Below are 144179 nucleotides of genomic sequence, written 5' to 3' on the forward strand. Positions count from 1 at the left end.
CTATTGCCCGCCTTACCAAAGGTGGTCTTCGCCTACAAAAGCTTCTCTTCATGATGCACTGGTTGTAACACCCTGGATTTTGCCCATTTCTTTTTCTTTGATTTTTATCTGGATTTGCTTTGTTGTGGCTTGATAGTTTTGAAACCTAAAGGGATTACCCTTGATTTCTTAGTGGCTTGACAATCTTCGAACCACCCCAAGACCTAGCTATTTCCATCTTGAGCCAATCCCAAGGTTCTTTTCCATGGGAATATTCCTTTTTCTTTTAAAGGAATAATCATGTTTGCCTTGAGTTGTGAAACAACCCCCATTTATATCTCTCCAAAAATTCCCAAATAATTCTCATAAATCTATTGGGTCATATCTTCCTGAGATATGACAAAATCTTTCTTGGCCATGTTCAAAAATATTCCTCAACAATTCCTTTTCTGATTCTTCCCTATCTGTCAAGTTGTGAAGCAAGTACCCTTTTTATTTGCTTGATTGCTCTCAAAATTTGTGGGCACACTTTCCTAGCCATATCATTGCCTCATGCCAAAATTCAACTCAATTTAGCTAGTAAATATTTCTTGGCAAATTTCCAAAATTTCTGATCCACAAGAATCTTGGTGAAGCAAGTGCTAGCTAGGTATGTTCGAATGAGTTGAAATTTTGCCATCATCTCAATATGCTCAAATAATGCCTCTCCATCAAATTTGAGCATCACACCTTCAACCATGTGACCATAGCTTCAAATCTTTGTCTCTGGTCATTATTTGGATTTGTGAAGCAACTATATTTTATATTGCTCCATAAATTCTGAATTTGTACCAGGACATTCTCCTATCTATAAAACCTTGCTAAACCAATTTGGATTTGTCAAGTGAGAAACTGTATGAAGGAAGTGCCACTTGGGCTTATCAAGATGGCATGAATTTTATACAACATCCTCACATGCCCAAAATATTCATCTCCTCCAAGTTTGAGCTCAATCCAAGCATGTATGTGAGTGCCACTTCAAAATCCCTATTCTGGACCAGATTAGCTAGTTCCAAAGCAACCCTGTCTAATTTTGATCCTGTGATCCTCAAACTTCCCAGGTTTGTAGTCCCTCCTACCCCAGGACTCCCAGACATGATGCTTTGCTCTTATCTCTTTCCTGTTGAGCACAACATCAGTGCCAAGCTGGCTGCAGGAAACTTCAGGTGATCATTCCATCCAGCCACAATCCTTTGCTTTGAGCTATCACCTCTGGGGGATTGTTTCTTGAAGGGGCCTCACTCCTGGCATGGTTTGGGGAGCAGTGGAACACCATAGCACGTAGTGCACGTGGTGACCACGCTCAGAGCATGCCAAAATGGCGCTCTGTGCATCGACATAGACAAGAGCTCCTCTCCAGCTAGCAATGGCTTGTCCTCCAGCTCCGGGGAGCTCTCCTCCATTTGCGTGCACCCTCTGGAGTGTTCTTCCCCTTTTCCGTAGCTCCTGGCCGCCTCTGTCGATCGCTGGAGGTCCGCCATGGTGACACCCAGCTCGGAGCTTCGACCGTCGTTGTGGAGCCCCTTCCCGTGCCTATTTAAGGCGTTCCCCGAGCTCTCCTTCACCCCAGCAACATCCCAAGCCCCTCGCCAAAGCCCTCTCGTGATCCCCATGGCTGAATCCCGAGCCGGCCGTCGTCGATCCCCATGGCCAAGGCCCCTGCCACAAGCTCTCCCTCTCCATTCTGCTTGGTGGGCAGCATCCCCTGGCCCTCCTTGAAGCCCCCGCCGCCCTCCATTCCTCCGGGAGACCTCACCGGCGTGACCTCCTCGTTGCAACCTCCGGACGCCGCGGCCTCCCCATGGCGCTGGCGCTGTGGGCCGCCTCAACTAGCCCCGCGGCTACCTGCGGGCGCGGCAAGGAGCGCCTGATCTCCTGCGCTCGTTGGCCGGCCCTCCGGAGCAGCGAGGCGATGGCGAGGAACGGCACCCGATCTTCCGTGTCCCTGCGTCGCGAGGAAGAAGAAGGAGGGAGGGAGGAGAGAGAAAGGATCCTGACAGGTGGGCCCCGACCCCACCTGTCGGTGAGAGAGAGAGTCGGTCCAGCCGGTTTAAGTGGAAGCGCCTTTGCGCATTTACGTCTTCCTGGTAGGAAGGGGTATACCACACCAATGGGTGACCAAATCAGATGCCAGGGACCCGTATGTAAATACTTTTATTTCAAACCAGTCCCTCCAACTGAAACCCTTATAACTTTTTATCCGTGACTCCGATTCCAATGATTCCAAAGCCCACGTATTTGTCTCGTCGAGCCCGACAAGATGGTATCATTTCCACCCTATGATATCATAGTGGAAATGACCATGTTACCCTTGCCTTAGACAGCCCCCTCCGAGAGAGAACTGTTTTCGGCAATTCCTTCTGCGAGTTTCTCGCGCTGCTTCCCGGTGGTTTCATCATCCTAGGCAAGACACAAATTTCATTTGCTTCATTGCATTGAAATATCATAGTCTCATTAACTACTTTGATAACAAATATATCTGTTGATAGTCTGGAATGTGAGTATGCACTGTTGAATAAATTATTACTGAGTTGAGTACGAGATCGTTTGTATCTTACACACTAGTCGATAACATGAGGATGAGATTACTGTCTATGATTACCTTGTGAGTATGAATCAACAGTAGTGGCTAGAGCTTATTGGATTGCTATGACATTGGAGTGTCAGCTGTGACAGATTATTCGGAGATAAGATAACCTAGTGGGTTGATCAGAGTGACCTGTCTGGGCTCATCAGCGCAACAACATCATCGCGTGATCAGCAGTGTTGTCTTGCCTTAATGCTAATGTTTGTCGTGAGCTTGCGAGTACATTCAAAGTACTCACCTGGCTTGTCATGCTGGTTTGCAGGTCATGCCTTGATTGTTTGATTGCCGAGGATTACGAGTTCGAGCTAGGATGCGCGTTCTAGCCAGAGTCCCTGCAGAGTGGAGTTCATCACATCAGTAGCTGTTCCGCTGCTAGCGTGGGATATACCGTAGGTAGGTGCAGTATCGCCACGGCGATGTAATCCATGTATCTTTGTAATATTTTGCATAGTAATAAAGAGATGATTTCTTTTGTGCCAATGGTTCCATATTCCAGAAGACTTGTCCTTAGGCTGGAATACGGGGTGTTCCGGTTTCCTCTGGGCCGGGGTGCCACACCGGTGGGCCCTGGGATAACCTCCGTCCTGTAGGGCCTCCAGCTATAGTCTCCTTGCACCGAACTAACAACCTTGGGGGTCTCTCTTTGGTAGCATGCCAGCCATCCCAGCTTACTTAGCATGGAAGGGGAAAACCCCCGTACGCAATCGTTGGCACTGCTCATGCGTCTCGTGCGCGATCCGCCTCATCCACGTGAAGGAGCTGGGTCGTGGGACCCGACCAATTAACCCTCGATGGTCTTGCTCTGCAGGGGGGTCTCAGGGGGGAACCTCGTGATGGGCGCCCTCCCGAGGCCCTTGGCGACGATCTTAAAGTGCTCACTTTGCGAGGCACATGCCCTCGCGAGGATTCTCCTTGTCGGGCTCGCCGATGGGCCAAACCAGGATTATCCTGCCGTGTCGAGTCAGGGGCCGCAAGCCGATGGGCCTGGGTACCCTCAGTCCCAGGGGCCCAACAGAAACTAGATAAAAAATTAATTAACTAAACTATTAAAAATAAAGTAAAAGTAGTAAATAAAATACACTAAGTTAGTAGGGATGATGCTTGACTACTAAATTGTTCTCAGGGTTCTCAAATCTCTACCATATCCTCTACTCACTCGTAAAATGCATGATTGGCGGAGCGAGGTTATGGGGACCCCGACTTATGAGTCGAGATGACCGAATGAACGTGAACAATGATCCCACAGATCAATGCTCATTGAACACACAGATACTGATTAACACGAGTCTTAAATCCATGGTTAACATCTGATACAAATAATGACCATTATGGTCAAGTCCTACATAGATAGGGCCATGAAGGCCAATCACACCAAGTCAACTACTAGCGGAAATCTTGGTAGTAAACGTGAACCTGTCCCATCAGCCTTAACTAACAGGCATTCAGACTGGGAAGCATCCTAGTTCGTGTGTCCATCTCGGATGATAAATTGTTCTCCATATTCTGGTTCCTCCATGTCTGGTCTATAAATAACCAATGGCAAGCTAATGAGTACTTTGAATGTACTCGCAAACATCCCATGATGCGGATTATGCAGTTGAGGGTAATATGAAGTATAATGCAGCCTTTGAGGAAAGCAGATTTTATAAATGCATAAACATGGTAAAGTATTTAGATGGTCATGCATCACTAGTAAGAGGTAACCATAAGAACAAGTTACAGATATCAACATAAATATTCCGAGGGCTGAAAATCTCATATTCACCGTCCATGTCAAATCACCATACTTGACCCAAGTAATCACCTTCTCATGTAACACCTTTATACACACGCACACTTGGTTTATGTGGAAATGACTAGACGTAGTTAAACAGCACCACCCAACTGCCCTTGACTATGGACACGGCTTTTCAAATAGTTTTACACTCTGTAGAGGTTGTGTGTTGTACCCACGAGATTCGAGAAACTTCTGTGTCATGCACGACTCGCGGTATATAACATACCCGAGGTTAGTACCCGAACATTGCCTTTCCCCTCCCTACAGTAAAAAAGAGTCCACTCGATTCGTACCCGGCCCACATGATGTACATCTTACGAGCTCTAACTCGAGATCGTACCATCCACTCGGGGACCAACGGTGCGCCCGAAACACGTAAAAACGGCATAGTCGCCTACCTGGCATGACCCCGTCACGAAAGTGACCACACCACTCCCTCCACTAGTAATGTGGGCTCTCTGCTAGCATCGACCAAAGTAATCAACAAAGCCCCATGCCATAAAAGGGTATCTTGGTCGCACATGTAAGGTTAGGATGGTCGACAAATCTTAAATCCAATCCCATTTCCGAAACCACTCACACAAAACTTTTCTCGGTACACCACTTCTTTCTCAAGTGGTCACCATCTCAACACCATCACCCTCGGGCATTAGTGGCACCCGATGAGGTTTTTGAAAGCCTTTAAAATCACCTTTGTGTTACCATCACCATCCATATGCTCATCTCATGCGTAGCATACTAGCAACCTAACTACTCACATTTTCATGATCCTCATAAGTAGTAGGATCATGCATAATGCAAGAGTTAACAAGGAACAATCAGAAACACCATGCAGAAGGGTTAACCCATTCAATCATGATCAAATGCATAGGATTGAAATAGTAAACATGGCATGCATGAAAATACTTTCTCAGACATGGTCAAAGTGTTGCTTACCTTGATCAGGTAGGTATCTGCCAATGTTCCAGGAATGGGGGTACCCAAACCTGCCTACATGCGGCCCACGGCTGGCCTACTTCATCAAACAAGCATCAGCAGGCTCGACGTCACTCAAGGCAAGGCCCTAGTGAGAAGCCAAGCCTCGCGAGGAGGAACAACATCAAGACCTATAGCAGCCCTCCTCAGGACCCCTCTGGAGCGGCAAACATTCTGAGGCAAGGTCTGGGCTCCGAAGTCAAGGATGACGCAGAGGAAGGATAGGCAAACCGCACATGACAAGGCCGTGCACTTGCCCCTTTGGTGCAAATGAGGCAAGGACGTGCGCGGGACCCGAAAGCATTTTCCAAATGTTTCCACTTCGGTGTAACCAAGCCACCGCCGCCCGCTAGCAGGGCAAACGTCACCCCTGCAGTATGGGCAGCCACTTTGCAGGCGAATGCCACCTTTAGGCACGGGAGCATGTTCTGGTTTCCCCCTTTAAAATTGGCCATTGTGGGATCCCTTCCCGCTGAAACGTTAAGGGAAGAGGACCGTGGATGCCACTATAAATATGGGATAGGTTTCTTTGTAGAGGGGGATCCGACCCTGAACCATTCAGTCACCCACCATCTCACCGCTGAGGCCACCTAGCCTCAGGAGGCTAAAGAACATTGTACTAGTTCATTCCTCAACCTCTACAAGAGGCAATCCACAAAAGTAGGAGTAGGGTTTTGTGCTTCCCAATGGCCCGAACCTGGGTAAACTGCTATGTCTTGTGTCTTCCTCGTCGTCGAGTGAGTTCTTTGCTTGGCCCATCGAGTAACGACCCGAGGGATCGAAGCTGCAACGCGGACACGCCCCTGAGTTCGAATCCTTAGGGTTTTGCGGAACCCGAAATCCGACATGTGGCGCGCCAGGTAGGGGGCACGTGTCAGAGCCTCCACGCGGCAGCAACAGCTAGATCTCGACTCGGCGACTCCATGGCACACTACTGGAATCTGCTGGTTTGCCGATAGCCAGAGCTGACGGCAAAGGACACCTTAACTGATGCCAAAGGCTTTGTCGTCAGTGTGCTGTCGGTAAAGGTACCGGCCAAGATTTTATCGGCAATCACCTTCTTTGCCGTCAGCTGAAGGTCGACCGACGGCAAAGACTTTGCCATCAGCTTTGTGGCACGGGCTGACGGCAAAGAGCAGTGGCGGCAAAGGCGCAGGCCGAGCTCCGTTAGAAGGTTAACGGCAGGCTTTGCCCACAGCCGTAGCAAAGCTGACGGCAAAGCCGAAACCCCTAGGTCCCCTAGGTCCCCTCTTTGCCCACAGCCATAGCAAAGCTGACGGCAAAGCCGAAACCCCTGGGTCCCCTTGGCCGCCTCTTTGCCGACAGCTGGAGCACAGCTGACGGCAAAGCCGAAAATCTAGGAAAATTTGGTATTCCCAGAGTTGCCAGGATACACAGGCTGCCGCCACGTGTCTTCTTTGCCGTCAGTCCACCGACGGCAAAGCGTTTGCTGTCAGTAAGCTGTAGGCAAAGACCCTCTCTGCTTTTTTTCATATTTTTTTCTATTAATTCCCTGCATTTTCAAAACATAGATACAAACAGCAACATATATATATATATTTGCCCAGCCCCTAAACAGCACCACAAGTGCATCACCAAGTGCAAACAGCACAACACAAGTGCAAACAGCACGAATATATGTAATTAAAGTGCAAACAAGATCACAAAGTATTACAAAGCATCACAAGTGCATCCACAAATACAATTGCATTACAATGTTCATCTTAGACTACACAAGTGCATTACAAAGTCCCTCGAGCATCCATCCATATGCCATGCTGCTTTATCAAAATCTGCATAATGAGAAAGAAGTTAGAAGAAGAATACAATAAGAAAGAAGTTATCTAAATTAAGCTAAGCAATTAGAAGAAGAAGTGGAAGAAGAAGAAGAAGAAGAACAAGAACAAGAAGAAGAAGTGGAAGAAGAAGAAGAAGAAGATAGAGAAAAAGAAAGAAGAGAAGTTATCTTTTTCTCCTCTTTCTTCTTCTCTTATTTCTTCATCTCTTGTTTGTTCTTCTCTTCTGGTTTCTTCTAAAACTTTCTAAACTAATTATGTCATTTTTGAGCTCTAATATCAACTAGAATTTACTAAGCTAACTAAACCATGGCTAATATCAACTAGAATTTACTAAGCTGACTAAAGCCCGGCATAATCTAAGTTGATCTAAACAATAAGAAGAATAAGAAGGAGAGGAATAACTTACCGAATGCCAAGAAACGGAGGCGAAGCTGCATCTCCGTTGGTCGCTGGGTTGCTAGGGATCTCACCAGGAGAAGTAAAGGGGTCATGAGATTCAACTCTAGAATGATGCTGCAACAAGGCAAGAGTTAAAATATGTGGTTAGCAGGGCGACAGACAATGGTATAAGACCGTGCAAGGTTGGTCATTGAAAGGGAACTCACCGTTCCCACCGGAGAAGGCATCGGCGGAGGGGGGGCAAACCTTGCTTCTCACACATAGCCTGCAAATTAGTTTTCGAGGAGTCAAAGAAATAGCCTTGTTGCGTCTCACACATAGCCTTGCTTCTCACACAACTGACTTACCGCAACGAAGTCGTGCATGGCCTTCGCATGGGCATTATTGCGTGCCCTCTCCTCGTCAAGCAACCTCTGCGTATTCTAGTCCCTCTCCTCCAAAAAGAGCCTGGTGGCCTCCCTCTCCTTCATAAGTGCGGCCTGCAACCACTCCTCAAAAGGAATTTTCATCATCCATCCAGGGACAAAAGAACGAAAGAAATAATGAAGAAAACTAACCTCGATGGCAAGATCAACTGGCCTCGCGCGTTGCCGTATTATAGGAGCGGAGCTCGTTTGCCTCGACTTGATCTGAGATAGATTCTCAGTGATAGGGACGAAGCCATCACACATGGCCAGCGTGCCATGACTCTTACCGCCACCAGAGATCATTAACGCCTCTGGATCAATAGGATTCTGGCTCGGGTCAAAGTCAGGCCCGCGCAGCTGTTTGACCACCTCAAAATAAGACGTCAACTTGTTGTAGGCAGACGGGCTTGTGTACGCCGACGGCCCGTCCCCCTCAGAATATGCCTTTGCCGTCTTGTACGAGCCCTTATGGGCCATGCTAAACGTGGCGTATCCCTCAGGCTCGGGCTGGTTATTGTTTTTGGCCTACACGAAAAGACAAAGAATTAGTACAACAAAAATCATGAACGAACGAATTATTGATGAAACAAAACAAGGCACAAATACCCATTTTTTGGTGTATTGCTTGATGTTGGTATTGCCTTGGTACTGTGGCACACAAACCAATTGGGCACGACGGTCCTTGGCCATAGTGTGGGTGCTCAACCAAGCCTCTGTGCACCACCTGTCCGCTATCATCTCCCAACAATCCATCTTATCGGCCAACCATCTCGGGGGCACCTATGAATGTAAGTTAATGAAGAATGAAACTAAGTATTATAACTAAATAGACCTAACTATCCCTAAGAATTGATCTTTGGAATGTACATACCTCCATGTACTCGGTCTTATCAAGGTAAATCTTTCGACATTCAGTCTTTGTCTTCGGCTCCCCTTGCTTGGCATACCAATCTCGAACAGCCTGAACACGCAGCTCGTGCCTCGTGTTATTCAATAAACTCTTGCACTCTTTCACGAGGTTCTTCTTGGACGCCTCCTCCGTCCCCTCCTCGACCCTAAAGTAACTCTGCAATTATGCCAAATAGATGCACAGATGAATAGTGAAATGATTTGGAAGGAAATAACAATATATAACATTGTATACTTTTTATTGGGTAAAATAATAGTTACCCAAAAATCAGCCAACACCTTGTCGGCCACGCTCACACAAACAACACCATTGACATGTGTGTTTTCCGGGAGCAGAGCGGCTTGGTAGTGCTCCCACTTGAGTCCTGGCTCGGGAACCATACCCTCACCGGGCAAATGCACTATCCCGGGGAAGTGCTCCCTAAGTAAAGCACCAAGGAGGCAGTTTGGATTCCGGGTATTCTGCGGGTAATCCCACCCCCTACATAATGATAAGGCAAAGACATTAGCTACTTGGTGAAATATAATGATATAAGGTACACAATATATATCAACTTTCTTCTCGCCATCTGGCTTAATGAACGCCCTGTGCTGCAACTCCAATCGGTCTGGAACTCGTGTCATACCACGTTGGTACACCGACTTGCTGGCAGCCCCCTCAGCCTCTGCCTCAGCCCCCTCCGCCTCTGCCTCAGCCTCCGCCTCAGCACCCTCCGCCTCAGCCCCCTCCGCCTCAGCACCCTCCGCCTCAGCCTCCACCTCAGCCCCCTGCATCGATGTCTACTCCTGGACGGGAGGATCCCGCACCGGTGACACCCTCGTCTGCAAGGGTGAAGTGGCTGAGACACAAGTAGCCGAGGGTGGTGGCGACTGGCTCCTATCATGCAGCCTCCCTCTCCCACGACCACGTCCTCTGCCTCTCTTCTTTCCTACGCCTCTCCCATGGGGCTCCTCAGCAAAGCTCTGCAACAAAGTTCTCCGTAGCTGCCCAAGTGCTATCCTCAACTTATCCCCGCCTGCCATGTCTCACCACCTGTAGCGATAAATAGTTAAATAATTAGTACAAATTCAAGGACAATAATTAAATGAACAATAATAAATACATGAATAATTCAACTTATAATTGAATAATTAAACAACAGTGTTTGGATGCATACAAATTACTAATAGTCTGGATCATCTGTCTCTTCTCCATGGTCAATTGAAGCAAAATCATCATCAGTATCACACGTGTCGTCATGACTGATATCGTCATCAGGTTCACGGACATCATGCGGAAGGCCTTTTTGTAACCGATCAAGCATTGATAGCTCATCGGCATTGGTAACTTCTTCTACTACCACTTCTTCCTCATCATCACGTGAGTCTTGTTCCTCCGTGTTCAGGGTGGACGTAGAGCAGTTTCGAATACGACGTCTGACACCACGTGATTCGTGGAAGAATTCTCCATCATATGTTATTGGGTCAATTTGAGGTTCATAATCGTCTTCATTTGGGGGAGGTGGTCTAAGATGTGGCGGCACATCGAAGACGACATACCAACCTTCTAGGTTCTTAACACTTTGACGATAGTATGGCAGATAGAAAACTTGGGTGGCCTGTTGATCCACAATATAGACATCGGCACCGCTTAACTGCCTGTCTTGTCAAATTTCGACAATCCCAAGATGTTCATGAGCCGTCTTGTCTTATAGGATCGAACCAATGACATTTGAACACAACAACGTTCGGAGGATTTTCACCATAATAATGAAGTTCGTAGACTTCTTCAAGTCTTCCATAATACTCGACACCTCCCTCGCCTATAGCAGAGACACCGGAATTGTTTGTTTTTCGACCGGGCATTGAAAGCTCTTTGCTAGCAGTACGAAAGCGATACCCGTTGATGTCGTACTTCTGAAATGTACGGACCTTAAAGTCAAAACCATTAGCTATTTGTCTCAATTCATCGTCGACTTGCTCATCTGAATTAGCCTAGAAGTTAAGAAAAGATAGAGTTTGGTGTGTTACTCATGAGTAATAGCAACAAAGGAAATCACTTATTATATATAAGGGAGGTACCGTTTTTTTGAACCAAGAGATGAAACCAGGATAGCCGCCTACTGTCTTTTCAAGAAGTTCATACTCGAGAATGGATTCTTTTTCGATTGCAACACCATTCGAGAATTGTTCGACGTATCGACTGTATCAATTAATAATAGTTGTTAGACACAAAACTTGTTAAAAGTTGCTAAACAATGTACAGAGCACTTACTCGATGTATGGCCGAACTTCTGTTAAATTGTTCAATATATACATCGTTAGTGTGCACCACTCCTCGACGCACAGCAACTTTGGTTTTCCCACACCAGAAGGTGCGAGCTTCCCTTTGAATAGGCTGAGATTGGATTCACGTCGTTTGGGGTCGCCCAGATTGTACCGAGGCTTTGGATTATGCAAGCTGTGCATAGTGGCATCATAGTGTGTTGTTACGAAGTTTGCCGCCTCCTCGGTAATGTACGCCTCGGCCATCGATGCTTCAATTCTACGTTTATTTTTACATTTTCCTCGAAGTGTCTTCTGCATTCTTTCAGTTGCATAGCACCAACGATTTTGCACAGGTCCACCCAATCTTACCTCGGTTGGGAGATCCAAAATCATGTGTTGCATCGGATTAAAGAAGCCCGATGGAAAAATCTTCTCTAACTTGCACAGAAACTCAGGCGCCAACTCTTCCATGTCATCTATCAAGGCACGCGAAAACTCTTTAGCACAAAGAACACGGAAGAAATAGCTCAATTCGGCCAATACTAGCCATTCAGCCTCGGGGATATAGCCACGCAACATCACTGGCATTATCCGCTCAAGCCATATGTGCCAATCATGACTCTTGAGCCCAAAAAATTTCATTTTTTCAATACTCGCTCCCCTCGCTAGATTCGCAGCATACCCATCAGGGAACAACAACTTTTTTTGCACCCACAAGAGGATTTCCCTTATTGCTCCCTTCTCAAGATTGTACCAGGCAGGTGGTTTGGACCAATTTTTTCTTCCTTTCGTTTCTTGCATGTTTAGTGATGGCCTATCACACAGAGTCTCCTGGTCAACTCTAGCCTTTGTATTATCTTTGCCCTTATCAGTGCCGAAAAATGTGCCAAGAAGGGCCTCGGCGATATTCTTTTCAGTGTGCATCATGTCAATGTTGTGTGGAAGTAAGAGGTCTTCGAAGTAGGGGAGATCCCAAATGCATGGCTTGTGGGTCCAGGCGTGTTCCTCATTATAACCCAAGAAATACCCTGGACGGTTTGGATCAGGCTCCATAGATTTTAACTGTTCATTAATTTGTGCCCCCGTCAACGCAGGTGGTGCTGAGTGTTTGACAACTTTACCTTTCATGAAATTATTCTTGTCTTTTCTGAATGGATGGTCCATAGGCAAGAACTGTCTATGCAAGTCAAAGCAGGAATACTTCCCACCCGCCGGCAACTAATGAAACTTAAGAGCTGCCTTGCATTGTGGGTATGGGAACCTTCCATGCACACACCAGGCAACGAAAAGCGCAAATGCTGGCAGATCATGCAACGAGTATTGGTACCAAACATACATTTGAAAGTTCTCTTTCTTAGCTGCGTCGTATGTGTTGACCCCATTCACCCAACCTTCTTTCAAGTCATCCATCAGTGGTTGCATGTACACACTCATATTCTTCCCCGGGTATTTTCGCCCTGGAACTATCAACGTCAGAAATATGTGCTTTCTTTGCATAATGGATGATGGTGGAAGATTGAGGGGAATGACAAATACAGGCCAGCAACTATATTGGGTAGCCGTCATACCAAAAGGATTGAACCCATCGAGGCTGATGGCGATTCGACAATTTCTTGGTTCGTTAGCTTTTTCCTTATGTATACTATCGAATGCCTTCCATGCGTCACCATCTGAAGGGTGTACCAACATCGGAACTCCGTGTTCATCTAATTCTTTCCTAATTCCATGTTTGTGCCATGTCATCTGTTTTGCTGTTTCTTCGAGCATGTAAAGTCGTTGAAGTCTTGGTAGGATCGGCAGATACCGTAGGACACTCACGGGGATTTTTCTCAGCTTCGTCTCACCTTCACCTTTTTCTACCTCAACATATCTGGAGGACTTGCAAAATGGACAATATGTTTCGTTCGCATACTCTTTCCTAAATAAGGCACATCCCTTCTCACAAGCATGTATCTGCTCATACGGCATCTTGAGTGCACTAAGGATATTCTCCGACTCATATAGGTTTGAAGGCATAATATGACCTTCTGGTAGAAAGCGCCCAAATAGGGTCATCACTGAGTCAAACAAGTCTCTTCCAATGTTGAACTGGGCTTTCAGAGCCATTACTTGTGTGATGGCATCTAGGTGAAAAATCTTAGTGTGCTCGTGAAGAGGACATTTTGAAGACTCCAACATGGCATAGAAGGCTTTCGCGGATTCCTCCATCTCTTCGTCCTTGTTCTGAGCATCATCAAAGTCATTCACCATGTCTTCAATCCCTGTACCATAATCATCGGTGCACCGACGCAACACCTCGTCTCTGTTATGTTGGGCCGACTCACCATGAAATGTCCACAAGGTACAGCCGGGAGTAAAACCACGCATCTGCAGGTGTTTACCCATTACATCCTTTGTCTGTCACGAATAATTCTTGCACTTAGTGCAGGGGCACCATGTTTTTGGCTAGCCTTTAGAAAACGCCGTTTCCACGAATTCATAGGTTTTGCTCAACCATTCATCGGTCATATCTCTCTGACTATGGTGACCGGCGTACATCCATTCACGATCAGTCATTCTGGCAAGCTAGCTACATAGTATCCACATATAAAACAATATAAATTATCAATTCATCAAGTATGTTAAATTAATTATAGCCATTTTTTAGTCATGGTTAATACATTGGGATGCACGGCATGCACACCTACCAGCTACTAGGTAAAGATGGGTCCTAATCCCACCCGAGTATGTGTAGATTGGGTCATTTCCCCATGCTCTGCTCCCGACCCAACGCAAAATTTCGGCAGCACCTCCCCGCTGTTCTCCTGATACACGTCTCGGCAACTAACCGAGAGGATGTGTACCCGGAGAACAATAAGGAGGAGCTGTCGAAACTCTGCATGGGATCCGGAGCAAAGCGTGGGAAACGACCCAATCTACACATACCCGGGCTGTCCATGGATAACGTTGGACAATTCGAAAGAATCACCGTTATAAATATGCAAATGCATGCATATTTATGACAGGAACCCTTTCGAACGGGAGACGCATATTGGTTACGCAACACCTTTGCATTTTAATACTAAAAATACCTAGCTAGATAGTGTCATCAGCACGAAGGCCGGAACAGAGCAAAATAAAGGGGGTGGAGGAGGAGTTAACAAATGTGCTCACTTTCGAATGCAGGGGAGGTCGTCGAAAACCAATCCCTCGCGGAGAAGCTACTGCACATTTAAATGCACTCAATCAACACAAATACGCACTCGCGGTAATGAAGCTAACTAATACTAACATCTATTATTAATAATTTATTATTCAAGTTTGAAACAGAGTGCTCTAAATATTCCGATGCCCGCACACCGATGCAAGTAAAAAAGCTCAGAAGGTGGCTGAAAAACAATTGATGGATGAATTTTCGCGAAGAAGGTACTACGTACCCTATTTCATTGTTCATGGAATATTTCTTCTATTATGCAAATCCTAGGCTGCTTATATAGTTCTGCATTTTCATGTTTTACTTCAGGTTCAGGAAGATATGGACTTGTTAAAAATTTGGTAGCATTAGGTTATGGTCTTGAATTTGTGCCCTCCTTCCCTGCGATTGAAGCGGTGGTTCTCTCATTGTGTCTTGCGACCATGTTCATCCTCCATGTCACTCTCCCTTCCGTGTCCCTCTCCTCCACTCTTCCTAATTGTTCTTCTGATCCTATGTTAAAGTGAGCCTGATGCTCCCAAAGATGGTGACATATTGACTGCGAGCAGGTGCAGATGCTCCTGACCTGCTTGTGCTGCATTTGTTTTCTTACACAAGAATGGTAGCTAAAGTATGTTTTGTACTTGTGGTTTGATCAGATGGATGTGCAAGTTTATCAGTTCAAGCTGTATTTATAAACAACATTGAACAGTATAAAAAATGCAGAGACTGTAGTGTGCAAGTGTATCACTATAAACTGAATTTGTAAATAAAGTTTAACAGCACAAATAAAATGCAGACCGGAATAAAGTTTAGCAGCACAAATAAATTTATAGATGTGAAGCATAGAAAAGCTTATACCTTGCCGGACCGGAGTAATGGAGCTGTAGGAGATGTGTGCCTCTGAGCAAGAAGAGCACAGTCGGCGGATGACGGTAGGAGATGTGTGCCTCGAGCTGTAGGAGATGTGTACTCGTGGTCGCAGATGAGCTTGTCGCCTGAATGAACGGGAAGGGGCGGCGGCGGATGGAGACCGGCGGGGAGGCGCGAACCGGTCGGTCTCCTCGCTCACGGTGGGGCGGGAATGGAGCGGAGACCGACGGCGACGACGACAGGTGAGGGCGGCGACCACCGGTAGGGCAGCAGCTGCGACCTAGGAGGCCGGCGGCGGCGACCGAGGAGGCCGGCGGCGGCGACCGAGGAGGCCGGCGGCGGCGACCGAGGAGGTTGGCGGCGGTGGGGAACCCTAGCGGTGAGGTCGCGAGAGAAAGGTGGGCACGGGGAGATGCTCTCGACCAGGGGTGGCTGGATAAGGCACGTGGCTTTGCCCTTAGCCAGCTGTCGGCAAAGACAGGCGTTACTCTTTGCCTCAGCCAGCTGTCGGCAAAGACAGCCGTTAGTCCTTGCCCTCAGCTGGCTGTCGGCAAAGACGACCCCCGTTAAGCACTGGTCGAACGTGCGACTGGGTTAGCCCCCTATGCCATCAGCCTCCCTATGACGACAGTGTTTTTGTCCTTTGCCGTCAGCTGGCTAACGGCTTAGATAAAGCGGACGACATAGATTATCTATGCCGTCAGCCTCTCCTATGCCGTCAGCATTTATTTTGGCTGAGGGCAAAGTCTCTTTGCCGTCAGCCCCGTGAAATTGCTGACGGCAAAGCTGAAAGCTGTCGGCAAATTATGTTTTTCCAGTAGTGGCAAGTGCAACCTCCAACGGCCACTGGTCCACAGCGATGGACGGCGTTCGGGCGAGGAGGGTCGCCCATGCGGTCGCCTGCATTCTAGGCGGATCGCATGCGCCACCTTCTGCCCGTCAAGTCAAGTGTTTCTTGCAGCACCGGGGGGTGAATCACCGAAGGCCCGAGCCCCCGGAACGCAGTGTGTGGCCAAAGGTCAACATCACCTTCTGTCGGATTTCGGGATCCGCCAAACCCTAATGATTCTAACACAGCGGCGTGTACGACGATCGCTCCCGGCTCAACCTCACTTAGCCTGCTACTCGATGGAAACGACGTACGACTCACTCGATGGTCGGGATCGCACAGAACACAAAAGTTTACCCATGTTCAGGCCGCTACGAAGCGTAAAAACCTAATCCTTCTTTTGGTGGATTGCCTCACGCTGGGATTAGTGGATGAACTAGTACAGTGCTCTCGAGCCTCCGGAGGCCAAGTGGCTAGGTGTGTTTCCCTATCGTTGGAATGAACTCCCGTCTCTCAAGTATCCTACCCCTCTCCGTTTATCGTGGAGGCCCGGTTCCTCTTCCCTTATAGCTTCGGCAGGAAGGGATGCCACAACGGCCAATTTTGAAGGGGAACAGGGGAACGTGCTCCCCTGCCCAAAGGTGGTCTTTGCCTGCAAAGTAACTATCCGCGCTGTAGAGACGGGCCCGAGAATGCATTTTCCCTACTGGCGGGCGGCGGCAACTTCGTTGCACTAGAAGGAAAACCTTTGGAAGATGCCTTTGGAACCCCTGTATGCTCCCCCATCCTTTGCACCAAAGGGGAAACTGCCCCGTCCTGTCATCTGTTGCTCGCCTGTCCTTTCCTGGAGTCACCCTTGACTACTGAGGCTCGACCTTGGCTCGAAATATCCTCCGCTCCAGAGGGGTCCTGAGGAGGTCCTCGGCGGATCCAGATGCTACTCCTCCTCATGAGGCTTGGCCTCTCGCGAGGTCCTCATCCCGGGTGATGTCGGACCAGTTGATCGTGGGTCGGTGAAGTGGGCCGAAAATGGGACCTCGACTGTATGCAACGGGAGCGCGCTCGTGCAGAGGCAGATGCATCGCTTGTTGTGGCGGTAGAAACCCGTGGGCGCACCCTCCCCGAGTTTCACGAGGCTGATTGTCGACGCAGGGCATCCGAGGACCGCCACAAGGAGCTTTGCTCCCTCAACACCCGTCTCGAAGAGCAAGCTCCGCCGAGGGCCTCCCTCGGGGGCCCGCCGGCGGAGTCCTTCCTCGTCGGTCCTTGAGCATCCGCCGACTCGCGGGTGCTTGCAAAAGTGGAGCAGTGCTTGGAGCAGGAGCGTCTAGAGACGCGGGAGCACCTGTTGTCGCCTACCGAAGAATCCCTTGCCTCTCGTGAAGCGAAGCTCGAGGAAGAGATAGACAGGGGTGGCGGAAGCTCGACGTTCCCTTCTTCTTGATTACCGTGCGAAGTTGAGGCTCCAGGAGTACCTCTTACTCAAGCATCATGATTGCCTACAAAATGAGGCCAGTGCCCTCCAGAGGAGGCTGGATCAGGAGGTGGAAAGCCGATAGGCCGCGCTGCACGCACAAGCCATTGCCGAGGGTAAGCTGTCTAATATCTGCAAACAACTAAAAGGCACGTCTTCCCTGATTGGAAAAGCTTCTGAAGAGGCTGCCCGCGCTCGAAGCCTCCAACTCGAGCACTCCAGGATGTTCTGATCCCTTTAGCAGAGGGCTTCCCGCACCCTGAGCGACATCTGTGGAGAAGGCATCTCCGGTCCCATGATTTCTGACGACTCCAGGTACTTGAGCATTTTCTACCACGTCGTGGAGCATCTCGAGGCGAGCCCCGAGATGGCCCTTGCGCTTGAGGAGGAGAAGAGTCGCGACATTTTGTTTCAGGCCGTCTCGGACATCTTCAGCCACCTTCTTCGCCTCGACCCCGACTTTGACTTTGCTTCGGTGCTGGATTCCGTGCCAGAGACGATTCGCGCTGCTCTGGATGAATGTGTCGAGGTTCACGTGGAAGACCTCGTGTAAAGGTTCGCTCCAGAGGGCCGTGACATGGGCTCCGATGGTGACGCCTCCTCATGATCCTTAGCTTTGTCCTCATGATAGGTTCATGTGTTAAGTTTAACATCAGTTGGGTCGTGTCTGGTGGGCACCTTTTGACGTGTTCTCTGGTGTCGAGGTACGCGCCAGCCTGTCGCCAGCCTGTGATGTCGCCATGCTACTTCTTAGTCCTGCGACAGTGGACTCGATCATGGTGTCTCCTTCCTGCTTTTGGGGCAGTTTGAAGACCCTTTCGGTACTCTGTGTCTGCAGATCCAGGTCCCGCACATCTCCCAGCCGTCGCGCGGTGCAACCCGTTACCAAGGTTACTCCTCATGGGGCAAAGCCCCGGCACCCTGGGGGGCCGAGTGGCATTGTAACTAGTGAGGCCCCTGAGGCATGCTGCTCAGGAGTCCCCTTTGACACTCAAGCCTCACTATGTCGTGAGGCACCAGTCCCACACATTTCCTAGACACCGCGGAGCTCGCGCTTCATGGGGCTGGGCCCCACCCATCCCGCCATTGACCGGATCTACCGGACGTCGCCGATAGTGGCGAGTGGCATTATGACTGGTAAGACTCCTGAGATAGGTCCCCGGAGCACCCTTCTGGTGCTCGAGCGATTCCGCATTCCGGCCCTTTTTAGATTGCCTCGGGAGAGCCAGATACTTTCCGAGGTTACCGGGAAATACCAATCACAGGAATGGGGAAAAGAGAACACTGGTCCAGCGAAACGAGAGAACATAAAAATGAAATCCACACCCTTATTTTCTTTTCAAAAGACCAAGCAGAGAAACCTGCGACCCCTTGACAGCTCAGGATACAGCAGAAAGAGAAAGGCCCTAGTGGGCCTCAACTTAAAACGCAATGAACAAACAAGAAAAAGGCGCGGCCGGCATCCTAGCTATTCACCGCCTCCGTCTCCACTAGCGTTGTGCATAGGGCTTACACTAGGCGTGGGGTGGACCCCTTCCGCATCCTCTGGGGGCCCTGGGCGTATACAGCCTCGGCTCGTTACTACGTGATAGTGTCATGGTGGGGGTGTATATGGGAGGTCGCGAGGATGATTTGGCCTCGCAAGTGTCCCTACCCCCAAGGTATTAGGCGCGTGATTCCGGAAGTCATTGGGGGACTGCGTTGATTCCTTCGTCTTCTCCACTAGGTGTGGTGTGGTACCCTACCGCGTCCTCGGGGGGCCCTGGGTATATATACAGCCTTGGCTCGTTATTACGTGAGAGTGTCACGAGATGAAGTAGGTTTCGGAAGAATTGAAGGACAATCCAGTGTTGATGAAGAGGTGGCGCGGGGGCTGCGCTGAGTTGCTACGGGTTGATGCATGTTGGAACGGAGTCCAAACAGAATAAAATCCGCGAAAAGAATTTTTGCATAATAGCAGAAGATCGAGAGACTTGAGAGCCAAAACAGGGGGTCCCCAGGGGCCCCACAAGCCCCCACACCGCGGCCAAGGGGGAGGCCGCGGGCCACAGGCTTGTGGGCCCCCTGAACCTCCTTTGCCCTAGGTTTTGCGCCAATATATACCCAAAAATTCCACAAAAAATCAGGAGATCATCGAAAGTACTTTTCCGCCGCCGCAAGCTTCTGTCTCCGCAAGATCCCATCTAGGGCACGTTCTGGTGCCCTGCCGGAGGGGGCTTCGGATACGGAGGGCTTCTTCATCAACACCGTGACCTCTCCGATGATGCGTGAGTAGTTCACCATAGACCTACGGGTCCATAGCTAGTAGCTAGATGGCTTCTTCTCTCTATTGGATCTTCAATACAAAGTTCTCCATGATCTTCTTGGAGATCTATCCGATGTAATCTTTTTTTGCGGTGCGTTTGTCGAGATCTGATGAATTGTGGATTTATGATCATATTATCTATCTATCTTATTTGAGTTTCTTCTAATCTCTCTTATGCATGATTTCATATCCTTGTAATTCTCTTCGAGTTGTGGGTTTTGTTTTGCTAACTAGATCTATGATTCTTTAAATGGGAGAAGTGCTTGGTTTTGGGTTCATACCGTGCGGTGACCTCACCCAGTGACAGAAGGGGTAGCGAGGCACGCATCGTGTTGTTGCCATCAAGGGTAAAAAGATGGGGTTTTCATCATTGGTTTGAGTTTACCGTCTACATCATGTCATCTTGCTTAAGGCGTTACTCTGTTTGTCATGAACTCAATACACTAGCTGCATGCTGGATAGTGGTCGATGTGTGGAGTAATAGGAGTAGATGCAGAAAGTATCTGTCTACTTCTCTCGGACGTGATGCCTATATGTATGATCATTGCCTTAGATATCGTCATGCTTTGCGTGGTTCAATCAATTGCTCGACAGTAATTCGTTCGCCCACCGTAATATTTTCTATCTTGAGAGAAGCCTCTAGTGAACACTATGGCCCCCGGGTCTACGTCACATCATATTTTCAGCCCTACACTTTTACTGTGTTGCACTTTCCGCCTTCAGATCTCACCTTGCAATCAATCGTGAAGGGATTGACAACCCCTTTGTAGCGTTGGGTGCAAGTTTGCTGTTTTTGCGCAGGTACATTGGTGCTTCATCTTGATACTCCTACTTGATTAATGCCTTGGTTCTCAAACTGAGGGAAATACTTACTACTACTATGCTGCATCACCCTTTCCTCTTCAAGGGAAAAAACTAACGCAAGCTCAAGAGGTAGCAAGAAGAATTTCTGGCGCCGTTGCCGGGGAGCATCAAGTGAAGCTTATCCAAGTAAGTGTCGCAAACTCATCTCTTGCATTTACTTTTTTGCCTCTCGTTTTCCTCTCCCCACTTCTGAAAATAAAAATTTACAAAAATATTTGCCTTTTTCATTCGCCCTTTTATTTTGCTTGCTTTCTGTTTGCTTGTGTGCTGGTCTGCTTGCTGAAGTCACCATGACTGAAAACACTAAACTTTGTGACTTCTCGAATACTTATAATAATGATTTTAGGAGTACTCCGATTGCTCCCGCCACTAGTGCCGAATCATATGAAATCAATGCTGTTTTGCTGAATCTTGTTATGAAAGAGCAATTCTCCGTCCTTCATAGTGAAGATGCCGCATCCCATCATAATACCTTCATTGAGTTATGCGATATGCAAAAGAAGAAAGATGTGGATAATGATGTGATTAAATTGAAGCTATTTCCATTCTCATTGCGAGATCGAGCAAAAATTGGTTTTCACCTTTGCCAAAAAATAGTATTCATTCTTGGAACAAGTGCAAAGATGCTTATATATCCAAATATTTTCCGCCGGCTAAGATTATCTCTCTCCATAATGATATCATGAATTTTAAGCAACTTGATCATGAATATGTTGCACAATCTTTGGAGAGACGGAAATTGATGATTAGAAATTGTCCCGCTCATGGCTTGAGTCTTTGGATGATTATCAAATCTTCTACGCTGGTTTGAATTTTGCTTCTAGAAATATCTTGGACTCCGCCTTCGGTGGAACTTTCATGGAAATCACATTAGGAGAAGCCACAAAACTCCTAGACAATATCATGACAAACTATTCTCAGTGTCACACTGAAAGGTAACCTACTAGTAAAAAATTACACGCTATAGAAGAAATTAACTCGTTGAGTGCTAAGATGGATGAGTTAATGAAATTGTTTGCTAATAAAGGTGCTCCTTTAGATCGAAAAGATATGCCCTTGTCTTCCTTGATTGAGAGTAGCAATGAGAGCTTGGATGTTAATTTTGTTGGTAGGAATAATTTTGGCAACAACAATGCTTTTAGAAGAAACTTTATTCCTAAGCCTTTTCCTAGTAATCTGTAGCGACCCGACTCAAGACGAGTCAAGCCTCTGGTGTTTCCGTACCATCCCAAGATCATGCTGGTACACACTCAGTACATTAATGTATATATTCAAGAGTTCAATCACACAGCTTTATTAATCGAAATCTCATAACGAGTACTTTATTACAATAAGGGATTACAATAAAGTGGCTAAAGGCCATCTCATGAGATATCTAACGAAGACTAGCGGAAGCATCAGGTAGACGAGTCCATCTGACTCCAGGGCATGTCGCTGAGCGTAGATCGTAGCCTCACTCCTGGTCGGAAAAGTACTCTGCAACATGATACGTTGCAGCCGTGTAGGTCATCATATGGAATATGCCGGCAAGTCATCAAGAGAGGGGTAAAAATATAATAATCAACTATCTCTACATCCATATTTGGCAGGTGGGGCTATAAGTTTTGCATAAAGCCAATTTTATCCTACGACAAGAGGGGCTGGAAGCGAAATATTACTACATTGTTTGTTGTTAACGAGATGGTTCCGCCAACCAATTCTCGCACCCGAGTTGTTGTTAACACCCACATCATTCTTAAGTTGCGTCGAGAGTTCAGGGGAATTTCAATGCCTTCGGCTCAAGTTGTCCATGCCCGTGGACACGGCTAATCGATTAGGTTGGGCACTCTGTAGAGTTTTGCACACGTTCCCCACAAGATTTCATCGCCTCCGTGTATGTCCTCGCACTTCAGGGTGTTTGAAGACCGGATGATCAAAACATGGTCTTTCAACGGGTCCCTCTGAATCCCTGTCGGTGCCCATCCATTCCTACCATTCTTCTACATCTGCTAGCACCGCCTGTCCAGAGTCGCCGCGATGTCCAACCAAGCCAGAGCCCATAATGACTTGTGGCAGTGCAGGTAAGCCTTGGGTCTTTAAGCCTTCGTCCGTCTCTTCGAGCCTGGGTGAAGCTTTCCGCAAGATGTCATGGCCGTCTCCAGCATCCCGGGTCATCCACTGGTTTCTCCAGGGAGCCGATCAACCGTCCTTCACCCAGAGTTGCATTGCATCCGAGGTCTTGAAAATCTTGTCTTAACCGGTCTTGATCATTTAACCAACCTCGCATCACTCGTGTTATGCACTCAACCGAAATCCCGTCTACTCAAGCATAACAATATGAAATTTGTCGTCCCGGGGCCAAGTATCGGGGTTGTTGTGTGCCTACCACATGATACTACAACCTATACTAAAATTTCCAAGTACATAACCTGCATGCAATTGGGAAAAGAAAGGTGAAACTACCATGCATCGAAAAACATAGGAAATAGCATGATCAAAATGACTTGCCTTGATGATAGTTGTCTTAGTCGAGCGCTTGTAAGTAACAAGCTTCGCACTCCGGGTGTTCTACCGATACAAACAAAATACACACCATAAGCACTACAATCAAACAACAAGTAAAAATAACATCACAAGTAAAGAGTTGCTATGGCCTAAGTGAAGGAATTTAATACACGTCACTAAGGCAGAAACTTGTTTCTATTAAAACCCCAAGTAAAAATATTTGAAAACATTTGAAACTTATACCACAGTAAGATATAATAACTAGGAAGCAGTAGCAAAAAGAATCAACTAAAAATCATTTTTTAAACTCCTGGAATAAGCAAAACAAGCTTTAAAATAAATCTGATCTAATTCAAATTTGAATATCTCAAACATAGACAATTTATATGTTTTTCAAAACTACAGAACAATTTGGATCTACTGGAAAAAGAATCAACCTCCTTGGACTTCGGGATCAAAAGCTATGCTCAAAACAAAATTGAAACTTTTCTTTTTTTGGAACTAAACAGAAAAAATAAAAGAGATGCTAACGGACAAGGGGTACACGTGGCGCTCACTAATTTGCTGCGGGGGTGTGTGCTGCGGGTATAATGAGCAAACAGCCGAAGCCTAACAAAAAACTCTCTGGCTAATAGTTAACTAAATAAAAACCGGCGCGGTTTTGTTTAGAAGACCGAAAGGGTATCGTGATCTAATCTGTAGCGTTCATACGGAAATAGATGGGGCTCACAGTGTGGCTGCCGACGTTGCTCTGCTCCGGCGAGGTGGAGGAGAAGAGGTGGTGGCGGTGCTGCAATTCCGGCGGGTCCCGACGGTTTCTGAGGGGTCGGGGAGGTGGCGGCGAAGCTCCTGCGTCCTCTGGCGGCGACGGCAAGCCGGGGGGGGGGGGTCGGGCGAGCAGGGGAGCTCGGGGTTTCGGTGGTGGCCGACTCCGGTGAGGAGGCGGGGTGACGGGGCAGAGCTTGGGCAGGGCGGCGGCGGGGTGGAACGGAGTGCGGGACAGGGGGTAATATTTATAGGGGGAGAGGGGGCCTCGGGAGGGAAGGGGCAGGGAGATCGAGGAGAGGGGATCGGCTCCGGTGAGGTTAGGAAGGAGCTCGGCTCCAGGGTAGGAAAGAGAGGGACGAGAGGAAGGAGGTGGCCGACTCGGGGTGGGTTCGGGCGGTGGGGCCCGCGCGGCAATGAGGGTGAGAGGGGTGACTCGGGAATGGCCACCCGATTCGGAGGGATTTTGGATCCCGGCTAAGGTGGGATTCGGCCCAACGCTTAAATGCCGCCCGTGGCGGTTTCCTTTTTAAAAAAAATGTTTCCTGTTTTAGTCTTTTTCAAAAACAGAAACTAAAACAAATAAAAAGGCAACGAACAAAAATAATTAATATAGGGTATTATATACCAAAAAAATCAGAAAAATATCCTCTACTCGATTAACATTTTTCCAAGGCAAAAATAAAAACTTTTTAAAAAATGTTTTTTAGAAAATCCCCTAAATGCTTTATTTCCTTTTGCAATTATTTTCATGATAAAACTTTGGATTTCTTGGCTCAAAATATTTCAAAAATGCCTCGCACCTTGGAGGGCATTTTCCTCCGCTCTCTCTTGCGTGCAAGAGATTATTTCCCGGCACTTCTCGTGTGAAAAAAATAGAAATGCAAAAGCAAAAGTCGAAAGAAATCAAATGCAAACTTTATTTTAATCGATATGCATAGATGCTTAGCTACAATGTAAAACATTCCCAATTAGGAAAATTGGGATGTTACAAACCTACCCACCTTAAGATGAATCTCGCCCTCGAGATTCGGGTTGGCTAGAAAATAGGTGCGGGTGGTCTCGACGAAGATCCTCTTCTCGTTCCCAGGTGGCTTCTTCCTCGGTGTGGTGGCTCCACAACACCTTGCAGAACTTGATGATCTTGCTGCGGGTAACTCTGTTGGCAGTCTCAAGAAGATCCTGACGGGTTTCTCCTCATACGTCAGATCACTGTCAAGCTGTATGGCCTCCAGGGGCACTGTATCTCTCAACGGAACATCGGCCATCTCAGCGTGGCATTTCTTCAACTGGGAAACATGGAAGACATCATGAACTCCGGACAATCCTTCCGGCAGTTCTAGTTTATATGCAACTTCGCCTCTGCGTTCAAGAATTTTGTAGGGGCCAATGAATCGGGGTGCTAACTTTCCTTTCACACCAAATCTCTTAATTCCTCGAAGTGTCGACACCCGAAGATATGCTCGGTCTCCCACTTCGTAGGTTACTTCCTTGCGTTTGCTGTCAGCATAACTTTTCTGCCTGGACTGAGCTATCTTGAGTCGGTCACGAATTAGCTTGACCTTCTCTTCAGAATCTCGGATAAGGTCGGGACCAAAAAGTTGTCGGTCTCCAACTCCATCCCACATCAACGGTGTTCTGCACCTCCTTCCGTATAGAGCTTCGAAAGGGGCCATCTTCAGACTGGTCTGGTAGCTGTTGTTGTATGAGAACTCGGCATAAGGTAAATTGTCATCCCAACTAGACCCATAGTATAGTGCGGAAGCTCTCAACATGTCCTCCAGAATCTGATTGACTCTCTCGGTCTGTCCATCTGTCTGTGGGTGAAAAGTTGTACTGAACTCCAATCTCGTTCCTAAGGTTTCATGCAGTTGGTACCAAAATTTTGATGTGAACTGAGTCCCTCTATCTGACACAATGCTCTTCGGTACTCCGTGCAGACATACGATCCTGGTCATATATATCTTGGCCAGCTTGGCAGTCGTGTAAGTAGTCTTCACAGGAATGAAGTGAGCTACCTTGGTCAAACGATCGACCACAACCCAAATAGAATCATAGCCAGAACGGGTCCTGGGTAACCCTGTGATGAAGTCCATACCAAGCTTTTCCCATTTCCACTCGGGTATCGGCAGAGGTTGGAGCAAACCTGCTAGCTTCTGATGCTCGGCTTTTACTCGCTGACAAACATCGCATATTGCTACGAACTCGGCAATGTCTTTCTTCATTCCTGTCCACCAGAAACTTTCTTTCAGATCCATATACATCTTGGTGTTGCCGAGGTGTATCGAGTACGGGGAATCATGGGCCTCCTGAAGTATCAACTTCCTGAGTTCGGGATCATTGGGCACATAAATGCGATCCTCAAACCATAAAGTTCCGTGTTCATCCTCACGAAAACCTTTAGCCTTCCCGTCTTTCATTTTCTGTTTAATCTCAACTATCTCCTTGTCTGATTTCTGTGCTTCGCGGATCTTTTCTGTCAAAGTGGACTGAATTTCTAGTGTGGCAACAAATCCTCTTGGAACTATTTCCAATTTGAGCTCTCAGAGGTCATCGGCCAACTCCTCGGGTAACCCTCCTAGTATGAGTGTGTTCACATAACTCTTGCGGCTCAACGCATCGGCTACAACATTTGCCTTGCCTGGGTGATAATGCAATATCATGTCATAGTCCTTGATCAACTCTAGCCATCGCCTATGTCTGAGGTTCAACTCCTTCTGCGTGAAGATATATTTCAGGCTCTTGTGATCAGTGTAAACATCACAACTATTTCCGATCAGGAAATGTCTCCACGTCTTGAGAGCATGCACTACGGCTGCTAGTTCCAAGTCATGCGTGGCATAATTCAACTCATGCGGTCTGAGCTGTCTGGATGCATAGGCTACAACTTTACCTTCTTGCATGAGCACTCCTCCGAGTCCTTGACGAGAAGCGTCAAAGTAAACCTGGAAATCCTTCCGAATGTTCGGCAATATCAGCACTGGGGCTGTAACCAGACGTTTCTTCAACTCTTGAAAACTGGTTTCACATTCCTCAGTACAAACATACTTGGACTCCTTCTTCAACAACTCTGTCATGGGCTTGGCGATCTTTGAGAAATTCTCAATGAACCTCCGGTAATATCCGGCAAGTCCGAGGAAACTGCGGATCTACTTGACTGAAGTGAGTGCTACCCATTCGGTGACTGCTGCGACCTTGGCAGGGTCCACTGCTATTCCTTCTCCTGAGATGACGTGTCCGAGGAATCCGACTTCCTTCAACCAAAACTAACATTTTCTAAACTTTGCATACAGCTTATGCTCTCGAAGTTTCTCCAGAACTAGACGCAAATGTTCCTTGTGTTCCTCCTCGTTCTTGGAGAATATCAGTATGTCATCGATGAACAACACGAAAAACTCTTCCAAGTATTCCATAAATACCTTGTTCATCAGATTCATAAAATATGCCGGAGCATTAGTGAGTCCAAATGACATGACCGTGTACTCATACAAGCCGTACCGAGTGGTGAAGGCTGTCTTGGGTATATCCTGTTCACGAATCTTCAACTGATGATACCCGGATCGAAGATCGATCTTGGAGAATATTCGGGCTCCAACTAACTGATCAAACAGATCATTGATCATCGGCAAGGGGTACTTGTTCTTGATGGTCACCTCGTTCAATGCACGATAATCGACAACCATTCTCAAGGACTTATCCTTCTTTTCAACCAAGAGCACTGGGGCTCCCCAAGGTGAAGAACTTGGGCGAATATACCCTTTGTCCAACAACTCATTAATTTGCTTCTTGATTTCTACCAAGTCATTTGCGGGCATCCGATAGGGTCTCTTGGATATCGGGGCTGTTCCGGGTAATAGCTCAATCAAGAACTCAATCTCTCTATCAGGTGGCATGCCCGGCAATTCCTCTGGAAATACATATGGGTACTCCTATACAATCGGTACTTCCTCCTGGACTACTCCCGTGAGAGAGTTTACTCGTTTACTCCGTGTCGGGCGCTAAGACACGTACTTAATCCGCTTCTGCTCGGGGGTGGTGAGCAAAATAGACTTAAGGGCACAATCAATATTCCCTTCGTACTTGGCCAACCAATCCATGCCTAGGATTACATCCAATCCTTGGGATTCTAATACAATGAGGTCGGTGGGAAAATTATGGTTCCCGATGTTGAGACTTAAAGCATGGCATCCTATCCCGGCTGTCATCATGCCTCCTGGGGAACTGACCTTAATAGGCTGGCTGAGGGTTCTAGTTGGCAAACTATACTTTTCCACAACTACCCTTGATATGAATGAATGCGTTGCACCAGAATCAAAAAGTACCAATACTGGACGTGAATTTAGCAAAAACTTACCAACCACAGTATCGGGGTGATCATAGACCTCTTCAACATCAATGTGATTCACCTGAGCTCGAGGAAAAGGATTGGGCTTCTTTGCTGCAGAGTTGTCATTGCTGTTTCCATTTCCCTGCTTGTTCTGGGGACATTCAGTGGCATAGTGTCCCGTCTTCTGACACTTGAAGTAGGTGATGTGATTCAGATCCTTCTGAGCTGGAGCTGAATGATGCTGAGTGCCAGTACCGCCATTCTTGAAGTTGTTGTTGTTGCGGTGGTTCCCATTTCCTCCATGGTTGTGGCCTCCATGGTTGTGCACTGGGTGGTTATGCTGGACGTGTCCTCCAAACTTACCGGATCCAGTCCCGGTATTCCCTGAATAGGGGGTGTAGCGAGGCTTCTGCTGAGTGCCGGAGTTGAACTTTCCATTTCCATACTTCCGCTTATGGTTCTCCATCTGCTGGTGTTTCCCCTCCAAGATGAGGGCCTTATCTACCAACTCCTGGTAGTTGTTGAACGTGGCTACAATCAGCTGAATGCTCAGCTCATCATTGAGTCCCTCCAAGAACTTTTCCTGCTTAGCCGCATCATTGGCCACATCTCCAGGTGCATAACGGGCGAGCATGCTGAATTCATCGACATACTGAGCCACAGAGCGATTTCCCTGGCGTAAGTTGCGAAACTCACGCTTCTTCAGGCTCATTGCACCAGCTGAGACATGTGCGGTGCGGAAGGCTTGCTTGAACTGCTCCCAAGTGACTCCAGCAATGGGGTATGTGGTGGTGTAGTTCTCCCACCATGCAGCTGCAGAGCCTTCAAGTTGATGCGCGGCAAAGCGTACCTTCTCAGCTTCAGTACAACCAGCAGTGATAAGTTCCCGCTCCATCTTGCGGAGCCAATCATCTGCCACAATGGGCTCGATGCTGCTGGAGAAAGTGGGAGGGTTCAACCTCAGGAAACGGGTGAGATTGTCGGCCTGGGGTGGATGATGGTTGTTGTTATTGTTCTGGTTCTGGATGATCAGCTGCATCAGGGTATTCTGTTGCTGAATCAACTGGGTGAGTTCCGGCGGAAAGTTGGGAGTAGGGGCATGTCTCAGAGGCATCTGATGTTTGTAGAGGGGTGAGATTAGCATAGAACAATGGTCTAAGAGTAATTACACTACCCATATGAAATGCAACAAACGAGTATCACACCACACATTTTATTCAATACCATCACAAAAGGTTCACACGGGGATACAAATTTCGATACCCTAAACATCGGCCTAAGCGTTTAACGATAAAATAAATTTGGTGGTCTAGTCTAAGTGTCCTCCTCAGAAAAAGCATGGTGGTGGGTCCTCCGGTGGAGCTTTCTTCATAGTCCTCGTCATTGCTGATCAAGGGGGCCACGTCTCCTTCGGGATGAAGGTTCTCGCCCATGTCCAGTTCCTCCTCCAGGTATGCAACTCGAGTCTTCAGCTTCTCGATCCTCTCCAGAAAGTCCTTCACCTCCAGTTCATGCTCATAGTGGGCTTCCCGGGCTGCTTGTTCGAGTTCGAGTTCGCGGAGCGACAGTTGCTTGATCTTCCTGGCGTCCTTGATCACACAATGCTCCAGAGTCCCGCTGTGCTTCTCCAAGGTCTGGGCATAGGAAAGGAGAGCATCCTTGGTCTTGCTTGAGATGATTTCTCCATCTTCTCATCTCCGGGATACCGTGAATAGGTCCGATGAAATAGGGCAGCCTCTGTACACTTCCTTGATATGTCCGAGTGCACAATGGACCGCCATGTCCCTTTCGAGAATCCAGTTGGGTGCGATGAACTTGAAGTCCACAGGCTCAATGCGCGGCTCGAATGTCCTTCCGGGAACGTGCACCTCGATCCTGTAGCGTGAATCCTCCGGGTAAGACAAAGTCGGTTTCCCTGTGATAGTCGGCAGAGCAATCCTCAAGTCCTTGGTGATCTGTACCAGCTCCTTTCCAAAAGGCATAGTGGCGTCGGTTTGGCAAAACTCCGTGAACTTAACGGGGATGAAGGTGGCCATCTAAAACATTGGAAAATCGGAGAGAAGTCAGAAATGATCAGAAGAGGAAATAGAGGATTTATAGACATAAGAAAATAGTTTTCTTCCTAAGGCTTTTCCATTCCAAGAGGTTACGTCCTACGGTCAGCGTGTCCTCTGAATACCATTTCTGTAGCGACCCGACTCAAGACGATTCAAGCCTCTGGTGTTTCCGTACCATCCCAAGATCATGCTGGTACACACTCAGTACATTAATGTATATATTCAAGAGTTCAATCACACAGCTTTATTAATCGAAATCTCATAACGAGTACTTTATTACAATAAGGGATTACAATAAAGTGGCTAATGGCCATCTCATGAGATATCTAACGAAGACTAGCGGAAGCATCAGGTAGACGAGTCCATCCGACTCCAGGGCATGTCGCTGAGCGTAGATCGTAGCCTCACTCCTGGTCGGAAAAGTACTCTGCAACATGATACGTTGCAGCCGTGTAGGTCAGCATATGGAATATGCCAGCAAGTCATCAAGAGAGGGGTAAAAATATAATAATCAACTATCTCTACATGCATATTTGGCAGGTGGGGCTATAAGTTTTGCATAAAGCCAATTTTATCCTACGACAAGAGGGGCTGCAAGCAAAATATTACTACATTGTTTGTTGTTAACGAGATGGTTCCGCCAACCAATTCTTGTACCCGAGTTGTTGTTAACACCCACATCATTATTAAGTTGCGTCGAGAGTTCACGGTAATTACAATGCCTTCGGCTCAAGTTGTCCATGACCGTGGACACGGCTAATCGATTAGGTTGGGCACTCTGTAGAGTTTTGTCCACGTTCCCCACAAGATTTGATCGCCTCCGTGTATGTCCTCGCACTTCAGGGTGTTTGAAGACGGGATGATCAAAACATGGTCTTTCAACGGGTCCCTCTGAATCCCTGTCGGTGCCCACCCATTTCTACCGTTCTTCTACATCTGCTAGCACCGCCTGTCCAGAGTCGCCGCGTTGTCCAACCAAGCCAGAGCCCATAATGACTTGTGGCTGTGCAGGTAAGCCTTGGGTCTTGAAGCCTCCGTCCGTCTCTTCAAGCGTGGGTGAATCTTTTCGCAAGATGTCATGGCCGTCTCCAGCATCCCGGGTCATGCACTGGTTTCTCCAGGGAGCCGATCAACCGTCCTTCACCCAGAGTTGCATTGCATCCGAGGTCTTGAAAATCTTGTCTTAACCGGTCTTGATTATTTAACCAACCTCGCATCACTCGTGTTATGCACTCAACCGAAATCCCGTCTACTCAAGCATAGCAATATGAAATTTGTCGTCCCGGGGCCAAGTATCGGGGTTGTTGTGTTCCTACCACATGATACTACAACCTATACTAAAATTTCCAAGTACCTAAGCAGCATGCAATTGGGCAAAGAAAGGTGAAACTACCATGCATTGAAAAACATAGGAAATAGCATGATCAAAATGACTTGCCTTGATGATAGTTGTCTTGGTCGAGCGCTTCTAAGTAACAAGCTTCGCACTCCGGGTGATCTACCGATACAAACAAAATACACACCATAAGCACTACAATCAAACAACAAGTAAAAATAACATCACAAGTAATGAGTTGCTATGGCCTAAGTGAAAGAATTTACTACATGTCACTAAGGCAGAAACTTATACCACAGTAATATATAGTAACTAGGAAGCAGTAGCAAAAAGAATCAACTCAAAATCGTTTTTTAAACTCCTGGAATAAGCAAAACAAGCTTTAAACTAAATATGATCTAATTCAAATTTGAAAATTTCAAACATAGACAATTTATATGTTTTTCAAAACTACAGCAAAATTGGGATCTACTGGAAAAAGAATCAACCTCCTTGGACTTCGGGATCAAAAGCTATGCTCAAAACAAAATTGAAACTTTTATGTTTTTGGAACTAAACAGAAAAAAGAAAACAGATGCTAACGGACACGGGGTACACGTGGCGCTCACTAATTTGCTGCGGGTATAATGAGCAAACTGCCGAAGCCTAACAAAAAACTCTCTTGCTAATAGTTAAGTAAATAAAAACCGGCGTGGTTTTGTTTAGAAGACCGAAAGGGTATCGTGATCTAATCTGTAGCGTTCATACACGATCCAACGGATACGGAAAGAGATGGGGCTCATAGTGTGGCTGCCGGCGTTGCTCTGCTTCGGCGAGGTGGAGGAGAAGAGGTGGTGGCGGTGCGGCAATTCCGGCAGGTCCCGGCGGTTTCCGAGGGGTCGGGGAGGTGGCGGCGAAGCTCCTGCGTCCTCTAGCGGCGACGGCAAGGCGAGGGGGGGTCGGGCGAGCAGGGGAGCTCGGGGCTTCGGTGGTGGCCGACTCCGGCGAGGAGGCGGGGTGACGGGGCGGAGCTTGGGCAGGGCGGCGGCGGGGTGGAACGGAGTGCGGGACAGGGGGTAGTATTTATAGGGGGAGAGGGGGCCTCAGGAGGGAAGGGGCAGGGAGATCGAGGAGAGGGGATCAGCTCCGGTGAGGTAAGGAAGGAGCTCGGCTCCAGGGAAGGAAAGAGAGGGACGAGAGGAAGGAGGTGGCCGACTCGGGGTGGGTTCGGGCGGAGGGGTCCCACGCGGCAGTGAGGGAGAGAGGGGTGACAGGGGATCGGCCACCCGATTCGGAGGGATTTCGGATCCCGGCTAAGGTGGGATTCGGCCCAACTCTTAAATGCCGCCCGCGGCGGTTTCTTTTTTAAAAAACGTTTCCTGTTTTAGTCTTTTTCAGAAACAGAAACTAAAACAAATAAAAAGGCAACGAACAAAAATAATTCATATAGGGTATTATATACCAAAAAATCAGAAAAATATCCTCTACTCGATTAACATTCTTCCAAGGAAAAAATAAAAACTTTTTAAAAAATGTTTTTTCAGCAAATCCCCTAAATGCTTTATTTCTTTTTCCAATTATTTTCACGATAAAACTTTGGCTTTCTTGGCTCAAAATATTTCAAAAATGCCTCGGACCTTGGAGGGTCATTTTCCTCCGCTCTCTCTTGCGTGCAAGAGATTATTTCCCGGCACTTCTCGTGTGAAGAAAAATAGAAATGCAAAAGCAAAAGTCGAAAGAAATCAAATGCAAACTTTATTTAAATCGATATGCATAGATGCTTAGCTACAATGTAAAACATTCCCAATTAGGAAAATTGGGATGTTACATAATCCCTCTAATAACTTTGGCAACTCCTACAACAATGCTCATGGATTTTACAATAAATCTTCCTTCATAGAGAGTAATATTAAAGAGTTTATCAACTAGCAAAACATTTTCAATGCGTCCATAGAAGAAAGACTACACAAAATTGATGATTTGGATAGGAGCGTTGATAGAATGTCTCTTGATATTGATGCTTTGAAAGTTAGATGTGCTCCTCCCAAGATCAATATGGATGAAACTTTGAAAGATGTGCGTGTTTCCATGAATGAGAGTAAACAAAGAACCGCCCAAATTCGTGCTAGACATGAATGGCTTAAAAAGGCGTGTTCTCGTGATGAGAATCACGAAGATCTTAGAGTGCTTGGTGTGACTCCCATTGAATCCTTGTTTCCTAGTGTCAAACCTAATGATGATGGGGCTGGATATGAATCCACTTTGGTTGAAAAATGCCCCAATGATTCGGAGTTTATCCATCTTGATGCTAAAAGCATTGAAAGTGGAGTAGAGGATATCAAAACTTTGAGTAGTAATGAAACTATTACTTCGGATTTTAAGGAATTCAATTATGATAGTTGCTCTTTGATTGAATGTATTTCCTTGATGCAATCCATGCTAAACTCTCCACACGCTTATAGCCAAAACAAGGCCTTTACCGATCATATCGTCGATGCTATGATGAAATCTCTTGAAGAGAATCTTGAATTGGAAGTTTCTAGTCCTAGAAAACTTCATCATGAGTGGGAACCTACTATCAAAATCGAGATCAAAAACTATGAATGCAATGCTTTGTCCGATTTGGGTGCTAGTGTTTTCGCGATTCCAAACTCTTTATGTGATGTTCTAGGCTTTCATGAGATTGATGAGTGCTTTCTTAATTTGCATCTTGCGGATTCTACTATTAAGAAACCTATGGGAAGGATCAATGATTTTCTTATTATTGCAATTAGGAACTATGTACCTGTCGTGGTTTTGTCACGGCAGATGTCCTCGTGAAAGGACTTAGTACTGGAGCCATCGCACCTTGGTGGCGACTCAAAGGGGTTAAGCGGGAGAGACACGGCGATTTACCCAGGTTCGGCCCCTCGTGAGGAGGTAAAGGCCTACGTCCTGCTTTGGTTTGTATTGATGTGGTTTCGATTACAAGGAGGGCGTAACTCGTCGCACCTAGCACTCGATGATTTCTAACCTGCCCTCTCCTCCCCTGGGACTCGCCTTTATATACAGGTCGAACCCCTAGCGTTTACAAGGGTGCTTTCCTTCCTACAAATCGTGACCCCTATGGTCTCTAAGTCGCCGTCTTCCAAAGCTTGGAAACCTTCCGGAAATCATAAACCGTCATACGACCTTGATCCGGCCAGGACAAGGCCCAAATAGTTGTTTGGGTGAATCACCTGATTGGTAACCCGGCCCAACTAGGGCGAGTCATTAACAGGTAATATCCCCAACATTAGGCCCCAGATTGACTTGAACTTCGTTTTCACGCCAATACTTCCGCTTAGTTGAAGGCGATTCACTCCTCATTTTTCTTCATACGTCAGAAGTTGTAACCCGCCATCTGGCACCGAAAATTCTTCAAGTCGCCGAACCATTTCTTGTTGGCCTCTTCTTATCCCTCGATTTTTGGGAAGACTCGCATAATCCCAACGGATCTTAGTGCATCGTTATCCCAAAATTTTCAGAGCGCCTTTATAGCGAATCTTTTTATTCCCCGGCGGTTCCCGCTCACGGCGCCTCGATTCCAACGCCCGCCCTGATAAATAGACGGGGGGGACAGGACTGGTGCTTCCCACCTACCAGTCTTGTCAATCTCCTCCCCATTATCACAGCGAGGAAATCTCATCGCCTCCTGAGGGCTCCGCCGCCGACCGTACTTTCCGTCTTCGCCCGAGAAGCTTCGGCGCTGCCCATAGGCCTTCGCCGTCGTCAAGCTTCGCACAGCGGCCGATCCGTCCGCCACCATTGACCACCGCATCGTCGTCGACCATCTCGCCGTTTGCCACGAACTCCACCGCCGTCGAAGATCTCTTCGCTCGACGGGACCTCCGTGCTTCTCCAACGACCTTCGTCGCCGTCGGCCTTCTTCGACCGAGAGAATCAGGTTAGGCCACCGCCCATTTAAGAATAGATCCAATCTTCGTTTGAAGCTCCAGCACTACCATGTTCTTGATGTTCTTCGCGAGCATGTGTTGCCTTTCCTGAACTGATTAGCACAAATGTCGAAGAGATAACCAATGCTTCGAATATCTTCATTTATCCGCTCTTACTTGCGAACCTAGTATAACGTTTCATCAAGCGAAGGGCGACACCTTGTCCTGGTAATAAATTTGTTGCGCCCAACCATTTTTCTCATGTTGTTCCAGCTATCCAGTAGATCCATAATTTACCTACTGTTTTGCAAAAAGTTGTTTGTAGTCTTCACACTTTGATGTTTTGGACAAACGTCTCCATCATCCTTAGAACGTAGCTCCCGGGAATAGCCAGACTTCGTAAGTCACCATAGCAACCCAACTCGGCTCTTGATATGGCGGGTCAAGTTTCCTTCTCAGTTCGTGAACAAATTACTTGGCGCGTTAGATGAACTTATTTCACCCCTTACAGTAGATGTTCAAGGCGTATAAATTCATACTTTACTTCTTTGTAGCATGGGCGCCGTTTTCAAAAGTGACTGGCTTCCTACCAAGGTCGATGACACCATACTAGCAGACTATGTGAAAACGGGCAACTTGGACCCTCAGAATGATATCGGCTGGCGTACCGGGTTCGGAGAAGATCTTCCCAACCCCAAAGAAGGGGAAATAGTCGTTTTCGTTGAACACCTGGAGCGAGGTTTTAAGCCGCCCGGATCGAAGTTTCTTAGAGACGCCATGGCTTTCATGAACGTCCGCCTCCAGGATTTGGGACCTAATTCCATAAGTAACTTATGCCAATTCCAAGTGTTCTGTGAGGCTTATCTGCGGATTGAGCCCTCTGTGCCCTTATTCTGGCACTTTTTCCATCTGAATCGCCAAACGGAATTTCACAATGGCCCCAGCCTGGAACTCGGCGGTGTCAATGTCCAGCGCCGCAGGGATAGCCCGTTTCCCTCACTCGCCATGCCCAGCCATCCCAAAGGTTGGGGTGAGTCTTGGTTCTACTGTCAAGAGACTTCTCCTGCAGGCGAAAACAAGCTTCTGGGCTACAGGAAAAATCGCCTTCCAACAAACTTCAAGCTTCCAGACAAGCTTACTGAGGAGGAGGAATTAGAATTCATCCCAGTACTGTCCGAGTTCAGATCCTTGACAAACAACGGCCTTACTGGGGTTGACCTAATCCGCTGCTGGGTCGAATGGCGTATTCTCCCTCTGAGTCGCCGGGACGGTCTGATATGCGAATTTGATGGCACCCTAGATCATCCTCAATGTTATTTCCATACGGCTTTAATAGAAAAGGACATCGTCACCATTATCAAGAAGATGACTGGCGAGCCTGCGGGAAAATGCGGCCAAATCGGCCTCAAGCCTTTCTGCAAACTTAACCCGACGCCCAAGGTGAACAAATCTAACCCGCCTTTGGTCTTTACTTCTTATGCTTCATTTGCATTGTGGTTTTTTTAACATATGCTATTTCAGAAAGGCGATAAATTTTGGTCCAAGAAACCCAAAAGGCCAACCATGAAAAATGTTAAGCCGCCCTCAAAGAAAACCAAGGGCAAGGGCAAAGCTGTTGCGGGTGAGCCATCCGAAGTCGATGAATCTCAAGTCAGCGATGCACTTTCGGAGGTAAAAATCCATCTTCTTTTCACTCGCCACCTACTACCGTTAATCTTTGTATTTATATCTCTGCCTCTCTTGAAATAGAATGAAGACAACGAAAGCCAGGAGGACTCTGTTGAGGTAATTTCTGTTTCCTCCGATTCATCTCCGTCTCCACCTAAGTCGGCGAGGCGAATTTGTGGGAAAGTTCCCTTCTCACACCCAAATGCTTATTTGGACCCAAATTTCCTACTGAAGAAAGCACAACATACTTCAAATCGGAAGACCCGAAGTCATTCCGGTGATCTCGTGTCCGGCTTACCAGCAACGAACAAAAGGAAACCAAATGAGGTATTTATGAATAACAATTCTTCATGTTTCTGTGGATCACATCTGTAACCCGCCTATATCTTTGACGTATAATTTTTGCGGAACTCTCCTCCTACATCTGGCGACTCAGTGATGTCGACACTTCCGCCAATGATTCGAGTTCCTGGGTAAGTTTTTGATAATCTTACTTTGAATTCTAAGGGTAATAAACTTTCGGTTCCTTAATGCACTTCTCCCTTCTTTTAGGGCACAGGCCAAGAAAAGGAAAACCAGCGGATCAACTCCTGACACAACTTCAGAGCCCATCAAAGAATCAATGCCGATTCAGGACAACCCGGACCAAGGCGAGCCTGAAAATCAAATGGATCTTCCAGACTCGCCCAATGAAGCAATGGATGCCCCTAAGTCGCCAAGTCCATTGATGACAGCAGAAGACCCGGATGTTGTAGTTATTACTGGTACCGGCTTCACTAAGCCGGCGGTAATGGTTTTGTCAAGGCATGTGGCATCCTCCTCTCAAGCCATTCCTGAATCTGGACTCTCCAAGCCTAAGCTTTCTGAGTATGAAAATCTGGAGTTCAAGGAACTCTGCTCTGGTTTTGCAAGTCGCCTGGAGGCGAGCTATGAGATGGAGAAAGGCCTGCTGCGGATATTCAAAAAATAAACATGAGGTAAGTTTTGTTATATTATATTACTCCCATTAACCCCCAAGGGTCGGGTCATCAGTAAAAAGATGAGCTGGGTATTGACAAATTTAGAAAAAACTTTGCGACCAGTAACCCCCAATGGTCGGGTCATCAGTAAAAAGATGAGTCGGGTCTTGATATTGTATAATTTCATCTGAAAAGAAAAAATTATACATTAGCCCCCAAGTGTCAGGGATATTTCTTGCAATAGTTCTGAGGCTTGCCCCTTTTTTTGTACTTTCAACAGGAAACTCTTGCTCAAACTGAATCGGCGCTTGGCGATTTAAAAAAGAATTTATCTGGTCAGCAAGATGACCGAGCTAAGTCGGATGAGAAGTATCAATTGGTCTTGGCTGAACTAGAAAAACTCAAAGCTGATTTGAAAAGAACTCTTGCTGACCAAGATGCTGCCATAAAAAGACCAGAGAAGGCTGAAGCTTGGCTGGCTACTGTGCAACAACAATTGTCCGGCTTAAAGCGTCATATCTCAAACATGACGCAAGCCGTCTTTGGTAAACTTACTCAAACTTTTGGTCTTTTCTCCCTCCTTTTTTCCTTTTAACTAACTCTTACCGTAAGTCGCTGATTATCATGACCCCTTACTCAGGTCCGAGAGCCGCCAACCTTCAGGAAGATTGTGTGCTGATGCTAAAGGCGATTTATACGCTGACAGAGCAACTGTACACCGGCAGTGTATTAACTGTTAAAGCTGTGATGGGTGCCCAAGAGCCTATAACTTCCATAAAGAAGGTGCTTGGCTGCCTATCCACACTTCCCCCTCAGATTGGCGAGCTAACTCGGTCATCCGCCCGAAAGGGTGTTCTGACTGCCTTGAGTCGCTGCTTGGCGTATGCTCCAGAGATCAACCCGGAAGAGGTAGCAGCAGGCTTTCCTCAACTTAAAGACGACGGGTCAGAATTCGTTGAAGAGGACTATCAACGTGTTGTCAAGGACTCCCGACTGGCAGCAACCCAACTCGCAGCAAGTCTTGATTTATCAAAGTATCAGGCGGCTTTTGACAGCAAAAACAAAAAGGTCAATCCGCAAACCTTCGTGACGACCAGCTTAACTCCTCGGCGACCCAAGAACCCTTTTGACTTGGAAGCAGACCTGGCATCAATCCTGACTGATGAATATGACTTCGCAGCTCTGGCTAAGTGCAACTGGGTACTGGGCGATTTGCAAATTGAAGTCGGCCAAAGCTCGCAGCAAAATGATCCTAAGGCGCCAACAGAATAAACCTCGTCGATTTGGCCTGAGAGCCATGTAATAGGTCTTTTTCATAAGTCGATACTGTTTTTGAGATACTCTTTGAAAGAATCTTTATATCGCCCTTAAGGCGATTTGAAATATTTGACCTGCCATTTGAGAATCCTTTATGATGGTTAATCCGCCATGGACGAAGTAATTATGATCATCATCCTGACTTAAGCTTTGAAAACAACATATGTGAAACCAAATAAATGATAACAAATATTTTCAAGAGGAATCAGAAAGAAAGGCTTAAAACCCTCAAGGCTATGCCAAAAATAAAAACAGCAATTTCGTCGGCTCATAAGGTCGCGACAGGATGGGGCGAGTCAGAAAGCTCGAGCACACACCCAAAATTATGGTTTCGTCGGCTCATAAGGTCGCGACAGGATGGGGCGAGTCAGAAAGCTCGAGCACACATCCTAGATTATGGTTTCGTCGGCTCATAAGGTCGCGATAGGATGGGGCGAGTCAGAAAGCTCGAGCACACCCCCTAGAATGCAGGTTTCGTCGGCTCATAAGGTCGCGACAGGATGAGGCGAGTCAGAAAGCTCGAGCACACACCCTAGAATGCAGGTTTCGTCGGCTCATAAGGTCGCGATAGGATGAGGCGAGTCAGAAAGCTCGAGCACACACCCTATAATGCAGGTTTCGTCGGCTCATAAGGTCGCGACAGGATGAGGCGAGTCAGAAAGCTCGAGCACACACCCTATAATGCAGGTTTCGTCGGCTCATAAGGTCGCGACAGGATGAGGCGAGCCAGAAAGCTCGAGCACACACCCTATAATGCAGGTTTCGTCGGCTCATAAGGTCGCGACAGGATGAGGCGAGTCAGAAAGCTCGAACACACACCCTATAATGCAGGTTTCGTCGGCTCATAAGGTCGCGACAGGATGAGGCGAGTCAGAAAGCTCGAGCACACACCCTATAATGCAGGTTTCGTCGGCTCATAAGGTCGCGACAGGATGAGGCGAGCCAGAAAGCTCGAGCACACACCCTATAATGCAGGTTTCGTCAGGTCATAAGGTCGCGACAGGATGAGGCGAGTCAGAAAGCTCGAGCACACACCCTATAATGCAGGTTTCGTCGGCTCATAAGGTCGCGACGGGATGAGGCGAGTTAGAAAGCTCGAGCACACACCCTATAATGCAGGTTTCGTCGGCTCATAAGGTCGCGACTGGATGAGGCGAGTCAGAAAGCTCGAGCACACACCCTATAATGCAGGTTTCGTCGGCTCATAAGGTCGCGACAGGAAGAGGCGAGTCAGAAAGCTCGAACACACACCCTAAAATGCATATTTTGTCGGCTCATAAGGTCGCAACAGGATGACAAAAAATTGTTATTTTAATGAAGAAGCCCCCAAGTCAGGGAGTATATTCAACTTTATTGCTTTATAGTGAAACTGAAAAACTTACAAAATATAGAGCTTTAAGAGCTCAAGTGTAATAAGGCCACAGGTGGGCAATATTCCAGGGGCGAATTGACTCAGCCTCCGTGGTTTGCCGGTTCGGCCGGAGATCCACCGAATAATAAGAGCCATTGCGGAGACTTTTACTGACAACGAACGGTCCTTCCCAAGGTGGTGACAACTTATGCATGCCTTGACGATCTTGTATCAACCGAAGAACCAAGTCGCCTTCCTGAAAGGTTCGACTTTTGACCCGACGGTCGTGATAACGCCGTAGATCCTGTTGATAGATAGCAGAACTGGCCGCAGCCAGGTCACGTGCCTCCTCTAAGGCGTCCAAAGAATCTTGACGCGCCGGCTCATTGTCTTGTTCCACATATGCGGCGACTCTAGGTGAATCATGCCTTATATCAGTAGGAAGGACAGTCTCTGCTCCGTAAACCAGAAAGAAAGGGGTGAAACCCGTGGACCAATTCGGGATGGTCCGGATACTCCACAATACTGAAGGCAATTCTTCAACCCAACACCCTGGGGTTTTTTCCAGGGGAACCATGAGTCGGGGCTTAATCCCTCGCAAAACCTCCTGATTCGCCCGTTCTGCCTACCCGTTAGATTGCGGGTGAGCGACTGCAGAAACATCAAGCCGGATATGTTCTCGACGACAAAACTCCTGCATCGCCCCTTGGGACAAGTTAGTACCATTATCAGTAATGATACTGTGCGGGTATCCAAACCGGAAAATCAACTTTTTCAAGAATTTGACTGTTGTTTCCGCATCGCAAGCTCCAATAGGTTCCGCCTCAACCCACTTGGTGAACTTGTCAACCGCCACCAGCAGATGGGTCTTCTTGTTAGAGGATATTTTAAAAGGGCCGACCATGTCCAGCCCCAGACTGCAAAAGGCCAAGTGATGGGGATCATTCTTAATTCTTGAGCCGGCACATGAGCCTGCCGCCCATAACGTTGGCATCCTTCGCACCGACGAACTATATCTTCCGCATCTGCATGAGCCGTCAGCCAAAAGAAACCATGACGGAAAGCCTTTGATACCAAAGAGCGTGACCCGGCATGATGCCCACAATCTCCGGAATGAATGTCATTTAAGATTATGCATCCTTCTTCGGAGGAAACGCATCGCTGAAAAACTCCAGAGGCGCTCCGCTTATATAACTCGCCATTGATGATGACCATGGATTTGCTACGCCGAACGATTTGGCGAGCCAAAACTTCGTCTGCTGGTACCTCGCCCCGAGCGAGATAAGCCAGATAAGGAAAAACCCAATCCGGAGTGACATGGAGAGCCGCCACGAGCTGGGAATCAGGACCTGGTATTGCCAATTCCTCCTCTGATGGTAGAATCACGGATGGTTTATGCAAGATATCCAGAAAAACATTAGGAGGAACTGGCTTTCTCTGGGAGCCAAGTCGTGAGAGGGCGTCAGCTGCCTCGTTGAGGCGCCGATCAATATGGTCCACCTGATAGCCATGGAAATGACCCGCCACATGAGACATAGCTCGTTTGTAAGCCGCTATCATGGGGTCCCGAGAATCCCGGGTACCTGAAACTTGCTGTGCCACCAAATCAGAGTCGCCAAAGCATCTGACTCGTGTTAGATTCATCTCCTTGGTGAGTCGCAAGCCGTGAAGCAAAGCTTCGTATTCCGCCGCATTGTTAGTGCACGGAAACATGAGTCGGAGAACGTAACAGAATTTATCTCCTTGAGGGGATACCAACACCACACCAGCCCCCGAGCCTTCCAGCTGCGTGGATCCATCAAAATAAATAGTCCAGTAAGTGAGATCAAGCCGGTCTTCCGGAGCCTGTAACTCCGTCCAGTCGTTGACGAAATCAACTAAGGCCTGGGACTTGATGGCTGTGCGGGGGGTATACTGTACGTGATGGGACCCAAGTTCTATTGCCCACTTGGCGATCCGCGTTGTTGCCTCCCGATTCTGGATGATGTCCCCAAGGGGGGCAGAGCTAACCACTATGATAGGGTGTTCTTGGAAATAATGCTTAAGTTTTTGACTCGCCCTAAACTCCCCATATACCAACTTCTGCCAGTGTGGGTACCGCTGCTTGGAAAGAGTTAGCACCTCGCTGATAAAATATACCGGGCGTTGCACTGGGTATTCGTTCCCTTCCTCCTTTCTCTCAACGACCACTGCCACACTTACTGCTTTGGAATTTGCCGCGACATACAAAAGCATGGGCTCTTTTTCAATCGGGGCGGCCAGGATCGGCGGGTTAACCAATTGGCATTTCAGGGCTTCGAGCGCCTCGTCTGCCTCATTCGTCCAAACAAACCGATCGGATTTCCTCAATAACTGATAAAGAGGGATCGCCTTCTCCCCCAGGCGACTCACAAAACGACTTAGGGCCACAATGCGACCCGCCGGTCGTTGAACTTGATTAACGTTCGCCGGCTTTCCAAGGGATGTAACTGCTTCGATCTTATCCGGGTTAGCTTCAATGCCGCGCTCCGATACCAGGAAACCCAGCAATTTCCCTGCAGGCACACCAAAAACACACTTGGTGGGATTTAGCTTCATCTGATATACCCGTAGATTATCGAACGTTTCCTTGAGATAGTCTAGTACCGTCTCCCCCTGGCGGGTTTTGATCACAATATCGTCGACATAGGCATGGACGTTGCGACCGATTTGGTTGCGGAGGCAATTCTGGATGCAGCGTTGATAAGTCGCCCCCGCACTCTTGAGCCCAAAGGGCATGGACACATAACAAAAAGCCCCGAAGGGGGTTATAAAGGCTGTTTTCTCTTGATCCTCCACGGCCATCTTGATTTGGTGATATCCTGAGTAGGCGTCCAAAAAACACAATTTTTCGCATCCCGCCACCGAGTCAATGATCTGGTCGATGCGGGGAAGAGCGAATGGATCTTTTGGACAAGCTCTGTTGAGGTCTGTGTAGTCAATGCACATACGAAAAGTACCATTCTTCTTGAGTACCAAAACCGGGTTAGCCAGCCATTTGGGGTGAAAAACTTCCACGATGAACCTGACGGCTAAGACGGGCAACTTCTTCCCCAATCGCTTTGCGCCGCTCCTCGTGAAATCTGCGAAGGTACTGCTGGATGGGTTTGCACTTTAGGTCAACAATAAGATGGTGCTCAGCGAATTCCCTCGGCACACCAGGCATGTCAGAAGGTTTCCATGCGAAGATGTCCCGATTCTCACGGATGAATTCGATGAGCGCGCTTTCCTATTTGGGGTCCAGACCCGTCCCGATGGTGAACTGCTTGGATGAATCGCCAGGCACGAAATCAATTGTCTTAGTGTCATCCGTTGGCTTGAACTTGAGGGGCGACTCAGAATCTGTAGTCGGCTTCTTTAGGGGTGACATGTCCGCCGGGTCAACATTGGCCCGATGGTGTTTGAGCTCTTCCGCAGCACAGGCGACTTCCGCATAAGCCGCGTCCCCTTCTTCACATTCCTTTGCGATCCTTCTATTTCCATCAACCGTGATGGGTCCTTTAGGACCAGGCATTTTGAGCTTGAGGTAGACATAGCACGCGCGAGCCATGAAGCGGGCGTAAGCCGGCCGCCCAAACAGCGCATGGTAGGGGCTTTTCAATTTGACCACCTCAAAGATCAGTGACTCCGACCTATAATTCTGCGCAGTTCCCAATGCCACTGTGAGCCTGACCCGGCCTATGGGATAAGCCGACTTGCCTGGGACGATTCCGTGGAAAACCGTGGTTGAAGGCATCAGGTCTTTTTCCAATAGGTTCATCCTTTGGAAAGTGTCAAAGTATAGGATATTGATGTTGCTGCCACCATCCATTAGAACTTTCGATAGGGTGTAACCCCCAACTTGGGGAGCCACGACCAATGCCAGATCGCCCGGGTTATCAACTCTCGGCGGGTGATCCTCCCTGCTCCACGTTATGGTTTGCTCAGACCAATGGAGGTATCTAGGAAGCGCCGATTCAGATACACTGTACGCCCGGTGACTCACCTTCTTATCACGCCTGCAAACATTAGTGGTGAAAACATGATACTGCCCATTACTTAGCTATTTGGGGTTGCTGCGGAAGCCCCCATTATCGTCCTGACCCTGCGGAGCCCCCTGTGGGGGTGGCTGCTGGAAGGCTCCTGGCGGGTTATACCACCGCTGGTGGTGCATCGGGTATTGGCCGCCGCCTGGCTGTGGGCCTCCCTGAGCCCCCTGTTCGGGAAAACCGCCGAAAGGGTTCTGTCTTTGGTTGGGTGCGGAGAATTGCTCCTGGCGCTGGTCCGGGTCATCGTTTTGACTCTTCTTGATCGCCTCCGCCCGAAACTCTAGCATTACGAAGCATTTTTCCCAAGAGTGAGTCGCCGGACCGTCTGCCGTGGCGTGGTGCGGGCAAGGGCCTTTGAGTAGCTCTTCGTAGTTACGCGGCCTCTTCCCGCTAAACCCCCTGTTTTTCTTCTTGCCGTTGTTGGCGTTGGTATTGGCGACTAAATCCGAGGGCTCTTCTTGCGGTCTTCGCTTGCTGTTGGTCCCTTGATTGTGGCGGTTACGTCCCTGGAACCGGGTATGATTCTTGGATGACTCGCCCTTCTTGGGCGAATTAACCTTACCGTCTTCACCAGGATCTTTGGTGTCATCGGCCTCAGCGTACGTAGTGAGGGTGTCCATCAGCTCTCCCATGTCTTGGACCTTTCGCTTGAGTCGCCCCAATTTTTGCACCAAGGGTTTGTAATGGTAATTTTGCTCGAGGATCAGCACAGCCTGAACCGCCGTAATGCCATCTGACGAATGGATAATTTGTGCAACCCGCCGTGACCAATGGTGAGCCGACTCATCCGGGCGCTGAACACAGTGTTGTAGATCGACGATCGTCATCTGACGTTTGCAAGTTCCTCGGAAGTTTTTCAACCAAGTACGTGCTGACCTCTCGAGCATCATCGTGAAGTATCTGGCGCAAACCGCCTCGTTCACATCGAGCATGTCCATGGCGATTTCATAACTCTCGATCCACGATGCCGGCTCAAGGTCCGGGGTGTAATTAGGCACCTTTCTTGGCCCCTTAAAGTCTTTGGGCATCCTTTCGTTACGAAGGGCGAGGGCCAAGCATGGTACTCCTACTCGCCCTCCGCCCCCGACGAGGGGGGCCGGGGCATTTTGGATGTTTGGGAGATCCCGGCCCGGCGGGTTCGGTTCAGGCGGGTTGTCCTGTGGGATGTGTCGTGGTCCGCTGTTTACGGCGGGCTGGTCCTCTGGCCAACTCCTGGTGTAACTTGCTTGGGGGTGGAATGCAACCTCTCGAGGCTATGTGAGAACGGGGCGTTTTGAACCACCGCCGTCTTCAACATCTCGATGGCGTTCCTTGCTTCTATCTCGGCAGGGGTGTTGCCGTGAATCGGAAGAGACTCCAGATGGCGAGTTGCGGCAAGCACGTTATCCACCGGGTTGGAAAAGTGGCCTTGAGGCGTCCGGAATCGGTGAATGTGATCCTCAACTGGCTGAGACGGCGGGTTAGGCGGGCGGCCCGGTCCTCCCCCCGGGGCGGCTCCCGTCCCAGGGGTTCGTGGAGTGTCGAACAGGCGGGTTGGGTTGAGATTATGGGGCAGGCGACCCTAGTGTCTCCGCTGATGGACGGCGTCGTATGCGCGCTGCTGTCTTTCGAGCCGCCAGTTGTCAGTGCTTAAACGCATCCTTTCGGCCGTAATTTGAGCTTGCCGAGTCTCAATCCTGGCGGACTCTATCTCGGCATCCCGATGAGCCTTTGCCACTGCCTCTCTGAGTTTCTCCAGCTCCGTGTTTATCTCCTCCTAGTTTTCTGGTGTGAGGGGAGTCGCCATTAGCCTTGTGATCTCCGCCGCTAAATCCACCAGGACTGCGGCCGGGCTCCTGGACGTCTCGCCGGTTCCATCGCCTACAGTAGGGTTTTGTGTGGGTTGAGTCGCCCCTGCCATGTAGATGGCGATCTGGCGGCGGGTTCGGTCAACGACTTCGGGGTCCATGGCCAGCGACAAGCCCCCAAGACAATCCCCATGCAGAGACCGGATTGAATCTGAGTCACCCATGGATGATTCGTCATCAGAGTTAACCGATGTAGTTTCCTGAGTCGCCGAGCGCTCTGGCTCCTCCGATCCCTGAGTGAACCCCACAAAGACCGGGCGAGTCGGATTTGGCGTTATTACTGGGCGGATGTACTTGGACGGCTCGACGATGTCGGTGGAGATGTCCGGCTCAGGCGCGGATGATCCAATCATGCCGATGAAGATGTTGATCTTGCCGAAGGGGACCCTGTAACCAGATTCAATCGAATCCGCTTCAGGTGCCCATCGCTGGTTGTCGATGTAGGTTACCCCGCGGCTGCTCCGAGTCATGAGCCCGTGGCGTAACTCCCAAACCCTGGTAGGGCTCCCATTGAGAACTCAACTCCACCGTGCATAGTCCCCACGGTGGGCGCCAACTGTCGTGGTTTTGTCACGGCAGATGTCCTCGTGAAAGGGCTTAGTACTGGAGCCATCGCACCTTGGTGGCGACTCAAAGGGGTTAAGCGAGAGAGACACGACGATTTACCCAGGTTCGGCCCCTCGTGAGGAGGTAAAGGCCTACGTCCTGCTTTGGTTTGTATTGATGTGGTTTCGATTACAAGGAGGGCGTAACTCGCCGAACCTAGCACTCGATGATTTCTAACCTGCCCTCTCCTCCCCTGGGACTCGCCTTTATATACAGGTCGAACCCCTACGGTTTACAAGGGTGCTTTCCTTCCTACAAATCGTGACCCCTGTGGTCTGTAAGTCGTCGTCTTCCAAAGCTTGGAAACCTTCCGGAAATCATAAACCGTCATACGACCTTGATCCGGCCAGGACAAGGCCCAAATAATTGTTTGGGTGAATCGCCTGATTGGTAACCCGGCCCAACTAGGGCGAGTCATTAACAGGTAATATCCCCAACACCCGTAGATTTCATTGTGCTTGATATTGATTGCTATCCTACATGTCCTATCATTCTTGGTAGACTTTTCCTAAGGACTATTTGTGCTGTCGTCAATATGAAGGAAGGGAATATTAGATTTCAATTTCCATTAAAGAAGGGCATGGAACATTTTCCTAGAAATAAAATAAGATTGCCTTATGAATCCATGATGAGGGCTACTTATGGTTTGAGTACCAAAGACGACGATGCGTGATTCTATTGCCTTATGTATAGCTAATGGTGTTAAATAATAGCGCTTGTGGGGAGGCAAAACAATGAATTTATCTTTGCTTTTTTCTTTCTGTTTTGTTGCGTCCACACTATCATAATTCTGTTATGATTGTGTCTTTTGTGTTTCTTTTTGTGTTTGAGCCAAGTAAAACATTTATGACTAGTTTGGTGATGGTTGTTTGATCATGCTGGAAAAAGACAGAAACTTTTCGCTCACAAAATTATTTTTCATTTTTACCGAGAAAGAGCTTTTGAGTTGATTCTTTTTGCTCCTGGTTTATATACCAATTTCCCAAATTTTTGTAATGTTTCAGAATTTGTGAGATGCCAAAAATATACGAAGTATACAGATTGCTACACACTGGGTTGTTTTTGATAGATTCTGTTTTTGTTGTGTTGATTGCCTATTTTGATGAAACTATTTATAGTATCGGGGGGTACTAGCCATGGAAAAGTGAGAATATAGTAATCTAACACCAATATAAATAGAAATCAAGTTTGCTCCCTAAAGAGGTGGTAGTTTGTTTTCTTGTGCTAATGATATTACGAGATTCTGTTTAAGTTTTGTGTTGTGAAGTTTTCAAGTTTTGGGTGATGTTCTCATGGACAATGGGATAAAGAGTGGAAAGAGCTCAAGATTGGGGATGCCCAAGGCAACCCAAGACAAATTCAAGGACACCAAAAAGGCTAAGCTAGGGGATGCCCCGGGAAGGCATCCCCTCTTTCGTCTTCAATCCATCGGTAACGTCACTTGGAGCTATATTTTTATTCACCACATGATATGTGTTTTTCTTGGAGCGTCGTGTATTATAGGAGTCTTTTCTTTTTGTTGTGTCACAATCATCCTTGCTACACACCTTTTGAGAGAGACATGCACTCATCGTGAATTTGCTAGAATACTCATCGAGCTTCGCTTATATCTTTTGAGTTAGGCAATTTAGCTCACATGTGCTTCACTTATATCTTTTGAGGTAGATAACTTTGCTCTAAGTGCTTCACTTAGATGCTTTAGAGCACGGCGGTGTCATATTTTGGAGAAATAAGAACTGTCGATCTTCACTTATATCTTTTTGAGAGTGCTCTCTCTGAGTAACTTGGTAGTTGGCTTGTGCTATGAAAGTAGTCGCAAAGGTGATAGGCACCCAAAGAGGATACAATAAAACTTCCGTATTCATGTGCATTGATTAGAAAGAGAAGTTTGATTCCTCTCAATTAGTTTTGAGATATGGATTTGGTAATATTAAGAGTTATGTTACTAGGGTGTTGTGAATCTATAAATACTTGTGTTGAAGTTAGGGATTCCCGTAACATGCACGTATGGTGAACCGCTATGTTAGGAAGTCGGAGCATAATTGATTTATTGATTGTCATCCTTTGTGTTGCGGTCGGGATCGCGTGATGGTTAACACCTACCAACCCTTCCCCTAGGAGTATGCGTTTAGCACTTTGTTTCGATAACTAATAAAAACTTACGCAATAAGTACGTGACTTCTTCAAAACAGCCACCATTGCTAGCCTCTCTAGTGCCACGCAACTTTCGCCGGTACACAAAACCATCATAGATCTTCCTCAAAACAGCCACCATACCTACCTACTATGGCATTTTCATAGCCATTCCGAGATATATTGCCATGCAACTCCCACCGTTCCATCTCATGACATGTGCGGTCACTTTCATATTGCCTTTGCATGATCGTAAGATAGCTAGCAAGATGTTTCAACGTCATACGCCAAGCTAGATCGTTGCACATCCCGGTACACTTCCGAAGGCGTTTCCAATAGAGTCCTCGTCGTTCTAAGCATCGAGCTGTGAGTAAATTAAAGTGTGATGATCATCATTATTAGAGCATTTCCCCATGTGAGGAAATAAAAAAAAAGGCCAAAGTTGCCCACAAAAAAAAGGAAGAGAGAGATATGGAAAGAGGCCAAAGAGCCCAAAGAAAAAAGAGAGAGAGAAAAAGAGAGAAGGGACAATGCTACTATCTTTTCCACACTTGTGCTTCATAATAGCACCATGTTCTTCATGATTGAGAGTTTCTTGTTTTGTCACCACCATATACTAGTGGGAATCTTCATTATATAACTTGGCTTGTATATTCCAATGATGTGCTTCCTCAAAATTGCCCTATGTCTTCGTGAGCAAGCAAGTTGGATGCACACCCACTAGTTCCCCTTTTGAGCTTTCACATACTTATAGCTCTAAGTGCATCCATTGCATGGTAATCCCTACTCTTTCACATTGATATCTATTGATGGGCATCTCCATAGCCCTTTTATACGCTGATTCGATGTGACCATCTCCTCCTTTTTGTCTCACAACCTCCACCACACTCTATTCCACCTATAGTGCTATATCCATGGCTCACGCTCATGTATTGCGTGAGAGTTGAAAAAGGTTTGAGAAAGTAATAGTGCGAAAACAATTACTTGGCCAATACCGGGGTTGTGCATGATTTAAATTAGTTGTGTGGGGATGATGGAGCATAGTCAGACTATATGATTTTGTAGGGATAATTTTCTTTGGCCTAGTTATTTCGAAAGTTCATGACTACCTTGCTAGTTTGCTTGAAGTATTATTGTTTTCATGTCAATAGCAAACTATTGTTTTAAATCTTATGGATCTGAACATTCATGTCACATGAAAGAAGTTACAAAGGACAATATATGCTAGGTAGCATTCCACATCACAAATTCAGTCTTTATCACTTCCCTACTCGAGGACGAGCAGGAGTTAAGCTTGGGGACACTTGATACGTCTCCAACGTATCTATAATTTTTTATGGTTCCATGCTATTATCTTGTCAAACTTTGGATGTTTTGTTTGCCTTTTATATCTTTTTTGGGACTAACTTATTAACTCAGTGCCAAGTGCGAGTTCCTGTTTTTTCTGTGTTTTTGACCATTTTCAGAGGAGAATATTAAACGGATTCCAGACGGAATAAAACCTCCGAAAAGATTTTTTTCCGGAATAGAAGATACGCAGGGATCTTGAGAACCAAGGCAAAGGGCACGAGAGGAGGCAACAAGCCCCCTAGGGGCGGCCTGGGGCCCGCGCCTAGCAGGCTTGTGGGCCCCCTGTGGCTCCTCTGCCCTACTTCTTCCGCCTATAAATCCCCGAAAAATCCAAAACCAGGAGAGAGATCCACGAAAATACTTTTCCGCCACCGCAAGCTTCTATCTCCGCAAGATCCATTCTAGGGCATGTTCTGGTGCCCTGTCGGAGGGGGATTCGGATACGGAGGACTTCTTCATCAACACCATTGCCTCTCCCATGATGCGTTAGTAGTTCACCACTGACCTTCTCTCTCTTGGATCTTTAATACAAAGTTCTCCATGATCTGCATGGAGATCTATCCGATGTAATCTTGTTTTGTGGTGTGTTCGTCAAAATCCCATGAATTGTGGATTTATGATCAGATTATCTATGAATCTTATTTGAGTTTCTTCTAATCTCTTATATGCATGATTTCATATCCTTGTAATTCTCTTCCGGTTGTGGGTTTTGTTTGGCCAACTTGATCTATGATTCTTGCAATGGGAGAAGTGCTTGGTTTTGGGTTCATACCGTGCGGTGACCTCACCCAGTAACAGAAGGGGTAGCGAGGCACGCATCATGTTGTTGCCATCAAGGGTAAAAAGATGGGGTTTATATCGATTGCATGAATTTATCCCTCTACATCATGTCATCTTGCTTAAGGCGTTACTCTGTTTGTCATGAACTCAATACACTAGTTGCATGCTGGATAGTGGTCGATGTGTGGAGTAATAGTAGTAGATGTAGAAAGTATCGGTCTACTTGTCTCGGACGTGATGCCTATATGTATGACCATTGCCTTAGATATCGTCATGACTTTGCATGGTTCTATCAATTGGTCGACAGTAATTCGTTCACCCACCGTAATATTTTCTATCTTGAGAGAAGCCTCTAGTGAACACTATGGCTCCCGGGTCTACTTCACATCATATTTTCAGCCCTACACTTTTACTTTGTTGCACTTTCCGCCTTCAGATCCCACCTTGCAATCAATCGTGATGGGATTGACAACCCCTTTCTAGCGTTGGGTGCAAGTTTGTTGTTTTTGCGTAGGTACATTGGTGCTTCATCTTGATACTCCTACTGGATTGATACCTTGGTTCTCAAACTAAGGGAAATACATACTGCTACTGTGTTGCATCACCCTTTCCTCTTCAAGGGAAAAAACCAACGCAAGCACAAGAGGTAGCAGGAGTCCCCTGTGCCCTCTGGTCGGAAGGCTCACCCATGTGGTGGGTAGCAAATACCATGGGCGAGCCTTCCGACCAGAGGGCGTAGGGGGCTCCTGCTACCTCTTGAGCTTGCGTTGGTTTTTGCCTTGAAGATGAAAGGGTGATACAGCACAGTAGCAGCAACTATTTCCCTCAGTTTGAGAACCAAGGTATCAATCCAGTAGGAGTATCAAGGCAAGTCTCCAAAGTACCTGCGCAAAAACAGCAATCTTGCACCCAACGCTACAAAGGGGTTGTCAATCCCTTCACGATTGATTGCATGGTGAGATCTAAAGGTGGAAAGTGCAACAAAGTAAAAGTGTAGGGCTGAAAATATGATGTGAAGTAGACCCGGGGGCCATAGTGTTCACTAGAGGCTTCTCTCATGATAGCAAATATTACGGTGGGTGAACGAATTGCTGTAGAGAAATTGATAGAACCGTGCAAAGTCATGACGATATATAAGGCAATGATGATACATATAGGCATCACGTCCGAGACAAGTAGACCGATACTTTTTGCATCTACTACTATTACTCCACACATCCACCGCTATCCAGCATGCATCTAGTGTATTGCATTCATGACAAATAGAGTAACGCCTTAAGCAAGATGACATGATGTAGAGGGATAAATTCATGCAATAGATATAAACCCCATCTTTTTACCCTTGATGGAAACAACATGATGCGTACCTCGCTACCCCTTCTGTCACTGGGTGAGGACACCGCATGGTATGAACCCAAAACCAAGCACTTCTCCCATTGCAAGAACTGTAGATCAAGTTGGCCAAACTAAACCCACAACTCGAAGAGAATTACAAGGAAATGAAATCATGCATATAGGAGATCAGAAGAAACTCAAATAAGATTCATAGAGAATCTGATCATAAGTCCACAATTCATCGGATCTTGACAAACACACCGCAAAAGAGGATTGCATCGGATAGATCTCCATGAAGATCATGGAGAACTTTGTACTGAAGATCCAAGAGAGAGAAGAAGCCATCTAGCAACTAGCTATGGACCCGAAGGTCTGTGGTGAACTACTAACGCATCATCGGAGAGGCAATGGTGTTGATGAAGAAGCCCTCCGTGTCCGAATCCCCCCTCCGGCAGGGCACCAGAACGTGCCCCAGATGGGATCTTGCGCTGACAGAAGCTTGCGGCGGCGGAAAAGTATTTTCGTGGCTCTCTCCTGTGGTTTTAGATTTTTCGGGGATTTATGGGCGGAAGAAGTAGGGCAAAGGAGGCACGGGGGGCCCACAAGCCTGCTAGGCGCACCACCCAGGCCGCGGCTAGGGGGCTTGTGGCCTCCCCCCGGACCCTTTGCCTTGGTTCTCAAGCTCCCTGCGTATCTTTTGTTTCGGAAAAAATCATTCCGAAGATTTTTTTCCATTTGGACTCCGTTTGATATTCTCCTCTGAAAAAGGTCAAAAACACAGAAAAAATAGGAACTAGCACTTGGCACTGAGTTAATAAGTTAGTCCCAATGAAGATATAAAATGCATACAAAAATCCAAAGTTTGACAAGATAATAGCATGGAACCATAAAAAATTATAGATACGTTGGAGACGTATCAATGCACTATCGGGCTACCACCAAATGAAGATGGCGGTGGAGGACGTCAAGAAGACATCTTTCCTCTCCCCATGCGGGTGTACTGCAATGAGTGCATGCCCTTAGGGCTGCGAACCACCGGGGCAACCTTCCAGTGGATAATGCACATGGCCCTGGGACCGCAGCTCGGGAGGAACACAGAGGCCTACGTCGACGACATCGTGGTCTAGTCAAGACAAGCAAGAACCCTGGTGGAGGACCTGGAGGAGACCTTTGCGAGCCTGCGGGAGGTGAACCTAAAACTCAACCCCGAGAAGTGCGTCTTCAGGGTCCCATCAGGCAAGCTGCTCGGCTTCGTGTTATCGCACCAGGGAATCAAGGCAAACCTAGTGAAGGTCAATGCCATAAACAAGATGAGAGAGCCCACCACCCTCGAGGAGATGCAAAAGTTGGCGGGGTGTGTTACCTCACGAGCCCGTCGGTCATGGTGGTGCTTAACTCAGGAGCCTCTGCTTCTGTACCCCGCTGCCACCCCCCACTCCGCTAGAGCTGCATTGGTGGCAGTAAGAGAGGAACAAACCAGCAGGCGCGCTACTCTGGATAGCCCCGGTGGGGCCCCAACCGCGGCGCCTGGGGGCTCACCCAACTCATGAGCTCCAAATCCCCCACAATTAGAGGAACCAGAGGCCCAGATTGGAGGATTGTGCCATAAGGAGCTTGGCCCTCCTGAGGCCCCGGTGCCTCCTCCGAACGCGGAAACATTAGAACCCCCTCAAGTCGTCGGGGAGCATGCCGCCTCGGGTGGACGCACCCTCGTCGAGCACATAGTGTACTTCGTCAGCACGATACTACGGGACGCACGCTCGCGCTACCCCATGTAGTAGAAGCTCCTTCTAGCACTCCTTGTTGGCTCGCGCGAGCTGTGTCAATACTTACAAGGTCACCCAATAAAGGTCGTCTCCGCCTACCCCTTCCAGAAGATCCTGCACAACCCAAATGTAGCGGGAAGGGTCGCCGAATGGAACATCGAGCTTCATGCCTTGAACATCGAGTTCAGCACGACCAGGGTCATTAATGGAGCGGCCCTGGCTGACTTCGTGGTGGAGTGGACGGATGCACCGAACCGGGGGCTGGAAGGGAGCCAAGCCCTTGCCCCCGGTGTGCAGGCACCCGAGGGATGGACCATGCACTTCGACGGAGCCTTCATGCGGAAAGGAGCAGGGCCTGGTGTCCTGCTCAGTTCCCCGATGGGAGACAGGCTTCGCTATGCCGTATAGCTCTGTTTCCAGCATGGGTAGAAGGTCCTCTATAATATAGCGGAGTACGAGGGCCTCATCGTTGGGCTCAAAGCAGCGGTGGCTTTGGGGGTCCGGCGCCTCGCCGTGATGGGCGACTCTCAGCTCCTCCTCAACTTCTCCAACAAAGATTACACACCCAAGGATGAACATATGGAGATATATCTGCAAGAGGTACGTAAGATTGAGAAACGCTTTCATGGCGTGGAGCTGCAGCACGTTCTGCGAGGTGAAAAAAAGGAGGCGGACCACATCACCAAAAGAGCTTCGCGTCGCGACGCTCAAGAACCAGGCGTCTTTGAGGAGCAACTCTTCAAGCCTTCTGCGACACCGTCACCTGAGGACCCGGTACCACACGGAGAGGACCTCCCCCCAGCACCACCTTCGGGGGCTCCGGACTACAGTCAAGTCTCGGGGGCTCGACCGCTCTTGGCCCTGGAGGCTCAGGCCGATAATTGGATGCAGGAACTTGGGGCGTATCTGCTCCACGTCACATTGTCGGAAACGGGCTCATCCACATAAGGAGGAAGACGCGAAGCGCATGGCACGACAAGCATCGACCTACTGCATATGAGATGGCGCCTTGTACAGCAGGCGCCCGAACAATGTCGCGTTGCGGTGCATTTCCAGGGAGCAGGGGCGCGAGCTACTGGCCGACATCCATGGAGGGGACTGCGGGCATCACTCCTCTTCGCGCACGCTCGCAGGAAAAGTGTTCAGGTCAGGGTTCTACTAACATACAGTGATGGACGATGCCACTGACCTGGTAAGGTCTTGCGAGGCATGCCAGTTCCACACCAAGTAGATCCACGAGCCCACGCAGGGCCGCTAGACGATCCCACTTTCCTAGGCCTCATCGGTCTAGGGGCTCGACATACTGGGGCATTTCCTACAGGCGGTCGGGGGCTTCCGCTACCACTACATCGCCATCGACAAATTTACCGAGTTGGCGGAGGTGGAGCCCGTGCGCACCATCCCTACCGGGTCGGCCGTCAAGTTCATCAAGGGCCTCGTGAGCCGCTTCGGCGTCCCCAACCGCATCATCGCAATAACGGTTCATAGTTCACCAGTCAGCTCTTCATGATTTATTGTGCTAAGCTCGGTACGTAGATATACTATGCATCGGTGGCCCATCCGCGGAGCAATGGCCAGGCGGAGCGCGCCAACGCGGAGGTCCTGCGGGGTCTCAAAGTGAGGAACTTCAAGAAGAAGCTCGAAGCTTGTGGCTGGGGTTGGGTCGACGAGCTCCCATCGGTGTTGTGGTCCATCTGCACCACCGCAACCAGACCCACCGGCGAGACCCCGTTCTTCCTTGTCTATGGAGCTGACGCGGTCCTTCCCCACGAAATCAAGCACTGGTCCGTGCGTGTCTTGTCGTTCGACGAGGAGTGTCAGGAGGCTGCGCGGGAGAAGGACCTCGTGCTCGCAGAGGAGGCGCGATGTCGGGCCTCCCTCCGAGCCGCGAGGTACCAACAGGCCTTGCAGTGCTACCACTATCGCAACATCCGCTCCAGGACCCTCAAAGTCGGTGATCTCGTCCTGAGGCAGGTCCAATCCAGAGAGGGCATGCATAAGCTCTCGCCCATGTGGGAGGGCCGTTCAAGGTCGTCCATGTCTCCAGGCCAGGCTCTGTGCGTCTGGAGACTCAAGAAGGATTCCCCATCCAGAACGCATGGAATATCCAACAACTCCGCAAGTTCTACCCGTAACAGCTCTGCACCGCCTATGCATCGACCCTGCATCGTCCTTCCATTCTTTCAGAACCTACTTCATACCGTGACACTCTCACGTAATAACGAGCTGAGGCTGTATAAGCCCAGGGCCGCCCGAGGACGCGGAAGGGGTCCATCCCACCCCTAGTGGGGAAGACGGAGGAAATCAACACAGTCAACCAATGACTCCAGAAGCTCAGGCCCCAATGCCTTGGGAGTAGGGACGCTCGCGAGGCCAAAGCATCCTCGCGACCTCCCATATAGACCACCAACATGAAACTCTCATGTAATAACAAGCCGAGTCTGTATTTGCCTAGGGATCCCCGAGGACGCGGAAGGGGTCCACCCCACGGCTAGTGGAATCCCTATGCTCAGCGCTCGGGGCGACGGAGGCGGAGAATAGATTATGCGCCGGACGCGGCTTATATTTGCCTTTTTCTGATTTGGATTTGCTGATGTTTATGAAATCAAACTCGGGGCCTTTCCAAATGAATCTTTTGTGAAAACTCGTCTTTCTTGCCACTCTTTGTAGAACGCTCTCTTTCTCTAAGTCGAGCATTTGCCTGTCCCCACCCACTTGTACCTCGCAAGAGGGGGCCGGGGGCACGGTGCCAGCACCTGGCCAAGGCCTTGGCGCCCGGACCCTCGCATGGCACTCACGGACGAGTCGGCAAACTCATGCCATATGATACTCACTGAAGAATCCCATTCACGGCTCGGCGCACCACCCTGGAGAGGAAACACATTTGGTCTTTTCTTACAACAGTTGTTTTTCTTGGGACAGCTTGAGCACCTAAGGGGGCTCCTGAGCACCGCGCCTCAGGAACTTACCTGCAGAAATCCACTTGGCACCCTGGTGTCAGGGCCTCGCCCTGTGAGGCACGACCTTGGTAAGAGGCTACGCTTCACGATGGCATGGAAATGAGCGGGACTGGGACCTGCCGACGAAGAGCTTCCAGAACACAGATTAGGGATCTCCAGAAAACAGAATTCGTGAGGGCCTCTTGGACATCTAAGGGGGCTCCTGAGCATCGCGCCTCAGGACGCTTACCGGTCACAAAGCCACCTGGTACCAGGGTACCGGGGCCTTATTCCGCGGGAGTGACCTTAATGGGTCGTACATCACGACAGGGAAATGTGTGGGACTGGGACCTGTCGACGTAGAGCCACTTGAATGTCTAAGGGGGTTCTTGAGCATCGCGCCTTAGGATCCTCACCGGTCGCAAAGCCACTTGACCACCTTAGTGTCGTCCAGGCGATCCGGTCGGTGTCAGGGGGTCAGGGTCTTGCCCCGTGAAGAGTGACCTTGGTAACGGGCCACGCCTCATGGAGGCAGGAAAATGTGCAGGACTGGGACCTGCTGACATAGAGCATCGACCTACTTCACCCGTAGCAAAGAGAAACCAACCGAACAACAAGCCCCCCAAGCACCACAATCATACGTCACAACAAACAAGTTCACTGCAAGCATGCCAAGCTAAGTATTTGCACCAACAGATAAGCAACAATACTAACAAAAGAGACGGCTTCCCAAATCCATTACATGCCCGAAGGGCCTATTCTAGTTTTCATGGACGCATGAAAAAAAAGAAAGGATGAGGCAGCTAGCTATGGAGATCCCGGAGGAGGGCTATCGCCGCAGACGTCCGACACCCGCACTACGACCCTCAGTCCGTGTCCTCCTCCTCCTTCACATGCGCCGCATGAGTGGACAGGCGGCGTCCGAGGTCCGGGCACGGCGGCAGGGCGGCTCGTCGTAACTTTCGTCGCTCCTGTCATCAGGGCTCCTTCCTGAAGTGGATGTAGCGCCACCCCTTCAAGCCTCGGGAATGGGAGAACGCCTGCCACCCACGGTTTAGATACACGTAGCCGTGCAGGGTGACCTCGACCTCCACCCAGGACGCCCCGCCACAGCAGCCGTCGGCCTGCAGCAACAGGCCATAGAGCCCGGCTGTCGGCAGCGCCTTCGCGAAGAAGCTTCGGAGCAAGAACCAGGCGATCTCCGGCATGTCCACCCACGTCACAAAATCCGTCGCCTTGTCGGCTTATTAGAGTCAAGGGCGCGGTGGCCGGGTGGCTACCACCGACCTTCCACCTCGGCCGCCACGCATGCTCGCGCTCGCTAGCGCACCACCGGCGCCACCGATAGTGATTCCTGGAAGTGCGGAACAACAGCCGCGCCTGTCGGAATCCTGCACCGACACCGCCGGGCACTTCCGAGGGAGGCCTTGGCCCCTCTTAGTAGGTGGAGCAGCAAGACCCTCACCGGAAGTCTTCCCCTTCTCGGTGGCAGAGAACCTCCTCATTGGCGCCATGCTGAGAAAGTGGAGGCCTCAACGTGGAAGACGAATAAGACTGAGACGATGTGAGCCTTATCGTCCTCGTTGGGTTAAATAAGAAGCCGGGACTGAGCTAGCATCCCTTCGCGTCCCCGGGCCGCTTGGTTCATGATGGGACAATCGCGCGTGGCGTGTGTACCGACACAGCCACCAACGAGCAATGAGGGCTGGAGCACCATCCGGGCGGCACATCAGTTTGACTAGGCGCACCTCCGGGCGCCTCGGGAACTGGAGTGTTACCACTAGGCTGAGCGGCGCTCGTGTGCAGCCTGGTCCGTAGACCTTTAGGGCCCATGACGCTTCATACTGCCCCCAAGGATTCGCCATGAAGCCAGCCCAGGCACGCCTTGGGCCCCAGGGCTACTGTCGGCGTTCTGGGAATGGGGGTACCCAAACCTACCTGCCTGCGGCCCAGGGCTGGCCTGCTTCATCAACCAAGCATCAGGAGGCTTGACATCACTCAAGTTAAGGCCCTCGTGAGCGGCAAAGCCTCACGAGGGGGAACGGCATGAAGACCTATAGAGGGCCTCCTCAGGACCCCTCTGGAGCGGCGGACATTCTGAGGCAAGGTCTGGGCTCCGGAGTCAAGGATGACGCATAGGAAGTACATGCGAACCGCAGATGACAGGGCCGTGAAGTTGCCCCTTTGGTGCAAATGAGGCAAGGACGTGCGCGGGACCCGAAGGCATCTTCCAAATGTTTCCACTTTGGTGTAACCAAGCCACCGCCGCCCACCATTAGGGTAGACGTGTGACAGCCCGAGACCGACGCCCCAGAAGATTCCCCCTTTATTCCATTTTCGTTGTGTGGCTTATTTGTCTGTGGCATTCATCATCGCATCATTCGCATTATTTGTATTGCATCGGCATCCCATTGCCGCCAGTTTTCAAAACTTGCATCCGCTATTAGTTGTCGGTTCTCTCCGTGTTCGTCGTTGTCATCCTGTTGCCGCCAGTTTTGAGCCCGACCACACACGCACACGCCCGCAGCATCATCAAAACCTTGTTTTTAAAAGTGTGTTTAAAATATTCTCTGATTGGGTTGAAACTTGGCGTGCGGCCTTATTTAGACATAGGTAGGCCTCCTACCAAATTTCGTCACAATCGGAGTATGTCTGGTACCCGAACGGTCAACCGTACCGACACCGTATTCGGTTAATCGTTGGACGTGTTTCGGTGTTTTAAATCACGTTGCCGCACAACTCCATTTCACTATCATCTCTGGCTAGCCACACTACGCAACCACTTAGCCCATCCCGCTTTTGAGTCCATTCGATTCCGATCGTGCGGTTGAAACCGGGGCGAAAAACTGCTAAACCTTGCCCCCCTTCCCTATTTAAACAGCTCCCGCGTCCTAATCTGGACCCTAACCCTTCTTCCACCTCGGTTCTCGAGCCATCCTAACCCTAGCCGTTACCTGCTCTCTCTCTCTCCTCCCACCAGCCGCCGCGACCCGTGGAGCCTGAAACCGGCCCACCCTGGGCCGAACCAGGGCCCGAGCCGCCCCACGCATGCCTCTCCTCCCGAGCCTCCTTGGCTGCCCCGACCAGCTTCGTCACCGCGCAAGCACCGCAGCGCCTCTGCAGGCGAGGCCGCGCCAGCCTCTGTTCCTGCCTCGCCCTAGCGCTGCCGCTGCTCGCTTGCTCCCGTGCACCCTCGCGTCACCTTCCGCCACCTCAGGCCACCACCGGCCGGATCCGGCCAGATCCGGTCGAGGGCGCCCCTCCGCCTGCCCCGCTGTCCGCCGCCGGTGGCCTGCCTGCTCCCGATCAAGGACGAGAGGAGCAGGTTTCTGCTCCTCGCTCTCTCGCCCCGTGGGCTGCCTCCCCCAGTGCCCCAGGCCCAGGAGCCAGGCCCAGCTGCGCCGCCCCTTAGGCCCAGATGGCCGTCGGCCTACTTCGCCTCTCCACCGCGCCGGCCTCTAGCCAAAGGTGAGCCCCGGCCAGCCCCTCTATATCGCACCCTGTACGCTTGGTAACTATCCCACACCAACCTTGGATTTGGCCCGTTGCAGCAGATTCGGCCCGATAGTGTTTTTAGGATTTTTTGGATTTATTTATTTCAGAAAGATGCTAGATATTAAAATGCCCTTAGTTTTTAAACCGTGTATCAGACCGCGACGTGTTATATATGTATCTCGTGTAGAATTTTGCGTAGATTATGATTTTACAACTTGCATGCACGTTTGGAGTAGTTTGACCCGCTGTTTTCCTAGAAACGAGTGCTGTCCTAATAGGTTGCTTATCCCATAATTATTTCCGTGCGTGTCCGGATTGCTCAAATCCCGTAGTTTAAATGCTCATGTTATTAGGGTCCATTTCCATGTATTTTAGAGTATTTGTTTGTATATTTGCATGTAGGTTCCGTCGCTAGTTTGTTATATCGTGTTTAGGACATTTTCTCGCATATATGTGTGGCGATATTTGTATTTTGCAACCCCACATATTAGACATGTTTTCGGGGTAGACAAATCCATAGAATTTAACTGTGTATTTAGTTTTAGCTTTTGAGCAAGTTAGTGCGCGTGATATTTTGCCATGTTGCCCTTTTGTTTATTTTGTGGGATTTAATTCGTGCATGATATGAAGGAGTTGTCAACTAGAGATATGCCCTTGGATGTGTAGGCTAGCCTCTGTTAATTTTGGTTGCAATAGAAATCCATGTTCAGGTGTTGTTTGCTTTCTCTCAACATGCTAGAAAATAGTGCTGATTTGGAGATGCTGAAATATTTCTAAGTCTCAAATCTGTTATATTTTGTTGTTATCTTTCCATGAGTTTATTTGGTGATCTATAGCTCTTTTGAGGTTGGTGCAGTGGAGTTAGTTGTAGTCCTTAGGATTCTATAGCATGCTGTGAAATTTCATGCCATTTGGTGCCGTGTAGCATATAGTTTTTCTGTTGTAAATATGCCTTCAGATCGAAAACTGCTCTGTCTAAAACTGATATTTTCAATAAGTCTGAAACTGTGTGTGTGATGCTATTTTTGGAGTTCTTTTCCTAGTAATCCATGCATCCATGCTAGATGTTATTAGTAGTATGTTGTAGTTCATCATGACCACTATTGACTCATGTCTTGTTTGAGCATTTTGGATTTATGAAGCTTGTGGTTTTGGGGTGTAGAATATGCCATGTGGCTGATTTTGGTAGATTGTACTGATTTCTTGTTTAGCTCGTAGTTGTTGAACCGTTGCTCCGTTTTGATCATGTCCTATATGAAACTTGCTTAGAATCTTGTCTAGTTTAATGTTTTGTGGCTGCCTTCTTGGTTTGGGATGCTTGTGACTGTCGTTGCACACATTTTGCATTCATGCCATCATATCTTGCGGTGTTCGTAACTTTTGAACCGTAGCTCCGTTGGAGATGTTATCTATGTGTAAATTGATTGGAACGACGCGTAGAATCACGTGAACCTATTTATTTTTTTGTTTAAGAAATATTTAAACATGTTAGTTCAGATCTGGACAGAATTATAATTAACGTATGACATCAGTCCGGAGATGCTATATGTCGTTTCTGACCTCATTTAAAATGCCTAGATAAGTAGCTTAATTACGCTTCACCTCTTGCCATGTTTATCCAACAATTAATATTGCCGTGTACCTAATCGGGATAGGACTAAATAATTCGTATGTGGAGTTTCATCAATATGCAACTCGTTGCATGTTGAACTTCACTTAATGTGTAGTGTTTGATTCTTGTGAATTGTCATGCCATGTCTTGCATATATTCAACTGATCATGCATCATATGTGGATTGCATCTTGTCGTGCATATGCCGTGGTGAATATCTGTGTTGATGCTTGTTTCCGGTTTCCTTCGTCTCGAATAGAGTTCCGCAAGCGTGTCGGAATGTGAGGACCCGTTCGACTACATCGGTTCGTCTACTTCTCGGAGTCATTCTTCTTACAAGCGGGATCTCAGGCAAGATGACCATTTCCCCAGATATCATTACTCTCATTGCCATGCTAGTTTTACCGTTTCTATCGTTATGTCTCACTGCCTACCACCTATTATATGTCAGCCTCTCAACATTGCCATAAAAACTTCAACCTGTTCACAACCTAGCAAACCACTGTTTGTCTATGTTAACGCTTGCTTAACCATGTGTTAGCGTTGCTAGTTGCAGGTGCAGTTGCAGTTGCTTCCATGGGATAACATGGGTCCCTTGTTATATCACTATATTAATCGCTACTTAATTTAATGCCCCTATATACTTGGTAAAAGGTGGAAGGCTCGGACTTTCTATCCTGGAGTTTTGTTCCACCTTTGCCCCCTTAGTTTCGGCTACCGGTGTTATGTTCCATAAATGAGCGCTCCTAACATGCTTGGGGTTGTTATGGGAACCCCCTAGATTCTCGTTTTAGGATAAAGCTCGTCTGGCAAGGCCCAATATTGGTACTATATTTGCCCAACATAATAATACTGTTAATACTGGAAAGCATAGGGCGTCATGAACCCGAGGAGTAATTCTACATAATACAGGGAGGGCCAGTGCTGGTCCAAAACAGAGCAGCGTGAGGGGCCAACCCGGGGCAACTCGGGTGATGTCTATCAGGCCACCGTACGCTTCGCTTATCCGTCCTGTCCTGAGAACGAGATATGCGGCTCCTATAGGGATCCTCGACACGCCGGGCGGCCTTGCTGGACTTGTTTTACCTTTCTCGACCGTCTTGTGTGAGGGATTCCGAGGATGCTTTGAGCTAAAGTCGAGGTTGAGGCTTTCCAATAGGGATCCGAGGAGATCACGGGTTTCCCTGATCGATGTCATTCGGTCGCAGCGTGTGGTAGTTTGCGATGGACTAGTTGGAGCACCCCTGCAGGGTTAAATCTTTCGGAAAGCCGTGCCCGCGGTTATGTGGCAACGTGGAAACTTTGTTTAATAGTGGTTCTAGATAACTTTAAGTTAACAAAATTAAAACTTGCCAAATGAGTGTGTAACCGTAATTGTCTCTTTCGTGAGCTCCTTCTCCGATCGACGACACGGTGGGGTTATGTTGGACGTAAGTAGGTGTTCAAGATTATTCATTTGATCATGAGTAGTTCACGTCCGCTATGCGTAGATCACCCCCTCTTTATTCTCGTACTTGTAAGTTAGCCACTAAATAAATGCTTAGACGCATGTTGCAGCGTCACCACTTAACCATACCTCACCCATTAAGCTTTGCTAGTCTTGATACCTTTGGAAATGAGATTGTTGAGTAATCTATGGCTCACAGATTACTACAACAGTAGTTGCAGCTACAGGTAAAGGGTTATTTGACGCGAGCGTGTTTATTGTTCATTTGGAGTTTCTTCTTCTTCATCATCGATCTAGGATGGGTTCCAGGTCGGCAGCCTGGGATAGCAAGGATCAACGTCGTTCTTTTGTCGTTTGTTTTTGTGCGTAGTCGGACCCTGCTCTTCTTCGTGATATTTATGTATTGTACTGATGTGACACTGATCTAGCTTGTGGCGAGTTTAAGCCAATTCCATATACTCTTCTCTTCAGTACATGTACTTGTAACGATATCCATTCTTGCGAAACGACGAGATACGCTTCTATCCCTATCGATGCCCTCGCGCCAAAATAAGGATAGGATCGCATCTTGGGTGTTACAAGACGTCACCCCTGTAGCACGGGCAACCACTTTGTAGGTAAAGACCACCTTTCTGTAGGGGAGCACGTTCCCCTGTCCCCCTTTAAAATTTTCCACTTTGGGATCCCTTCCCGCCGAAACGATAAGGGAAAAGGACCGGGGCCGCCATTATAAATATGGGATAGGTTGTTTTGTAGAGGGGATCCGACCCTTAGCCATTCACTCACCCACCATCGCACCACTGAGGCCACCTAGCCTCAGGAGGATGAAGAACTTTGTACTAGTTCATTCCTCAATCTCTACGAGAGGCAATCTACACAAGCAGGAGTAGGGTTCTACGCTTCCCAGCTGCCTGAGCCTGGGTAAACTATTGTGTCATGTATCTTCCTCGCCGTTGAGTGAGCTCTTTGCTTTGCCCATCGAGTAGCGACCCGAGGGATTGAATCTGTTACACGGTCTCTACATGCGCCCCTGAGTTCGAATCCTTAGGGTTTTGCGGAGCCCGAAATCTGACAGTATCCCGGGTCTTCAAGGTCTTCGGGTCCAAGTCCTTCGACAAACGCATTTCCTATCGTCGTAATAGCAATAATAATAATGACCACAACCAAAAAGAGAGTACAAACTCACATAAAAAATGTTACCCTATTTTGTAAAATCCTATTATTATTTATAGAAGTATTTTTTCTGGTTTTCGAATGAAAAAGTATTTTTAAAGTCTTTTTAACAGGAGATGGCCTAACATAAACCTGTGCATAAAAGTTTTCATAAAAATTCATATTATTATTTACAAACTCACAAAAAACTAGGTTTTAACATAAATCTGTGCATAAAACATTTCACAAAAATTCCACAAACAGCACTATTAAATACTACGCAATTTTACAAGAATTATGGGGGAAAATTATTTAAGTTTGTATAAGTAATTAATCTTCTGGATTTATTTTTAAAAACCAGAAATATAATAAAGGCAAAAGGGGCAACTCATAGGCTTGGCTCGGCCAGCAACTGGACCGGCCGACCTCACCAACCAGCCAGCCAGCCGAGGCGCGCGCGCCATCAGGTTCATATGTGACGCGTGCGCCTGTGCGGCCGGCGACATAGAGGAGAGAGAGGGGGAGAGAGAGGCCGCCGACCGATGGGGTCCTCTTGTCAGGGTCGTCTTCTTCCTAGAGACAAAGGAGACGGGTGGCTCACCGGCGGCAGCTCCGGGGTTCTCGAGGCCAGGTGAGCACGGAATGGACTCGTGCCACTTCCGCCTACCAGATGGGGGTCGAGGGGTGGATGGAGATGGCCTGAGGCGCCGGTGATGACAAAGCCGCGGCAGCGACCTTTTGGGAAGCTGCTAGGAATGGTGCTCCGAGCAGGGAGAAGGACGGGGGAGTGGTGGAGAAGGCTCGTTTCTTCTCTGCGGTCACAGGGGAAGCGAAAGGAGCTCGAGACTGTGCATGTAGCCCGAGTTCGATGGAGCCCCGACGACGTGGCGGCTCTGTCGATCTCGAGTACCGGGGATCTCTTAGCTCAAGGGGGTGCTAGGGGTGGCCTATTAGAGTGGAGAGGGAGGTTCTGGTGGTGGGAGAGAGTGCGGGGGAGCCTTTAAATAGGAGGGTGACGAGTCACCAAACGGTGGTGCGTCGGTGGTTTTGCTTTGGCAGCAGGAGAGGGAGAGGGAGCTCAAGAGTGCAGCATTCTCGAGAGGAGCGGGGGCAGTTTCTTGGCGCGTTGAGGTGGCGGGGGTCTTCTGGCCGCTTCGGCCGCACGCGGGAATGCATCACCACAGTCAGAGGAGAGGGGAGAAGAGGGGCCCGAAGCTACCCTGGACTTGGTCGTCGGTGTGGTCAAAGAGGGGCAATGCGTGGAGGTGAGAACTGGCCCCCTAGGGCTCGGGTGCGCCCTGTAGCGCGTCTAGAGTGCAGCTTTGGCATGCCACGGCATGCTGGCACGCTTTGGCGCGTCTTGGCCGTGCCTGGGGTGTCCGGGAGATGGGGTAGATGCTCCTTGGATGCTAGGAACAGAGAAGAATCAAGTTGGCCAAGGGGAGAGAGGTAAAGTGGTGCTGTCAGTCTTGATTCAGGAGCTAAACTGTAGATTTTGGCTCCCTCTCATTGAACCAGCAATGGGCCTCTCGTGTGCAGTTGTGGAGGGGCACAGGCAATCTGTGACATGAGTTTGGAGCGAAGGGAGTAAGTGTGGTGGGTGTTAGATGTTATTTTTTAATTCCGGCAGAAGGTGTTTGATGCATGTTTGGTGAAGTTAACCTCCTCCAAATGCATTGAGAGTTAACATAATTTGGTTTTCGATATAATTAGGAGGCTCTACCAAATTTGAGCTCCATCGGACAAGTTTGACAATGTAAACTTGAAAATGCCCACAAATGGCCACATGTCCATTCTTGTGAGAAAATGTGAACAAATCAATTCCCACGAATCCAAATCTTGACATGATCTCCTTATTTGGGGTATTGAGTACTCCTGCAAAGTTTGAAACCAAATGGACAAACTTGCCAATGTAGAGTGGCTCCAAATTGATTTTGGACAAAAAGGGTTTCTGAATTATTTGGTGAATCACATCACCTTGGATGGAGGTGAAACTTAGCATGATCACCAATTATAGCATGTGGGACATGCTAGAATTTTCTGGGAATTTATAGAGAATATTTCCTTTGGAAATAATTCAACAGATAAAAACAGACATAATTGGTTTTCAAAGGTTTTCTCAAATATTTTGAACATGACTAGGGGTTGAAACTCTTATGTATGGAAAAAATATGTCGTGTGAGTATTCCCAAATTTTCTCAGTTTTTTCTAAGGTAGAAAAATAAATTTTCACCCAGAAATACCATTTGTGGCCTTAGAAAAGGACATGTAAATAAAATAGGAAAATGACTTTAAAAATAATCATTTTATGATTTTGAGGATTTATAATAATATTAGAATCAAAATACAATCTTTGGGTGAAGGCACTCCCTTAAATTGAGGGACTTGTAGTGCAAACCCCAAAGCAAGGTTTTGGTTTACCAAAATAATTAAAAAGGATTTTTACGGAAATAATATTTTATAGAAACTGTTTTTAGAGATCTACTCACAAGCCCACATACAACAACCACAATCAAGGCACTCATAGCATTTACTTAAAAAGTTTTAATTTATACCAAATTTTGAAAGAAAGGCAAAGTAAGGTGAAAACCGGGTGTGACGCGGGTACAGTACATGTTCTACTCTAATGTAGACTTCGTGCCACGCACGCCACCATCATAATCTCAATCATAGGGTTACAAGTCATGACAATTAAGGGATTACCCCATGGATGCAACTTATCTAAGTGTTCTCAGAAACTCCCCTAAGAATTGCAATGATGAGGAATCAAGGCTTTTACTATCACCTCAAATTACCCCAACACCCCAACTATTCACAAGGATAATAATATACTTAATGGCAACATGGAAAAACTGTGAGTGAGGACTCCTCTCAACACTCACGAAGGCTACTCACTCAAATCATGAATAGGTAATATTTTATCACATTAAATATCATAAAGGGTTCAACCATATCCTCAGAACTAGTAGAACTACTCCAACTTAAACATGAAGGTTTGGGCCAAGTTACACGCCGGTATCACACCTCTAAAGCGAGAACGCATGGTGATGATGTTGGAACAATTTCGCATTGGCAATGGCGATAATGATGCATGTGTTGGCCATGACGGAGCTGTGGGAGGTGACGGCACCTCCTCCTTCTTCCCTTGATCTTGTCCCTCCTTCTCTAGTGGTGGAGTGTTGGGTTCTACCATAGGTGCATCGCATGTGAATTAAAATTTTCCTACACGCAGAACATTTAAGAACATGCTAAAGATATGGATCACAGATCGTTACCACTAGACGTGCAGTGCCATCAAGCAGAAGTAGAGTTGGGCAGCACATCTGTGTGGTCCATCTTCTCCTCATCCGATCACCCTCGAACAGTCGATTGCCATATCGTCTCCCTCGAACAGCCGGTCGCTGGATCCCACGTACAGGTTCACTGGAACGGCGCAAGTGCACCTCCTCTAATGGTATCCGTGCTTGCGGGAGGAACACCGTGCGGCGAACTCCTAGGTCCGGATCACACATTTGGCGGCGGCGAGTGGAGGTGGCTAGGTGCAACACATGCACAACCCTAATGACGGTGACGAAGCGATCAATCGAATAAGTATGTCGCACCTCCACTATATATAGGTGTCCGGCTTAGGCTCAACTCTTGGGCCTCGCATGGACCCTAAAGCCCACGTGTTTCTTCCCTTAAGCGTGTGGCCCTTTAGGTTCTCATTCACTTGTTCGCGAGTTAGACTATGTCCGACTCACCTAGTCAGTAGCGGCCTCTAGAAAGGCATGCCGACTCCAAGTGTCCGATGAAGCTGGTTAGGCAAACTTGTACTTCATACTTCTGTTCCCTTTTCCACACGATATATTTTGTCTTGCTCAAGGCGACATGGTCATCCTTGTTGGCACACAACCTCTTTCTCGTTCCGGTAAATTTGGCCAACATACGGTTTATCTCATAATCCTCATCGTGTGGCCAAGCTTATCCAGGTCAGATAACCCGAGGTGCCCAGAGTATATCTCTCCTAGTCAACGGGGAAAATCCCATCTTGCTCGATCACGTCTCGTACCATGGGTCTGGACAAGCCCGAAACCTACCTTTGTAACTACTCGGTCATGGAGTAACGTTTGTCGGTCCAAAGCCAGTCTGTCACCATCCCGAGTACATGCGCCAGCTCACGTCTTAGGACATAGAACGTATGTTGTACTAGAGACTCACAGATGACCTATCGCTGCGTCTCATAGTTGGGTTTGTCCAACTCACACCTTATCTCGACTCGGATCCAACAACGCCGAATCCAACCAGATCTTTCTGAGCCCATATTATCCAGATAGCATCCAATGCTACATGGTCAGTGAGATCGGACCATCCACCGTATCATATGCCAGTCTAGTTGGTTGTGCATCCACACAACTCTTTTGACTAGCGACCATTTAAGACAGTCATCATACAATGTATAGTCTTACAAACAAGTCACATAACTTGTTAATACACATCTCTGATATTGTCCAAGGACTATCTTTGTTGATAAACACATACGAAATATCATCATACACGATTGCCTCTAGGGCATATCTCCAACATTGAGCAACAATGGATATGGGTTGTATATGAATGCGATGGTGGATGACTAAGATAAGATGCCAGTGGTTAGGGTTGATGATGATATATATAAGGAGCCTCCCTAGCCTCCTCTCTTGATAGTCTTCATCCAAGCAATCTTGATGATCCAAATCCTCTCCCAATCTCTTCTTTACGAGCCAATACTTGTGCAATGACGTGCTATACAAACGGTTTTTAACCCCCTTCCGTGAGGCATTGTAAACCATTGCCTTGCGAGTGTGGGTGATAGAGGGGTACTTCCCACTTGACCCAAACTACGTCGGTGATAGGGACCCATGATACAGATGCGTTGCCAAATGTAATTGTATGAGATGTAGCAAGACATCACACACACCACATTCTGGCACACATGTGGGATTGGTGATCAAACGTTTCTAATGATGTAGTGAAACCAAATGGTGTTTCGTACTGAACCGTTTGAGAAATAGTATCTATCGCACATGGGCCAACTTATGAACTGTATGCGATGTGTGCCCCATCATACATGAGTTTTGTGCGGAACTCGTCTGCTATTCATGACACTATCACACACGTTTAGCAGACAATTACGGTGTGCAATAATTTGTCATCACAAACTGTTCAAGAGCCCCTTCGCACAAATACAAGTGTTTCCGATCATTTGTGATTTGTTGTGTATCACCGACGGTTGTGGTATGACTGACGTGTTCTTTCCATTTGGGATCCCACACGTTTCCTACAAAATTGACGAGTGGGATTGTATTTTACATTGGGAATAGTTTACACTAAGATCTGGTGTGCAATAATGTGGTATCACAAATGGTTCCGGAACCCCTACACACACGTAGTTGTTCTGCAAATCGTCTATGATTTGTTGTGTATCACCGACGGTTCCACTACGACTGACGTATTGTTTTCGATGTGGATCGCACACACTCATTTATTTGAACTGTCTGCACAACAATTGCTAGTTTAAACAAAAAGTATCCCATTTGAATCGACAAACAAAAAAGAAAATTCACGACAATATGCAATTGAACAAATAGTGTCCACATGAAGAACATTCATCAGATTTCGCAATAATGGCAACTGAACAAATGGTAGCGAAATTCCATTTATTTGTTGACATATATATGCATTACATAATTAATTGTAGTGTAATAAATACGAAGACTTCATCACAGGGAAAACAGTGGATCCATGCGTATATGTTTAGCGGCTAACCCTTAGTCAATGTTTCACGAGAAGGCATGCTGAAATCTCATTATCACGAGTGGAATTGATATAGTGATTCAAGAAGAAGTTGCCGATAAATTTTTGAACCATCATCAATTCACCGGCGGGGAGCGGTTCAGGGGTCCTCGATTCTAAGATGAGATGTAGTATTTTTAAGATCAAAATGTGTCATATGAGTGGGGGAGAACCTATTAATTAAGATAGACTTACTCGTAATAATTCACGAGCATCTTCACAACTATCAACAGATTTGCACATGGAGATCATGTCTCTGCAAACAAAAGTATCCACAAAGGTTGGTGCTTGCTTGTTATTGAGGACAATCAAAAAAATTTATACAGAATTAGTCATGTATTTTCCCTGTTAGGAACAATCTAACCAGTGTTAGACGTATTTTTTATTTGGATAGAAATATAAAGAGGTTTATTTAGAACCTTGAACATTTGATTAGCATAAGAAGAGCTATGTGCAGACTATAGGATACATTTTCTGGAAATAACAAATTTTGGTGTGTTATCGGAGAAACAATCTCATGCTACAGAGGTAGTTCCCTCTTGAACAGGTTCCCTGGTTTAGTTTTCCACAATGCAAAGACGGTACAAATGAAGATAAATTTTCACAACATCAATTCTTGAAACAGATATGAACGGAAATTAATATGAACGTCATAGAATTAAATACCTATCCATGAATTGATGAAGATGCGTTAGATCATGAGCCTTTATTGACTCTTTGAGAGAATCCATGTAGAAAACTATGTTCTTGTTTGGAACATTGAATACCAAAATCCAATGATTGCTACATATTAAGAAAACTAATAACTTACAAATTATGTCAAAATCTAAAAGATAATTAGTGTATGCATGGTTTTTTATTTGACTTACCATTCATGATATGGCAAGAGAAATGATTTTGCATGGGACGTGTTTTCAAAGATACGAGCGAATGTGTTAATGTCCCACTCGCGTTAATACTTACCATGTAATGTTGTGCCATTTGCTAATGCAGGATCTATTAAATAGACACTCTCCCTCTTTCTTCTATGCGCGGTCAATCCCGTGAGAGGAATAAAATGCAGTTAGTTTTATCATTTACAGGATTGTATGGAGAAGTTGATCAGAGTGTGTTAAGTACTTACAAAATCAAGCATCTAACAAGAGTGGCATCTAGTATGTTGAACTTGAAGAAGAGATGTAAGTCCTAGTAATCCGCACTGATGGAACTAGGATCATGTCGGAAATTATATTTGTTGTAATTAGATCCATGCAATATTTATGTAATTCGCAGCAATTGGAACTGCACTCATCCAAGCATTCGCCAATAAGAAATGGCTAGCCATGGACGTAAACACATGCTTCAAGTATGTCTGCTTTATTTTTTGCAAGCTCCAATTGTATTTGTGCATCATCCATGCAGTTAGAAGTAATATTATTCTCCTATTCGAACAACTTGTTGTTAATTTGGTTCTGGGTGATGAGTGCCTTAAGTAAGAGGCAATCTTTCTGATTCCTTTTCGATCTCGTGGGCCACAAGCTCACGGGTGTAGACTTTTTTCCCGCTTCCTTCTTGGTACCTGAAGAACTTCTAGTCCAAGGTCTGGATGGCTGAAAGGCGGACTCCCAAACAGACGGTAAAGTTGTGACAAACTGCTTAGAAAAAGTTTAGCTAAGTCGAAATGCTGAGCTGGTGGTGCTGCTTTGACGTACTAGTGGGTTGTAGGAGCAGAGGAATCGGACTTCTCACCAGGCATTGAAGCTATGTCAGGTTTTTGCATTGGTGGTGCCAACTTGTCGGTGTGCTGAGGAGGTTGTGCCAATGTGTTCGTTTGCTTAGCACGCAATGCTAACACATTGGTATGCTGATCTCGATGATGCAGACCGACTGACTGACGAGTCATCGGTTCTGGACCTACAGACTGCTTAGCAGGCAGTTCTGAGGCATCACACTGCTTAGTAGTCCATTCCACCATGTTGGTCTATGGAGCATGTGGTGCGCCTGAGTCTCCCCCCGCTGCTTCAGTGGTCGGCATCTGAAACGGTGGTGCATATTCATCAGTTGTAGGCCTTGCCACTGGCTGCTCTGGGGTGGACAATGAAATAGCTTGTATGGCAGAATGTCTGGCGGGCTGATCATATATTGATGCATCAGCCGTCGGATTATGAGTATTAGGTTTCTTCGAGGAAGAACGCGAGAGTTTTTGTGGCAGGGAGACCATCATCGGTTAAAGGGAGACATTGGTTTCTCTTGGCAGAGCTTCACAAATCTCATCCATGATGTGTATTTCCTTTCATGGCCACTAAATGTGTTCTAACAGTGTTTCTCCCAATCTCCTCTGCTCATGAAAGTCCCCTAGGGCATTCCTCAGGGGAAATTCATTGAATCCAGGCTTTACTTCAGTCACGTAGCACTTCACACAGCCTGGCTTCAATGGCACATTGTCCAACAAGAGGCCCTCTTAAAGAAGGGTGGACAAACCTAGGCTGTTGCACATTTTAACGTACCTTCATAATGTGTTAGCATGCCCCTCGGTGTGTCTTTAGTTCTTGATATATCAGATATAGCATCATCATGAGCAGCTGGAGTCTCATTCTCGCTGGAGTCAACTAATGCACAACTACTCTTGTGCGGTGTTGTCGTGCAATAACCAGCATCCTCCATGCCTGCCTCCCCTCCCATTTGCTGGCTACGTGTCAGGGTTAGAGTTCTCTGCATCTTAATTGACTCCTCAATTTCCTTTCGAACTGTCGGATACATGTCCTTCCTCAACCTTTCATACAATTCGTTCTACTTCATTTCACTCCTACTTTTTATCATGCTGAGCCTCTCTTGTTTGGTGAGTGTGAAAGCCCACTTGCGAGGGATATTAACACCTATATCCCTTGCATGGATAGGGGGCTCTCTTATTTCCAGAGCATTGAACATAATGTCACATGGCCCTAATTTCTTGTAGAACCTTCCAGGGATCTTGGAAGCCTTTAACATCACACTCTTCGTCATGTCAGTTTTCAAAGTAATAAGTTTCGTCATCATGCTCCTTTCATGTTCCCGCAAGTAGCCTCTAGTGCGTTCTCCCTTGATTTCACTAAATGTCGGTTTCGCACCCACAACTACTGCTTTTGTGTCCTTGTGGTCCCATATCGGTTTAATGCCATAGTATCATGCCACACCCATACGGTGGGATGTGTGTTCTTCTTCTAAAGTTCTGTTTGCTTGACACTCTTTTCATTTAATACTTTAGTTGCCCTGACCCGTTTTACTTCTGCCAAGTCTACCTTCATAATTTGGGGGTATGCGGGGCTTGGGTCCTTCCCTTCACTCAAGTACTTCTTGTACAACATGTGATTCCAGTTTCGTCAAGCATCGGTAGCCTTCTTTAGTGCAGAATGCTCCACAGGCATTCTCCACTGCTCTCGAACGTTGAAGTGATCCATGATCTCCTGGACTCTCCTTTGCCTTGTTTCTGTGTCAGCCTTCCGAAACCCGGCAGATTAATGTTGAGCCTTGCCCTGCCAACAAATCCACACACACTCCTGAACCTCGTGTGGGCTTTATCTAGTTTAGTTGGAGCCCAATACTTTAAATCGATGTTGCCTACTTCATATACACCTTTAGTCTGGCGTGTGGGCTACCTGGGAGCCTTCCTCCATATGTTGACCGGAAGGGTAATTGCTCTATCCAGTTCTAGATTAGTTGATCCCTCGTCATGTGTTGGAGACCTAGGGTTGTCAGACTGAGATGAAGATACATCACCTAAAGCATGATTGTTGTTGCTTCTACTTGTCATCTATAGAGAACACATTCAAAACTCAATAAAGGAGGATAATCATAAAGCTAACAATTTGGTATCAAGCTGTCTAAACATGTCATGCAATAATTAAAATGTATGGCTAATTTGTTAAGTTCGTGTGACTCGGGCGCCCACAGTCAGTAAATCGATAATAATTAATTGGAACAAATACAACTTATATGTACTAGTTAGGAAGGCATACAATGAACATATATATGCTCTCCGTTATTTTATAGCAAATTTGGGAACATAGCGAATGAAATAAGAAGAGGGATTGCAAGGAAATATGCCTCACCGCGATAGAGAGTAGTAACTAACACCTTTCATGTGCAAACCCGGTAGGACCACATGAGAGGCGAGGGTTACACGATCAATATGCTTGAGGGTGGCTTGAGGGAAAATGAAGAGGGCGATGCAAGGGCATCTGCGTGTCGGGAATGGTAGTGGAGGTAGGGTTGACGCCGAAGAGCTGGCACACGGCCGAATTGAGCACCCCAGCACCGAAGAGGGTTTTGTTGTGGATCTGGGCGAGGGGGAGCTGGCAATAGAGATTGGGTGGAATATGGAGTGAAACAACAGTGGGTGATGGGGCACTGTTGGCGGCCAAGGTGAAAACGGTGAAAAAAGATCCCCGGTCATCGTGCGGAAAGGCCTATGCAAATGGTTACCTCTAAGCGCACGTGTGCACAACCAACATAATTTCATTTGAAATCAATACGTGCTAATTTTCAAATGAAGACGTGCTAATTGTAAGTTCATCATTTTTCCTCAAAAAAATGTCCAGGGAAGCAATCACCAATATACCACAGATTTGGTTTTCTGGCCCATTTCTGGTCTTGTGTGCTATGTTTAAGCCATTTATTTGCATTTACCTTGCATTTAGTGCACATAAAAGCAAAACCCTTCTACAACTACATGTGGGTTTTAGCAAAGAAGTTGTACAAATCATTGGTGTGTCGCTTTGCAAGTTTTCATCCACTGTCCGAGAAGTGGGGAGAAGTTTTAAACATTTTCGGCTGAGAGGTGCGGCCACTAGCATAGGACTTGTTGTTATTTTAATTAGAGGAAATTCAGATGGAGTCCGGACATCATGAAAATCGGTGTGTGATCGTGGTGTGCTCTCAAAACATCATGGAATTGTTTTGGTAAAGTTTGGCACAAGTTTTGATGATCGCTCCTTGGAAACCGGAGCATCTCACAAGAAGGATCATGGTTTCCAAAAGGAGACTTGTCAATTAATATTCTAGTGGCTGGTAACTTCAATGTTTGGCCTGATAAAAATTTCCACGGTACGCAATCACCATTATACGACGGGATTGATTTTCTGGCGCATTTCAGGTATCATTTGCTATATTTATGAAAAATTTCAAATTTAACGTGCATTTTGTGCATATAAATAAAATCCCAACTGCAATTGCAAGTGTTGATGAAAGGGACGAGGATTGTTGTTCGATCTGGGAGCATCCAACGGTGCACACGTATGATCCGTGGGGTTTGGGTTTTGGCCAATCAGAATGCAAGACACAAATCGCGCGTAGGGAGGGGGGCATGGGCCATGGTTTTGTTGGCACACGATTTTCATGAGTAAACCATGTGCTATTTTCAAATACTTACATCAACTAACATCATATTTCGTTTGAATAAAACATGAGTTAATCATTTTGCCCGATTTTTTTGTAAGCAATCACCATTATATCCTACGGTCTTATTTTCTGGTGCATTTGATATCTCGTTTGCTATGTTTGAGTCATTTTTGCATTTACCATGGACATATATATATATAGGACAATTTTTATCTACCACCGGTGGTAGTTACCATCACTTGCGTTTTCTATGTTGTATGTAGTATCTATGAAATCAAAGAGTATATATACACATAGTATGTAGTATATAATAAATTTTAGGTAGTATATATAAACTATTGTTGGTAATATGTATCATATTTTGTGTATGCTATTTTTTTACATACAAATATATGTGTATTTTAAAGATATAATAAAAATTATGGGTTAACTTTTAATTTTTTTCATGGAAACTCATTTTGAAAAATCTTATATATAGTATATGAACATAATTAAAATGACAAATTAGTATATATACTACCGTATGATAGTATATGGAACATGTGGGGTAACTACCCATGGGTGGTAGGATGTACTTTTACTATATATATATATATATATGTATGTATGTATATATATATATATATATATATATATAACATGTTGCAACTACACGTGGAAGTTAGCAAGATCATCTGTGTGTCGCTTTGCGAGTTTTCATTCATTGTCCTAGAAACGGGAAAAAATCAAACATTTTGGCCACACGGTTCGGCCAGAGGCATAGGTCTTGTTGGTATTTTAATTACATGATATGCATATAGAGTCTAGAAATTACGAACATTGGTGTGTCACCACGGCGTGCTCTCATGACCCCATGGAAAATATTTGCTAATGTTTGCAAAAGTTTTGATGATTGCACCTTGGAACTGGAGCATCTCACAAGAAGGATCATAGTTACAAAAAGGAGACGCGACACTTCGGACTCCAATCGCCGATGACTTCATCGTTCCACCTCGAAAAATAATTCATGGTAAACAATCACCGATACACCCTAGGTTTAATTTTTTGGGGCATTTGAGGTCCCGTCTCCTATATTTAAGCTATTTTCTTGCATTTACCTTGCATTTAGGGCATATAAAATCAAAACCCTTCTAAAACTATGTGTGGGTGTTAGCAAATAAGGTGTACAAATCATTTCTGTGTCTCTTTGCGAGTTTCATCCATTGTCTGTGAAGCGGGGACAAGTTTCAAACATTTTCGGCTGCAAGGTGCAGCCACCGGCGTAGGCCTAGTTGTTATTTCAATTACAGGAAATTCAGATGGAGTCCGGAGATCATGAGATCGGAGTGTGACCGTGGCATGCTCTGACGAACCCGTGGAAGTTTTTTGGTAAAGTTTGGTGTAAGTTTTGATGATTGCTCCTTGGAAACCGAAGCATCTCACATCAAGGATCATGGTTCCAAAAGGAGATGTGTCAATTCAAGTTCCAGTGGCCTATGAGTTCATCATTTGGCCTCATAAAAATTTCTATGGTGCGCAATCACCGTTATACCACGAGTTTAATTTTCTAGCGCATTTCATGTATCACTTTCTATATTGAAGACATTTTTTGAATTTAACATGCATTTTGTGCATATAAATCAAATCCGAACTGGAAATGCATGTGCTGATGAAAGGGATGAGGATTGTCGTTCGATCTGGGATAATCCAACGGTGCAGACGTCTGATCCGTGGAGTTTGGGTTCTGGCCAATCAGAACGCACGACTCACATGGCGCGCATAGTTTGGTTGGCACATGACTTTCATGAATGAATTGTGTTGTATTCGCAAACCAGATTACATATCTTCTGTTCATACATACCAGAGTGAGATCGCTTGTGTGTGCTACCTCTGGGGGTACAATAATAATAAACATTTTAAATTTATTGCTTGACCTAACAGCATATCAAGTCAAAATATTAATAGTTCTTACATCAACAGAATACCGGGCATAACTCACAAATTTAGTACATGCGGCAATTCTAAATTGAATTAATTAAGTTGCTGGTTCGGAATAAAAACTAGTATTACTGCTTAATCCCATGTACATGGGGGAACTGGGACCATTAGGTTGACCCCGAATGAACTTATGTTTTTTGATGATTATATGCTTCTCCGTTCGGATGGTGCATGATCCCTTGGTTGGCAACTCAGCAAATCCATCGTACTCGTCCTCTTGACTAATATCCTCGACTCCTAGTACCCTCCTACTCGCATGCATCACTACATGGCAGTTCTTATGCAAGGGGGTCTTTCACATAGAAAATCTGGGTAGCATCGCTCGCAAGAATGAACGGGTCCGCATGACATGCCACCGCTATCTTGTTAACACAGGTCTTCCTATAATCATAACCTTTACGTGACTAAGAGGGATTCATGTGCACTTGAAAGATGCCACCATAACTTTCACATAGTTGAGCTCCCAAATCTCTTTGATGGTTCCATAGTAACATCCTGTTTCATCTATAGTCATGCATTTTATTTGAATAGAGCTATTCTGGTATGAGGTCTTCTCATCATGTTCCTCTGTGTAGAACGTGTCGCAATTTATGTCATACGCTTGGTACATCAACACCATAGGTGATGGCTTTTGTGCCAACCACGTAGCAATGCCATCCATGAATCCTTGTGCCAAATGATTCTTCAGACATCTAGCGTAGTCCTTTTTATGCTCCTTCATATCGATATCTAAAGGATACACCATTGGTAGGAAGCTTTGACGTATATCCGTTGAGTGTTTGACAACATAAGCGCTGAGAACTAGGCTGTCAAGCAGTACCATCAAATGGGCTTTGTTGTCCAAATCTCCGGGTGTAGCCTTTTGCGTTCTAGCAAGGACCGGCTTACCTTTCAGCCTTCCCTCGTGATGAGAGAGGGGCAAACTTATATTTTTTTGTTTCATGTATTAACTGCAAAACTCAACCACCTCATCCGCGGTATAACCTTGTAGGATGCTTGCCCATGGATAGCTTCGGATCCGACAATAGCTCTTCAGTATTCCCATGAACCGATCGAAGCGATACATGTTACAAAGAAACACAAGACCGCAATACTTTATCTCGTTGACGAGGTACACAGTGAGGTGGACCATGACATCAAAGAAGGACAGTCGGAAAAACATCTCTAGGTTGGACAATATTTTTGCAATATCCTCTTGCATATAATCCAAGTCTTCAGGATCTACAACTTTTTCCGTAGTTAGTTGAAGAAATCATAGAGCTCAATGAGTGCATTTCTTATATCAATGTCAATCAGATTCCTAATGTCCACTGGACGGATTTGTGTCAACATTGCATGGCAATTATGTGACTTCATGTGTCCCAACTTCATTTTACCTGAGCTCACATCCATGAGATTTATGATGTTTGTGGAGTAGGAAGAGGGCGTCTTAACTGACAACAACTAGTTGAACAACTCGGTTGCTTCTTTTGTACTCAAGTTGTAACTCTCGTGAGAATGGAGGAATTTGTTATCATCATCTTCTTCACTCTTGCGTTGTGATTGATCACCAAACATCTCATGTCGTGCACCGTTACCATCCTTTGTTTTATCTTTAATCTTGAGCAGAGTGCCAAGGATGCTTTCACATACGTTCTTGTCTACGTGCATGACATTGGTGGAGTGACATAAACATACAATCTCCTAATAAGGTAATTCCCAGAACATAGATTTCTTCTCAAACTCTTGATTCCTAGGTAATTATTTCACCGTCAAAGCATGTTTCTTGCCAAGCATGACATTAATTTGTTTAGCCATGTTGTGGACCCATTCCCATCACAAGGTCTTAGGCCAAAACCTACCTCTGTTGTACCATCAAATTAAGCTTTCATCTTTCAGTATAGGTGATCTTTTCGAAAGAACCTACGATGACACAAATAAACTGTTTTGTGCGAATTGGGAAGGCATCTGCTAGTTGTCCTATCCGTGCATGTGACACACCCTACACCTCACTTTGTTTTCTGCCCCGATGTGTTGCCTAATGTTGGAATATTTTGAATGGTGTGCAACAACATCGCAAGTAAATCAAAAAACTCCTTTTTTAAGCATCATAATATTTTACAGCATGCTTTTGTACCCACAATGTCAACTGTTCTTCTTCGAGTAGATGAAAGTAAATTTCAATGTCATTTCCAGGTTGCTTCGGGCCTTGGATAATCATTCACATCATCATGTATTTTTTCTTCATACACAACCAAGGAGCATGTGAACGACTATATATCCACAGAGGCACCGACGATGTGTTGTGTTTGGTGCAAATATTGTCAAAAAGATTCATCCCGTCAGTACACCCCCCGAGCCTTATACTTTCAGGATCCTTGGCAAAGTCTTAAAACTTGTTATCCATTAATTCCCACTGAGCCCCATCTTTCGAGTGCCTGATATATTTATCTGCAATTTGGTCATCATGATGCCACCACAACATCTTTGCCTCTCTAGGGTTTGCGAACAAACGCCTCAACCTTGGAATTAAAGGCAAGTACCAAACAACCTTGAACGGGATTCCTGTGATGATCTCGACATCCAATTTGTACTAGTCCTTTGCTCTCCTACGCATGTATCACGCATGCATGCATGTGAGACATGCAGGCAAATCTTTGTACTCACGACGGTACAATATACAATCATTCACACAAGCATGTATCTTCTGTAGTTCAAGTTCCAATGGAAAAAAAATTATTTGCTTTGTTCGTGCTCTTGGGGAGCGCACTATCTTCTGGAAGAATTTCTATGAGAAGACATAACAACTCTGTGAAGCCCTTGTTTGATAGACCGTTTGCTGCTTTAAATCTGAGAAGTGCCAGTGTGCCACTCGACGTGGAATATTTCTTTTTGCAACCTGGATACAAATATTTCTTGGAGTCTACATTAATAATTGGCATATCATTGTACCCGATAATAGCTTTTTTGGGCCCTTTAAATCTGCAATCATAGCAGCAAAATCTGTCATATCAAGGTCATCGTCGTCGTCTACGTCGTCGTCTTGGTTTTTGAGTGGGGATTTTGGGTTTTCGGTGTTCCATTGGTAGCTTGACGCCTCATCCCCGATGTTAGATTCAACATCCATGTAACTCTGACCAGGGTTTGGCATCTCGCAGCCCTGGGTATATTCAACCATGACCCGCTCTTCGCTGTGTCTCGTCCAACGTGTATAACCATCCATGAATCCCCGATTGACTAAGTGGAACTCGACAATTATAACTTTATGTGACTCTGTTTGGCACAATGACTGCATGGACACAAGATGTAATCCTCATTACCAACTATCTTCCGTGTACTTTCAGCCAAATTGATGAACTCCATCACCCCACTCATAAAATCTAAGCTTCTCTGATTTTTCATCCTTTCAGATCGCTCCATGTCCACCACACGAAGGGTAATTAAAACCAAAACAACAATATTAACACATGGATTAACTGATGCCCAAAAACGCTTGCATAATTCACAAGATTTTATTTTCATAATTACCGACGGCTCTCCATATTGTTATGCATCCATGCGATGACAAAAATTAATGGTGAGTCAATATACACGCAGAGTAGTGTACTACCCTTATGAATTGAATACCTAAATTAAGCCGCTCAACGAAAAGAATACCTTAATTAATTAGTCGTGCGGCGACCTCCACCCAACAGATAGAGAAGCAGAATGCGGCCGCATGCTGAGACAGCAGGGTCGAGTAGCAAAGCATATTGGGGAAACCGCCTGAAGTTCGACTCCACTATCCCACCATCGACCCTGATGGATGTCGCTCCAATCATACCGTCGCCGACCTCGATGGTTGAGCCCCTCCTATCTCCCACCGCAGACCAAGGATTGACCTCCTATGGTGCCGCCACCACCAACCAACCGAGGATTGACCTCTTATATGGTAGTCGCTTCCTTGTACGGCGCCGCCATATCTTTCTGCAGAGCGGTTGTTTCAATTTTTTGGCGGGGATGCATAGAGCAGTTGTTTACGAGTATTACGCTAACTCAATTATTGCATCCCCATATGTACAGGATAGTAAATCAGATACAGTTATGTCACAGCAAACGTGTCTCACCAACGTTGTCTTCTCACACAGTTTGGTGCAGAAAATCATGTGTGAAGTTGTAATACCTAAGACAAACGACATGCATAAACCGTGTATCGTATACAACAGAGTGCGATTAGTAGTTCCTGGCCGTTAGCACATCCCCACTGTTTCCCCATTCCCCCAAATCCCTAGATAGCCTCCAAATTCCCTCATGTGGTACTGACATTGGGGGAATGCGGACGAGTGGTGCTAATGGTTTCTGTGCGACTGCTTGTGCGGCTGCTCCTGCTTGTATCGCCGCTCTCGACAGCACCGCCATTACGACAGTCACCACCGAACACTTTCCTAAGGTCATCAGAAGGCAGGTGTACTACGAATCCAAATCATCCTGCCATCTTCCAACCGATCCCGATCTTTTTTAGCATGTCCAAAGTAGCTCGCTGCTCAATCCGTCCTAAATGACCCTCCCCCCAGGAAAGTGATTAGCAGCCGGATCAGGAGTATGACTCCAGACACCCGCAACATGAGGTCGACTCCGAGTTTTGCGCCACCGAGAAGTACCAAAATCTGAGTTGTCTGCACGGACACACTCCGCTCGACATGTATGCACGGAGGGATTCGACATTGGCAGACGGTTTCTCAGTTGCCCCTTAGAGGATAATGCTAAGTTCATCATTTTAGTTGAGTTAATGACACCGCTCATCGTGAATACTATTTATCATTGACAGGGATATGAGGCTTGTGCCTTTGTTAACTGGCTGAATGAAGAAGGGCATGGCAGGGCTCAGAGTCTTAGCACCAAGCATGAAAAAGATAACGTAAAGTTGGAGAAGAAACTGACTAATCTGGAGTGGACAATCAGTACGATGAAGCAAGAAAGAATCAATCACATGCAACAGATGAAAGCAAGAGACAATAAGGAACTAGCATGTGTAGTTGTGGTTGTCGCATTAGTTAACTTCTATGCAATGATGATTAGGGGTTTTGTTTTATTATTATTGGCTTCGTCAATAACAAGAGCTCCATGTGTTCCTTGCCAACTCTCCTACTCCATTCGTACCGATGCATAAGTCACATTACAAAAAACTAAATAATCCCATAACTCGTTCCTGTTTTTTGTCCTAAAAAAAGAAATCAACCAATAGGAGTCATGGGGCTTGTATGCATTCAACGATTTCAGTCTACATAGCGTAACATGTAATGGTCAATTCTATGCACGCAATGGTATTGATTAGGAAATAATCATAAAGTTCTCTTGTTTCCCCCACCTAGGTCGCCGGTACGGACGAAGTAGTATACGAAAAATGCTTGTTTCATATTTGGACGCTCCAAAGCGCGTGCGTAGTTATTACATTGAAGACTACGCAACCCAGGTAATTTGTTCGCATTCCTATTCTCTACATACCCCTCTTAAGTGTTCACCATCTTCATCATCCCCGACCGGCCATGCTACACACTTGCACACACTCTACAATCTTGCTTTGTCGTGGTTTGTATATGTACTGCGGCCATGTCGAGTAATAGCAAGGACGAAAGTTCTGCCAGCAATCTGGCACCCTATGATAGGTCAACATTGGAATCATCCCTCTCATCTTCCTTGAGTTCGGCATCGAGCCCGGACCTTGATTTTATCCGGATCATGCAAGGGACACCACCTCCCGAGTTGTCAGACGATAGCCAGATCGTAGAGGAACCGTTGGAGGACGAATAAGAGGAGGAAAATGATGAGGAGGAGGAATGGTCGAACGATTAGGAGGAGGACGGCGAAATCAACCACGATGACGACGGCGGAAGTGATGAAAAGCCAATGGTTAGCGGCAAGAAGTGTCCTCGCCAAGACGATGTCGCGGGGCCATCCAACAACAACAAGAAGAAGAAGGACTAAATTAAGCAGACTGTATATATCTTTGCTTCTGGTTGCACATATTAATTCGTTATCTCCATTTCCCCTATAAATCTCATCACAGACGGTTAGCAATACTTATTCGACAAGTGTCTTTTACATTATCGCCCAGAGGTTGGTTTTTTAATTGCTTGCCATGTTGAGCATACAATTCACAAAAAAATCATATGTTTTGTCCATAACGATCGCGCACAATTCTGATTACCGACATGTTTGTCGGGTATCACACACATCTTGTTACGCTGAATCGTTTCTGTTCAACTCGATTTTTGCAAACGGTTCATTGGACGGAACTGTATGATGTACATCGCACACACCTTGATCTCGCTACCCATTTCTGTTGTTCTGGATCATTGCAAATAGTTTGTATAGATCAACCGTATGCCATGGATCGCACAGGCAACTATAATATGGATCGTGTTTGAGGACTCTGCCATCGCCAAATTTTTTTATCATTTTTATGGTTTTATTACATCACGGTTTGCGAAATGCATCACACATAGTTTCGTCGAATGGTCTCTGGTCGTAGTGTCACGTTAGTAGCATAATGCAGTAGTGCAAGGATTTTGTTAGATCAAGCAGGGATAAAATTAGTGAAGAATCACATCTGGAAGGGAAACTTCAGTAGTTGTGTGTAGATCATACGATAGTCAAACTATCGGTAGCGGACGCATGAAAGGGTGTCTTTCATTTTGTTATCATCAGATAAAACAACTACTTGGATCTTAATTTGTGGAACTTTGGGAGAAAAAACTTTTCTTATCATTCTTGGGCTCGTTGGATTTGTATATGAACAATGGCTATCCATTCCTGGTCTTGGATCTTGATTTTAGAACTTTGGGAAAAAACTTTTCTCCAACCTCCGGATTGGCTAAGTATTGCCTATGGTGACTTTGTATTGAACATATCCTTGGTCCCATCATCGTGCTTGTTCCTAGGTTTCTCCATAACACTTGTAGATAGAAGAAAACATAGAAGGCTAAGAAAAACCAAATAAAATACTAAATGGGCAATGCTCACAAGATAAAATGTAAAAACCAATAACATGCATAATGGACAACTATTTGGTTTAATGTGGTATAACATATGAACAGAGCATGCAACAAATGAGCTTTAAAATGCGTAAAATAAAGAGCCATCACTTTGCACTATTACACACACACTAATACTGAACCTCGAGTTGCATTCAATTATATGATCGGGCTCGTGGTATGTCATCGCGCTAGTTCTATTTTCTTTGTAAATTCCATATTCTAGGAGCCTTGAAATTCCTCGTCCTATAGAATTTGAGAAATTCCTAATAGACTTGAGTGTGGCTGCTTACATGGGAGTTTTGCTAGATAGAGTTACTAGAATTCATTTTCATGTTTTTTATTAATTTGCTATCTTTATTACGAGATGTTTGTCTTGTAAACATGATGTTAGTGCCCTGAGTGCACCTTATTTGAGTATCTTGCACACTACTCTTTATGGTGATGGGGCCTATAATATGGGAGTTATTATTGCACGTCGTTTGAATACGAATATGACTAGTGGTGAAATTTATGGTGGTATTTTATGCTATTTTCCTTGTTGCACAATTTTGTATACCCTCAGCCTTATGATTATGAACTCCCTATTTTCTATCTAGATTTTCTCCAATGAAATGTCCTGAATTTATTGCGGGAAGTACCACCCTACTGATTATCAGGATAACATGGTGTTTAGCCAAGACACTCATACTATTATTAAATTTCCCCCTTCTTGTTTTTTTATCGACGGAGAGGGAAATACTTCGTACAGGAGGATGTTGGAGGAGGAGGACCGCTCCAACACGGTCTTTTGGGAGCAGTGGTTGGTTAGGAGGATCTTGCACCAGTATGCTCGCTGACCTCCTTTATGAGCTTGCACCATTAGAGGAGGTGCCTTCAGATTATCAGCAACAAGCGAATTTATCAGCATTTCATCCATGGAGTTGAACGTGGTTCGGCAATATCCAAACTTGGGGGGGTGTGTTCTTACCCACATTTTACTCATGTCCCCATATACATTCATCATACTTGTAGTTGCACCTCATTATCTGTGTATATGGTGTTTATTTATTTCCATTGTGTGTTTGTTAAAAATTGAAAAAGTAAAAAATATTGCTTTTCCTCTAGTTGTTTCCTTCTGGACTTCGTTTGATTTATTTTATGGTTCTTTTTGGTTTTCTTTCTATTTATTTGTTGGTATGTTTTTATTAAAATAAGGTCTAAAAGTATTTTACCTTTCTTCTTTTAATAGTCCTCTAGAGTTCTTCTATGTAAGTATTTTTCTCTTTTCTCCTTTTCTATGAACATCCTTTTGCTTGCATTCTTGAGAAAATGGAAAATAATAAAAATATTTTTGGGTGATTCTTTGATCTTTCCATTCTTAAAAACATTTGAAACATAGCAAAAAGACTACTTTTTCTTTCTTCGCTTATGTTTTGCTTCTTTTTGATCTTTTTATATTTTTTAAATTCTTTTACTTTGTGTGTTGTTGCATCTTACTTAAAAAAGGAGAGGAGACCACAAATAATTTTGAAAATGGGTTTTATGTGCTTTATCTTTGAACTCATAAAAACACAAAAAGTTGTTCCCATGTCTTCTTCTTTGTCTATAGTTGTTTTTGAAATTCATCTTAGTCCATGGAAACACTTGCACTATATAATTCAGTTTACACGTGATTCGATCATGCAAGTGAATCTGTAATAATGACGACGATTTAACAAAGTGGACGTGGTAAAGAAAGTTGATGTGAACTTTACTTGTTTTCTTATTTTTGGACTATGTTTATCTTAGTGATCCGATTATAGCTTATAATGGATGAAGATGTGTATGACGATGATTAGAAATTTATTATCTTATCACATACTTAATGACCTAGGTGTGGATAATATGTTACCTTAGGTGTGAACATGCATTTAATTGATTGTGATGTGGTATGTTCGGATGGTATCCGCCTCTGAATAATTCAAGTGGCTTGACTTGATACTTGCTTACACATGTAATTAATTGAAATCTAAGCTTGCCTCGATGATACGTGTGTTCAACATGTTTATATCCCCATGATGTTTTTCAATGTTGGTTCTTACAAATGCATGATTATCTCTATTATCTCTCTATAGTTGGTTGCTTCTTAGACTATTGCTAGCCTTTACGTGTACTAAGCGATAATACCGCTTGTGCGTCAAACTCTTTCAAACCAAAAGTTATGCCATGAAGAGTCCACTATATACACATATATATAGTATTACTCTACCATTCCAAGTAAATTTTCATGTACCATGTCCAAACCTTCAACTAATCATCTGTTTTGCGTGTGCAAATCTCATGGAGCGGTAGTGGAGAGCATTATCTTTCTATGTAATGTGTGTTCCTCTCAAATAGTATGACATCTACTTCTTTAAATTTTCAAAAAAAGACCTAATAATGGGATGCCCAATCCATAATTAATTAAAAATAAATTACAATAACTACTTCTCGGGGGCATGTTGGTTGGCACGTGTAAATTCGGCTAGCCATGGCTTGTGGAAAGAAAAAGTGGAGAGGTAGTGTTAAGCATGGGAACCGCTCTCACACATGTTTAGCATATAAGATAATTAAATAATCTGTTCTTAAACTGATGACTAAAAAGTACACTTCTCAAAATAATTTTATCTCTGTTTTATCAATGAGCTATGATACATGTTAATCTTTGCTTCCCTTTGAGAACGGCCATTTTTTTACTTTATAGTTATTTTTGAGTCATCACCTTATTCGAGCACCACATAGAGAGCTCTATTGTCATTCTTAGATTAACCTGTATTCAGACTAACTAATGTTGATTATTGTATGATAGGATGTTTCCTATGCTAAATTACAATGTTTAGTAGTTGTTAGAACTTTGGAGGTGCTCTGCATTTATATTTTGTGGTCTCAAAAAGGACTAACGAAATATTATGCTATCATATTGCATTATGGTCATTTTGAAATAGTATTGGTGTTTGAGATATAGTATTATTCATTGCTAGTCGATTATGCTATTGATATAACTAAACATGGATGCTAAGTGTTATCATTCATATGGTTACACTATAATCTTTGTTATAATTTATTCATACGATAAACTTATGTGCATGTACAAAAACAAATAAGTTTGTAAAACTTTACTTTATCACTTTCTGTTTGTCAATTGAATTACTTGAGGACAAGCAATGCGTTAAGCTTGGAGAAGCTAATACGTCTCGAGGGTATCTACTTTTTCAAACTCTTTTGATATTGTTTTGGCCTCTAATTTGCATGATTTGGATAAACTAACACGGACTAACATTGTTTTTAGCCGAACTACATTGGTGCTATTTTTATTTAGAAATGGAAGTGCTCAAAAACAGGCAGAGATTTTTGGATAATTATTTGAAAATATTTAAGGAATTACGTAGTGGTGAAGGACCAGAGTGGAACCCCCTGGCCTCCACACAGCCAGGTACCCCCCCCCCAAGGTGCGTCATAGGGGCATGTGGGTCCACTAGATATCTCCTTTCGGTGATTTCACCACCATAAAATCCCATATATACCAGAAAAAATCCAGAAACATCATGACATCTTTTCGTGATACGCACGCACCGCCACCTATGTTCTTCCTCTCGATACGTGATCTAGAGTCTATTTCTAGCTCCAGAGAGGAATTTGTCGTCACCATCACCAACCCTTCTACAATAACAATTCCATGATGCTTGCATCCATGTCTGAGTAATTCCCGTGTAGGAACATCGAGTTAGATGGGGTTAATATACTATTTCTTATGTAATCAATGTCAGATTCTTTAGGCTTGACGCCTAGTATCCACTATCTTATGAGATTCTTGTTGCTATGAACTTGATATGCTTAATGCTTGTCACAAGAAGCCGAGTTCCATGATTTCAAATATGAACCTTATATGTTTCCATGAATATTTTTGTTTACTTGATCTTATCTACAAGTTTTATGCACATGTTATTATTCTGATCCCTAGACCCCAAAGTGACAATAATTGGGTTACATGTATTCACCCTGTGTTAATGCTTTCTAACAGTTCTCTATTAAAAGCAACACCTTAATTATCCTTAGTTTCCATTAGGACCCCACTGCCACGAGAAGGTAGGACACAAGATGTTATGCAAGTTCTTATTGCCAGCATGTATGACTATTAATGGAATGCATGCCTACATATGATTTATGCATAGGAACTAGTTTGTTGACACTCTAGATTAAGACCATTGAATATTGAGTCGCATCTTAAAAACTCATGAAGCATTGCATGCCTATGCTTTCTTACTATTGTTGCTTCCTTCACATTTGTTACTACTTCACTTTGCTACTATTCTGCATTCTTGCTATTGCTACTGTTACTGTCAATATATCACTTATGTCGTCATATTACTTTGCTACTAATGCATTGTTGTAAACAAGTTATTTATCCAAGTCAGTTGGACTGATAACTCAAATGCCAAGGCTTATAATTATTCTTTGGCCCCCCTTGTGTCGAAACGATAATTTTGGGTTGAAACACTTCCCTCGATGACTTTCATGATCCACTGTACTTGTGGGTCATCAACTTGCCAAAAAAGTTTGTCTCACCAACTCCTCATCCCACTGATTAGTACTTGGATTAATAAGGTCTTGTAGTTTAGATGTCATATGATTTCTGTGTTAAGTAATAACCTTTCTGTGGTTAGATATATGTATCCATGGAGCATTCTGAATGTTTATTTTCTATCCATCACCCACTCTTCAAATGCATCCATGTGTACGTATTCACCAAAGCGTGATGCTTTGTCAGGTAGAAGAAGAACCTTTCTTTGACTTCGCATTAAGTAACTCTTCATCGGCGAAGTATTTTACTTTAAGAATAGTACCACACAAATTATCTAGGTTGCTAATTAGCCTTCATGCGTGGGAGAGATAAAATAAACTAGTGGATGTATCTAAAAAAAATTCATCCATGCTTGGTTGTCAGTATCCCTTCACCAATACTATGACATCGAGTCAAATATTCCTTTACGAGTCAGTTTACGAATTCTAAGGACTGACACTGCATATCACTACAGGAATCACACTCTTTGCTGTTTGTCATAACAGACGGCAAAGGGGTGTTCCACGGAGGGCAAAGGCTTTGCCGTCAGCCACCTGTCGGCTAAATTTCTGCGACAACTTTTGACAGCAAAGTACCTTCTTTGTCGTGTGCCAACACAAAGCGGACGACAAAGACCTTTGCCGTCAGCCGCCTACCGAAGCAGGTGGCAAAGACCTATACACGGCAGCCGACAGGCAACTACTCCGTTAGGTGGCTAACGGAGTATTTGTCGTCTGCCTCTCTCAGCCTCTTTGTCATGTGCCTCTCTCAGGCTCCTTGCCGTCTCACTTTTTGCAAGTGTTTGTCGTCTGCCTCTCTTAGACTCTTTGTCGTCTGCCTCTCTTAGACTCTTTGTCGTCTGCCTCTCTTAGACTCTTTGCAGTCTGCTTTCACTGTCTTTGTCGTCTGCCTTCAAAGGCAGTAGAAGGCAAAGTAACCATATGGGCTAGCCCCCTGTTCCCCAGGTTGCACAGTTGGCTGCCATGTGGCCTCTTTGTCGTCTGCTACCTGATGGCAAAGGTCTTTGCCATCAGCTGGCAGACGGCAAAGAGCCCATATTTTCAGTGTTTTATTTGTTTTATGTAATTTCACAGCACATACATATATATAACACATATATATATAGTTCACAACACATATATGATATTCTTCAGGGCACACATATATAGTTCACAACACATATATAATATACATATAAAGTTCATCAATGTCATTTGTTCATCGATCACAACCCATATATCGAAAGAACCAACATACAATGTTTTACACTGTTCATCCATATATATATACATATACATATAGTTCCACATTATCATCAACTCAAATGAAAACAAAAACTAAAGCACTCCATCAATGCCAGCTTCCATGTAGGACATCTAATCTGTAAAATGCGATTAAGAAAGTTAGAGGAAGAAGAACAACAATATATGACATTTTTGAGCTTATTATGTCATTTTGGAGGAAAATAAGCTAAGTATATGACCTTTTTGAGCTAACAAAGGTTCTTATGCCTTTTTTGACCTAACTAAGCTAATTATGTCATTTTAGAGGAAAACAAGCTAAGTATATAATATTTATGAGCTTATTATGACATTTAGGAGGAGGATAGGCTAAGTTATGAGCTAACCAAGGTTCTTGTGATGTTTTTTACCTAACTAAGCTAATTATGTTATTTTGTACCTAAAGTAGCTAATTATGTCATTTTGGAGCTAAATTAGATAATTATGTCTTTGTTGGGGAAAATAGGCTAAGTAGAAGATGAAAGAGAAGAAGAAAGAAGAGAAGAAGAAGGAGAAGAAGAAGGAGAAGAAGAAGGAGGAGGAGGAGGAGGAGGAGGAGGAGGAGTAGGAGGAGGAGGAGGAGAAAGAGAAGAAGGACGAGGAGGAGGAGAAGAAAAGAACAAAAGAAGAAGAGAACAAGAAGGAGAAGAAAAAGGAGAAGGAGAAGAAGGAGAAGGAGGACTCCTTCTCCTTCTTCTTCTCCTTCTTCTTCTTTTTTCTTCTCTTCTTCTTCCTCTTCTTCTTCCTTCTTCCTTCTTTTAATTTTTCCTCTTTATTCTCCTCCTCTTCTCCTCTTCTTGGAGATAAATTAGCGAAGTATGTATTTGAAGAGCTAAATTAGCTAATTATGTCATTTTGGAGCTAAATGAGCTAAGCATGTCTTCTTGGAGCTAAACTAGCTAATTATGTCATTTTGGAGCTAAATTAGCTAATCATGTTATTGTTGGGGAAAATAAGCTAAGGAGAAGAAAGAGGAGGAGAAGGATCAGAAGAAGTAGAAGAAGAAGGAGGAGGAGGAGGAGGATAACGAGCAGGAGGAGAAGGAGGAGGAGAAGAAGAAGAAGAAGGAGAGGAAAAGGATATGTCATTTAGGAGGGAAAGCTTATTATGTCATTTCGGAGGAAGATACGCTAAGTTATGAGCTAACAAAGGTTATTGTGATGTTTTTACCTAACTAAGCTAATTATGTCATTTTGGAGCTAAAGTAGCTAATTATGTCATTTTGGAGCTAAATTAGCTAATTATGTCATTTTAGAAGATAATTAGCTAATTATGTCTTTGTTGGGAAAATATGTTAAGGAGAAGAAGAATGAGGAGAAATAAGCTAATTACATCATTTTGGAGCTAAATTAGCTAATTACGTCATCCTGGAGCTAAATTAGCTAATTATGTCATAAATGAACTAGAGAAAAATTATCGTCTTGGTCATCTGGGAGAAGAGTCGTTTGGAGACAGTTGCCCTAGAGAAGGTTGCCCTCGAGAAGGGTCGTGCGATGCCGCTCGGGAGTTATTCTGCAGAAAATATATTTTGCAATGTCTCTTTAGCATGATGACACTCAAATGTTAATACTAGTTTATAATGTCAATTGAAATGAAACTCACCGTGCCAACTGAAGAAAAGACACGCATCGGCGGAGGGGGCTGACCGGTCTTCTTGCACATAGACTCCACATTTGGTTTTGAAGAGTCGGTCGTATTAGTTACTAATGAAACCGACATTACACGCATGATTTGGCTAATGTGAAAAAGGAACTTACCACAAGAAGCTCGTAAATGGCGAGGTGACCCCAATCATCCCGGGCCCTCTCCTCCTCCAACAACCGAGTCGTGTTCCGGTCCCTCTCCTCAAGAGCATCCTGAAGAGCAGCCTGGTTTGCAACTTTCTCTTTCTCAAGATCAGCCTGGTTTGCCTGTCTCTCTTTCTGAAGAGCAGCCTGCAACACCATTCCTCGTTACCACTATAATGATCGATGACCACACACGTAATGAAATGGATGAAAGTTCTCTGAGTCCGTACAACTAACCTCGATGACGAGATCGACTAGCCATGGACGACATGTTATCTAACGACAGGATCTCGATTGGCGTGCCTTGATTTCCGAGAGAGGGAGTGGACAACGTATTATCCCATCTCCAATGGCTATCGAGCCATGGGGCCTCCCACCGCCAGATATCATCACCAGCTCTGGATCCAAAGGTTCCTGGCTTAAAGTCCTCCCCATTCCTAGCCTTCCCCATGTCCCTGTATTTCACGAGCTTGTGGTGGGAGGAGATGTTGGATGATCCAGGTCTGACTCGGAGAATGCTTTGGCCTTCTTGTAGGAGGCAGTGTGGGCCATGTCATAAAGGTCGGACAAATGTGGCACCTCCGCCTTATTGTGATGCGCATAAAAGAGAGGAAGGAAGTATTAGTAAAGGGCTCAAGCTAGCATGAAGAATTAATTGCATGAATAAGGAGGCAAACCACGTACCCAGTTCCGTCCGAACTGAATTAAGTTGGCACTGCCTTGATGGCGTGGCACACCAACCATTTGGGCACGCGGCTCATTGGCATCGTCGTGGACGGCTCGCCAATTGCCTGTGCACCACTCATCCACCAACGCCTCCCGACAATCCATCTTATCCGCACACCATCTCGGGGGCACCTATAAGTTAGTAAAAAGAATTTTTAGCGGTACGCCTACGAGTCAAATCAAGAAAACTACTTACAAGGACTTAAGAATAGGTAATTACCTTCATGTACTACTCCTTCTTCAGATCCTTTCTGAGGCAGTCCTTCTTAACACCACGCGTGTGACTTCAGCTGTCCTTCTCTGGCAATGGCTCCAGAAAAGTGTTGATCCTCCAATCTCTAGTGTTAACTACACGAATGCTTATAACAACTAATCTTCTCCTGCAACGGCACCAGAAGAATGCTGATAGCACTCCCCGGCAATGAAACTGGAAGAATGTTGTTGATGGCCCACCAGCGCGTGGGTTCGTAGCAGTTTTTGATGGTAGAGTATTCGACCCAATTTGTAGGTACGCCAGACAGGAGGTGAGAGTATACTCTCAAGTATTAGCAGTTGAATTTGTCAGATTCAATTACACCTGAAAGATTATTATCTGCAAGCACAATAGTAACAGCGAAGTAACGGGTATCGACAGTGGAACGAGCAATAGTAGTGGCAAGGAACAGCAGTGGTGACAGCAGTAGCAAGTAGCAACAGTAGCAAGCGACAGTAGTAGCAATAGTAGCAGTAGAGAAAAACAAGTAGCAACAGTAGCAACAGTAGTAGCAGCAGAGCAAGACCAGTAACGGCAGTAGTAACAGTAGGACAAACTCGTAGGTATTGGGTCGGTGATTTGTTTGGATGATATTCATCATGCAACAGCTATAACACAGAGAGTTAAGTGGCTAGCTCCCGTTCGTCAATGTGATGTAGGCATGCATTCCCTGTGTCGTCATATGTGCTTAGGGAAAAGAACTTGCAAGACATCTATTTTCCATCCCTCCCATGGTAGCGGGGTCCAAAAGGAAACTACGGGATATTAAGGTTCTCCTTTTAATAAAGAACCGGACCAACGCATTAGCTCTTGGTGAACACATGAACTCCTCAAACTATGATCATCACCGGGAGTGGTTCCGGTTATTGTCACTCCGGGGTTGCCGGATCATAACGCATAGTAGGTAACTACAACTTGCAAGATCGGATCTAAACCACAGATATATTGGTGACAACATAATAATTTCAGATCTGAAATCATGGCACTAGGGCCCTAGTGACAAGCATTAAGCATGGCAAAGTAGTAGCAACATCAAATCTCAGAACATAGTGGATACTAGGGATCAACCCCCATCAAAACTAACTCGATTACGTGATAGATCTCATCCTACTCATCACCGTCCAGCTAGCTTACGAATAGATTACTCACGAACGACGAAGAGCTTCATCGAATTGGAGAGGGAAGAAGGTTCATGATGACGATGGCGACGATTTCCCCTCTCCGGAGCCCAAGACGGACTCCAGATCTGCCCTCCAGATGAAGAACAGGTGGTTGCGGCGCCTCCGTATCGAAAACGCGACGAAAACTTCTCTTTTTATTTTTTCTGGGACGAAAGACAACTTATAGAGCTGGAGTTGGGGGCGGGAGAGGCCTGTGGTCCCTACAAGCCTGCCCACCGCCACCAAGGGGGTGGTGGCGGAGCAGGGGCTTGTGGCCCACTGGCCCACCCCCTCAGGTGGATCCTGGCACATGTATTTTTGATATTTTCCAAAACTGCTCCCGGTAAATTTTCAGGACGTTTGGAGAACTTTGATTTCTGCACAAAAATAACACCAAGGCAATTCTGCTGAAAACAACGTCAGTGTAGGTTAGTTCCATTCAAATCATGCAAATTATAGTCCAAAACAAGGGCAAAAGAGTTTGGAAAAGTAGATACGTTGGAGACGTATCAGCGTGGCATAGTACTCTCAAATAGCCTGCGGCCGAGATTCGTGGCGCATGTTCTGTAATAGCCGCATGCATTCGGCCTTGAGAACATTAGCTGCCGCCAACTCATATCCCACCTCACACCTGTAGAAGGTCTGCAATTAGATGAGACAACATTGATTAGTACAATAATTAGCTATATTGTTAATTTCAGATTGTATAAAAGCGGAATTTACCAAGAAGGTGTTGATCACCATCTCGGCCCTCGTGTGGCACAAGACACTATCTACAATCTCCTCCGGCAGGGCCTGCGTAGCCTCGTAGTGCTCCCAGGTAAATCCTAGTGTAGGAACCTGACCTTCAGCAGGCAATGTGACAAACCCTGGGAAATTTGTCCAGCAAAGCACACCAAGGACAGTGTTCAACTTGTGGACTGCAAGGGGGTGTATCCAACCCCTACAGTATGACAAGGTCAACGCATTACTTATTTGAAGAAACTTGAAGGCAAAAGGTAAAAAATTAGTAAATACACTTACCTCTCCCCTTCAGGCTTAATCACCGGCTTCTCCTCGCGAATCGCCTGTACGACCGGGAGACGTGTACTACCAGGCTTGTACACGGTGACCCCGTCCACCACGTCGCCCTCACTATCCGTTGACTCATCCCTGCCACCAACGGAATTGCCACCTGAACCCTCTGTCTGATCCGGCCCCTTGGTCCGATCCGGCGAGGCACCCCATCCGGACGTCTCCACATTAGCCATAGCCTCTGTGGTGGGTGTCTCCTAGGACATAGCCTCAGGAACCAAAGTCTCATGGGCCAAATGCCCGTCGATCCCAAGCTCCTCGACCAGAGTCTCATTGGCCGAATGCCCGTTGACCCGAGGCTCCTGGACCGGACTGCCCGTAACATCCACTGCAAATGGGTCCACCATAGTGTTCCTGTGCTCGGGTGAATGAGTTGGTGGTGGTGGCGAGGACGGCATAGCAGTCCACCTACCTCTCCCACGTCAACGTCCTATACCTTTCACCTTCTTCCATTCCCTATATGTTATTGACTAACAACCCTATATGTTCACGAGTCCTTCTAGTCTCCTTCGGCTCGAACCAATAACATTTGAAGACTACGACGTTCGGTGGGTTTTCACCATAGAATTGAAGATCATAAATTGCTTAAAGTCTTCCATAATACTCGATACCACCTTCGCCGATAGCAGAGACACCACAATTTGTAGATTTCCGGTCCGGCATAGATAGCTCTTTGCCAAAGGTACGAAAGTGATACCCGTTGATGTTGTATTTCTCAAATGAACGGACCTTATATTCAAAATCATTAGCGGTTTGTCTCAATTCGGCGTCCATTGACTCTGAATTAGCCTACAAGTTTAATATGAAACGATGGTTGCATTAGCCCCAAGTTAGACCAAGGAATGAAATGGTCCATTATTGATAATTACCGTTTGTTTGAACCTAGAGATGAAACCGGGATAGCCGCCTCCATGGTTTGCCAGAAGCTCATACTCTTTGATGGAATCATTTTGGATCACCGCTCCATCCGAGAATTGGGCGACGTATCGATTGTATCAATTATCCGGGAATAAGAGCAGTTCAAAGGAACTAGAAGTGACAGAAAAATGTGCCGAGAACTTACTCGATTAACGACCGTGCTTTTGTTAGGGTATTGAAGATATATAATGAAATGTTCCACCATTCTTGGACATCCAACATTATTGGTTTCGAAACACCGGCTGGTGCGAGCTTACCTTTGAATAGGTTGAGGTTAGATCTACACCAACATACATGCAAGACTCGCAATTGGGACAATAGTCCAAGTGTGCATACTCCTTCCTAAATAAAACACATCCTTTCTCAGAGGCATCTCTGGATGATCCAGTTCTGACTCAGAGAATGCATTTGCCTTCTTATAGGAGGCAGTATGGGCCATGCCATAAAGGTCGTACAAATGTGGCACCTCCGCCTTATCGTGATGCGCATAAAAGAGAGGAAGAAAGTATTAGTAAAGGGCTCAACCTAGCATGAAGAATTAATTGCATGAATAAGGAAGCAAACCACGTACCCAGTTCCGTCCGAACTGAATTAAGTTGGCACTGCCTTGATTGTGTGGCACACCAACCATTTGGGCACGCGGATCCTTCGCATTGTCGTGGACGGCTCGCCAATTGCATGTGCACCACTCATCCACCAACGCCTCCCGACAATCCATCTTATCCGCACACCATCTTGGGGGCACCTATAAGTTAGTAAAAAGAATTTTGAGCGCTACGCCTATGAATCAAATCAAGAAAACTACATACAAGGCCTTAAGAATAGGTAATTACCTTCATGTACTACCCCTTCTTGAGATACTTTCCGCGGCAGTCCTTCTTAGCACCACGTGTGGCGTAGTAGTCTCAAATAGCCTGCGGCCGAGCCTCTTGGCGCATGTTCTGTAATAGCCGCATGCACTCGGCCTCGAGAACATTGGCCGCTGCCTACTCATATCCCTGCTCACACCAGTAGAAGGTCTGCAATCAAACGAGACAAGATTGATTAGTACAATAATTAGCTATATTGTTAATTTTTGATTGTATAAAAGGGGAATTTACCCAGAAGGTGTTGATCACCATCTCGGCCCTCGTGTGGGACAAGACACCATCTACAATCTTCTCCGGTGGGGCCTGCGCAGCCTGGTAGTGCTTCCAGGTAAATCCTAGTGCAGGAACCTCACCCTCACCGGGCAACGTGACAAACCTAGGGAAATTTTTCCAGCAAAGCACAACAAGGACGGTGTTCGGCTTGCAGACTCCAAGGGGGTGTATCCAACCCCTACAGTATGACAAGGTCAACGCATTACATATTTGAATAAACTTGAAGGGAAAAGGTAAAAAAGTAGTAAATGCACTTACCTCTCCCCTTCAAGCTTAATCACCGGCTTCTCCTCACGGGGCGCCGGTATGACCGGGAGACGTGTACTACCACGCTTGTACATGGTGACCCCGTCCACCATGTCGCCCTAACTATCCATCTACTCATCCCCGCCACCAATAGAATTGACACCTGACCCCTCGGTCCGATCCGGCCCTTTGGTCCGATCCAGCCAGGCACCCCATCCGGACGTCTCCACATCATGAGTAGCCTCTATGGCAGGAGTCTCCTAAGACGTAGCCTCAGGACCCGAAGTCTCATGGGCCGAATGCCCGTCGACCCCAGGCTCCTAGACTAGAGTCTCATGGGTCGAATGCCCGTCGACCCGAGGCTCCTGGACTAGAATCCCAATATCATCCACCGCAACCGGGTCCACCATAGTGGTCTTGTGCTCGGGTGAATGAGATGGTGGTGGCGATGAGGACGACGTAGCAGTCCGCCTACCTCTCCCACAACCACGTCGTGTACCTTTCCCCTTTTTACCTGCCATATATGTTTTTGACTAAATGGGTGCTTGGATTGACTTCGACTAGCCCTATATGTTCATGAGTCCTTCTAGTCTCCTTCGGCTGGAACCAATAACATTTGAAGACTACGACGTTCGGTGGGTTTTCACCATAGAATTGAAGTTCATAAATTGCTTCAACTCTTCCATAATACTCGATACCACCTTCGCCGATAGCAGAGACACCACAATTTGTAGATTTCAGGTTCGGCATAGATAGGTCTTTGCCAAAGGTACGAAAGTGATACCGTTGGTGTTGTATTTCTGAAATGAACGGACCTTATAGACAAAACCATTAGCGGCTTGTCTCAATTCTGCGTCCATAGACTCTGAGTTAGGAAGTTTAATACGAAATGATTGTTGCATTAGCCCCAAGTTAGACCAAGGAATGAAATGGTCCATTATTGGTAATTACCGTTTGTTTGAACCAAGAGATGAAACCGGGATCGCTGCCTCCATGCTTTGCCAAAAGCTCATACTCTTCGATGAAATCATTTTGGATCACCGCTCCATCCGAGAATTTGGTGACGTATAGACTATATCAAATATCCGGGAATAAGAGCAGTTCAAAGGAACTATAAGTTACGAAAAAATGTGCCAAGAACTTACTAGATGTACGACCGCACTTTTGTTAGGTTGTTGAAGATATACAATTAAATATTCCGCCATTCTTCCACATCCAACGTTATTAGTTTCGAAGCACAAGCTTGTGCGATCTTCCCTTTGAATAGGCTGAGTTTGGATCTACCACAACATACGTGCAAGACTCACAATTGGGACAATAGTCCAAGTGTGCATACTCCTTCCTAAATAAAACACATCCTTTCTCACAAGCATCTATCTTCTCATAGGGCATCTTAAGTACACAAATATTTTGTCCGAATGGTACAGGTTTGCACGCATGACATGGCCTTTGGGTAGAAAGCGTCAAAATAGTGTCATCATCGCGTCATAGCATCCTCTTCCCAAGTTGAACTGATCCTTCAGAGCCATTACTTGTGCAATGGCATCCATCTGCCAAAGCTCAGTGTGCTCGTGGAGAGGACGTTTTGAAGACTCCAACATTTCATAGAAGGCCTTGGCAGATTCCTCCATCTCTTCGTAGAATCCCGAGCATTATCAAAGTCTTGCACCGTGTCTTCGATCCCGGTACCATGCTCGTCGGTGCGATGACGAACCACCTCGGCTCTGGTGCGTTGTATAGACTCACCATGAAATGTCCACACCATATAATTAGGCTTAAAACCCCTCCTCTGCAGGTGTTTAATCATTATAGCCTTTGTCCTCGTTTTATAGTTGTCGCACTATGGACAGGGGCACCAGTTTGATTCCTGGCCATTTTCAAATGCAGCTTTCACAAAGTCCTTGATTTTTAGAAACCATTCTTTCGTCATCTCTTTCTAACTACAGTGACCGGTGTACATCCACGCATGATCACTCATCTTGCCTAGCTACTAAACACAAAAGAAATATATATATATATATATATATATATATATATATATATATATATATATATATATATATATATATATAATTCAGCATATATGTTCATCAGTTAATCAAGTTCTCCAGTTTTATTACGTCCATGCAACCTACACGCTAATAGGTAAAGATAGGTCCTAATCACACCCGAGTATGTGTAGATTGGGTTCGTTTTCCCATGCTCTCCTCCAGATCCAACAGAAAATTTTAGCAGCACCTCCCCGTTGTTCTCCTGATACACGTCTCGGCAATAAACAAAGAGGATGTGTATTTGGAGAACAATAGGGAGGCACTAACGAAATTCTGCATCCAATCTGGAACAAAGCATATGGGAAAACGAACCCAATCTACACATACTCGGGCTGTCCATGGATAACGTTGGACAATTTGGAAGAATCAAGGTTATAAATATATGCAAATGCATGCATATTTATAACTGTAACCCTTTCGAACGGGAGACGCATACTGGTCTCGCATACTGATAATTTAATGTACCTATATCTAGGAAGTTTCATATAAAGACCAACCCAGAGAAAATTAAGGGGCGAGGAGGAGATGTCATTTCTACTCGCCCACGAATGCAAGGGCGGAGCTCGTCGAACACGCATGGGGAGGTCTTCGAACAGCACACGAGACAACTGCACATGTAAATCCATCCGATCAACACAAATATTTTGTGTTCATAAATAAAATCGAAAAATATATGACCTATATAGATGTCATCTAGGGTTCCATCGACGTCGAGGAACCCCTAACTTTATTCTATGCCTCTCCTATCCTCTCCGAGCATTCTCCTGGTGAGGTCCGTGGCCGGTGGCCTCTGGAAGGCCAAAGATCACTTTTTCGGTCAAGAAGAGGCCGAAGAGGTGTCGGGGGTTGGGGGTCAATGGCGTCGGGGGCGGCGTATTAATAGTTGCGTGGAGTTTTGTGTCGGGGTGTCATCGGGATGTCGTGTCGGGGTGTCGGGCGTCGTGTTGGGGTGTCGGGGCATCATGCCGAGGTGTCGGGGCGTCATGTCGTGGTGTCGGGATGTTAGCTTCTTCTTCTTCTTCTTCTTCCTTCTTTTCCCTTTTCCTCTTCTTATTCTTCTTCTTCTTCTTCCTTCTTTTACTTTTTCCTCTTATTTCTTCTTCTCCTCTCTCTTCTTCTTCTTCTTCTTCTTTTTTTCTCCTCCTCCTCCTCCTCCTCCCCCTCTTCTTCTTCTTCCTCTTTTTCTTCTTCTTCTTCTTATTCTTCTTCTTCTACTTCTTCTTTTCCTTCTTCTTTTCCTTCTTCTTCATCTAATTCTTTTCTTCTTTTCCTTGTTTCTTTTTCATTTTTTTCCTTCTTCTTTTCTTCTTTTTTCTTCAAACCTAACTAACTAACCTAATTGAACTAATAAACTAACTTAATAAACTAATAATACTAACCTAATTAGCCTAATAAACTAACCTAATAAACTAACTAAATTAACCTAAACTAACCTAATAAAAAAACTAACCTAATAAACTAACTAAACTAACTAAATGGAAAAAGGGGGTGGCCGGCGGTGGTACTCACCGGTGGAGGGCTGGGTGGGCGGCGGTGGACGGGGGCGGCGCGGGGACACCGGGGGTGGCTGTGGTGGCCGGGGGCGTCGAGGGGGGGAGCGGGGTGGGGGCCGGAGCGGGGTGGCTGCCGGGCCCAGGTGTAGTGGGTGGCTGGGGTGGGGTGGGGTTCAGAGCGGCTCCGGTGGTGCGGCGGCGGCGCTGGGGTGGGCAGGCTGAGAGAGAGAGGGTATGCAGGGCGAGAGAGAGTGGCCGTTAGGGGTACCGGGCTGGGGGCTGAGTACCATTAGGGGGGCGCCCCCTTTGCCGTCTGCAGCGAACGACAACGACTGGGAGGCAGAAGGCAAAGGGGTGGGTGGGGTTGGGTGGACTCCGGCCATTAGAGACGTTCCCTTTGCCATCTACCTTCAGCTTGTTTGTCGTCTGTTGGCAGACGGGACTGTGGTGGCTGATGGCAAATATGTTTTTTGCCAACATCCAGCTCTTTGTCGTCTGCCTGCACCTTCTCTGTCATCTGTTGGCAGACGGCAAAGAGGTGGTTGATGGTAAACATCCTCTTTGCCATCAGCCAGATCTTTGTCCTCTCTTTTCTGAAAGCTGACGGCACATAGGCTCTTTGCCATCAGCGAGCAGATGGCAAAGAACTCGCTGATGGTAAATTCCCTGATTCCAGTAGTGTATGATGGTATAGAATGTGATCAAGAAATGGATACATTGGATACAACTAAAAAAAATTCATTCATATATATATATTTGTGAGGTGATTTCTAATAAAAATTATGAAATGATTGGTTTATGTTCTCCACGACAAAAATATTTGAGTGACTATTTTGTCATATATAATTGTAGGTGTATTGGACACGTGTACACGCCATGTCTTATGATAAAGCAAATAAATATGTTTAAGTATTGCAAAATAAGTTCTCCAACATCTCTTTGGGACCAAGAGAAGTTAGAGACCAAGTATCCCATGCTATGGACTCGGGATCGTACTAAACTGACATACATGATTTCACACACCTACAACTTTGACAGCCGCACTCCAAATGGGGTAAATCTTTTCTTGTTGGCCATCTTATCTCGTGAAATTTCCAACCTAATTAGATTGACCTTTCAAATTCATCAGGAGCATTGATATATCACCACAAAAGCCTGATGCTATTGCAGGATCCATGTCAAACTACAAGTCAAAAGGTGGTGTGTTACCTCCACCTGGGTCCATGGCCTTGTATGTCCTAGGGTTAGGTGTTAGGCTGCCTTGGGACGTCCTTCCACCTCCTAGGACACAACTCCTTAGTCCTATATAACTAGATGAATCCCCTAGTTTTTTATTCGAATTTTTAGCTATAATTTAGCCATCACAACTTTCTGTACTTCGTTTGTGTCCAACGACCACGACAAGACCACTTTCAGAACCCCGGTTTTACAAATACTTCATATAGATTTGCAATATTCAGGTTGCTTTATCATATTCTAGCACTTTCTTCGATTGCTTGCAGGAATAGACCTTCGTGTTCAGGCTGATCATTCTTTTAGCATCGTCAATAAACTCATGGAGATTGTTTTACTGATTGCTAAGGGGCAACATGGTGCATGTTTGTAGGTTGATCACAAAGTATATCTCAACCAAATCGATAGCTACCCCTCATCGAAAGATCGGAACACCTTCGCCTCTATCAAGTGGTATTAGTTTTTAGTTTGCCTAGTGAGAATTTAATGTTGTCCCTATATTAGAATTATTTTCTTACCTATTGTCCAAGAAAAATCCACAAGAACACCTTAGATATGTTCATCCTTTGTCCAAGCCATATCCAAGCATTGCAATTTCCTTTCAGTGCATTGCATATTTCAATTTTCAACTGCACCATCATGTTGTGTTGATGGTTTTAGTTCTAGTTCCTTTAGGGTTTCATGTTCTTTTCACATTGTCATGCTGACATTGCACGATCATTCCCTCCACTACTGACCACCACAATCCATCAATTTCCACCAAGTGCCCCCATTGGCCATTTTCATAATGATAATTGAGGTCGTTCGCATCTTGGCTCAACCTAGTTTCATCTTGTCTCGTCTTTTTTTATAAAAAGATGAGAAATAAGAAAGAGAAAAGGAGGGAAAATTAAGGAGATAGAAGAAATATAAGAAAAAAATACGAAGGTGAAAAAAATACAAAGGGTTAGTTGGTTTTATGCCCCTAGTTGGGTCACAATCAACTTGTTTACCCTAGATTCGGAAAACACACAATCCCGCCCAAACCATTTTGCTCATCTTATAGTTTTACCCTTTGACCATTTGATCGTCACTTTGAAAATTTCATAAAAAATTCATACTAACTCAGAAAAATGCAAATAATATATAAAAAGTTTATAAAAACAACACCTATACATGCTTATCATTTGCATTCATAACAGAAGTGTTGAAAAGCCATCATCTCAGTTTTAACTCATATGATCATAGCATTAATAGTATAATCTAAAAAAAACAAATTTCTTTTTCTCAAAAAAATTGATATCTAATTTACATTTTTCTGAGTTAGTACGACTTTGTTAAGAAGTTTTCAAATTGACGATGAAACGGTCAAAGGGAAAAATAATAAGACGAACATAATAGTTTGGGCATGAACATGTGTTTTCGGACAGTAGGGGTAAACCAGCCGAGTGTGACCCAACTAAGGACACAAAACAAATTATACCAACTAGAAAATATAGAGAGAAATAAAAAATCAGATCTATCTAGACTCCAACTCATACCTGAATTCTGGTTGGAATCTAGTTTGTGTGGTGTTCAGTAAAACAAGCATATCTCTCCCATACGAAGTCATGCCTCCATGAGTACTCAAATTAGAGCTACAAATATGGTGCATCTGGATAGCTGCAAAAGCAACTTCAATGTTGGGTACCTCAAAATCGACTTCTAAATTGGACTTTTTGCCCTCTGAAGTTCGTGAACATAGTTTTTCCCGGGTTTTCACGATTGTTCCTGAATTTTTTGCCTCTTCATCCGAACTTGGAATTGAGTGATTCTTTTTATGTCACGAAGATTAAGTTGTGGTAGAAAGATTAAGCTGCCACAAAAAATATCAAAATTGGCATACATATTTATAGAGGAAAGTTGTCAAGAGAGTTTTGGTATATTCAGCTTCGCGGTCATTTCACATCATTATCTTTACTACCATTAGGACCTTCACTTATATCTTGTTGTCCAGAAGTACTTGATATCATATGTTATTGGTAGTTGTGCTACGTCATGATCCCATTAGTGTTCCAAGCTTTCCAAACTACACATGTTTGTACACCATGCATATTTACGTTCACCTAACAATCACTTTATTAATCATTGGAGTTAGTGCACACCATTGGTTACAGGATCACCACCCGCTGCATCGTAAGAACTTGTAAGATGTCGATATCTGTTATACACTGAGCATTTTACTACCACATCTTAGTAATTCATAGGAACATTATTATTGAAAAAAAATGTTGTTTTCTATTATATGGTAGACTCCAATGTTGTCGGTTCATGGACTTTGTTGATCGTGGGAGACGTGTCACCACCTAAGCAAATACAACAACTGTCATGGGAGCTACAAAAACATCAAAATGCACATAATCAGTTAATGTTTCTATGAAACCATTAAATGGTTGTTTTATATCTAATTTCTATATTAAATGGGAGTTCAAAATAAATGATATATTGTATTCCCACAATTTTGTCGAGCATTAGCAAGTTAGGGTAACGATTGGTTCTTTCAGTGGTTTTGCTTCTATTTGGTGGAGTCAATATCATAGGCTATACCCTCATTATATCTAACCTTGGGATGATTCAAAACTTGCCACAATACATACATTTGTCCCCTCTTATTATAATCGTGTCATCATTAAAAACTACACCATTTCAAATGAGGTAGTGACATTGTAATAAAATATTATGATTATTTAGAAACTACCTTGTTGCATTCCTCTTTAGATGAAAGTGAAGAAGATTTTATGGGTATATTTTGGCGAGGGTTAAACTAAGATATTTGAGATACTAATGCATGAAAAGTCTTATCCTGTGGACCGTTTATTTTGTGTTGCCTGCAAAGTTGAAAACGAGATAACAAGACGTGTTGCCCAGAAGATGATCAAGTGCAATGTGCAAATTCCAAGAGTTCTGAAAGTTATTCCTTCCATAAATCCACGTACTATGACAACAATTTCCATCGTTGGGACCACTAAACCACCTCCATTATGTGACCCATCACCATGGAGAGTGCCTACATCTTCTGAGTGGAGCATAATTGAGAGCACATATGCTCCCTTGGAGGTTTTGATAATACATGACAACATACATTATCTCTTGGACTAACAATTCTACCTAGTTTGCTTCAGATTAATGTTAAAGATTTTAGGTGCTGGGAATTGTGAGGGGGATCCCCAAGAAGGAAAGGAACATAATTGGCAAAACCTTCAAAGCTTCAAGCCTCTACATTTTGCTTTATGTGAGAAATCACATTTGAGTCCATAGGAAAGTGTTAGAGCATATTTCTCCATATGTGGTTTCGGTAATATACACAATCCCTATGGACTAATGGTTGCATTGAGTTATATTCGAAGGATTTGTCCATAGGCACTTCTTGAAGTCCATCTGTTGGTTTCAAGGAGTTTATATGATGACCAAGGTGGTATTCAAAGTATTATCCAAAGATTTGTCACAAAGACACAAGGTTGATCAAGACTAAGTGAAAGCACATATGCTCCCTTGCTGATTTTGATAATTCATGACAACACACATTGTCTATTGGCCTAACACTTTTACCTACATATTTCAGGATTAGTCCATGGAGAGCTATAGCTTAAGGTTTATGTGGAGATACCCCTGGATGCAAGAAAGGAATAATATTGGCTCAAGCTTCAAGCTAGAAGACTCTTCATTTTATATTTGTGAAAAACCACTTTTGAGTCCACAGGAAAACCAATACTATTAAAAGGGGGTGAGGTCTTAAAATGAACTGATTGCTCAAATGCTCAAAGTTAGCAACCAAAGCACTATGTCATTTTCCCTACATATCCACTGACTACTAGGAAAAGGGCTATAGATGATTTAGACACTAATGGCGCACTAGACAAGTAGTGCGCCACTACTATATTGCAGTGGCGCACCATGTGTAGTTGTGCCATTAGTGTGATGGACACTAATGGCGCACCACACACTCGGTGCGCCAGTACTATATAATTTTTTTTGCAAAACTACTAATGGCGCACCACCAGCTCGTGCGCCATTAGTAACCAGGGTTACTAATGGCGCATCTGTAGGTGGTGCGCCACTACTATAATTTTTTTTTTGCAAAACTACTAATGGCGGACCACCAGCTGGTGCGCCATTAGTAACCAGGGTTACTAATGGCGCATTTATAGGTGGTGCGCCACTACTATAAAAAAATTAATTTTTTTTGTACCCCCAGCCCCTCCCCGGCCACTCTCTCTCTCTCTCGTGCCCACTCTCTCTCTCTCCACCTCCCACCCCCTCCCCCGTGCCGCCGCTCCCACGCTCTCGACCGCGCGCACGGCTCCCTCCTTCCCTCCCTCCCGCTGCCGCGCCCTTCCAATATCCGCCGCCGCTCCCATGCAGGGCTCGAGATCCGGGCCTGCTTCGCCTCCGGCCGCCACAGCCGCGTCTACTCTGGCCGCTACAACGGTCGCGAGGTCGCCATCAACGGGAAGGGACCCCGAGGCCCAGAGCCACGCACCCAACCACCGGAGCGGAGCCAGAACCAGGGGCCCCCGCGCGCAGCGGCGCCACCTCCCCGCCGGCGGATTCCGCGTCGACGGGCGTCGCCCCAACGAAGTGAGACCCCGCTCCCTCCCTCTCGCCTTCATCCGGTTCCAGCTCGACTGGCTCTGATTCTTCGCGGCCGGCGTCTCGTAGTTGCGGCAGCTCAAGGGCGAGGTCGGCGTCGTCTCCAGGGCCGACGGCTTGGCGCTCTTAGAGATGGGCAACACCAGGGTCATCGCTGCCGTCTACGGGCCCCGAGAGGTACGCCCATGTCCCTCATCTTGCTCGCGCACGCCAACTGTTCGATGAAGTGACTGTCAGGGATTAGCGCGAGTTCTGTAGTTGATGATTGGTATTAAGCTGATTTGGGGCAGGTTTTCTGCCATGTATGACGTAATGCCCGTGAGGATTAATGTCAGGTTTGTTGGTAGTTAAGTTGCGGATTCAGGATGGTATTTTTTCCAAAGAGGGCACGGAATGTTCGATGTAATGTCTATGAAAGGCTACTATGAAGTTTCGAGTTAGTTTCCGGATATATACTGATTTGGGGGATCTCTTTTGAAGTTCATGCAACACGTTTGATCTAGTGTCTATGAACCGATTTATAGTGAGCTTTCTACTTTCTAGTTAATTTTCGGAATTACATGACATCGAGCAATGAGACGGCACAACAGTCTTGTCATGTTCCGAACCTTGATGGCGGTGGGAAAGGCTCCCGCTGACTTTTAAATTTAAATTAAATTTTAGAGGGGTTCACAAGTACATACAAAACTACAAATCAGAAAGAAAGAGGGGTGGGGGTGCAGGGGTCACTGGTGAAATAGAGGGGGGAACTAGGCCTACTAGATGAGATTACAGAGGTTGTGCAAAAGAGAGAATGAAAGATTCTAGCTTCTGATTTCTCCTATGAACTAGCAATGCAAAGTCTCCCTTAAACCAGATAGCCAGGAGCCATGCGATGGTGGGATCCCTCTGATCAGTTTATCATTTCGCTCTTTCCAAATGCCCCAAGTGGAAACTGCAAACACATCCATAAACATTGGCATGTTCCAATCAGCTACAGTCTATGTCAGGCCCGATAATGTTTGTGAATACATGATTGTTCCCACCCTGGGCATTATCCCTGTCCCTTTTATCCAATTTGGAAATATGTATACTCCTCTAAATTTCAATCTTCCCCTGTTCTTCGCTCCAGGTTCTCTTCATGGGAAGCCTTCTCTCCTTCTTGCATAGCCAAATATATGGGATTGGTTCTAGACTCTGAATCTGGCGGCGGCAAATATCCAGTGATCGCGCGGCGAGCAGTGACGAGTGGTTGCTCCTCTATTGAAGCGGAACACTTTGATTCTTGGGGTATTTCTTCTTGGCTTTAAGGTACTATGATGTATACCACAAGCTTCTTCTATTATTTCTGTCACTTTTTCTGAAGTTCGGTCAGCGGGTGCAATAAAATTCACTTGCAATGATTATATGTTGATCTTACCTTTTCGCATAGTTCCCTGTTTAGATGAATGGATGAAAAATCTACATGAAAGCCAGTCTTTGGCTTGTCTAAATATCCAAAGTTATTTCATTGCTAGGAATTAGTCAGATCCTTGTTTAAAAATTCATCCCTTTTTAGACTGAATCCAACCACGTTGAGATATCACACCACCCATGGCATGAATGGCACCAGTGGGCGCCCACCCTGATTACAAACACTATGATTGTAAGTCATTTTTCTACCTATTTTATTATCTTCACCCTTGGAAGATATGGCGTAGCTTTGAATTCTTCAATTTCTAGATTTTTCATGATTTCTTATTTCCCGCTATTATTATTCAGTAGCCTTACAGAAGTAGGATCTGAGAGACATTTTATTTGCACACATGGTAGATATTGGGTTTTATCTTCAGTTTGAGAGGAACCATTTTGTGTTGTAGTAGTTGTTGTTGGTAGTGGATTTTTCATAATCTGAGAGTTGTGCGCCCGTTGTCATTTTTGGAGGCATGGAGCAAGCAGGGGGGAGATGGACGACCTACTTGTGTGCATAGCGCATTGTTGGCAAGCTCGAAATTATTTGGGCCATGTGTGATCAGTTGTCCTAAGATATATCTTGGTCATTAGAAAGAACAGTGGTGTCAATCTCGCAACAACCTGTGGAAAGTTACACATGTCCGGTATGCTTAACAAATCTAAATCTCTACATAGAAACAGATTCGTTCATGCCTGTTTTAATGCTAGGAGGAGGAGAGGAGATATTTTTTGTTAATGATGTAATGTTCACAAATCACTTCCTTTTTGTCTTGTTACTTTATAGTATTCGAGTTGTGTATTTTTCCTAGAGCTTGTAATGGTGGGGCTTACATGCCATCTAGGATTGGTGCTTCCTAGGACCATGTAATCCTATTTTGTTTTGTCTATCACATCACAAACTTTGTAATTTGGTGGCTGTCAATTTGGCTAGCTCATCCCTTAAATGAAAACTTCATTTTTTTTCTAGAATGATATTATATGTGAGTAGTATGGCGCTTATGACATCCTTGGTTGTAAATCACAGGTTAGGTGAATTTGATTATATGAGAAAGATGTCATTTTATTATCAACTATGCTCATTGTTGGCTAAGATGATTTTAGGTTATATAAGTTGACATATGAGCAATGCCATTTTTATCAACTCTTTTTAGATGATGTGTCATATTATGATTATTAAAACAGCAACTTATGAACCTTTTCAGTTGGATGTGCTTTTTCCCCTTGATTTAAGAAATTTGAATAGCGTCTACCTCAACCTCTATATCACTACCACCCCTTCTCTTACTCTAAAAAAATACAGATGTATAACCACGGGCGCGGCGTGCCGCCGCGACTTCTGCCTACTAGTAAACTGTAGATGTCCTAGCACATCTAAAGAAACATTTTTATGATGAAGCTCTGTACAACTAAGCACACCACATGATGACAAATATATGCATGTTGTGTTATTAATCAGCCCGACACGTGGGACGACGATGATGATGGCATATAGAAACATAGAAGGATACCGAATCCAGCATACAAAGGACAATGGAAGCGCAATGTTTGTCTTGTTATTTGTCCATCAGTCGTTCGTGCTACTTTATTTCTTTGCTTAGAAGCTAGGTTTTCCTGCCACGCCGCCGCAAAACATGTAAGTAGAGATCATTTGACCCATTTATAGATCAAATTTATAATTAGAGACCATTCTTGAAGATCTTCATGATTTAGAGTCTTAAATTTGACATGTTGATATGCTCCCTTTCAGCAGCAACATTGCCAAATCCTTTTCATATGTCAAGCTGCACACAAGTTGAATGTTGATCTGCTCATCCTGGGCAGCCACAGCCGTGGACCTATACATAGGTACAGATCATAATCCTTTTCTGCTCATCTGGATTTCATTTTGAGTTCTGGACATGTGTTACTCCCTTGCGCTCTGTTCTAAATCAATTACCAAATTCCTGTCAATGCTAATTGCGATGTTGTTCTTATTATTTTCTCGCAATGTAACTGATGCCTGAATTGGAGATGGATAAATATTTGTTGTCAAGAGCAACCATTTATTTAGATAAATAGGTAGCTGTCAGATACAAAGTGCTGATTAGTGCGGGCGCATGATGCGGCGGCGGCGGCAGCGCACGAGCACGCGGGTGACAAGTGAGGTAGCTACGTGCGACGATGAACGCCGTGGACATCACGGCGCGTTGGCTGCCCGGCACGGGCGTCTCGGCCACAACATCCACATGACAGTCCAGTTGACCCTGGCAAGCTCCATCCATGTCCCTTTCAGCTTCCTTGGCCGTTTCGTCCGACCGAAAATCTCGCAGGCTCCAAACTTCGTGTGGCCAGGCGTACTGTGATGCACACGTCTACCCTTGGCTGACCGAAAGCATCTCTTCTAGAACTTGACACCTAGGGTCATAGGAGTAAACCTTTTTCTGAAACTTGTCGTGAACCATGTGCTTGCTAGTAGAAATGACAATCTTCTTCCCCGAATTACAATTGCCAACGATGCCAATAACCCTCACAACCCGTGGCTCAACTAATCCTCTTTTGATGTGCCTGAACAAATCAATTCGATGATTAAGCGACCAATCACCAGAGCCATAATCCAGCAGTCCCTAAATCTCCAGGGCGCTACGATGGGGGATTCTTTGTCTTAGTGGATTTCATGCCTGTATGGAAATCAGACAACAAAAAGTAACAACCTAAATTTGCAAGGCCAGGCACCATTTCCGCAGACCCCAAATAAGAATGCCATAGCACACCTGCTGGAAAAGGCCCAGTACGCCTGCAGGCAGCCAAAATGTTAACAAAGCATAACATTTATTCTGTAGACAAAGATATGAAAAACTACAGGACATCCATACTAGACTAGAAGTATGGAACCTGCTCTTCAGTATGACATATATATCTAGAAGTGCAATATATTATGTTTTGGAAATGTGATGAAAAAAAGGCTGTCCCCAGATGATCGCGGCATTTACAAACAAATAGGGAGGCTGAAACAGCTAGCTGAAATCATGACAGAATCAAGTTCATGGAACCTTGGCCTAGACACATCAGTTTTTGGTAGAATCAAGGATCTCAAGTTGGCTCCGCGTCTAAAAGCCATCGTTCCATCATTTGCTCCTAGCTCATCTCCAACGCCAATGTCATCCCCTTCCATGCCTCCATATTCAGAGCCAAGTACAATCAATCCATGTGCACATTGTTCATGCCCTGCTTGGATGAAACTAAATGCAACCAATCCACATCGCATGTTAATGCTACTTCCCCCAGTGACAGCCTCTCTTCAATTACCAACACAACGTCATAGCGGGAATGGGCCTAGGCACAAGCAAAGTGGCAATGCAATGGCAGCACCAACCTCCATTGCGCCATCATCCCAACCATAGTAATAAAGTAAACATAAAATGCTTTTGGATTCATCGATGCAGTTATTAAATTGTTTGATATATTTATAAGAATAATATGTATCTTGGTAATAATAATATAATATGGAATACACCAATACGTTCATCTCTTAGTTAACCATTGCTAGTTATAAAATAAAGAATGCATTCACCTAACCCTTTAAAACATTTTTAAAAAGAGGTTGCATGATATGAACAAAGGAATTTGGACACATTCATGAAGGTATACTGGTCTGATTATTAATTTTATGTTAAATTTTCTCCAGGTACTTGTACAGTCAAGCAAGATTGAAGTTCCAATTGGAATTCTACAAAAGGAGGCCTCTCAGCCTTGAGCAGATTATAGTTTGCATGTTAAACTGACTGATGCCCATCATGGCATTGTTTTGTTCATGTGTATCTAGAGAGAGATGATTGTGCTAGTACTATAGCTCACTTTATGTGTGGTAGAGTTGCTACATGTCGAGTGGAGTTTATGCAGGGGATCATTTGCAGTTGAGCACCTCATGTTAAAAGGAAATGCTACAGGTGTTTGCCCTTTCTCCTGTATTTCTCGGAGTAATTGTTTGTCTTCTGGCCACTAAGTATCGATGAAATGTCACAATATTCATTGAAGCTGATATTGTTTTGTTGTTGGGAGCACCTTAGCATGCACATTATCTCCTGTAGCTTTGCACTGTCCATCTAATACACCATCATATTTACTGTTTAGGTTATATATGGATTTGCAAACCTGTATATTGAGATCCTTGGCTTGTGTCACTTCTATAACTGTATGTATTAGCATAGCTCAAAAATTCCATCTGTATCATGATACAGGATAAGCAGTGTGTCATAGACCTCTCGTAATCTGGTTGTCTTCGATACTAATGGCGCACCATGAGCAGTGCGCCATTAGTATACCAGATACTAATGGCGCACCATGAGGTATACTACTGGCGCACTACCTGGTGCACCATTAGTATACCAGATACTAATGGCGCACCAAGAGCTATACTAATGGCGCACTGCCTGGGGCGCCATTAGTATACCAGATACTAGTGGCGCACCTGTGGTGCGCCATTAGTAAAAAATTCTAATGGTGTGATGCTAGTGGCGCACCTGTAGTGCGCCATTAGTAGCCAAAACAGGGGCGCCACTAGCAGGCCTTTTCCTACTAGTGACTCTCTCAAGTTCCACATTCACAAATTCGGTGTCACCAACATTTCCATATCGGACCCACCGACTTTGACCTCAGACAGGAACCCTAGCCATTCCCACCAAATTGGTGCAACCGAAACTGCATCGGTGCTACCGAGTTTGGGTGACCAACATTCTGTTGCCAAGATACACAAAATCATAATTTCTGAGTTCGAGTATCAGTGCCACTGAGTTTGGCCATCTGATCGTTAGTCACCTTTTCGGTGCCACCGAGTTATATATATCGGTCTCAACGATATTCAAAAGTTCACACCTTTAGTTCTAGTCGGTACCACTGAGTTTCCAACTTCGGTGTCACCGAGTTTGCTCTTTAGTGTGTAACAATTGGATTTTGGCAGCTGCCTATATATACCCCTTCACACACCTCTCATTCGTGGGAGGAGCACTCAGAAAATACACTTCATTTCCAGATCCATTTTCTGAGAGAGAACCACCTACTCATGTGTTGAGACCAAGATATTCCAATCCAACCACTTGACACTTGATCTCTAGCCTCCCCAAACTACTTTCCACCAAATCAACCTCTCCTAGCCATGCATATTCTGTGAGAGAGTGATTTGTATTGAGGATACTATCTTTAGAAGTAGAAGAGCAAGGAGTTCATTGATCTACCACATCTATTACCTTTTGGAGGGTGGTGCCTCCTAGATTGGTTAGGTGTCGCTTGGGAGCCTCCTAATTCGTGTTGTGGAGTTGAACCAAGATGTTTGTAAGGGCAAGGAGATCGCGTACTTCATGATGATCTAGCATGAGTAGGGCTAGCCCTTCATCGACGGAAGCCGTGGTGGGATAGACAACACCGCTTCTTTGTGGACCCTCCGTTGGTGGAGCACTCCGTGGACTCTCGCAGCCATTACCATCCGTGGGTTCAAGTCTACACTAACCCGGACTTACGATAACGCCACCTATCGGAACCATGCCAAAATCGTCATGTCAACCTCATGCGTTTGATCTCCCTACCTTACTCTTCTACATTACACTTGCATGTTTTACTTTATGCTGCTATACTCTTAGAACTGCATGTGTAGGGTGGCCTAGACTTGTTACAACTGCTAGATTTCTGCCCACCTAGAAATTAGGTTAGGCTAGAATATTTATCTTGACAAGTAGTCTATTCGCCCCCCCCCCCCTGTAGACACATCTTCTATCGATCCCTCAATTGGTACAAGAGCAAGGTCTCCAAAACCTTGGTTTAACTATCATTAGAGGAAGGTAAATGTGACTAGTTGACAGATTTTTAGTTGTAGAGTGCCTATTCTAGATGGGGCATACTTTACACAATGGAAAGACTAAATGCTTGATGTATTCGATGAGTTCCATTTGCGTGAGTATATTGAATATCCATATGCGCCTACCATTGATCCCATACATCCTTCTCATGATGACGAAGTTAACATGCTTGGTAACCTCAACACCGTCAATCTTATCATTAGAGGTTTACCAAGAAATGTGCTTAATGAGTTGCAAGACTTTGAGTGTGCTCATACCTTGCGGAAAGACTTAGAGAAAAGATATGAAAATTTATTCCTTTGAAAATCTTGATATCATTGTTCACAAATACATTGCTTTCCATAAGATGGAGCCAACAAATCCTAACTTTGATAAATGCCTATTTAAGCTTCATGACCTCATGCGTGCCAAAGGAAATGTCACTACCATCAACAACACCATTGTTGAAGCCATCCGAATGCATAAACTTGAACATTGTAATAGTTAAATTTCTGATGAAACTTTTGTCTCTTACGAGGAAACTTCATCCGATGATGACTACACGGAACATTGCTACAATGATGATGATGAGAACTTCGACATCGTGTATGAGAAAACCATGTAGAATCGCAGTCTTATGGCTAACCTTAAAGACTACATGGTCGGTGGATGCACTGAATACATGACCGGAGATAAAGACATGTTCCATGAAATCACACTGAAGCGTGGACCTCGAAGGTACGTAACTTTTGGACACAACTCCAAAGGTAAGGTACTTGGTCTAGGTAAGGTGGTCGTATCTCATGATAGTTCCATGGAAAATGTCAAGCTAGTAGAATCTATTGGCTAAAATCTACTTTCCGTATCTAGACTAGCAGATTTCGATTTTGATGTGCTATTTAAGAAAGTTTAATGGCTAGTGTTTCGTAGCGACAATCATAACATCGTCTTTACTGGTTTCTGTAGAGGTGATCTATACATTGTTGATTTCTCTAAGATATTCAAACCCCGTACATGCCTTAATGCAAAATATTCTAAGGGTTGGTTATGGCATAGAAGGCATGGACATGTTGGTATGCGTAATTATCGGCGTTCTGGGAATGGGGGTACCCAGACCTGCCTACCTGTGGCTCAGGGCTGGCCCACTTCATCAAGCAAGCACAATCGAGCACGACACCACTCAAGGAAAGGTCCTTGCGAGGGGCCAAGCCTTGCGAGGGGAGCAACATCAAGACCCGCAGGGGGCCTCGCCAGGACCCCTCTGGAGCGGCGGATATTCCGAGGCGAGACACGGCCTGAGGAGTCAAAGATGACACGGAGGAAGGGCAGGCGAGCAACAGATAGCAGGACGGTGCAGTTTCCCCTTTACTGCAAAGGGAGCAAGGACGAATGCGGGTTCCCAAGACATCCTCCAAAGGTTTCCATTCTAGCGCAACAAGGCCACCACCGCCCACTAGCAGGACGCATGTCATCCCTAGACCCGTCCCTGCAGCGCTGACAGCCACTTTGCAGGCGAAGACTACTTTTGGACAGGGGAAGCATGTTCCCCTGTCCCCCCTGGAAAATGGGTCGTTGTGGGATCCCTTCCTGCCAAAGCGATAAGGGAAGAGGACGAGGGCCACCACTATTCATATGGAGAGTAGGTTACTACACAGGGGGGCGATTCATTCATTCGCCCACCTGCACCACACAAAGGCCACCCAGCCTCCGGAGGCCCTCGAACATTGTACTAGTTCATCCACCAACCTCCATGAGAGGCAATCCACCAAACCAGGAGTAGGGTATGATGTTTCTCAGCGGCCCGAACCTGGGTAAACTGCCGTGTTCTGTGTCTTCCTCATCATCAAGTGACTTCTCTGCCATCCCCAGGGAGTAGCGAGTAAGGCGAGGAGAGCCTGCGAGAGATCCTCGTACACGCCCCTGAGTTCGAATGTTTAGGGTTTTGCGGAGCCCGAAATCTGACATTTGGCGCGCGACGTAGGTGGCATGTCAAGGTCTTCTCTGAGCTTCATCTTCCCTAAGCCCCGCTCCTCCGATGATGGGTGCCCAACAAGCTTCTTCGAGCCTCGTCAAGCTAGCTTCCAACCGTCATAACACCGCGGCCAAAAGCACGTGTATCGGCGTTGTGGTACTAGGCGGTTCGTACCAAATCGTCAACATCATCAACACCGTCGCAACCACCCGCGCCACCCAGGCGCACGGTGGCTGAGCAGCGCCCCCGGCATCCACGACATGCCGCATCAACTTGGGGGACCTCGACGCGCAGCAGATGGCGAGCAGGATGCTCCCCCATCGAGAGATGCAAGGGGGCTTCGATGCCCAGGCGAACCACATCACAGAGCTGATCGCCATCGCCTAAAAGGACATCCGACCCAACTCTTCTTCAAGGCAGCAGGCGCCAGGCGCCAGGGAACGCACCTCGTGCCGGTCCCCAGGCCTACAAGCGACGGGGCCCCTCTTGCATTGGGTGGGGCCGAGAGAGACGCGTCGCATGCTGCACTCCTCCTCCTCCAGATTCCGGTGGCCGGGCTCGAGGCACAGCATGCCGGCAACCACCATGGGCGTGAAGAGAATGGTAGGACGATCGATGCACACACCGGAGCGCTTCACCAAGACCAGATCGGCCCCCAACAACCCAGGGTGGCTAGGCAGGAGCGCTCCCTCAGGCGCAGCCAGTGGGCAGTGGAGGCGTCGGCGCGGGCGAACTACGGTGATGGAGACAAGCTTGGGTACCCAGGGGGGAGTCTGCACCGGACAATGCCGGGCCCACCCAACGGCCGCAGCAGGAGAAAGCAACTTCGTGTGGAGGCCCACCGCAAGAAGATCTCCGAGCAACGCGACCGAGGGGACCTCCCCTCGTCGCAGAGAGGGACCGCCACCGTCGCGCTGCTGAACGGCCTTGGAGGTCGATTGATCACCTACGTGGAGCCTTACGTACCGTGTTATGTAACACCATCTGAACCTCCCATCGAGGAAGAGCCTCAAGCGTCCACCGTAGGTGCCAGTCCTCCTGACGAGTAAGGAACCCTCTGGGCGTTCCCCTTGAGACGGACCCTAGAGCTCCCACTGGCGGAGAAACTGCGAAGAACCGGGTCCCCGGCCTCAGGAGGACGAGTCAAATAAAGCAACGAGACACAAGTGGCGCGGGTCACCCGCGACGACTACGGTACTAGTGTGGGCGTCGAGGGACGGGACTCACGAGGCGCCCCTCAGGCGCGAAGAAGATATGCTAGCCGCAAGAACTTCAAGTGTTCAGGGCACACCTCTGCCCATCATATCATTTACGCATACTTCCATAACTTTTGCTGCATGCATTCGACGATCTGACAATTACCTTGCTTGCATCTTTGGGTCATCCACCTCCCCCCCCCCCCCGCCCGCTCGGGGGCTCCGGCCGGTGTGCGTCGCCCCGTCGCGGGACCTTGGAAGGCCCAGCGGCTTCCCAAGGCCACAATGAACAGGATGAAATAGGGGCCGCTTGAGCGTCAAAAGGGGGCTCCTCAGCAGTGAACCTGAACGGCGTTACCAGTCATAAGGCCACCTGCCACCCTTTATGCCCTCCACGGACATTCAGTCGTTATCACGGGTAGTTGGGCTTGACCCCGTAGCTGGATTCGTTCATTCGGTCGCAAGCAACAGCGGTTGGGAAATGTGCGGTACCGGTTCTTGGCAACGCAGAGCCGCTCGAACGTCAAAGGGGGCTCCAGAGCATCGACCCTCAGGAGCCTTACCAGTCATAAGGCCACCTACCACCCTTGAGGCCATCCACAGACATCCGGTCGTTATCAGGGGTGGCAGGGCTTGACCCTGTAGCTGCGTCCGTCATTCGACCGTATGCAAAGGTGGTCGGGAAATTCACGGGACTGGGACCTGCCGATGTAGAGCAGTAAAAAAGCCCTCAACCAGTCTCAGGAGAAGGAGCAGGCGTGGCCTTGATGACCCACAAGTGTAGGGGATCTATCATAGTCCTTTCGATAAGTAAGAGTGTCGAACCCAACGAGGAGCAGAAGGAACTGACAAGTGGTTTTCAGCAAGGTATTCTTTGCAGGCACTGAAATTATCGGTAACAGATAGTTGTGTGATAAGATAATTTGTAGCTAGTAGCAAGTAACAATAGTAACAAAGGTGCAGCAAGATGGCCCAATCCCTTTTGTAGTAAGGGACAAGCCTAGACGAACTCTTATATGAGGTAAAGCGCTCCTGAGGACACATGGGAATTTCTGTCAAGCTAGTTTTCATCATGTTCATATGATTCACTTTCTCTACTTTGATAGTTTGTTTTGTGTGTGGACCGGTTCTTGGGTGCTGCGCTTACTTGAAAAAACATCCCACTTATGATTAACCCCTCTCGCAAGCATACACAACTACGAAAGAAGAATTAAGACAAAGTCTAACCATAGCATTAAACTAGTGGATCCAAATCAACCCCTTACGAGGCAACGCATATACTAGGGTTTAAGCTTCTGTCACTCTAGCAACCCATCATGTACTTATTACTTCCCAATGCCTTCCTCTAGGCCCAAATAATGGTGAAGTCTTATGTAGTCGACGTTCACATAACATCACTAGAGGAAAGACAACATACAACACATCAAAATATCGAACGAATACCAAATTCACATGACTACTTATAGCAAGACTTATCCCATGTCCTCGGGAACAAAAGTAACTACTCACAAAGCATAATTACGTTCATGATCAGAGAGGTATTGAATAGCATTAAGGATCTGAACATATGATCTTCCACCGAGTAATCCAAATAGCATCAACTACAAAGACTAATTAACACTACTAGCAACCTTACAATGCAAGTACCAATCGGAGTCGCGAGACGGAGATTGGTTACAAGACATGAACTAGGATTTGGAGATGAGATGGTGCTGATGAAGATGTTGATGGAGATGAGTCCCCTCTGATGAGAGGACTGTTGGTGATGACGATGGCGATGATTTCCCCCTCCGGGAGGGAAGTTTCCCCGGCACGACGGCCCTGCCGGAGCTCTAGATTGGTTCTGCTCAAGTTCCACCTCGTGGCGGCGGCGATTCCTCCCGAAGGCCCTCTCCTGATTTTTTATTGGACGAAACCCTCCTTATAGCACAAGATGGGAGTCGGAGGGGCAACAGGGGGCCCACAAGCCACCCAGGCACGGCCAAGGGGGTAGGCCGCGCCTGGCAGGCTTGTGGCCTCCTCGTGGCTCCCCTCTAGTACTTCTTCCACCCAGTATTTTTTATAAATTCCAAAATAATTCCTTGTTTATTTTCACGGCTTTTGGAGTTGTGCAGAATAGGTATCTCAAACTTGCTCCTTTTTCAGCTCAGAATTCCAGCTGCCGACATTCTCCCTCTTCATGTAAACCTTATAAAATAAGAGAGAAAAGGCATAAGTATTGTACCGTAATGTGTAATAACAGCCCATAATGCTATAAATATCAACATAAAAGCATGATGCAAAATGGACGTATCAACTCTTCCAAGCTTAGACCTCGCTTGTCCTGAAGCTTAAGCCGAGATCAATAAATATGCCCACATGTTTAGAGATAGAGGTGTTGATAAAACAAAATACGGACATGCAGGCATCATGATCAAATTTAGAAGAGAAATATCGTCATATAATCTCTTATGCTAAAGTGACAATTCCTTCACAATGTAAAGTATGGATCAAGAACCTTATTGAGAATTAACAACCAATAGTCTTTAGTCATTGACGCAATTGCAATTTATCATAACATCGGAAAGAGTCAAATAAGAGCTTGTAAAGAAAATCCACATACTCAATCATCCTTTCGTCTTCTACAATTGCTAAAACTCACGTGGTACTCATGAGATCAAAGTTTCAGTTGGACACAGAGAAAGATAGGGGCTTATAGTTTCGCCTCCCAACTATTTACCTCAAGGGTAATGTCAACAATAATAATTCATGAATACTTACTTCCAAGTTGACATATGAATATATTTCTTTCCCTAGCACATGACGCTTGGCAAGATAATGGCAAAATAAGGAATTGGTGTGGATCACCATGACTCTTTTAAAGATAAAAAGTAAAGGTACAAGATAGGCCCTTCGCAGAGGGAAGCAGAGGTTGTCATGCACTTTTTAGGTTTGGATGTATGACCTCTTAGTGTGAAGGAACGTCGCTTTATTTTGCCTCCTGTGATAAAGAACTTTATTATGCAGTTTGTCGCTTTTATGTCTTCCTCATCACCAGGTTCGTACAAAGCTTATTTTCCACACAATAATAGATCATACGTATTTAGGGAGCAATTTTTATTGCTTGCACAGATGACAACTTACTTGAGGGATCTTATTCAATCCATAGGCAGGTATAGCGGACTCTCATGGCAAAACTGGGTTGAAGGTTTATGGATGCACAAGTAGTATCTCTACTTAGTGCGGAAGTTTTGGCTGATATGAGGTGGAAGCGAGCATCACATGCTAAGGGATCTCTAGTCATATAACATTGTTAAGAACCAAGCAAGCATAATTCATTATGTTGTCTTCCTTGTCCAACATCCACTTCTAAACATGTAATAGTTTAATGAGTGTTCACAATCATAGACGGTGCCAAAGATGATATATTTATATGTGAACCCAAGGTCTACGTTTGTCCACCCACAACAAGTTTCAATCAACATTCTTTTTTATATGTGAAGCCATCACTTCCCATAAGATCATTACATGATCTTTCATGCTTTTGTTCTTTTATTATTCTTTTCTTTAGATCATGGCATGAAGCAAGGCCCTTAACTAAAACACTCTTTATTATATGACTCACGAACTCGAATACATTAGGGGTAACACAAAGAAAAACTCAAGCGTAGATCATACAAAGAACTTTACACTACTATAAAAAGATAAAACCAAAAAGGATCGAACTAAGAAAAAGGTAAAGGCAAAAGATGTGATGGTGATACGATACAGGGGAAAATCCCCCAAGCATGGCACAAGCCAAGGGGATTGCCCATACCCGTGCTTAATTGTCTTCCTTCGAAGGTGATGGTGGTGGACTTGTTGCAGTCTGGGGTTGATTCTCTGACTTCCAAGGCATAGGTGCTCCATCATGGAAAGATGATCGAGTCTCCGGAATCCTCAAATCTCCAGCCTACCGTATTGATTTAAATCTATACTCATACTCACAGTTTTGGTTCTGCAGGTCGTAGATCTGGGCTAGGAGGTGATCAATTCTGTCATAGAGCCTGGAGAGGTGCTTCCCGATGTCATTGGCATTGATCTTGTGCTTGTTGGTGAACTCTGTGATCATCATGTGGTTTGCGTTGAGTCCGCGTTCCACCATCCCTTGGCACTTGAAGACTTGCTGCTCCATTGCTCCGAGTCTCGCCTCTACGATTCCGGTCTTCTTGGGCCCCTCAACATCACGGATGCGCAGCACCCCCTCATGCATCTCGATAGATTGAGGGTGTTGCAGCACTCCCACAAGGTAGGGGTTGATGACCTTCTCGAAGAACTTGTCCTTTGGAACTTTTGGGGACGCCATAGCGATCTAGATCTGTCTGCACAGCAGCTCGAAACAAAAACAGAGGATAATTACATGATACGAGGGTCAGACCTTTCGGGAGAATATATAATGAATTTTTCCCGAACAAAAGGAGTATTCCACCACAAAACGGAGTCCGGGAGACACACGAGATGCTCACAAGCCCCCCCAGGCGCGGCCAGGGTGGTAGGTCGCCCGTGGCAGGCTTGTCGACTCCTCGTGCGCTTTCCTGACTACTTTAAATTTTTCTATTTTCTAAATAATCCAAAACGGAGAAAAATTGCTACTATAAAAGTTTTGGAGTCGGTTTACTTATCGAATCACATACCTCTTCGTTTTTGGAGTCTAAAACAGGTTGATAAATATCCCTTATGTACTCCTCCGGAGTTATGGTATTAATAATATTGCTTTCAACATTTATGGGAGTACGTGAGATATAATACTTGATTCTTTGCCCATTTACAACTCCCGGAAAATTCCCTTCTATGTTGTTGATTTTGATGGCACCGGAACGATACAATTCTTCGACAATGTAAGGACCTTCCCATTTAGAGAGAATCTTGCCTCCAAAAAATCTTAAATGATAATTCTATAGCAAGACATAATCACCTACTTTGAACTCACGTTTTTGTATCCTTTTAACATGCCACCTCTTACCTTTTTCTTTAAACAACTTGGCATTTTCATATGCATGAGTTCTCCATTCATCAAGTGAGCTAATATCAAATAACCTCTTCTCACCAGCAAGTTTGAAATCAAAGTTGACCTCTTTGATTGTCCAATAAGCCTTATGCTCTAGCTCAAGAGGTAAATGACATGCTTTACCGTAAACCATTTTGTATGGAGACATGCCCATGGGATTCTTATAAGCAGTTCTATAAGCCCACATTGCGTCATCAAGCTTCTTAGACCAATTCTTACTAGACCTATTAAAAGTATTTTTTAGAATTAGTTTAATTTCTCTATTACATAGCTCTACTTGACCGTTGGACTGAGGATGATAAGGAGATGTAATTCTATGGTTGACATCATACTTAGCAAGCGTTTTACGGAAAGCACCATGAATAAAATGTGAACCACCATCAGTCATGAAATATCTGGGGACTCCAAATCTAGGGAAATAACTTCTTTAAGCATCCTAATAGAGGTGTTATGATCAACACTACTAGTTGGGATAGCTTCTACCCACTTAGTAACGTAATCAACAACAACTAGAATATGAGTATACCCGTTGGACTTTGGAAAAGGCCCCATATAATCAAAACCCCAAACATTAAATGGATCAATGACAAGTGAATAATTCATAAGCATTTCCTCACGTTTACTGATATTTCCTATTCTTTGGCATTCATTGCAAGACAAGACAAACTTACGGGCATCCTTGAAGAGAGTAGGCCAATAGAAACCGGATTGCGATACCTTGTGTGCAGTTCTATCTCTCGCATGGTGTCCTCCATAAGCCTCGGAGTGACACTTCTGTAGGACATGTCTCTGATCATGCTCAGGTACAAAACGTCTAATAACACCATCTACTCCTTCTTTATAAAGGTGAGGATCATCCCAAAAGTAATGTCTCAAATCAAAGAAGAATTTCTTCTTTTGTTGGTATGTGAAACTAGATGGTATATAATTAGCAACAATATAATTTGCATAATCAGCATACCACGGTGTACTACGTGAAGCATTGATGACATTCAGTTGCTCATCAGGAAAGCTATCATCAATAGGTTGTGGGTCATCAAGAATATTCTCCAACCTAGACAAGTTATCTGTTACGGGGTTCTTAGCACCCTTCCTATCAACAACATGCAAATCAAATTCTTGTAGCAAGAGAACTCATTTGATAGGTCTAGGTTTAGCATCTTTCTTTTCCATGAGATACTTAATAGCAGCATGATCAGTGTGAATAGTAACCTTGGAATCAACAATATAAGATCTAAACTTTTCACATGCAAACACGACTGCTAAAAATTTCTTTTCAGTAGTGGCATAGTTTCTTTGGGCACTGTCTAGAGTTCTACTAGCATAATGAATAACATTCAATTTCTTATCAACTCTTTGTCCTAGAACAACACCAACAGCATAATCACTAGCATCACACATAATTTCAAAAGGTAGGTTCCAATCAGGTGGTTGAACAATAGGTGCAGTTATCAAGGCCTTCTTAAGTTTTTCAAATGCTTCCTCACAATCATCGTCAAAAACAAAAGGGATATCTTTTTTGCAAGAGATTGGTAAGAGGCCTAGAAATCTTAGAGAAGTCTTTAATGAACCTTCTATAGAAACCAGCATCACCAAGGATACTTCTTATACCTTTAATGTCTGTAGGGCATGACAATTTATCAATCTCATCAACTTTAGCCTTATCGACTTCAATAACTCTTTCAGAAATTTTATGTCCTAATATGATGCCTTCATTAACCATAAAGTGTAACTTCTCCCAATTCAAGACAAGGTTGGTATCTTTACATCTCTGCAAAACTCGGTCAAGGTTGTTGAGGCAATCATGAAAAGAAGACCCGTAAACGGAGAAATCATCCATGAAAACCTCAACAATCTTTTCGCAAAAGTCAGAGAATATATCCATCATACATCTTTGAAAGGTAGCAGGTGCATTACATGGACCCAAAGGCATACGTCTATTAGCAAAGGTACCGAAAGGGCAGGTAAAAGTGGTTTTCTCCCTATCAGATTGTGCAACTGGTATTTGGGAGAAACCAGAATAACCATCTAGAAAGCAAAAGTGTGTGTGCTTAGACAATCTTTCTAGCATTTGGTCAATAAAAGGCAAAGGGTAATGATCTTTCCTAGTGGATTTATTCAATTTCCTAAAATCAATTACCATCCTATAGCCAGTAACAATTCTCTGTGGGATCAATTCATCTTTATCATTAGGGCCAGCGGTAATACCTCCCTTCTTAGGGGCGCAATGCACCGGACTTACCCAATCACTATGAGGCACAAGATAGATAATACCTGCTTCGAGGAGCTTTAATATTTCTTTTCTTACTACCTCTTTCATCTAAGGATTTAATCTTCGTTGATGATCGGCAACTGGTTTGGAATCATGATCAGTTTTAATTTTATGCTAGCATAGAGTGGGACTAATGCCCTTAAGATCATTAAGAGTATATCCAATAGCAGCATGGTTCTTCCTCAGAATTTCAATAATTTCTTTTCTTCATGCTCTGAAAGGCTAGCACTAATAATAACAGGATATATCTCTTTTTCATCGAGATAAGCATACTTAAGAGTATCGGGTAACTGTTTACGCTCAAACACAGGATCACCCTTTGGCGGAGGTGGATCTCCAAGTAATTCAACAGGCAAATTATTCTTAAGAATAGTATGTTGTTCAAAGATAACTCTAGCTATCTCATTCCTTTCATCCATATGCATATCATTTTCATGCTCAAGCAAGTATTGCTCTAAAGGATCAGTAGGAGGCACAACAATAGAAGCTAGATCAATAATTTCATCCTTACTAGACAAATATTTCTCATCAGGTTGTCTACCAAACTTGGAGAAATTGAATTCATGTGACACACCTTCAAAGCCAATAGTGATAGTTTTTTTCTCACAATCAATCTGAGCATTAACAGTATTGAGGAAAGGTCTGCCAAATATGTTGGGACAAAAGCTATCTTGTGTGGTAACAAGAACGAGAAAATCAGTAGGATACTTTGTTTTACAACACAAGACTTCAACATATCTAACAATTCCCAAAGGGCAGATAGTATCTCTATTGGCAAGCTGAATAGTAACATCAATGGATTCCATCTCGACAGGTGCAATCTCGTCTTTAATTTCATCATATAAAGATCGAGGTATTGCACTAACACAAGCACCCATGTCACATAAACCATGATAACAATGATCTCCTATCTTAACAGAAACAACAGGCATGCCAACAACAGGCTTATGTTTGTATCTAGCATGAGGTTTAGCAATTCTAGCAGCATCTTCAAGAAGTGAATAACATGCCCATCAACATTATCGGACAAGAGATCCTTGATAATAGCAATGCTAGGTTCAACTTTAATTTTCTCAGGGGGTGTATGTGTTCTAATATAGACCTTACGTATCACAGTTGTAGCTTTAGCATGATCCTTTATTCTAACACGGAAAGGTGGTTTCTCAATGTAAGCACTAGGAACAATAGGATCATTATAAGCAATGACTTTCTCTTCAACTGGATTGGGTTTAACTACATTGACTTCTATGGGAGGATGATATTTAAACCACTTCTCTTTAGGGAGATTAACATGAGCAGCAAATGATTCACATAATGAGGCTACTATCTCAGAGTCAAGTCCATGTTTAGCGCTAAAATCACAAAAAGTATTCATTTCAACGAAGGATTTAACGCAATCAAACTTAAGATTCATACCTGACTCCCTACCTTCATCAAACTCCCAATCTTCAGAGTTGTGTTTAATTATTTCCAATAAATTCCATTTGAAGTTAATATCTCTCTTCGTAAAAGAACCGGTACAAGAAGTGTCAAGCATGGTGCGATTATCATGAGAAAGCCGAGCATAAAAGTTCTGAATAATAATTTCTCTCGTTAGCTCATGGTTGGGGAATGAATATAACATTGACTTAAGCCTCCCCAAGATTGAGCGATACTTTCTCTATCACGAGGCCAAAAATTATAAATATAATTTCGATCACAATGTACCAAATGCATAGGATAAAACTTTTGATGAAATTCCAATTTCAATCGGTTGTAGTTCCTTGATCGAGTATCATCACATAGTCTATACCATGTCAATGCTTTATCCCTCAAAGATAAGGGAAATACCTTCTTCTTGACATCATCCTCGGGCAAACCTGCAAGCTTAAATAAACCACAAACTTAATCTACATAGATTAGATGCAAGTCGGGATGTGATGTTCCATCTCGTGTAAAAGGATTAGCTAACAGGTTCTCTAGCATACCCGAAGGAATTTCATAATAAATATTTTCAGTAGGTGAAGTAGGTTGAGGAGAAACTCCTTGTGCTTCCGTTTGAGGTGAAGATACCCCAAACAAGCTCCTCAAAGGATTAGTTTCCATAGTGACAAGTGACAATAAATTTCAGCACACTGTATAAATGTTTCCTTACCAAATTCCACTTACCAAAGGCGCTTCACTCCTCGGAAACGACGCCATAAAAGAGTCTTGATGACCCACAAGTGTAGGGGATCTATTGTAGTCCTTTAGATAAGTAAGAGTGTCGAACCCAAGGAGGAGCAAAAGGAACTGACAAGTGGTTTTCAGCAAGGTATTCTGTGCGGGCAATTAAATTAACGGTAACAGATAGTTGTGTGATAAGATAATTCGTACAAAGTAGAAAGTAACAATAGTAACAAAGGTGCAGAAAGATGGCCCAATCCCTTTTGTAGCAAGGGACAAGCCTAGACGAACTCTTATATGAGGTAAAGCGCTCCCTAGGACACATGGGAATTTCTCTCAAGCTAGTTTTCATCATGTTCATATGATTCGCGTTCTCTACTTTGATAGTTTGATATGTGGGTGGACCGGTGCTTGGGTGCTTCCCTTACTTGTACAAACATCCCACTTATGATTAACCCCTCTCGCAAGCATCCGCAACTACGAAAGAAGAATTAAGACAATGCCTAACCATAACATTAAACTAGTGGATCCAAATCAACCCCTTACGAAGCAACGCATAAACTAGGGTTTAAGCTTCTGTCACTCTAGCAACCCATCATCTACTAATTACTTCCCAATGCCTTCCTCTAGGAACAAATAATGGTGAAGTGTTATGTAGTCAAAGTTCAGATAACACCACTAGAGGAAAGACAACATACAACGCATCAAAATATCGAACGAATACCAAATTCGCATGACTACTTATAGCAAGACTTATCCCATGTCCTAAGGAAAAAAAGTGACTACTCAAAGAGCATAATTATGTTCATGATCAGAGAGGTATTGAATAGTATTAAGGATCTGAACATATGATCTTCCACCGAGTAATCCAAATAGCATCAACTACAAACAGTAATTAACACTACTAGCAAACTTACAAGTACCAATCGGAGTCGCGAGACGGAGATTGGTTACAAGAGATGAACAAGGTTTTGGAGATGAGATGGTGTTGATCAAGATGTTGATGGAGATGTGTCCCCACCGATGAGAGGAGTGTTGGTGATGACGATGGCGACGATTTCCCCTCCGGGAGGGAAGTTTCCCCGGCAGGACGGCCCTGGCGAAGCTCTAGATTGGTTCTTCTCAAGTTCCGCCTCGTGGATGCGGTGATTCCTCCCGAAAGCCCTCTTCTGATTTATTTTTTCTTGGATGAAACCCTCCTTGTAGTAGAAGATGGGAGCCGGAGGGGCAACAGGGGGCCCACAAGCCACCCAGGTGTGGCCAGGGGGTAGGCCACGCCTGGCAGGCTTGTGGCCTCCTGGTGGATCTCCTCGAGTACTTCTTCTGCCCAGTATTTTTTATAAATTCCAAAATAATTGCTTGTTGATTTTCACGGCTTTTGGAGTTGTGCGGAATAGGTATCTCAAACTTGCTCCTTTTTCAGCTTAGAATTCCAGCTGCCGGCATTCTCTCTCTTCATGGAAACCTTATAAAATAAGAGAGAAAAGGCATAAGTATTGTACGAGAATGTGTAATAACAACCCATAATGCGATAAATATCAACATAAAAGCATGATGCAAAATGGACGTATCAGGCCTCGAAGGCCCCATCAACAAAAGGGATAAGGGACAAACCGCCCCCAAGGAGTAAACATCGTGAGGCTAGAGCACCCTCGCGTTCTCCCTACAGTCCCCGCGGGACCTGCATTAACCCGTGGGACCTCTGCATCATCCTTCAATCCTTACAGAACCTACTTCTTCCCCTGACGCTCTCACGTAATAACGAGTTGCGGCTGTATACGACTAGGGCCCCCCAGAACGCGGAGGGGTCCCTCCCGCGATGAGTGGATGACCTACGCTCCGCACTGGGTGAAGACCCAAAAGGAATCAGGCACCTATGCTTTGGGGTTAGGGACACCCGTGAGGCCAAAGCGACCTTGCAACCTCCTAGATACCCCCCCCCCCACATGACACTCTCACGTAATAACGAGTTGCACTTGTATACGCCCGGGGGGTCCCGAGGACGCGGAGGGGTCCCTCCCACGCCTAGTGGAAGCTCTATGCTCCGCGCTGGGAGGAGATGGCGGCGGAGATATCCTAGGTGTCGAACGTGATGTTTGCTTGCTTCTTCCTGGAGCTTGAATTATCCTATGTTGGACTTAAATTTGTCGATTTCAAAAGTTAATGTTTGAAAAAAGGGGGGAATTTTCTCTTGTGCTTCCTTGTTTCGCCGGCTTTGAAGCCTCCTTTTCTAGATGCTGAACGCTCTGCACCGCCCCTAGGCGCCAAGGAGCGTGAAAGCAAGGACTTGTCGTCCCAGGGGCAAACATTTTCATCGGTCGACCCCCACTCGGAGGCCCGGATCGAAGCATGATACCACCACAAAGAGTCTCGGGAGGCCTCAGGGCGCCCTGGGGCGATGACCAAAGGGACGGAATGGGGAATCGCTCGAGCGCCAAATGGGGCTCCTGGGCACCACTTCAGGAGCCTTACCGGTCATAAGGCCACTTGCCACCCCTGGTGCCGTCCTGGAACTCCGGTCGGTGTCGGGGGTGATCAGGCCCCGCCCCGTGAAGTGCGTCAAACCTAACGGCGGTGGAGAAATGTGCGGGACCGGGGCTTGTCGATGTAGATCGGCTTCAGTTTCAAGGGGGGATCATGAGCAACATGCCTCAGGGGCCTTACTGGTCGCAAAGCCACTCGGCCACCCAGGTGTCTCCCATGTCGGCACCCAGGGCGCCGAGGCTTTGCCCTGTGACGAACAACCTTGGTAATGGGTTGTGCCTCGCGGCGGCAGGGAAATGTGCAGGACCGAGACCCTTAGACATAGAGTGTCGAAAGGGTCTCCACCCCGTCCCATCGACAAAGCAGGAGTTGCGGAAGGGACAGGAGCAAACACACTAGCTAAGTACCCCGCAGGCCCAGACAGGGGCCATTTGGTTTCACGTCGAACCAAGAACGAATTAAAAACACGCGTACTAACGAAAGGATGCAGGGCCTAAGGACTAAGCTGCGGCAAGGAACGAGGCCATCGACCAAGCCTGCAGCAGCACAAATGATTCCTCGGGAGGATGGGACCTCCTGAGGGCCCTGGCAGCCGTTGCCCCCGAGCAACGGCTGGGTCAGCGACGGGCCCTATTCAAGGAATCCAAGCTACAACGACTACCAGCAAGCAAGCCATCGATTCAAGAGAGAAAGGAAAAAAGGGAGAACGACGAAGGTGACATACAAAAGTCTAATGCTCGACAGAGCAGAGTTTATGGTCCAACATTACAGGGACGGGAAAACAGAAGCTGGGGGACGCCTGGGGGAGAGGCCGGTGACAGCGCCCTTGGCGCCGGCAGGCTCAGTGTCGGAGCCCTCCTCATCACTAGAGATGGGCACCCGGCCGTACCGCTCCACCAGGGCGTCCACGCGCAGGCGCACCTCGTCCCGAAGAAGATGCCGGAACTCAGCGGGCACCGGCTCGACGATGCGCTTGAGATCAAGCTATGGGACAAGGTGGCGCAGGTTGGAGAAGACGAGCATCAAGGCAAGTCCCAGAAGCTCGTGCGCGTCAGACGCGTTGTCCTCCTCCATGCGGGAGACGGCGGCCTCCAGCATCTCCACCACCTTCTAGGAGAAGGTGAGGTAGCCCCCGTCACCCGCTCACCCTTGGTAGCGCCGGGGCATCACCCATGAATCGGCACGTTGCGCGTGCCGCTCAGCCGGCGATGCTCTCGACCTGCTTGGCACGCTGGGTCTCCATCATCCGAGCGTACGTCGCCTCGTCCTGCACGGCCTGAACGGCGTTGGCCGCCTCCTGGTCCTGTCTGGGTAGCAACGCATACTCTGCCTTGGGCTCCGCTTTGCCTTGGCGGGCGGCCTCTGCACTCTCGAGTTGAGCCCACAACCCCTCCGCCTCCTCCTGAAGCTCGCCGAGCTTAAGCTTCTTGGATGCGGACACTCTGCAGAAAAGGGAAGATCAACCACCAAGCAGCGGACGGGACAACAAGGAAAAGAGGTGCAGATGAGGGACTTACTTATCAATATGAGCCCAGCGGCAGCGGACGTGCGGCGACCCTTAGGGCCCTCCGCCGCTGCTCCCGGGGGAAGACGAGGGCGTAGACGGAGCTGCGCGTTTCCCCTTGCCAGGATCGCCTCCTGCAGACGCCATGGAAGATGAAGAAACGACGGGGAGAAGAGGTTTTTCTCGGTGGAGCAAAGGAAGCTCAAGATCGCAGAGCCTCCCCCTTGCCAGGGGCACGACAGATTTATAGGCGAAACGCGGCCACCAAGCGTTGTGGGAGCGCGAGCGTTGCGCGCCCCTCGGGTACCGAGAGGTGGGCCGGCAGGCGCATTGCTGCCCACGCCGCCTCACCTGAGAACTGAGCAGTCACGTCCGTGAGGGCCGTTGGGCGTGGGTCGTCCGCGCCGATGCCATTCAATGAGTAACAATGATGGTCGGAATGGTTCTTGGAGATCATGCCATCGTGGTCTGATGTGCCCCAGATACCTCGGGGAGCGAGAGCGTCGCCACATGGTTGCTGGACCCGTGTGACGTCTGGCCCGCGGGCAATTAGGGCCATCCCCAGTGCTTCGCCCAGAAGCCAACCCGAGTGTGCCGTGGGCCCGGGGGCTACTATTGGCATTTTGGGAATGGGGGTACCTAGACCTGCCTGCCTGTGGCCCAGGGCTGGCCCACTTCATCAAGCAAGCATAATTGGGCACGGAACCACTCAAGGCAAGGTCCTCGTGAGGGGCCAAGCCTCGCGAGGGGGAGCAGCATCAAGACCCGCAGGGGGCCTCGCTAGGACCCCTCTGGAGCGGGTGATATTCTGAGGCGAGACCCGGCCTCACGAGTCAAGGATGACACAGAGGAAGGACATGCGAGCAGCAGACAGCAGGACAGTGTAGTTTCCCCTTTAGTGCAAACGGAGCACGGACGAACATGGGTTGTGTACAGGGCCGCCACCGCCCTTTAGTGCGAGCAACAAGGCCGCCACCGCCCGCCAGCAGGACGAACGTCATCCCTGGACACGTCCCTGTAGCGCTGACAGCCACATTGCAGGAAGACTACTTTTGTACAGGGGAAGCATGGTCCCTGTCCCCCCCTAGAAAATGGGCCGCTGTGGGATCCCTTCCCGCCGAAGCGATAAGGGAAGAGGGCCAGTGGCGCAACTATATATATAGAGAGTAGGTTACTTCCTAGGGGGACGATTCATTCATTCGCCCACCTGCACCACACAAAGGACACCCATCCTCCGGAGTCCCTCGAACATTGTACTAGTTCATCCACCAACCTCCACGAGAGGCAATCCACCAAAGCAGGAGTAGGGTATTACGCTTCTCAGTGGCCCGAACCTGGGTAAACTGTCATGTACTGTGTCTTCCTCACCATCAAGTGAGTTCCCTGCCATCCCCAGGAGATCTTCGTATACACCCCTGAGTTCGAATCTTTTGGGTTTTGCGGAGCCTAAAATCCGATAGTAATCTTGACAAACTCATCAAAGGTGATCATATTCTTGGTGTTAAAGATGTTATTTTTGACAAAGATAGACTTTGCAGTGCTTTTCAAGCAGGAAAACAAGTTGGAGGAATTAATCCCGTGAAGAACATCATGACCACAAGACGACCCTCAAGCTGCTTCACATGGATCTCTTTGGTCCCAACAATTATAAGAGCCTCGGTTGGAATTCTTATGGTCTAGTTATTGTTGATGATTTTTCCAGATTTAAGTGGGTGTTCTTTCTCAATGATAAGTCATAGGTACAAATGATCTTGAAGAAGTTTGCTCGAAAAGCTCAAAACCAGTTTAAAGTGAAGATCAAGAAGGTTCGGAGCGATAATGGAATGGAGTTCAAGAACACTAATGTGGATACTTTTCTTGATGAAGAAGGTATCTTACATGAGTTCTTGGCGACGTACACACCTCAACAAAATGGAGTTGTTGATAGGAAGAACCAGACTCTCATAGAGATGGCGAGAACGATGCTTGACGAATACAAGACTCCAAGACACTTTTGGGCAGGAGCCGTGGAAACAGCTTGCCATGCCATAAACCGACTCTACCTGCACAAGCTTCTTGGTAAAAACATCATACGAGCTACTCACTGGTAACAAACCCCAAGTTGGATACTTTCCAGCATTCAGCTCTAAGTGCTATATTCTTGATAAGCATCATCAATCTAAATTTGCACCTAAATCTAATGAAGGTTTCCTTCTTGGTTACCGTGTCTACAACAACTTCACTCAAAAAGTTGAAGAGACGGTATATGTGAAGTGTGATGACACTAACGGTTTGCAAGTCAAACATTTTCTAATTGATATAGGAGATAAGGAACCTTCAGAAGCTATCAAAGATTTGTCCATTGGCAAGATTCACCCCATGGAGGTGAAGGAAAGCACTTCATCAACTCAAGTGAAATATCCTACTTCGCATCATGGCAAAACGCAAAATGACATGGAAGCATCCACAAGCGGTACACGGCATGATGAAGAAGAGGAACAGAAACATCTTGATGATCCACCTCAACCTTCCTCACCACCACCTGAAGGAGAAAATGACGCCAACGACAATGCTCAAGATGACAATTAAGAAGAAGAAGCTCCTCCATCCAATTAGAAGAAGCTTTCAAGAGTTAGAGCAAGAGTGGATAGAGATCATCCGCTCAAAAACAATGGGAGAATTAGTCGCTCTAAAACTCGACTAGCTAACTTTTGTGAGCATTATTCTTTCATATCTAGCATTGAACCCTTGAAGGTAGAAGAAGCTCTCCAAGATCCAGATTGGGTGAATGCCATGCATGAATAGCTACACAACTTCGAGAGGAACCAAGTATGAACACTTGTTAAAAAACCAGAAGGCGAGCAAAATATCATTCGTACAAGATGGGTGTTTTTGAACAAGCAAGATGAAGACAGACAAGTTGTACACAACAAAGCACATCTCGTAGCCCAAGGAAACACACAAGTCGAAGGTATGGACTACGGTGAGACTTACGCTCCTGGTGCTAAACTTGAAGCCATTCGTATTCTTCTAGCTTATGCCAATCAACATGATATAACTCTCTACCAAATGGATATTAAAAGTGCCTTCCTCAATGGATAAATTGAAGAGGAAGTTTATGTTAAACAACCTCGTGGTTTCTTGAAACCTAAGAAACCTGATCATGTTTACAAACTTCGTAAACCTTTATATGGTATTAAACAAGCACCTAGAGCTTGGTAGAAATGCCTAAAGAAGTTTCTCATTGAAAAGGGTTTTGATATTGGCAAAATTGATGCAACCTTATTCACTAAAAGAATAAATGGCAAACTATTTGTTTATCAAATATATGTGGATGATATTATCTTTGGCTCTACTAACCCACATTTTAGTGAAAAGTTGGGAAAGATGATGTCAGAAAAGTACGAGATGTCCATGATGAGTGAACGGAAGTTCTTCCTTGGATTGCAAATCAAACAATCGAGAGAATGTATGTTCATCTATCAAACCAAGTACACCAAGGACTTGATCAGGAAGTTCAACATGCAAGAATGCAAAGGTATGAGAACCTCCATGCTTACTAGTGGACATCTTGACCTCACTAAGGATGATGCACCCATTGATCAAAAGGTTTATCAATCAATGATTGGATCTTTGTTATATCTATGTGCCTCTCGTCTTGATATCATTCTAAGTGTTTGCATGTGTGCCTGCTATCAAGCAGCACCTAAAGAGTGTCATGTATTGGCTGTGAAAAGGATAGTGAGATACCTTATACATACAACAAACTTTGGCATATGGTATCCCAAGGGATCGTCCTTCAATCTTGTCGGCTATTCCGACTCGGACTCTGCTAGAGACAAGGTTGATAGAAAATCCACCTCGGGTACATGTCAATTTATTGGGAGATCTCTTGTCTCTTGGACATCCAAGAAACAAAAATTGGTATCCTTATCAACTGCCGAAGTTGAATACATTGCCGTTGGATCATGATGTGCTTAATTACTATGGATGTCTCGAACGCTTAAGTATTATGACATTCTTGTTAGAAAAGTCCCATTGTTGTGTGACAATTAAAGTACTATTAAGATTGCATATAGTCATGTGCAACATTCTAGAACCAAGAACATCCAAGTGCGACATCATTTCATCCATGATCATGTTGCCAAAGGAGATATCGATCTCAGGCATGTTCGTACTAACATACAACTGCTGATATTTTCACCAAACCACTTGATGAGAAAGTGTTCTGTCATTTGAGGAGTGAGTTGAACATCATTGATGCTTCAAACATGTGCTAGACTCACTCGGATGCATGCAAGGGCATGAGCTTGACTTACTGTTCCTTGATGCCATTGATATGACTATGTTATTTCTTGGAAACTACGCTCCCTTGTATTGCATCTAACCTTTTATAGGTACTTGGAAGAAATACACTCCACAAGATTGCAATCGACTCACATCAAAAGCAATCTTGACATGGCCAAGTATCAACAACCATGACAATTCTATGACAACAATATCATATCCTTGACAATTCTATGATATTGAATTTCATTCATGTCATTGGGATATATTATATTCTTCCTTGCGTGACTAACCATTGTAGGTGAAAAGTGAACCAAAACGTCATGGATAGCTCCCAACTCAAGACGATCTTCATCAACTTTGAGCATCCAAAACAAATTCACCTACATGCTACGTCATCAACATCACTCGAGGGTATGTACTCATATCCTTGATAAATCTCTACACCAATTCATGGTCTACAACAACTCAAGTGATATGAAGAAATTGAAATACTTAATCGAAAATTGGCAACCCTACTTCATGATTAACGATAAGTATGACCCATGATCAAGCATCCTTGCTTGACTCCTCAAGGCAAATACTCTAATATAGGTGACCTAGTCACCGCCCCATATCTAGATGGAGAATAACATATGGTTCACATTTGATCTTCCACATTCTTAGAACCATTCCACTCTCATCTATATGTGGGTATTAACAAAAAAAATCGTCTTTTATTCTTCTTACTTTTTTTAACTGTCTTAGTTGGAATTATCATTCTTTTGGACTCTTGACCTTTTGAAACAATTCTTTCAATCTGCCTATTTTCTGTTAAAGAGTTGACTACCATCGCAACTCGGTTTCACCTAATGACTCCAATTTTTCTCAATTTGTTGCTGTGATAATTTCTTACGAACTATTGTCTTAGGGGGTGACAACTTCTCTAGGGGGAGAAAAATCTCAGTGATCCCATTTAATATAAGAGTGAGAATCCTCTAGGATCCCTAACTTAGGGGGAGATCATTCAAGGAACTCTTATCCATTCCTAAGGGGAGAACATTCAATGAACCCTACAAAATATCTAAGCGGGACAAAATACAAATTCCAGGAATCCTTACAAAATAGAGAAGTATCCAAGTTCATATTTTTCCTCAATGAGCCCTTACCCTCTAACCTTTCTTTTTGGCAATTGTGTGGAACATGGAGAAATATCATCAAAGCTTCCATTTAGTGAGCCTATTTATAGGGGAGAAATACTATCAAATACTATGAATAAGCTTGTACAAAATAGGGAGCAAGAATACTAAGGGTAGATAATTGTATCAAACCCTACACATTAAGGGGGGGAGAGATAAATAACGTTTTAATTGGCTTTATTGGTTTTAACATATTTTCCCTACCTACTCCCAATATCTACATGCCATGAATCAGGGGGAGAGGAAACTTTGCATACTCATTTTTAGGGGACAAAAAAGTTCTTGTTCCTTGGAAACATATTCTTTCATCAAATCCAATATTAACTATGTCTTCAATTTCTTGGTACTTTTGAATTTCTTTGCATCTTTTCAATAGGGTAATCTTGTGGTATCTAACATTTGTTTTCCCAAGTGTACTCCTATGTCAACACGTTCAAGATCCTCAAGGTAAGTATATGCATCATATCCTTGTTCCTGACGACTTCTTGTTTCTTGCACATATTGTTTGCAAGAGGGAGTCTTAAACATGGAAGTCTTTCATTCACATATGTTTGATGCATATAGCAAAGATTCCTATGACTTTTTTTGTCCTTCTACCTTGTGTGTTCCCATGCATTCCACAACAACTATCCTTTAAAGGGATTACACACATTTAGGGGGAGCTTGCACTAGTCATATTTCCTTCAAAGATGTCATATACTTATGAGTATGATTATTTGAAGCTTTGATTGTATGTTGTCAAAAATTACAAAAAAGTGGGAGATTGAAAGCACGTATGCTCCCTTGGTTATTTTGATAATTCATGATATCATACATTGTCTCTTGGACTAAAATTTTACATAGATATTTCAGGATTAGTCCATGGAGAGCTATGGCTTAAGGTTTATGTGGAGATATCCCTGGATTCAAGAAAGGAAGAATATTGGCTCAAGCTTCAAGCTAGAATACTCTTCATTTTATATTTGTGAGAAATCATGTTTGAGTCCATAGGAAAGCCAATACTATTAAAAGGGAGTGAGGTAGTAAAATGAACTGATTGCTCAAATGCTCAAAGTTAGCCACCAGAACACTCAGTCATTTTTCCCACATATCCACTCTGTCAAGTTGCACATTCACAAATTCGGTGTCTCCAACATTTCCATATCAGAACAACCGAGTTTGACCTCACATAAGAACCCTAGCCATTCCCACCAAATCGGTGCAACCAAAACTGCATCGGTGCTACCGAGTTTGGGTGACCAACATTGTGTTGCCAAGACACACAAAATCAGAATTTCTGAGTTTGAGTATCGGTGCCACTGAGTATGGACATATGACCGTTAGTCACCTTTTCAGTGCCACCGAGTTGTATATATCGGTCTCACCGGGATTCAAAAGTTCACATCTTTAGTGCTAGTCGGTACCACAGAGTTTCCAACTTCGGTGTCACCGAGTTTGCTCTTTGTGTCTAACGGTTGGATTTTGGCTGCTTCCCATATATACCCCTTCACCCACCTCTTATTCGTGGGAGAAGCACTCAGAACACAAACTTCATTTCCAGATCCATTTTCTGAGAGGGAATCATCTACTCATGTGTTGAGTCCAAGATATTCCAATCCAATCATTTGAAACTTGATCTCTAGCCTCCCCAAACTGCTTTCCACAAAATCAACCTCTCCTACCCATGCATATTCTATGAGAAAGTGATCTGTGTTGAAGAGACTATCTTTGGAAGCACAAGAGAAAGAAGTTCATAGACCTACCACATCTATGACCTTTTGGAGGTTGGTGCCTCCTAGATTGGTTAGGTGTCGTTTGGGAGCCTCCTACTTCGTGTTGGGGAGTTGAACCAAGATGTTTGTAAGGGCAAGGAGATCGCCTACTTCGTGAAGATCTACCGTGATTAAGGCTAGTCCTCCATGGACGAAAGCCGTGGTGGGATAAACAAGGCCGCTTCTTTGTGGAACCTTCGTGGGTGGAGCCCTCCGTGGACTCTAGCAGTCGTTACACTCCGTGGGTTGAAGTCTCCACTAACATGGACGTACGAAATCGCCACCTATCAGAACCATGCCAAAAATCGTCGTGTCAACCTCATGCGTTTGATCTCCCTACCTTAATCCTCTCCATTACACTTGCATGTTTTACATTCTGCTATATACTCTTAGAACTTCATGTGTAGGGTGACCTAGACTTGTTACAACTGCTAGATTTCTGAACCTCCTAGAAATTAGTTTAGGCTATAATTTTTATCTTGACAAGTAGTCTATTCACCACCACCCCTCTAGACATATCTTCTATGGATTCCTCACTAAGACAAAGAGTAAATCAAGTCGATCATCACACAAAGCGTACAAGATGTACCGAGAGCGATCAAGTGATCCCATGGTATGCAAGCATTGTCCATTATGCTTTTGTGTACTAACCCATGGTATTCGTGAGAGTTCTATGTGGGGTTAGGTGTGTTTCCATGGGTTTGCGTCAAGAGGAAGGTCTCATTCAACCTATAAAGTATGACATCAAGTGGTGATCGTCATCAAGATTGCGGCGTGCAAGTTCAAGTGGAGCATCACGAAGATATCATGCTTGAAGCTTACCGTCCATTGTGGTGGCAATGGACTTGTGAAGATGTGCTGAAGTGTGGCTCACGCATAGTGAGTATGGGCGAGCAATCAACTAGTCTTCATCAAACCAACGCAATCAAGAAAGGTGGTCTATCTTGAGGAAGCCAAGATCATCATCATCTAGCTCAAGAGGACTAGGTGCAAGGTATAGGTTTGCCCTTGATAGGTTTTTCTGTTTTAGGATAGATTGTCGTACTATCAAGGGGGCTCTCAAGTGAGTATCTTGATCGTATCGTTCGTTGAGAGGTCAAACCATTTGCACCCTTGCATCGTATTTCCTGGTTCTTGTTTGGTGTTTCTCTTTGTGAGTTTTAGAGCTTATGGTCATCTTCATGACAAGCTCGAGTTCATCGAAAACGGAGTCCATATGCTTCTTCTATGATGTTTTCGATGTCGGAAGTTTTTGCTGGTCCTTGATTCATAGAGGTATCACATCTCTGTATCATTGGCATTTTTCACAACTAGATGTTCTTAAGATTTCCAACAATCTTGAGTTTGGTCAATTCAGAGCTCGTATGCTAAAGTTATGGCAGTTTCAGTACGAGAGTTGTTTTTCTCTAAACAGGCAGTAGTATAGCTCGGTACCACAATAGTACCAGTTAGGTTGTACTTCCATTGTGTAAAGAGTGGACATGGTTTTTCACTACCGTGTCGGATATTTGCACAGCTGTATCCTCAGCGGACGTTGGCACAGAAGTAATTTTTTACTTCCGTGTACCTCTTGTGGCAGGTGGATACTACCCTGCGGTAGTACCATAAGGGCCTGTGGTAGTACCGTTCCCACGGTTCTACTGCTCATTGCCCCATGCAGTAGTTCCCCCCTCTACCACTATCGTGCATCCGGTAGTACCACACCGGGCAGCGGTAGTACCGCACTGGGCAGCAGTAGTACCGCATCGGGCAGTGGTAGTACCGCTTTTCCTCCGGCTGTAAAGTGCGGGTAATGGTTGGAATCTCCCCCCCCCCCACTATATAAAGGTTGTCTTCTTCCCCAATGGTTCTTACCTATTGAGCTCGTGTTCTTTCCCCATTGTTGACCTTCTTCAAGCTTGCTAACTCTCAATCCCTCCAATGATTCTTTCTCCTTTTTGAGGGAAAAAAGAGAGGAGACCTAGATCCATTCCACCAATCACTTTCTCCTCTAAGTGAGGGAACCCTTTGGATCTAGTTCTTGGAGTTCTTGGTGTTCTTCTTTGTTCATCCTCTCATTGTCCACCATATCATTAGTTGTTCTGGTTGGATTTGGGAGTGAAGGACTTGGGAACCCCGTGTGCCCTTGTCATTGCATTTGGTGCATAGGTTTGAGTTCTCCACGGTGATACGTGTAAGTGAAGTTTGAGAAGCTTATTACCCTTTGGTACTTGGTACCCTAGAGATTGTTATTTGCGGATGCTTTGGCGTCCTAGAAGCTTGGTGGTGGCTCGGAGCTCAGACATTGTGGTATAAAGCTCCGGGCAAGGGTCGGGGTCTCCAATTAAGTTGTGGAGATTACCCCGAGCATATGTGGTCACCTGAAAGCCATGTGCCATTGTGGTGAAGCTTCGTGGTGTTGTTGGGAGCCTCCAGTTAAGTTGTGGAGATCACCCCAACCTTGTTTGTACAGGTTCGATGACAGACCTCAAGGGCCCCTTAGTGGAATCACAACATCTTGCATTGTGCGAGGGCGTAAGGAGATTACGGTGGCCTTAGTGGCATCTTGGGGAAAATTGTGCCTCCACATAGCTCCAAACATAGATTAGCATCCGCAAGGGTGTGAAATTCGGGATACATCATCGTCTCCACGTGCCTTGGTTATCTCTCACCCGAGCTCTTTAATTATGCACTTTACTTTGTGATAGCCATATTGTTTCTTGTTGTATATCTTGCTATCACTTAGTTGTTTATCTTGCTTAGGATTAGTTGTTGGTTCACATAGTTGAGCCTAGTTGTTTTAGGTTTTGTGCTTGACAAATTAAATGGTAGTTTTATTTCGCATTTGTTCAAGCCTAAACCGTAATTATTTTAAAGCGCCTATTCACCCCCCCCCTCTAGGCGACATCCACATCCACGTCCTTTCAGAAAGCCAATACTATTAAAATGGAATGATGTACCTATGATGATTTCGTTGCTCAAAGTGCTTACAGATTAGCCACGAAAAAACCTCAATATTTCTCCCACAAAACATTTTTTCCATAAACCTAAAGAACAAATTCGGTGCCACCAACATTTTCCGGATCGTCCACACTGAGTTTTCCTTAGAGAGAACCCAAACTAAACCCTAGCAACTCGGTACAACTGAGATACACTTTGATACACCCAAAAATCAGTAACCAACTTGTTGTTGCCTATTTGCAAAAATCAGAATTTCTAAGTTTTTCATATCGGTTCCACTGAGTAACTAGGACTGTCTAGGCTAACCGAATTGGTCTCACCGTGATGCTTTGTATCGGTCTCACCGAGAACCCAAAAGTTAGAACATTTTGCACTAGTCGGTGCAACTGAGTTTTTACTTCGGTTCCATCGAGTTGGGCAATAATGTTGTAAAGGTTGGATTTTTGGAGATGGCTATATATATCGCTCTACCTCCCTCTCATTCATATATAGATCTATCCTGAATGAGGCTAGTCCTTCATGCATGTAAGCCATGGTGGACTAGACAAGGTTGCTTCTTCGTGGACCCCTTGTGCGTGGAGCCCTCCATGGAATCGTGCAGTCATTACCCTTCGTGGGTTGAAGTCTCCATCAACGTGGACGTACGATAGCACCACCTACCCGAACCACGCCAAAAATCTTTGTGTATTCATTTTGTTTGATTTTCCTATCTCTACCCCTCTACTTACACTTGCGTGTCTTTACTTCCCGTTGCTATACTCATTGACTCGCATGTGCAATGCGTGCTAGACTTGATAGAAATTCTAAAACTTGGAAATAATTAAACTTGGAAAAGGGTTAGGTTTTTATTTGGCCAAGTAGTCTATTCACCCCCCTGTAGACGCCTCTTCTCGATCACACAATTAGTATTAGAGCCTTGGTCTCTAGTTCTTTGGTTTTATCACCATTCGAGGAAGATGGATGTGCCTATTTTTGGGTTCTTAGTTGTAGAGTGCATATTCTTAATGGGGAGTACTATAGTAAAGTGAAAGATAAAATGCTTGATCTATTTGACTAATTTCATTTGAGAAATTACGTTGATAGTCTCTATGTGCCTCCCATTGATCCCTTACATCCTTATAACAAGGAAGAAATTAACATGCTTCTTAATCTTAGAACCGTCAATATTAGAGGATTACCTAGAATCGTGTTTGATCACATGAATAACTTAGAGTGTGCCTACACTTTGTGGAAAGATTTGGAGAAAAGATATGCAAACTACTCTTTGAAAAATCTTGATACTATTCTCCATAAAACTATTGCGTTTCACATACTAAAGCCTAGTGATCCTAACTCTGCTGATTATCTATTTGAGCTTCAGGACCCCTTGCATGCTAAAGGAGATGTCACTGCAATCAATAATATCATTACGGAAGCCATTCACATTCATAATCTTGAACATTTCCATAATCATGATTCTAACGACATTGATCTTTGTGACAAGGACATTTCATGCAATGACGACGATGTGGAATATGGCTACTATGATGATGATGAGGAGTTTGACATTGAATGTGAGAAGACTATGAAGAACCTAAGTCTCATGGGAAACTTCAACGATTACATGTCCATAGGAAAGGAATGGATTCTTGATAGTGGATTCACCGATCACAGGATCGGAGATAGAGACGTGTTTCTTTAGATCACACCAAATCATGGACCATGCAGGTATGTTACCTTCAGGGATAACTCCAAAGGTAAGGTACTTATTCTTGGTAAGGTGGCCATATCTCATGATAGTTCTATTCAAAATGCCATGCTCGTACAATCTCTTGGCTACAATCTTCTTTCCATATATTAACTTGCAAATTTAGATTTCAATGTCCTATTTACTAAAGTAGATTCCAACTATTTCATCAAGACAATCATAACATGGTCTTTACCGGTTTCCGTAGAGGTGATCGATATATTGTTGACTTCACTAAGAGATCTCAACCTCGCACTTGTCTTATTGCAATATCTTCTAAAGATTACCTATGGCATGGAAGGTCAGGACATGTTGATATGTGTAATCTAGACAAGCTCAATAAAGGAGATCATACATTGGGTGTTAAAGATGTTATCTTTGACAAAGATAGACTTTGTAGTGCTTGTCAAGCAGGAAAACAAGTTGGGGGAGTCATCTGATACGTCTCAAACATATATATAAAATTTCATTGTTCCATATTGTTATATTATCATTCTTGGATGTTTTATAAA

This window comes from Hordeum vulgare, chromosome 7H (assembly GCF_904849725.1).
Source record: "Hordeum vulgare subsp. vulgare chromosome 7H, MorexV3_pseudomolecules_assembly, whole genome shotgun sequence".
Lineage (NCBI taxonomy): Eukaryota > Viridiplantae > Streptophyta > Magnoliopsida > Poales > Poaceae > Hordeum > Hordeum vulgare.